This window comes from Vombatus ursinus, unplaced genomic scaffold (genome assembly GCF_900497805.2).
Source record: "Vombatus ursinus unplaced genomic scaffold, bare-nosed wombat genome assembly UNPS02009835.1, whole genome shotgun sequence".
NCBI lineage: Eukaryota > Metazoa > Chordata > Mammalia > Diprotodontia > Vombatidae > Vombatus > Vombatus ursinus.
In genome coordinates this window covers 1,027,268-1,171,446 of record NW_020949613.1, presented here as the reverse complement: position 1 = coordinate 1,171,446, position 144,179 = coordinate 1,027,268, and the positions used below count along the sequence as shown (strand labels likewise).

Genomic DNA, 144,179 nt, shown 5'->3' with positions numbered 1-144,179 from the left:
AGGTGGAGGGTGGCAGTACATGCAGACTGACCGAAAAAAATGACAAGATGCCAGGACAGGCCAAGGAACCTGGTGAATGGATGGATGGAACATGGTACAGAGCAATAATGCCCATTTTTAAGGCAGAGAAATGAAGTCAATAATAATACTTGTCAATTCAAGCACTAAAGTTAGAGCTTAAGAAGTTGGCTTCATGTATTTGATTTTATAGTAGATTTATGAACACCATTTAAGATGGCTCGTTTACCAGATTCCCCCGAGCTAAAAGTGTTCTTCTCTGTCTCTCCGAGTCCTCACAAAGCACCCCATCTGGACCTCTATAGAGGGTTGGGCAGGATGGCCTCTGAAGTCCCTTATGGCTCTAAATCTATCATCTATGATCTATTACCTGATAGGATACACCTTGATGGAGAAAGTTTGCTGATTTCCTATGAAAGGAAAGTCTCTGTTTTCTGTTACTTGTGAGACTGGAAAAGCAAACAGAATTTGTGGGGGTTTTCTCTTTAACTGTGATTCATATGAAACCAGTTAAAAATAACATCATATGTTTTTTTATGTAGGTTTGTTTAATATATCACATTTTAGATTAGCTCCTAAGGCGGGACAGTTTCTTAAAGGGCTGAATATGTCAACCCAGAGTAATTACCTTTGGAATTCAATATTCACCACTTCTGAAAGAATGAATTGTGCTATCTGTTGACAGATTTCATGAATATCTCCTTCAGCGCGAGAATACTCCATTCCCAAAGCCGGAAAGTAAACTGAAGCTATCAGGTACAAAATCTGTTCTTGAGAGAAATCCTGACTTTCATGTTCTCTGCTGGTTACTACCAGTTTCATGTAATTTTCTTTAAACACCTGTTCTGTATTGTTCAACACAGGGCCAGTCCACCTTCAGAGAATCTGAATTTCTTCAAATGGAATGTCCAGTAGTATGCTTTGCACCATAGAATTAACTGTAGAAAAGTCCATCTTGGTATTCTACTCTCATACATTGCCAAAGGATGTCCATGTTACTAGGCAATGTACTATCACTGAGGAATTATTTTAAACTCAATTTTAGCCTCTACTTCAAATTTTGGTATAAATTAAACTATATGTTCCTGGGCAGTGGAAATTGTTTCTTTATCCTTGGATCCACAGCACCATGCCCAGTGGCAGCACACCGTAGGTTCTTAAAACACTTAGGATAGTGCCTGGCATATAGTAGGTGCTATATAAATGCTAGCTATTATTATTATTATTATTATTATTATTATTATTATGACTAATAACAATAAGTACTTATTGATTTGTTGATTGATTGATTGATGATTTCATTTCACAGTTTGGAGAACTCCCAGTAAGGAAACTCTTCCTACTAATGCATGTTCTCAACTGTTCTGAAACTCTGTAGTCTTGGAGAGTTGTCTGGGGCACTGAGAAGTTAAGGGATTTGTTCAGGGTCTCACAGACAATATAGGTCAGAGTTGATATTTAAATCCATGTCATATTGACTCTGAGTCAAGTTCTCTACCCACTATACCGCTCTCCCACTAATTGTTATTAATCATAAGTATACATTGTAGTGTTATATTTTCAATGACCCAAGTGGTTTACACCACTTATTGTCATGGCCAGTAAAGTCACCCTATCTAGCCAAACATGTTGTGTTGTTGAGCCATTGACTGAGCTTCCCAAGAAGGAAATACAGAGCTCTCACAGAGTCACCTGCAAGACTTTAGTCAAGCTGCTAATGTCTCTGGTCCTCAGTTTCTACCCATCAACACCCCTAGGTAACTCTATAGATTTTTTTTGACAGCCCTAGTTAGGAAGATTTAAACACAGACCTTGTGACACCAAAACTATCACATTTTCCACTGAACTACCTGAAGTCCAAAGACACCTGATCACAGCACAGAGCCACCTTATTTATCCTGGTCTGACTCATCTGGAGTTGTAGCCTTACCATTTGGTTCTTACTTATATAAACTTCAGACATATGAGGAGGAGGAAGAAGTGTTCTTGCTCGGTCTCTGGTATAGTTCTTATTTTTAAATAGTGGATATTCATATATCCATAGTCAGTCCCCACTCATTTGGGCATGCTTTGAAAAAGTATATATGATTTTTCAATACTTTGTTCTTGATATGTGGACCCCTACTACTCAACTAAAATATAATACTTTTTTTCAGAGTAGATATATAGCCCTTTCTGTTACTTTGCATGCTACTTTTGTGAGATCCTAAGCACCTTGGTTTCCTTCTGATGCTTAGCTCGCAAATAACTCCAGAAAAAAAACTAATCAAGACAAATGGTAGTTCTCATTGATTTTTTGAGCATATTTTACCCTTTCAATGCTGCAACTCAAAAAATAGAGAACATATATACGTATGTGTGTATGTGTACACATATATATATATATATATATACACACATAACAAACTTAGGGGGTAGAAGTTATTATTAATCCTATCTTATGGATGAGGAAATTGAGGTAAACAGAAGTCACACAGTTAGTAAGTTCTGAGACTGGATTTGAATTCAGGATTTCCCGACTCCAAATCCAGCACTCTATTGTGTCACCTGACTGGTTATCAGCCATGGGATAGTGTGAAAATTTTATATTTTAAAAAGGGATCCTCACATTTAAAAAGGTTGGAAACTATTGGTGCAAAAGAAAGAACCCCAAGCTAGGAATTAGAAGACTCCTGTTCTTCATCCACTACAAATTAACTGCTTATTTTGAGGCAAGCCACTTCATCTCATGTGGCTCAGTACCTCATCTGGAAAATAGTGAACATCATACCTTCCTTACCTTTTTCACAATGTTGTTTAGAGGATCAGATGATTAAGGCTTTAAAAAGCGCAAGGCTAAATATTGTCATTTGTCCAAGGTTTGCTTTGTGAAAGAATTATATTATGAAAATATAATTTAGAAACCTCCAGTCTCTTTAATTTATAGACCTCAGGCCTCAGCCATTTGTACACACACAAATAAATTAATGGCTTCCATCTCTGCTCTAATAAGGAGGTAAAAACAAGACAAGGAAAGTACTTCAGAAAGACCAGTGCTCAAATTTGGAGAAGGAAAAGGAAGGAAAAATATGAGAAAACTGGAAAAAGGCTCAATTGAAAAGACTGGCAGTTTGTGCAACCCTATATATAAGATAGGTGACATACTCCATTAAAATGTTAGCTGCTAAAGACCAGGGACTAGGTGTTGTGCATTTTCTTGATCCAAAGTTAGCCCATTCATCTTGGGGAGAAGGAAGGGAGAAAAAAATTTAGAAGTCAAAATCATATAAAAGTGAATGTTGAAAATGTCTTTACGTGTAAATGGAAAAAATAAAAAACTATTAAGAGGGGGAAAAAACGAAGTTAGCACATTCTAGGTGTGCTATACATTTTTAATAATAACTTCCTGTCAACTGTGATCTACTTTACCCTTTTCACTGAAGCAACTTGGTTTCCTTCTGATGCATAACTTTCAAATAACTCCAAAATCTACCCAGAACAAAACATATTTAGAAGGAAACCTGTAGTTTCTTCAGTAGCCTAAGTAAGGAATGCAAAATCAACCGGAAAAAAGATGATATATCTTTTTGTCATTTTGATATACAAAGTACTTATTACAGTTAGATTGATAGGCTTACCTATAGTAGAACCAGCCAGCAAATGGCTTACTTTAAAAGGAAGGAAGGAAGGAAGGAAGGAAGGAAGGAAGGAAGGTGGGCAGGAAGGAAGGTAGGAAGGAAGATAGGAAGGAAAGTAGGAAGGAAAGAAGAAACAGAGAGGGAGGGAGGGAGGGAAGGAGGAAGGAAGGAAGGTGGGCAGGCAGGTAGGAAACAAAGGAAACAGAGAGGGAAGGAGGGAGGGAAGGAGAGAAAAAGGAAGGAAGGAAGGAGGGAGGGAGGAACAAACAAAGAGGGAAGGAAGGAGGGAAAGAAGGAAGAAAAAAGGGAAGAAATGTTTTGTTCACAGAAGATGGCAAAATATTTTATATATGAATAAAGACCATCAACACCAGCACCAGTCCACAGCTGCAGCCACCTTTCCCCAGTTCCTACCCCACATGAGGAGTATCTTTCTGTGGCTAACATTTGTTTCAAGGCTGATGATGCACTCACTTTCACGGGGAGTCAGGGTCTCCAACCTAACCTCTGCTCCCACTGAAGGGTAATAAGGTCACGCATCTCTTTAAGGGTAAAAATTCTCCTCTCTCCCTGAAAGACAAAATAAATGACCTGGGTAGAGTGAGTGGCCACTTGATTTTGTTTTGTTTTGTTTTTCCTAAGAGATGAAATGGCATAAAATTAAAAGAAAAACAGAGAACAAAAGCAAAGACACAGGCCACTATTGGCTATCAGCTGAGGAGGGAAATATGTTCTCTGTCTATTGTTTTGTGGCTCTCTTTCTGTGTCTGTCTGTCCATCTGTCTGTCTGTCTGTCTCTCTCTCTCTCTCTTTCCTCTCCCCCACTCCAAAACCAAGCAGAACAGAAATAGAAAATAATTATTGTTTAAGTCAGAGATAAGGACTTTGAGCTAAGCTCTCTTTAACAAGTTGGGGATGGGGGTGGGAGAGGAGGTTGGAAAACCATAGAATCCCACTGCCCTGTGATTCACTCTTGTCCAACACATATCATTTAGACTCCCTGTCCCCGACCCACTCCTTGGCTTCACCAAGTAGACAAAGATTTTCTGCTTACTGCTCTCCCTCGTCCTAAACACCAAGGTCATTGTAATAAGTCTTGTGAACTCTGGGTAAAACTCTGCTGAGTTGCCATAGTTACTTCTAGCATACTGATTCTCCCTAGCAACCAAGCTACACATAGGTATCAAAAGTTTCATAAGAAACTAAATTCAATCCAAAAATGCATTTATTCATCATCTTGTACCATCTGCAAAGCACTGTGCTTGGTTCTTGGGGGGGGGGGTTTGAGGTAAAGTGGGGGAAAAAAGGAAAAATTCCATTTTCTACTCAGTAAAATGCAAGCATCTTGAGGTCAAGCACTGCACTTACCTTTGTATTACTGATATTCAGTATAGAGCCAAACATATAGGAGATATTTAATAAATGCTTTTCAAATGTATTGAATTCTGAGAAATCATTGCACAAGTCAATTGACAGACTTTCATCTTTTTCCAAAGACTTTTGGGGTCTATGGAAGGCATTTACCCAGACAAATAAATCTTTAATGTTAAATATAAAAGACATTGCGTGATTTCTGGGTCACATAACCAACAAGACTGAAGAAGAACTATTTTCTCCAATTGCCATGACCTCTCAAACTTCTCCAAAATACGGATTATGTGCCAGAGATAAAGCAGTTTCAACTATCTCCACAACCTAGGACACCACAAACAAAAAAGATTAAAATCCCACGAATCCTATACTATCTTCTATCACTCACAAGACTCCCCAGAAGTAAGACTACAATCTACCTACCCACTCCACCAATTTACAAAAGAATTCAACTTCAACCCCAAGCCCAACCCCCCTGCTTCTTTCTAATGTCATGCAGTTCCAGACTCAAAACTACAAAAATTTGCTAAGGCCACAACAGCCATCACCAAAGAAGGATAGGAAAGGATCTAAGGGGATGGAGCATGACAAATGTCTGGACTTATAATAGAGCTCAGTCATATAACTTGACCACACTGCTCCTTCCTCCACCCCTGTCTTATTAACGACAGAAGGTTATGTGGCCTCCAGATCTAATAAATGTGTTCAGATATATACGAATAAATACTGTAAAACAAAGGAAAATAATTAAACACCTTATGAGGACCCTGTGGAATATGAGGAGAACATAGAACCACAATACACTGTTGTACATGATTTAAAAGAAAAAAGTGAGGATTATGAGAGTAGAATCTGTGACTTGCACAGCAGAAATAATTGGCAGAATAAAAAAACTTGAACTCACAGTGCTAAGACTCACCAAAGAAACAAAAAAGAAGACAAATAATTGGGAATACAAATACACAAAAGTGAAAGGCAATTTAGAAGAGAAGAAAAGGCAATAACATTAAAAGAAAGCACACTTTCTATACAAACAAAACAATTTGATCTTGATGACAGGATGTATGGAGACCACCAAAGGATCATAGTTCTCCTAGAAGAACACAAGTCATAAAACCTGAGCACCATAATACAGAAATAATACAAGAAAATTATCCAGAACTTCTGAACACAGAAAAGAAGAATCCATAGATTGCCTCCTAAAAAAGCAAAAAAACCACAAGGTTGTAAGCTCCAAGGCACATACTGGTTAAATTTAACAATTCCATGAAGAAACAACAAATTCTGCAAGCGACCAGGAAAAGGCTTTTTAACATAAAAGAAAGGAATTTCGCATAACACCAGAAAACACTGGAGGAAATGAAATAATGTATTCCAAAGAGTAATGAAGCACAATATATAACTCAAGGTGTTCTACCCTACAAATTGGAGCTTAACCACAAATTTTAAAAGATGAATATTTAATAATAAAAAGTCACTAAAAACTTTATTAGGAAGAAAACCAGACTTAAAGAGAGTATTTGCTTTCAAACATCCCAGACAGCAGAAATGCAGGAAACGGGAAGCAGCTGAAGACAGCAACAGCAATAGAGTAACAACAAAGTTATTAATATATTATATATATTATTATATGAAACTATTAACAGCGTTAAGTGAACAGGAGACAGGATAAAGATGGGAGTTAGTTGGTGATGATAATGGAGAGGCGGGCTGAGGTATTATGGAAACAACACACTACCAACAAGTGAATCCATGTTTCGGAGAGGGGTTTTTTGTTTGTTTTTGTTTAAATTTTTACTTTCATATAAGGAAAAACCAAACATACATATTTAACCCATTTCGATTGCAATTTTCTTAGCTTTTGCTTTTTTCAGCTTGGCAATACAAGCCACTGATTTTGGATTCACACATTGTCACCTCAGTGATGAGAGATCTCAAGTCATCATCATCGGTTTTGATGGTGTCCTTGCTTAGCCAGGGTTCCTTTATCTTAAGGTTAAGCCATGTGAAGACACCTGTTGCGAAGATTTTTCTGTGAACTAAGCCACCCAGTATAACTTTACCTTTGATAATATATTAAGGAACCTCAATTTTTCAGTATTAGGCAAGTAGGAAGACTTAAAGTACCTGAAGAGACATAGTGCTATGTTAACAGCAGAGGAGGGGGAAAAAATCATAACTTTAAAAAAATTTAAAAACAAATGGAGGAAAATATAAACCTAACTCTCCCAACTTTATATGTGAATAGATTAAAAAATTCGATAAAATGAAATAAAGTGACAAATTAAGAAATCAAAATTCCATAGTCTATGGCTTATAAGAAACATCTTTTAAAAACTAAAACATATACTGTGGGAAATGTGGTTGGGGATGTTGCTTCTGCATATCACTCAATCAGGGGGTGGATGCCTATGTGACAGCCTTGAAGTCAGTTTAAACTGTGAGGGAATGTGAGAAGTAGCTAGTTTTCATTTCCACAAAGATGCAGTCTAGGAGCTGGGTGGAAGTTGAACAAAGTAAGCCCTAAAGTGAAGTTGGTGGAGGAATGGACTGACCAGTAAAAATCCGTTCTGAGGTTAGGTATAGATTAACATCAGAAGGGGTGTGGGCATACCCAAATGAGGGCCGGAGTCGCCAAATTGTGGGGTGTGGGAGATATAATTAGGGGCGGAGAATGGCTTGGGGAAATTAGGCACTTCGGATAGCCGTAACCTCTATAGTACCCAGCCAATGGAGTCACAGGGAAAGGACATTCTAATCGGGAATAGGGAATAAAAAGGTGTGCATCTGTCAACACACGTGCTCTCACACATGTGGGACGCCCGGCCTTCCCAGGTGCTTAATAAAGCTTCTTCCTGGTTCAACAATGGCTTCATGGAATTTGTGGTACAGATAACATACACAGAATAAAACTGAAGGACTGGAGGAAAAAAATACTGTGCATCAGGTAAATCCAAAAAAGCAGAAGTTACAATAATGCTGACAAAGCGAAAACAAACACTCAAAAAATATAAAAGGATAAACAAGGAAACTAAATTTTACTGAAAAGAGCCAGGAGACAACAAACCAATGTCAGTGTTAAACTTGTATGCTGTACATGATAGTGACAGAAGATTTCAATGTCCATCTTTCAGGTATGGATATAGCTAACAGAAAGATAAACCATAGGAAAAATACAAAGCTAAGCAAATTGCTAGAAAAACTAGAGCCACAAGTCTTATGGCATCTTCTAAATAAAAGGATATACATATTTCTCAGCCCTACATTTTTTAAAAATTGACCATGTATTAGGGCAGAGAGATTTTGCAAACAAATGAAAAAAGGCAGACCGTAATGCAATAAAATAGTAATTGGTTCAAGGTTCACAAACAAAAGACACGTTCCCAAATGGAGACAACAATGAAATCCTAAATAATGAATATACCAGAGAATAAATCATAAAAACACTTAATAATTATGTGAAAGAAAATTATAATGATGATACAACATACCAAATTTTCTGGGACACAACTAACGCAGTCTTCAATGGGAAAATCATATTCTACAAACATATGTTAACAAAACAGAAAAAGAGAAGATTAATGAACTGAATATTCACTTTAAAAAGAAAACAAGAAAGTCAACAAATAAACAAACCTAAGATTCAATGACAAAGTACTCTCACCTCCTCAGAACCCCTTGCTCCTGAGGCCCTCCCTGCTCTCTGATTAGAGAGAGTGGAAGATGGCTTTGTATGAAGTTTCTCTGAGAAGAGTTTGGTATCCTAACAATTAAATTAAGCTACTAGCCAATCCTCAACAGGTAAGCAGTAAAAGGAAATGCGCATAGTTCAAAAAATTACAAAGTATTTATTTTATTTTATTTTTTATTAATTTATTTTGATTTATCAACAATCACTTCCATAAGCTTTTGAGTTTTAAATTTTTCTCCACCTCCCTCCCCAAGACGGCACACAATCTGATATAGGCTATACATATACATTCCTATTAAACATATTTTCACATTAGTGATGTTGTAAGTAAGAATTAGAACCAATAGGAAGAACCACCAGAAAGAGGAAACAAAACACAACAGAAGAAAAAAATAGCAAATAGTATGCTTCAATCTGTATTCAAGCTCCATAGTTATTTCTCTGGATGTGGATAGCATTTTCCATTGTGAGGCATCTGGAGAGAGAAGTCTTAGATCCTTGCATTGCTGAGAAGGGCTAAGTCTATCAACATTAGTCATCGTACAACATGGCTATTATTGTGTACAATATTCTCCTGGTTCTGCTCACTTCACTCAGCATCAGACCATACTAGTCTTTCCAGGTTTTTCTGAAGTCCACTTGCTCATCATTTCTTATAGCACAATAGTTCCATCACATTCATATACCACAACTTGTTCAGCCATTCCCCAATTGATGGGCATCCTCTCCATTTCTAGTTCTTTACCACCACAAAAAGAGCTGCTATAAATATTTTTGTACATGTGGGTCCTTTTCCAATTTTTATGATCCCTTTGGGATACAGCCCTAGAAGTGGAATTGCTGGGTCAAAGTGTATGCACATTTTTATAGCCCTTTGGGCATAGTTCCAAATTGCTCTCCAGAATGGTTGGATAAGTTCACAACTCCACCAACAATGCATTAGTGTTCCAATTTTCCCATGTCTTCTCCAACATTTATCATTTTCCTGTTTTGTCATGTTGGCCCATCTGATAGTGTGATGTGGTACCTCAGAGTTGTTTTGATTTGCATTTCTCTAATCAATAGTGATTTAGAGAATTTTTTCATATGACTATATAGATGGCTTTAATTTCTTCATCTGAAAACTGCCTACTCATATCCTTCAATCATTTGTCAATTGGAGAATGACTTGTATTCTTATAAATTTGACTTAATTCTTCATATATTTTAGGAATGAGACTCTTATCAGAGACACCGATTGTAAAAATTCTTTCCCAATTTTCTCTTTTCCTTCTAATCTTGGTTGCATTGGCTTTGTTTGTGCAAAAACTTTTCAATTTAATGTAATCAAAATTATCCATTTTGCAAAAAATTGCAAAGTATTAACAACCACATGAAAGAATACTCCAAATAAATCATAATAAAAGAAATGCAAATCAAAATAACCTTGAGATTTCACCTCACCCTGCTAATTGGCAAAGATGATAAAAATGGCAATAGACAATACTAAAGGGATTGTGGACTGGTAGGTACAATAATGTATTGTTAGTAGAGCTGTGATTTAGTACATTTTGGAAAGCTATTTGGAATTATGCAAATAATATGCAAACAATTATGACTTAGAGATTCCATGACTGTGCTCATATCCCAAAGACTGATTAAAAAAAAAGTCTCCATCTATACCAAAATATTTGTAGCAGCATTTTTTTGTGATAACAAAGAATTGGAAACAAAGTAGATGCCCATCAACTGGGGAATGGCTAAACAAATTGTGATACATGAATATAATTGAATCTTACTGTGGTGTAAGAAATGACAAATGTGATGAATACAAAGATGCACAGAAAGATCCACGTGAACTGATGCAAAGTGAGCTAAGCAGAGCCAAAAAACAATATACAGAATGAATTCTCTACACTGAATATAGTTATCAGGTTTTCCTTGGGTCTTCTTTAGGCTAAACAAACCCAATTCTTTCAAGCTTTCTTCATAGGAGCTATTTTCCATCATATGTATGACTCCTTTTTTAATCTGCAGTTTTACCTCCTCCATTTTAAAGTATGCTAGGGACCTAATGGAATTACAGATTTAGAAGAACCTAATTTTATCTAGTACAGCCAGCATCTGAAAAAGAATCCCTCCAAAATATCTTTGGGAAGTTAGCCCCTATAGGAAGAGTTTCATTGCTGGGGAATCTCAGAAAACAACCCATTAGGCTTTTAAAGCACTCTAATTGTTAGGAAATTCTTAAGACACTGGAACTTATATCTGTCTGCCTCTCAATAGGTTCTTGAATGTTAATTAATTAGAGGTAACTGCTCTTTTTCACATATCACAATCCAGTTGCCAGGATTTCTGAGTAATTATCAGTCTTTTATCTCTGTTCTTTGAAATGCAAATAAGGTGATTAGCCCCTGATCACAAATCTTCAATTCCTCTTTATCAGGAAAGCTTTAGCAACATGATTCTGAGTGGAATAACCACTGAGGTGATCAATAGTGGAAGGATTACTTTCTTTCTTCTAGGTGACATACTCCGTTAAACACAAACCAGCACTCAATCTGAATCAACAGTTCTCATATTTAGCATTTAGTAAGCTATACTTTCCAATTCTTCTTCTCTGTAATTAAGCCTTGCCAGCTATTCTAACAAACATTCCCATTCTCTAAGTATTTGCTAATCTTAGGTATGTTCAAGGCACTGTGCTAAGCACTGGGGACACAAAGACAAAGCAAAATAAAATAATAATAATAGTCCCAAACTCTCCTAAAAAAAGGGGGGGGGGTTATAGTATGGGGACACAACATGTAAATAAATACATGCTAATTAGAGAAAAGAAAGAACAGCAACATTTAGAGAAATCATGAAAGGCTTTCTGTAGAAGGTTAACATCTGAGTTGAGCATTGAAGAAAATTAAGTATTCTTAAAGGTGGAAATGAAAAAGGAGAGCATTCCAAGCATGGAAGATGGCCAGTGTCTATATACTAAAGGAGAAAATGGAATACTGAGTTACTAATAGAGAGCAATAATACTAATAGAGAGTAGGCCATTCAGGCTAGAATGTAGAATACATAAAAGAAAGTAATATGAATTGAACCTGGGACAGTATGCTAGAGGAAGATTGTGAGTGATTTTAAATGTCAAGCCAATTGTATTTTTGTTGTCATTCAGTCATTTCAGTCTTGTCTGACTCTTCGTGACCCCATTTAGGATTTTCGTAGCAAAGATACTGGCATGGTTTGCCATTTCCTTCTCCAGTTCATTTTACAGATGAGGAAACTGAAGTAAACAGGATTGCCCAGGATCACACAGCTGGTATGTGTCTGAAGCTGGATTTGAACTCACAAAGATGTCTTCTTGACTCCAAGTCTGGCACTCTATCCACTGTGCCACCTAGTGTTAATAGGGAATTACCAAATGCTTCGAGCTGAAGAGTGACATGGTTGGACTTGTACATCAGGAATATTGACACCTATATAGGAGATAAATTAGAAAGCAGAGAAGCTGGAATCTGATAATTTGATTAGAAGGCTGTTGTAATAATCTAGACAAGGGGTGATGAGGGCCTAAACTAAGGTGGTGTCTATATTTCTTCTGTTTTTTAGGGGGGAAGGTGTGCCTTGTTAGTTATTCCCCAATTTGAATTTGCAATGACAACTAACTGGAAAGCAATTCAATTGATTTGTTTCACTGTCAGAAAGATATCCATTGATAACCCTGACAAGGGAAAAGTCAGTCAATAAGCTTGTATTAAGAACCTCCTAGGGGCAGCTAGGTGGGAGTGGGTAGAGCACCAGCGCTGAAGTCAGGAAGACCTGAGTTCAATTCCGGCCTCAGACCAAACACTTGACACTTACTAGCTGTGTGACCCTGGGCAAGTCACTTAACCCCAACTGCCAAAAAAAAAAGAACCTCCTATAGCCAGATATTGTGCTAAGTGTAGGGAATATAAAAAGAGGCAAAAGACAGTCCTGCCCTCAAGGAGCTCACTATCTAATGAGGGAGTCAACAAACGAAACAAGTATGTACAGAAAAGGAAAATATGAAATAATTGATAGGGAGAAAGCACCATAACTGAGGGATTGAGAAAGGCTTCCTGTAGAAAAGTGGAATTTTCAGTGAAACTTGAAGGAAGCCAGAGAGGTGAGAAGTTCTAGCATTCTAGGTATAGGGGACAGTCAGAGAGAATTCCCAGAGCAGAGAGATGGAGTGTCTTGTTTGTGGAACAACAAGGCCAGTGTCACTGACTGAAAGAGTGTGTTCTGGGGAGTAAAGTATAAGAAAACTGGAAAAGTAAGGGGAGTGAGGGTTAGGTTAAAAAATGTCATAGTACTTTCAGACTTTCATTCCATACTTAAATTTTCCATAACGAAAAGGCTAAATATAAAATGTAATGAAAAGTATTCTTTCTGAGCATAAAGATAATTTTAGTAAACAATACTTAAGTAGGTTTTGGGGGGGGCATAGGGTTTGGAGTTTTGCATTAAAAAAAAACTGTTCATTTCTAAACATAAGCTGCAAATAGCCTGGAGAATAATTTTCAGTAGCAGTAAGATAATATTTCATAGCCAAGGGAAAAAGAGAATAGTCTCATTTTTCTGTTAAAGAGCTTACTAGGTATTTAATGAGGTCATCCTTTCATACTGCCAAGCTTCATTTTATCCTCCACAAAAAAATTCTGTCGAGTCTTGTAGCAAATGCAAATGACCTATTGTACTTGTCACAAAATATTTTTGAGTTGTGCAAGCATGCTTTGGAAATGAGAACACATTCTTCAAACCAAAGAAACTTCATTTAAAAAAAAAATTGACTGAGTTGTTAAATCTTGAAAAGACTTGTTAGCATATATTTAGCTTTAGTTCATTAAATATCACCTATTTTGCAGGTCTGGGGAAGAAAATAATCCCACAACAAACCAAAAATAATTTCATCTATAATCTAGGAAATCATTTCAATTAAATCCAGGTAACATTAGAACAATGACTCATTATTAAACTTGAGCTAAAGCATATATGAGTTAGTTGTATGGCTATAAGTCAAGGGAACAACATAATCTCCCAGGAATTGAAATTGATTATTACCCAAATGGCAATGGAGAGACCAGTGATGAGTGTAAACATAGTTCTAGTAAAGCTATGACTTATAGAAGAACCATAGCAAATTCATGCACATGCAATAATAATAAATGTAGCATCTTCTCACTATATAAAATATATATAGATATATATATACACACACATATGTGGAGCATGTCGGTTAACTCCTCGTTTAACATCAATTTGCAAATATTTCAATAACCAAACAGCAATTATATATCTTTGTCAAGTTTTGACAGAAGACATTTTTGTCTCTTCAAGTGGATGGAAAACAGTATTATAGCCCATAGAGACTTCAGTTACTCAGAGTTATAGTACCATCATGAGGAAATTAAGATGACACATTAGTTAAATGGGCAGCTAGGTAGCACTGAGATTAGAATTAGGAAGACTCATCTTCATGAACTCAAATCTGACCTCAAACACTTACTAGCTATGTGACTCTGGGCTACTCACTTAACCTTTAGTTCCTCATCTGTAAAATGAGCTGGAGAAGTAAATGGCAAACAACTGCAGTACTTTTGCCAAGAAAACCCCAAAATGGGATCATGAAGAGTCAGACATGACTTGAAGGACTTAACAGCAACATTAGATTCTAGAATAGTAACCAATCAGTCATTTAATCAATAAGAATTTCACATGACCCCTATGTACCAGACAGTGTCCTAAGCACTGGGATACAAATAGAAAAATTAGATAGTCCTGCTTTCAAGGACCTTACATTCTATTATGATATAGAGACTGCAAACTAATAACCTAATCCTAGTGAAGATACATGGTTTGGTCTGACCCCTAATTGCTGTCAGTTCAATTCAACAAACATTTACTAATCAAATGAGACAACATATGTAAAGCACTTTGCATACCATAAAGCATTATATAAATGCTAGTGATGATGGCGATGGCGATGATGATGATGATGATGATGATGATGATGATGATGATGTGACAGATAGGGTTTTGGGGACACAAAGACAAAAACTATGATGGTGCCTGCCCTCAAGGAGCTACATTACTCAAAGGAACTACAGGAATCAAGATCAGTAAATAGAAAATATATACAAAGTTATATACAAATTAATTTTGGGGAAGGGGAAAACACTAAAAACTGGAGGGAACAGGAAATCACCTGCCTCCAGGAAGGTGTGGGAAATTGCAGGTGAATGGGAAGAAAGAGGCCAGGAGTATGGTAGAAGAAATAGCAGAGCTGCATCCTTGCAATTCAAGTTCTAAATGACTGCCATAGCTGCCTGTATTGTCCTATTGGGTAACTTTTAAATTTCAAACAGCATCTTCTCCAGACATAGTAGCAACTTCTGCAGAACAACAGTAAATAATATAGAACTGAATCATTTTCCCACTATATATTTCCTTCACTCATGCACTCATCCAACTTCATTGTAGTGACACTTTGGTTATAGAAGGCCATACCAACAAAACACAAACTCTGGGAGGAGCCTGGCCAAGCTGAAAAGATTTTTTAAACATAATTTAATTTATTTGTTTTACTAATTTATTTAATTTAATTATTTTTTATCAATGGACAAAAATAGATTATCTTTTCCTCCCAACACCATTCCACATTGGAAAACAAAAATAAAATTTGTAATAAATATGCATCATCAAGCTAAATAAATTCAGAGGGGAGGAGCCAAGATGGTGGAGTAAAAGCAGTGACTTGCTTAAGCTCTCCCCCAAACCCCTCCAAATACCTATAAAAATGGCTCTAAACAAATTCTAAAGCAGCAGAACCCACAAAAAGACAGAGTGAAACAAATTTCCAGCCCAAGACAGCCTGAATGGTTGATCGGAAAGGTATATCTCGCCAGGCTGGGAGAGGAGCGCAGTTTAGCATGGGTGCACAGGCCACAGTGACCCTGGAGCAGGCCTCAGAGGACTGAATCGCAAGCAGCTGTGGCAGTTTCCAGACTTCTCAACCCATCAACCGCCAAAGACAACTTAGAAAGTCAGTGGGAAAAGTCTGTGACTGCAGTGAGAGAAGGAGCTAGTTCTCAGCTGCAAGTCCAGAGCGTGCCCTCTGGGCAGCGATTGCCTCCTGAGCTTCTGGCCCACAGACAAGAGGGAATCGAGTGGCTGATCAGAGGGGGATTGCAGGGATCTCTCTTCTGGTGCAGGATTCTCTCGCTTTGCCCGTGCTTAGATCTGGGTCACAGTTCTGGGTAGTGGTCCTAGGGCGAGGAGGAACACTGGTGTGGTGGAGCTTGTAGTGGCTGTGGAGAAGAAACCCTCCGCACAGTTCCAAGACAGAAAAGAGTGCTCATAGACCAGAGCACAGGCCAGGAAAGGAGTAAACACCTTGCCCTTGATCATACCACCTTGGAAGAACTGGAAATTTACAGGCCCCTAGAAGTATTTCTGAACACAGCTACACAAAACCCCTGAAGCTTGGGACAGTATAGTCTCCACACTGGAAACAGACTCCTACCTTAACAAAGAGTTTACAACTCAAGTAATTGGCCAGGATCATGAGCAAGTAGCGCAAAAAGAGTCAGACTACATTATCTTACTTTGATGACAAAGAAGATCAAAACATACAGCTAGAAGAAGACAATGAAGCCAAAGCTCCTACATCCAAAGCCTCCAAGAAAAATATGAATTGGTCCCAGGCCATAGAAGAGCTCAAAAAGGATTTTGAGAAGCAAGTAAGAGAAGTAGAAGAAAAATTGACAGTGATGCTAAAGGGGACCAAAAAAATACTGAAGAAAATAACACCTTAAAAAATAACCCAAATGGCAAAAGAGGTCCAAAAAGCCAATGAGGAGAAGAATGCCCTTAAAAGCAAACTTAGCCAAATGGAAAAGGAAGTCCAAAAGCTTAATGAAGAAAATACTTCCTTAAAAATTAGAATGGAGAAATTGGAAGAGAGGGACAATTTTAGAAATCAAGTCACTGTAACACTAATCAAAAGGAATGAAAAAATAGAAGATAATGTGAAATATCTCATTGGAAAAACAACTGACCTGGAAAATAGATCCAGGAGAGAGAACTTAAAAGTTATTGGACTATCTGAAAGCCATGATCAAAAAAAGAGCCTAGACATCATCTTTCAAGAAATTATCAAGGAAAACTGCACTGATATTTTAGAACCAGAGGGCAAAATAGAAATTGAAAGAATCCACCGATCTCCTCCTGAAAGAGATCCCCAAAAGAAAACTCCTAGGAATGTTGTAGCCAAATTCCAGAGTTCCCGGGTCAAGGAGAAAATACTGCAAGCGGACAGAAGGAAACAATTCAAGTATTGTGGAAACACAATCAGGATAACACAAGATTTAGCAGCTTCTACATTAAGGGTCTGGAGGGCATGGAGTATGATATTCCGGAGAGCAAAGGAATTAGGACTACAACCTAGAATCACCTACCCAGCAAAACTGAGTATAATCCTTCAGGGTAAAAAAATGGTCATTGAATGAAATAGAGGACTTTCAAGCATTCCTGTGGAAAAGACCAGAGCTGAATAGAAAATTTGACCTTCAAATACAAGACTCAAGTGAAACATGAAAGAGGTAAACAGAAAAGAGAAATCATAAGAGACTTATTAAGATTGAACTGTTTACATTCCTGCAGGGAAAGATGATATTTGTAACTCATGAGTCCTTTATCAGTATTAGGGTAGTGGGAGGGAAAAAATTATATGTTTGTATAGATAGATAGATATAGGGCACAGGGTGAATTGAAGATGAAGGGGTGATATCTGGAAAATAAAATTAAGGGGTGAGAGAGGATTATACTGGGAGAAGGAGAAAGGAAGAGGTAGAATGAGGTAAAATATCTCACATGAAACAGACAAGAAAAGGCTTTTACAGTGGAGGGGAAATGGGGGAAGGTGAGAGGGAATGAGTGAATCTTATTCTCATAGGATTTGGCTTAAGGAGGGAATAACATACACAGTGGGGTATCGAAATCTATCTTACTCTACAGGAAAATAAGGGGGGAAGGGGACAAGAGAGCAGGGGGTTGATAGAGGGGAGGGCAGATTGAGGGAGGGGATAATCAAAAGCAAACACTTCTGAGGAGGGACAGGGTCAAAAGAGAGAACAGAATAAATGGGGGGTAGGATAGGATGAAGGAAAATATACTTAGTTTTTCACAACAAGACTACTATGGAAGTGTTTTGCATGACTGCACATCTATAACCTGTATGGAGATGCTTGCCTTTTCAATGAGGGTGGGTGGGGAGGGAGGAAGGGATAAAATTTGTAACCCAAAGTTTTAAAAACACTTATTAAAAATAAAAAAATTTTTTAAAAAAAGTTAAATAAATTCACACATTGACCATGTCCAAATGTGTATGTCCCATTCTGTACCCTGAGTCTATCACCTTTTTTGTCAGAAAGTGAGTAGTGCACTTCATCATTAGTCCTCTGGAATTATGTCATTTGTCATCACAGCCAATGATTACTTAACTCTTTCAAAGTTATTTGTATTTATAATAGTTATTGTAGAAATTATTTTCCTGGTTCTATCCACTTCACTCTGCATCAGTTCATATGAGTCTTCCCAGGTTTCTCTGAAACAATCCCTTTCATCATTTCTTACAACACATTATAATTCCACTATAATATGGTCAGCCATTTCCCAACCGAGGGATACCCCTTTAGCTTCCAGTTCTTTGCCACCATAAAAAAAGAGCTGCTACAAATAGTTTTTATACAAATGGATCCTTTTTCTCTTGAAAAGACATTTAGTACAGGCCTTGGTGACAGTTTAAAGAGGCTATCACTACCAGAAGGTTACCTATCCAGTAACTAGTATTTTTTCTTTTTTTAATTTTAATTTAATTTTTAATTAACAAGCATTTATTTTTTTCTCCCTCCCACCCCATCCCAATTTAAAAGAAAAAATAAAAAACAAAACATTTAAACAAATATACATAGCCAAACAAAACAAATTCTCACATTGTGCATGTCCAAAAATGTGTCTCATTCTGTACCCTGAGTCTATCACCTGTGAGGAGGTGGGTAGCATAGATCATCACTCATCAGTCTTCTAGAATCATGGTTGAGCATGACATTGACTAGAGACCCTAAGGTTTTCAAAGTGTGACAAGTTTTTCCAAATATATCAACTCATGAAAAGAGCTAATAAGGAATAAAAATGCTACAGTTGATCCATCAAGAAGCACTTACTAAGCACCTACTATGCACCAGGACCTATGCTAGGCACTGGGGCAGGCAGTTGTGGCTAAACCAACTTGTTCACAAAAGTCCCAAATCTTTTATATATTGATAAAGAAAGGTTCCCTATGGAGAAGGAAATTTTCTTTAATGATGTGTTCCATAAATGTTTTTTAGATTTGTTAAGTCTATTCACATTGATCATATTTTTTTTTTCCAAATGGCCTTACCTTTCTTTGATCTTGGCTTTTCAATTTCCCAAATCTTGTCAAATTCAATACATGTATTCAAGCCTCACTTCTCATTCCTCTTGAGGCTGCACCATGGACTCCTCTATTATGCCCCAGCCCTTCATCCTGAAGTGTCACTCTAGTCTTGAAATTCATACAGTGGCAGAACCCTCCACTTCTGTGGCACCAGCTCCCTCTGAATGGATGATCCTTCTGCACCCTCTATGCCACCTTTCTCTCTAGGTCATCCTCCAGGTTTTCTCTGCCATCATACACCTGCTTTTTCAGCTTCCCTTTATTGCCTTCCCCATAGAATGCAAGCTCCTTGAGGTCAGGGACTATCTTTCTATTTGCATTCAATTTGTATTCTCAGCCCTGAGCACAGTGCCTGGCACATAGGAAGGGCTTAATAAACACATGTTGACTGACTGACATTTCTTAGCTTCCCTGCATTAACCCTTGTAAAGAGGGAGTTTACCAAACTTGTCTCCCTCCAGACTAATTCAATTCTCTGCAGCTGTCCCTGACATCAGGAGAGCAACACTAGACCACATCAATCAGAAAACAATGTGACCAACTGTGCCAAATGTTATTCTTGGATTCTGTTCCAACTACCAAGAACAGGAGGAAGCAAGAGATGATGGTGGAGACACCCTGCAGGAAACATTTGTGGTTGAACCAAATTGTTCATAGCTGCGCCAGGTGTAGCCCTGTTCATGCCACTCAGGCTTTGCTCTATCCAGGGGGAGGGGGCAGGGGGGAGCTAGTGGGGAGAGAAGACAGGGAAGATTGACCCTAGCCGTGGAGAAGGAGGCAGAGGGTTGCAACAACACATCTATTTCTCACCTGTAGTTCTGTGAAGCCTCCATACCCCAAAGCTGTATAGCACCCAAAATTGTTTTGCAGCAGGCACACATGAGCTACTAGCCCTGATAGCAGATAAACCAGCTGTCTCTATCTTTTGGCCTTATCTTGCTGACCCAGTCAACTCAGCTTCTCCAGGGGAAATGAAATATCTGAGATATACCAATGTATGTTTTATGACGTGACTATGTCATGTCCCTCTCCTACAAAAGATCGGGGCATTAGAATACTCCATCAATTGCCAGACAGGAAAAAGTATTTGCTTTTCAATGTGCCCCATCTCAACAGAGTTGTGCCCCACATATTGTATTTTTTTCATAATAGGGCTGGTACTCTGATGGATTTGCAATCTGTCTCACTTCAGTGAAACAGATTGCAACTCATCTGTACCTGCCCGATCCTGTGTGACTCTTGCCCAGGTCCTCCCATAAGTCTGCCACAGGGAGTCCCCCCAACATGCTGGATGTCTTCCTCATTTCATCTTGATATTGAAAGGATACCAATGGAGCACCCAGGCTGTGTATACATTATCCCTAGCTCTAGTTATGTGATAGTCTAGCATAGCGGAAAGAGCCCTGGCTCTGGCATGAGATCACTTGGGTTCAAATCCTACTTCTGATGCTCATTACCAGGAGACCTTAGGCATGTCACTTAACTTCCCTGATACTCAATTTCCCTATCTATAAAATGAAGGAGCTAGGCTGCATGGCCTCTGAGTTCCTTTCTAGATCTTTGATCCTGTGACTAGTCTATCTTCTTTTTTTGATCATACACATGTAGAGAAGTTGACCCTTAACTAACCCCACCACCTCCATCCAGAAAACCTAGAATATAATTACTGAAAGTAAAGAGGAGATAATGAGAATTTTAAACTATGTAAAAATGAAGCCACTTCTGGTGACCTTTTTATAAAGTATGAACAAGGTCCTTGACCTAATTAAAAAAGAAGCTAGGTGGTGCAGCGGATATAGCACAGTCCCTGGAGTCAGGAGGACCTGAGTTCAAATTCGACCTCAGACACATAACACTCACTAGCCATATGACTCTGGGCAAGTCACTTAACCCCAATTGCCTCACCTAAATAAATAAAAAGGGAGGCTGGCTAATGGCAGATGATAATGAGTGGATAGGCTCCTGGTTCACTCTTAAAAGACAATTAATCACATGGAATTTAAAGTTGGATGGAATCTCATTGCTTATTTAGTCCAACCCATAACTGAAATGAATCCCTACTATACCATACTGGTCACTGCTTAAGAGTAAGATCCAATTAGACGAGGCTGGGAGCAGCCTGTGATCTTTGCACCTATACCAGAGTGCATTGGAGGAGAATATTTCCTTCTCTTCCCCTACCATCAACCTTGACATCTGGGAGCAAAGCTACATATCTAGTTGGATATGCCCTTTCCAGCAGCTGAGAGTTCATCATTTCTAAAGAGTTTGGGTTACAATGGAGGAAACAGAGAAACACACCCTCCAGTCAGACACAGACATAGAGAGGCTGTGAACTGAGGGAGGGAGCAGTTTCAAGGAGTGTGATCCCCGGCAATAAAGAAGAGAGAGGACCTTGGATTCAAGGAAGAACTAGATCTGGCAATTTAGACTCTAACAGGAGAGGAGCAGAGCCTGGGATCCCAGCTGAACAAGAGACCTCCAAGAAAGGCTGTACCCAGGAAGGAACTCTGTGAACACTCCACAAAGGATACCAGTCTTTCAGTACAGGAGAAGTATGTGAGCCTCGCTGCTATGCTATTCTACCTACACCCACTCTCCCTATGGAATCTGTATTTGTGGAAGAGCACAACCCAGGTTTAAGGGAAGAATTTTTTGTAATTACTGTTCTTACTATGCAAGAGCTAATTGTGTCTACTTGCTGACTGAAAAGATGAAGCTGTCCAATGGGGGTCCATGAGCTATAACAGTAACCTACACGGTACACGAGAACTTGTGGGAGTAGCAGTTGTCATGTAGGAACCCAAACCAGGAATGTGAGTAGGCAAGTAGGTTGTACAGTAGAGAAGGCTCTGAACCTAGAGTCAGGAAGACCTAATGTCTAATCTGACCCCCAATACTTTCTGGTTTTGTGACCATGAGCAAGTCATATAACCTCTGTCTTCCTCAATTTCCTTAACTGTAAAATGAGGATAACAATAACATCTCCCTCCCAGGGTTACTATGAGGAACAAATGAATATTTATAAAGCACTTAGTATAATGCTGACACATATTAGGTGCTATATAAATGCTAGCTGTTTATTATGAGGTGTATCCTATGAGGGGGTGCTACACACTTCTTTAATGACATCCTTTTACCATACTTCTCTCTGTATTCTCCAATTTTTTATATGTAGTATGTAAGTCCAGTGTACTATGGGCCATTCTCTTATCCTTCAAGTGCTTTTCAAATTTAATTCTGTGGAGAATGCAGCATTCCATGATTCCCTCAAACAAACATCATAAAAGTACCTACATTTTTATCTATTCCATATAGATTCAGAGTACTGTTTTATACTTTTATATTATTTATATTTTTATATATTATATTTTATATTATTAATAATAAACATAAAAACAATTTCAGATTTAATTATTGCCACACCATTTCACACTTAAATTGCATTTTGCACTTTTCAAAGTTCTTTTACATCCATTATCTCATTTTTATCATTAGAGAAAATGATTCTCATGGAGGTTAAGTGACTTGCTCAGGATCACAGGGCTAAGACTAGTCTTCTGACATAAAGTCCAATGTGATTTCCATTATACTTTGATACATTTAATATAGTGCCTTGAACATAATTGTTTAATTGAATTATTAATAACTCACATTTATATAATGCTTTGAGGTTTGCAAAATACTTTATTCACAACTCTGAAAAACAATTTGGTATCAGAGTACTGGAGTCAGGGGTAGCTAGGTGGCACAATGTCTAGAGCACCAGCCCTGGAGTCAGCAGGACCTGAATTCAAACCCAGCCTCAGACACATAACACTCACTAGCTGTGTGACTCTGGGCAAGTCACTTAACCCCAGTTGCCCTCACCAACAAAAAACGATCCACTTAAAAATTCAATTTACTATTCCTGTGACCACAGGCATTTTACTAATCTCTTGGGTCTCCATCTCCTCATCCGTAAAATGAAGGAATTCTCTCTAAGATCCATTTCAGATCCAAATCATATTATTTAGTTAGCACGAGTATTATTGTTCTCATTTTACCAATGAGAAAACTGAGGCTGGAAAGATTTTTTATTGGTTCACCCAAGGTCACAGAACTATTAAGTGTTAGGCACCCACATCTTTTTACTAGGCCACAATATTTTCAGGAGTTCAATCAATGTGTATTAATGTTGTTGTATTTTTGTTCTTTCTCCATATTCTAAATGCTTGGTTTATGTATATTTGGTCTAATAATTGTCACTATTACTGAACTTTAAATCTTTAAAAAAAATCTATTGGAGATGAGCCTAACACCAGAGCCCTATCAGTTCAGGTTCAATATTGGGATGAAATGAGGGACTTGAAAGTTATTGAACAGTTTTAAAAAGGGCATTTACTTTGCCTTAATACAGCAAGGTTATGCAAACATATACAGTGGTACTTAGCTCCTCCCTATCTCCATATAGAAATATGTCTAGTCAGCAGGGCAGGACATAGTGACTAAAGTGGTCTTTAGAAACCTAGGAAGCTACTGGCAGAGAGACCAATCAAGTCTCACAGATAGCTTTGTTGCCTTTTAGGGAAAATTAATCCCCATTTCAGGGAACATGGGAAATCCTGGTCTTATGCAATACCCATTATTTTCCTCAATAGTCATTTCTTATGCTTTGTTTTTACTGTTTCCATGCACTAAGCTTACTTAGATAGATGTGTGAGTTCAACAGTGCCATTACTTCATCCACTGGTGAGGCTTACACTTGTTGAAACCCTTCTTACATGATTGCTATTGTCTAGCCATAAGTTTTCCATAGAAGATTCACCCAAAGTGCTTGAGACCTTTTTCTGGCTCTTTTATTATCTTGGGTATACCAGTGAAGTACTATGATTATCTAACTATTACTTCTCATTCTTGCTGCAAGAACTGTTCACCTCCCTTTCTGGTCCTATATGTTTTCATATATATATCTTCTACATCACCTCTCATCCACAAATCATTGTTTGTATCATGTCCCAGCCTTCTCATTCCACCACTGTCTTTTGGGTTGCTTGTAATTTTCATTTTCCTGGCCTCCTGGTCTTCCATAAAGCATATAGTCACACAGCATTAAAAAAAGTGCTTCTGTGGGAACAAGCATGACTTAATATTTTTTTAAAAAGTCATGCTTTCATTAATCATGTAACAACATGTTAACTGAATTTAACTATGAAGCAATTTTTAACAGTTATGTTCAATGAAATCAAATTTTTGTAGAATTACATTAGCTGTCTTTTTCCCATTAAATAAACTTCCTTATAATTATCTAGATATAAAAAGATGCCAAAACTGTAGGTATTTAAATTCAACATGACCAGAACAGAACTTATTATCTTTACTCACTTCCTCTTCTGAACTTTTCTATTTCTGTTGAAAGCATCATTATTTTTCTAGTCTCTCAAGTTCATAACCTAAAAAACTCAATCTTATTGGATCATAGATCTAATCTGACCACTTCATTTTGCAGATGAGGAAACTGAGGCCCAAAAAGGTTAAGTGATTTGTCCAAAGCCCCATAGGTAGCTTTAGAGGCAGTATTTAAACCAGGTACTCTGACTTTATAACTAGGGCTCTTTCCTCTGTGTTATATTGTCTCCTTAGGAATTATTCTTAAGTCTGTACTCTCTCTCACTACTAAAATCAGTCTTCCTGTCTTGGTGATTCTACCTTCACAATATCAATCACATGCAACATCTTCTCTCAACTCACATGGGTCAATGCTCTAAGTCAATACCTCATTATCTTTTGCCTGAACTATGACAATAGTATTCTAATTAGTTTCTCCTTCCAAATTTCTCCCTTTTCTAATCCACCTTCCATTTAAATGCCAAATTGAGATCTCTAAAGGGTAGTTCACACTATATGATTCTCCAGCTTCAAAAGTTCTCCTGGCTCATTATAGCCTCCAGGATAAAATGTGAACTCCTCTATCTGGCATTTAAAGCCCTTGAAATTGTGACTCCAGTCTGTTGTCATTGTTTTTCCGTTCATGACCCTAGTTGGGGTTTTCTTGGCAAAGATACTGGAGTGGTTTGCTATTTCCTTCTCCAACTTATTTTATAGATAGAGAACTGAGGCAGAAAGGGTTAAGTGTCTTGCCCAGGGTCACACAGTTAGTAAGTGTCTGAGGCCAGATTTGAACTCAGGAAGATGAGTCTTCCTGATTCTAAGCCTAGTGATGGGGTTGGGATCTGGGCCCCAGAAAGGAAAAACCCTGGACTTTCCCACATGGCCAAATCTCTGGCATTTACTAGAGGCTATAATTCCATCAACTGGCCTTTCATTGTAGCTACACCCAATCTCCTCTCCATTGTCTTACCTCCCTAAGGCCGCCGGCCATTTCCCATCCTTAATACTAGCTAGGCTCCATACTCCCTTGGCCACGAGGTCCAGGTCCCAGGAGTTCTGTTCACCCCAGCTTACTGGCCACTCCTAGGTCCCTCCCACGGGCTTTCTGTATATAAGGTCCATCTGGTCTCCATTAAGATGCTTAGATTCTTAAAATCTAGGCACTGCTTTGATTCTTATAATCTAGACAACAACCCATGGATGCTCAGATTCCTTAAAAGAGTCTAGCTAATATGGCGAATCTTCAATAAACCTTGTTTTTGGCTGAAAGAAGGCTTGGGTCAAATTCTTTCAGGCAGGACCCGGGTGTCGTGGTCCTGGGGTTCCAGACCCCTAACCTCTAGACCTCATCACTAGTGCTCTATCCACTGTACCACCTAGCTGCCCTGACTACAACATTATTATAATCCCCTTCGTGCATTCTGAGGTTCAGCCAAAAAAGCCTACCAGCTATTCTTCCTATATCACTTACCATCTTTCATCTCCTATACAGGCTATTCCCCCAAGCCTGGAAGGTGCCCAAAAGGGCCTCTGAGGAAGTTGTTATGAAATACGTTCTCAGTGTTTGCTTTAGGAGCACATATACGAAAACTAGAATGAAATAGAGAAGATTATGAGGATGACACTCAAATTCTTGAGTGTTCCATATTTTTCTTTAAAATACTCAAGAACTATGATCACTCCAAAGACCAATCACAAGTCCAGAAGACCAGTAATGAAGTATGCTACCCATCTAACCTTAATTAAGAAAAAGACATATATTTTGGGGTTATGGCCAATATGGGAACTTGTTTTTTGTTTGACTAGGTATATTTGTTATAAAGGTGTGGGGGGGGGGTCCCAATTGGGAGAGAATGAGAAAGAGGAAATAGATTTTTGTTCATTGAAAAAATAAAATAAAATCAGTGAGGAAAAAAGAAACACTCACTCTTCTCCTCGGATGGTTTCCAGTACTAAATTCTGTTGGTTTAACTATGTCTAAATAGAGAGAACCTCAAAGAAGAAACTTCTTAAGTGATAGTTGCATTGGGAGGGTCTGGAAGTAACGATGGGTTGCAAAAAGTATGTTGACTTTCCCTGGATGTGGGTGGAAGGGAGACAAGAAATGAAAATGTAGGGGGCAGCTAGGTGGCACAGTGGATACAGCATCTGGCCCAATGGATATAGCATCTGGCCCTGGGGTCACAATGACCTGAGTTCAAATGTGATCTCAGACACTTGATACTTACTAGCTGTGTGACCCTGGGCAAGTCACTTAATCCCAAATGCCTTACCAAAAAGAAATGAAAGTGTAACTGGTACTAAAAACAATGGCCAGTTATACAGTTTTGTTTTGTTTACTGGGGGATGCCAAATATCTGAGAGTGCTAGGAGTTGGAAGGATAATGAGAGGAAAATGTCTAAGATGAAGGAAAACATATTTAGGATAGGATAGTAATTACAGAAAGCAAAAGGGAAAGGAGGTTGATGGGGATGAGAGAATGAGGAGTGATGGCAGAGCAGGGAGGCAATGGGAATTCTACATCACTTGGATTAGAAGAGTAAAATGTGATGAAAATTTGCTAGCCATAAGAAATGAAATGCCTTTTGACTGGGACTCATACCCTCAGGAGTCCTGTGAATAGCAGCTAGGCAGTATAGTGGATAGAGCACCAGGCCTGAGTTCAAATCATGCCTCAAACACTTCTTAGCTGTGTGACCCTGGTCAAGTCATCTAATCTGTTTGCCTCAATTTCCTCATCTGTAAAATAGGGATTAAACTACCTCCCAGGGTTATTGTGAGGATCAAATGAGATAATAATTATGAAGTGCTATATAAATATTAGCTATTATTACAAATATTATCATTTTTTAAAAAATTAATGATATGGATGCAAATCAACGATCTTGTGATCTATATACCAGTTGAGGCCTACTTAATGAAAATATGCCAGAGTTTTATTATTTTCTATAGCAGGCACAGTTTCAAAAACTTGACTGAAAGGCACAGAGAATACAAGCTCCAGCTGTGTTTATAGTTCCTTGACTACACAATGGCATTTGACTCAGTGGACCAAAATGCAACCTTACAGGTTGTTTTCCAACAAGGTTATCTCCCACGCATGTTTTAAAATCACACAGTAGGGACTTCCAGATCATGTGAGCACAAAATAAAGGACTAGATATTTTCTCTGATCACCACAATCTCTTAACCCTCTCCAAAACAGAAATTATGCATCAAAGATAAAGCAAAACCTCAGTTGTTTAGTTGTTTCCAAGGTCTGGGACACCTAGAATCCAAAAAAAAGTTTAAAAAAAAAATCCATGAGCTTACTAACTCTGAGCTCACTCAGCATCCTTCTCCCACCTTCCATGCTACCAGCATCAAGATTATATAAATAAACCCAAGGACAAAACACAGACTTACAACAAAACCTACCCTCACACCCTAGTCCCCCGTCTCCCCATCTAGTGCCATGGAGACCCTGACTCTAGTCTGCAGAAGTTTGCCCTGGTTGCTAGCCTCTAGCTTCTGAGTCCCCAAAACTTGAAAGTAGTTTGGTATCTGCTATGAACTACAATATTTCCAAAGGCGAAGAAAAAAAGCTCTTAAACACTCTCTTTAATGGAGTTTTGATGATACCCATTCTCATGTCACTCACATCATGCCTAAACAGGAAAGCCCGCCAATGACCACAACCTCATAGAAACAGCATTGCAAAACTCTGAATGGCCAGTGCCCGACTAGAGACCTAAGGAACAGAGGGAGCAGGACACACTAGCATAGGACACCATGTGTAGGGAGGGGAAGAATAGGGAGTAATGAACCATAAACTGCCCAGGGTGGGAGGAGGCAGAGATCCATCCCTGAGGAAAACTACAATCAGAGGGAAGGAGTCAAAAAGTGAGCAATGGGGGGAAATAAGGGGTAGAGAAAAAGACTGAAATTACCAAAGATTTTAGAAAGAAGAAAACCAAAAAACCTTATAAGGCAGATGAATAAACAAGGAAAACAGTAACAATAGTAGGAAATATGACCTCCAATCTATTAAACAAGTTCAGGCATTTATTCAGGTATGAACAAATACTGCAAAACAAAGGAAAAAGATCCAACATTTGATGAAATAGAGGACCCTGTGGAATTTAAGGAGCACATGAAACCATGAAATCATACTAATAAGAGCTCAGGCTTAGACAAAGCTTTAAGGTTTTCAACCAGCTTCACATAGATAATCTCCTTGGATTTTAGAAGCACAACTTTCTTTGTACCTTTAATAGTGGAAAAAAAAACAATAAAGCAATTAACAAGGCAAAATTAAAGGCAGAGAGATTAAAGGTGGACCTCAGGAAAAAGAACAGATGTTTAGGAGAGAGTAAGCTTGTAGTGACAGGAAGTGAGGAAAAAATCATGACATACCTTTTCATTACACTATGATTATTGAAACGGGGAAAAAAATCAAACACGAATATTTAACGTTTTGGATTTTCCTCCAGCCTGCTCCAAATCAAACATGCTCAGACTAGAACACATGCAAGGGTTTATATCCAAATAATCATACCCTGGATTTAGGAGTCTCAGACTTCAAGTACTGGTTTATGTCCTCCTAATAGTTAGCACTGGCAGGGGCAAAAAAAAAGATACATAAGAGAATAATTGTCATGGAGAGGATTAGCCAAAATATCTCCTTTTATTTTTTGAGGGTAAAAGAAACTTCAGATGGGTAATTTTGACAAGTGAACTGCACGCTGTTCTTTGAGCTTGCAAAAGTAATAATTTGTAGAAATGCAGGTGCCTAAGAGTTATGTCTCCAGGGGAAAAGAGTTCCCCTCCCACACACCAACTTGTAGGGGCCCAGTTAACCCAATCTGCTGGCAGACAACCAAGAGTAGTGGTTACAGCTAGCACTAGCAATAATAATTATTATTCACATGCTTTAAGTTTTGCAAAGCATTTTCCTCAACAACTCTGTGAGACAGGTAATATAATCATCTCACTTTACAGATGGGGAAACTGAGGGTAAGAGTTTAAACTTACATATGAGCAGACATCTAGGTAAGCATTAGAGCTGAACAACTTGATTAGATTCAGATTAGCTGTGTGATCCTGGACAAATCATTTAACCTCTGTGTGCCTCAATAGTAAAATGAAGATAAAAGCACCTACACCACAGTGTTGTTGTGAGGATCAATGAGATGTTTGTAAAATGCTTTGAGCAATTTCTGGCACATGGTAGATACTTCTTAAATGCTAACAATTATTATTACTATATTAGAAATATAATCTCTAACAAAGAGGATGCTGACTTGGAAATGGTTGGCTGTATTGAAGATTTCAAATACATGACAGCATGGAATCCAAAAGAGTCTTCTCTCTATCACTGGAAGGTTTTAAGGACATAAAAGTGAGTCCAACCCAGTACATTCCCTATAAGAGTGTCATGGAGGGACATTTTCCTAAAAAGCATGCTCTCTATCTTGCTAACCTGAGAGCACTATCAGTCAAGGCAAAACAAAACAAAAAGAAAAACTAGATTGTTCATAGAGTCATAAATCTAGAACATTGTTCATACTAGAATTGTAATCAATGCTAAGAAAGTAACTAAAATGTCTGTACCCTTTGACTCAGAGATCCTGGGGTTAGGGAAATATCCTCAGGAGGTAAAATGTAGAAAGAAAGGCCCCATGTACATCAAAATCTAGATTGTTCATAGAGTCATAAATCTAGAAAAACTAGATTGTTCATAGAGTCATAAATCTAGAAACTAGGGATTTCAGAGATCAGTACCACTCCTTTATTGCACAGATAAGGAAACTGAGGCCTAAAAGGGTGATTTGTCTTGTGATTTGATTTGACAGTCACTTTCAACCTGGTACAATGGTACCAACTCACTAATTGTGTGATCTTTTATAAGTTACTTTGGGGCAGAGGTTTCCTCATTGAAAAATGAGGGGATTGGATTAAATCATAACTAAGGTCCTTCTAACTCAAATGTCAGAAATAATGTTTGACAAATACCTTAATGAAGAAGGCAAGAAAGAGTGTGATTTAATTTTAGCAGAATCCTATCAAAATAGATATTTTTTAAAATGTTCTAGTAATACAAAGATTTACTTTAGTTATCTGCAAAATTCACTTATATAAATTAGACATTTTTCCTTTACTTGATAATGGCAGAAAAATCCAATATTAATATAAGCAGAATTTTAGATGCTGTATTTGTGATATGGATTTTACACAGATACTTAGAAACACCAGGTTTTTTTTAAGGCATACTTTAGATAAAATACATCATAGTCATGTCTATTTGCTTATTTCTATATTTACATTCTTTAAAACTTTTAAAGTTTGTTATCTGACCCTCAAAAATGACTTCCCTTTCTAAATTTGATTATTACTTTGTCAAACTAATCTCTGTTGGTTCTAGTTATATGCATTGCTTATTGTAGTATTTTAACCAAGTTGTTCAAAAAAGCCATTGGCAATTAATTTTCCTATTATTTATTACATATAGTGAAAATAAAAATAGATTACTTGTATATAATTTAGATCATAATTCATATAATATATATATAATTTAGGTAATAATTTTTGGTTTTAATTACAAAGCCCTCACTTTCAAAATCTTCACAGGTCCAAGTACGATCTCTTTAAATCCTGAATTTTTCCTAATCACATACACAGTGCACTGTCATTGACCTTTCCCATGACAATGTAAGCAATGAAATGTCTCATGATCATGGAAACATCTAGTGTTCACTTGCTAAATTTACTCTTTATTTTCCTGGAATCAGGGAAGGAGACTTTGTTGTGTCCTGAGTCTGAGCCATAACTGTACAAAGAACTTTCTTTCCCTGTTTTTTTTTTTCCTTTTCAGTTCTAATACATTTCAAATATTTGATTCTTTAAGCAATGAAAGGCAAATCAGAGCTGCAATAATCTAGAAGGTGGTAATACTGAACAGATAGCACTAAAATAATAATACTTTACTCAAAGTGGTTTGGCTTTTTTGTTACGGTTTTTCTCTTAAAATGCACCTTGATAAGGAATTCCCTTTTAAAAGAATGTTCTATCGGGTGTCTTAGAGATAGAGTAGCTGTTAGGGTCATCTCCTCTCTCAAAGTTGACAACAGTGATGATGATGGTATCTAACACGTAGAGTGACTTAAGGTTTGCAAAGCACTTGTCATGTCTTATTTGATTGGTTCAACAATCCTGCAGTAAAGGTGTTGTTATTATCCCCATGTAAAGATGAGAATAAGGTAGCTAAGCAGTGCAGTGGATAGAGTGCTTGGCCTGAAGTCAAGATTTCTCTTCCTGAATTCAAACCTGGCCTCAGACACTTACTAGCTGTGTGACCCTGGGCAAGTCACTTAACTCTGCTGGCCTCAATTTCTTCATCTGCAAAATGAGCTGAAAAAGGAAATGGCAAACCACTCCAGTATCTTTGCCAAGAAAATCCCAAATGGGACACAACTGAACAAAAAAAGATGAGAATACTGAGGTGGAGAAAGGCTAAGTGATTTGCCCTGGGTCACACAACTAGGAAATAGTTGGGGTAGGATTCAACCTCAGATATTCCTGATTCCAAATAATTCCTATGCTTATAGTTACTTCTAGGTCTATCTTTTTGCTTTTATAAAAGAATCATCCTCCAATTCCTTATTATCTGCATTTTGCTGTACTGAACATTCATCATTCTGTAATAAGTAAAAAAATTATTTCATATCTTATAAATAATGTCTAAAACAGATAACATCAATATGGCCAAAGATGTTCCCAATCCAATTCATTAGGCTATTATTAAGCACCTACCAGGCATTGGGCAAAGATGAAAAATGAGAAACCAAGAAAAGTTTGGTCACTTGGCCGAGGTCAAACAGATAGTTTGTACAGTGCTAGAAATTTGAACCTAGGTCCCATGCCTTCATTCTTTTCTTTAGATTTTACAAATGCAGTTTTGAGTTGTTTTTTCTTATTATAGGACCCATTTTTCATCTTTTGTTCTTGGGTAAAAAATATAGACAGTACAACTCATGGTATGGTGTTTGACTCTCCCCCTCTGTTAAGGGGCCTCTACCTGCTCTGGGTCCAGGCATTCAGACTAAGTTGAGCTCAGGGTGAGCCTGATCTCTAAAGGGAGAAGTAACATTATTTTTTTTCCTCATGCTCTAAGGTTTACCCCAAAAAAAGGCAGGGGGTGGGGATTAAAAAGGTACTCAATGTACAATATAAATCAAGTATAGGACAGCTATTTATTTTCTCCATACAAAAGAAAGATTTGTGCTGGACCTGGGTCAGTCAACACCATCACCCTGATGAAATGAAGCTTTGTTTTGTTGTCCTTAAATCAGGTCAATTTTCCTCCGACTAAGTAGCTCATTTGTAATCAATGCTAAGAAAGTTACTAAAATGTCTGTACCCTTTGACTCAGAGATCCTGGGGTTAGGGAAATATCCTCAGGAGGTAAAATGTAGAAAGAAAGGCCCCATGTACATCAAAATATTTTATTGCAATACTTTTTGTGGTGGCAAACAATTAGAAACAAACAACAACAACAACAACAACAACAACAAAAACACCAGATCAGGAAATAACTAAATAAATGTTGATATATGAATGTAATGGAATATTTTTATTCCATAGGAAATGACGAATATGAAGAATTCAGAGAAGCATGGGAAGACCTATGTGAACTGATACAGAGTGGAGTAAGCAAACTCAGGAAAACACCATACGCAATGACTACACGTAAAGACCAAACCGAAGCAAACAATAACAACAAAAAACAAACCCTGTATGCTATAATTGTCATGATCAAACTTGACCCTGAAGAAAAGAGAAGTAAATACATCATCCTTTATTTCTTTGCAGAGTTGAGGGATGGGAGGGGTGGAGAGGAACATTGAGTGTGGAACATTGCAGATATTGTCAGATGTAGTTGATGTGCTAGTTAATTTTACTGAACTGTTTCTGTAGATTTTCTTTTCTTTTTTTGGCTTTCTTTTTCTTTTTTTTTATTACTAGGAATGACTCTCTGGGTACAGAAGGGGAAAGGTATATATTTGGAAATGAAGATGATATAAAAAAATGTAAAATTAATAAAAATTTTTCCAAAACATCTCAAGACATTTTTAGAAAAAATTATTTAAGTTGAAAATTTTTTTTTAATTTTTCATTGGTGAGGCAATTGGGGTTAAGTGGCTTACCCAAAGTCACACAGCTAGTGAGTGTTATGTGTCTGAGGCTGGATTTGAACTAAGGTCCTCCTGACTCCTGGGCCGATGCTCTAGCCACTGCACCACCTAGCTGCCTCTGAAATTATTTTTTTTTTAAACTGGCCCTGTGATGAAATAATTAAGCACAGTTACACTTCACTATCACTTAGAGGGCATTATGGTGTTTTGGATAGAGCACTGGACTTGGAGTAAAGAAGAGCTAAATTCAAATCCTACCTCAGACACTTACTTTGGACCTTGGGACAAGTAATTTATCCTTATATTCTCTCTGTCTCAGTTCCCTCATCGATAAATTAATTGGGTGGGATTCATAGCCTTTAGGTACCTTGCAACTCTAAATCTCCAATCCTGTAGAGTACAATTTAATTTAAGTACAATTTAATTTATTGTTTTGAGTTCAATTTAATTGACGGCAATTTTATTTAATTGAGTACAATTCTCACCTTGAGGGCCATGGCAGATGTTGAAGAAAAGGAAGGTGAAAAAAGTTGACTCAAGTTATCAAATATTTGCTAGGAGACACCAAAACTATTCCCCGAAGGCTTATGCATAAGATTAAAAAAATGTTCTCTTCAGACCCAGAGAACACAGTTTAGCTAGGGCTGGTGCCAGTAGTTTGAGCCTTAAAACCCCTGAAGGAGTAATGGGCTGGATTTTGTCCAGGATTGAGCTACCAGCAAAAGGGCAATGGTGAGTGGAAACCACACATTTTAAGATCATAGATTACGGGTTGGAGGGGATGCTGGAGGTCATCTGACCCAACTCTCTCATTTGGAGTGAAGTTAAATAACTTTCCCAAAGGTCACACAGGTATTCAGCGGCACAGCCAGAACTGGAACTTAGGTCCTCTAACTACACTCCAGTGTGTTTTTTCCACTTCATCATCCTATATGAGGACAGACTACTAGTGCATCCTTATTAAAACTTTATGAAGGAGACTCACTGTGGTATAATGGGGAAAAAGTTGACTTTGGCTTCCCCTTCGGCAGCTCTAGGTTCAAATCTTAGCTCTGACATTTACTTTCGAACCTTAGGCAAATCAATCCATTTCTCTTAGCTTCAGTTTCCTCATCTGTCAAATGAAAGTAATAATTCCTTCACTATCTACCGTGTTGTGAAAAAAGAACTTTGTAACCCTTGCTGTATGACGTAAATGTGATTTGTTTGATTTTGGGGGGATGATTCATTTTAGTCACATCCAACTCTTTGAAACCCCATTTTGGGGTTTTCTTGGCAAAGATACTAGAGTGGTTTGTCATTTCCTTCTCCAGCTCATTTTATAGATGAGGAACTGAGGCAAATAGGGTTAAGTGACTTGCCCAGGGTCACACAGCTAGTAAGTGTCTGAGGCCACATTTGAACTCAAATCTTCTTGACTCCAGGACTGGCTCTGTATCCACTTTGACACCTAGCTGCAAATTGTTTGACTACCATCCTTTAAATAAAAATAACTAACATGCTGCTGAACTCAGATGAACTGAAATCTTTATCTCAGAAAACATGACCAAACATACTTCTCTCCTCTAGGTAGCACAGTGGATAGAGCCTTGGTCCTGTAATCAAGAAGATCTGAGTTCAAATCCTATCCCAGACATTTACTAGCTGTTCAACCCTGAGCAAGTCACTTTAATCTGTTTGTCTCAGCTTCTTGAATTGTAAAGTGGAGATAATAACAGCACCTACCTCTCAGGTTGTTGTGAGGACCAAAAGAGATAATAATTGTATCCTGGCATATAGTAAGCGCTATTTAAATATTAGCCACTATTATTATTTAATAAATGCTTATTTCCTTTCCTGTCCATTGTGGTTTGACTTCAGTGAGATTTTTAATGATTTAAAATTTAAAAATATTTAAAACCTAAGTGGTAAAATAGAGGGATTAAGGTGATGATAACTATGCACTTAAAAAAAAAAAACTTTGGAAACCAAGATACTGACTTTGCTTTTCCCATTTTTACAACTTTGTCTACCCCAAGCAAGACTACCCAACACAGCACAAACACCTCTAACATTTAGAGGTAATTGTGATTAGCACTTTCTCACATTTCAGCATCTAAGAATGATTTGAGGCTATGAGTCAATAGCCAAAATGTGGGGTACTATCTTATCTAGAATGCTATTAACATGTCAAAGAAGCCTGACAGAGATGTGGAGGAAGGAGACGAAGTGGATTGGAGGACAGGATAGAGAAACAGATGTGCAACTTTGAAAAGGTAAATCCTTTCCAAAAGAACTAGGTCCCTATGATCACAGTTTACATGAATGATACACTTGCATTTCACATAATTAAGACCTAATTCCCAAGGTTGTTGTGAGATTCAAATTAGAGTGTAAGTAAAGTGCTTTGCAAACTTTAAAGCATTTTATAAATGCTGGTTATTATTATTATTATTATTGTCATTGCTGTTATTGTTACACATCATATGCATGGTATTTTTAAAAAATAAAAATAACTGGATAACGTTTATCTTCTCCAGGTTTCAAACTATTGGGTACTGAGATAATCTCAACTTCGTATATCAGTTGTTCTAAATCTTCCTTTCTAAGGGACCAATTCCTAATTCACAGATACCCCAAGTCACAGCCCCAAGGAAGATCTGAAGCATTCCACCTTCCTTAGGACCTAGGGGAATCTAGATGGTGCAGTGGATAATCATAGTACCTATCTCCTAGGATTTATTATCAAAAGCATTTTACATTTGAGGAAAATAAGGCAAAGAGAGGTTGACTATACAGTTAGTAAGTGTCTGACGTTGGAACTCAGGTCTTCCTGATTCTAAGTATTCTATCCACTGCACCACCTAGCTGCCCCCTAGGCCTAAGGAAGGTGGAATGCTTCATATCTTCCTTGAGGCTGTGACTTGAGAAGGAACCCTAGCCCCTCAGAAGGGAAGATTTAGGACAAATGATGTAGGAAGTGATAATATAGCATCTGTCTCCCAGGATAGAGGCAGCTAGGTGACCCAGTAGAGAAAGTGCCAGGCCTAGAGTCAGGAAGACTCATCTTCTTGAGTTCCAATCTAGTCTCAGACACTTACTGGCTGTGTGACCCTGGCCAAGTCACTTAACCCTATTTGCCTCAGTTTCCTCATCTGTCAAATGAGCTGGAGAAGCCAATGGCAAACCACTCCAGTATCTTTGCCAAGAAAACCCCAAATGGAGTCACAGAGAGTCGGACACGACTGAAAAACGACTCAACAAAACCAAAAAAAACCTCCCAGAATTGTTGTGAGGACCAGATGAGATAATAATTGTAAAGTACTTAGCCCAGTGCCTGGCACACAGGAGGCTATTAACGTGGTAGACTTATTAAATGTTCATTGATTAATTGAAGCCTTCCCCAATCCCTCTTAATTCCAGTCCCTTCTCTCTGGTAATTATTTCCTATTTATTTCATATATAGCTTACTTTGTACACTGTACACTGGCTTGCATGATCCTGAGCTCCTTGAGGGCTGGGACTGTCTTTTCATTTTTTTGTAACTCCAGGGCTTAGCGTAGTTCCTGACACATAGCAGGCACTTAAATATTGATGAAATGAATCGACTGATATGCGCCATGCATGTACGCATATACATACACATCACCTGCATATCTCTGGGATGCATCCACTGTTGAATGAATTCTTCATCACTCTGTGCAAAGGGGCTTGGACTTTTTAATTTCGGGAAGGAATACAACTTTTGGCAGGAGAGAATTCAGTGGGACCCCTCTCAGCTCACCTCTCCACTCCATCCACTTAGCTGGGGGCACTAAGGGCCCCAGGACTTCCTTAAAAGAGACCAACTACCCCACATTCTGCAAACACACATCTTTGTGTATTTATTTAAGCCCCGCCTTCCAGACTGTTTGCTGCCCAACCCAGCTTCGGGGGAAGGCTTGGGGAGGAGGAGGAGGAGATGACAGACAGCTCTGGGGGCCTGGCAGACTGGTGCCACCGCGGGGTTAGGAGATGGGGCGGCTGCGGCTGCCTCGGACTTTGCTCCCCGGGCGGCAACCTCCAGCGCTGCATTCGCGCCCCAGCTGCCAGGAGAAAGTGCTGAGTCACGGGGAGGAGGGGAGAAGGAGGAGGACGGGGAGGGCGGTCTGGGAAGGAGGCGGAGTTTCGGAGCAGTCACATGCTACTCTCTGGATAACAACAACCGGCTGGGCATGGAGCGCTGGCTTCCGACTTGCGACCAAAACCTGTTCCCTGAGCATGCTCAGCTCGGCTGCCGGAGGCTCCTGGCCGAGCTCAGCGCCGAATTCCAGTGAGCCGGGTTTTAGCAGTGGCCAGAGGGGGAGGAAAGACTAGAGGGGCTCGTGTCCAGGTTCCCTTACAGCCTTGTCCCAGGTTCTGCGGTGGTAGCCTGGGCTTGGACTGTGTGGCCAAGGTTCATTCAGTTCAAAGAAATGACAGTGCTCGGACCCAGAGGATATTTAGGTGGAGAGAGGAATAGGAAGCTTGGAAAACCATCCTTGGTAGGGGAATAGAAGAGCACATACTGTAATGATTTTTAATTTTTTTTAAACTTTCCATGTGACTTCCGAGCAATTGTTTTCGTCATCTGTAAAATGGAAACAATCAATAAACATTTATCAAGCTCATAGTCTCTGTTAGGAGCCGTGGTAGGCACTGAGAATAATAGCACCTACTTCATAAGTGAGTCTAAGTGAGTTTTGGAACACCCAAACATTAAGCAATTGAAGTTGCTTCAGTAGCTTTGTGCAATTAAACTGCACGGAGACTTTTGGAACACCTCAATATTAAGATTTGCCAAAGGGAAAGCATTAGCATTAAGGGAGATGAGGAAAGGCTTCCTGTGGAAGGTGAATTTCAGCTGGGATTTGAAGAAAGTTTTGAGCTTAAATAATTTAAATTTCTATAGTTTAAAACTGCCGCAGGAATTTTGGAACACCCCGTATGAAGGTAGGGTTATTATTATTATTGTATTTTTTTGGAAATTATTAAAAATCTGCCGCAGTGTATAGAGTTCTCTGGATCTAAGTTTCCTCATCTGTAAAATGAAAGGGTTGAATCAGATCCAAAACTTTTCATCAGTCCATGTTGTCTTTCCAAAAACAATGTGGTAGCCAGGATTAACAAGTACTTCAGCTGTTTTCTCCATCAGCCCTTGCAAAGTTGTCAGCAGCCCCTGAGAGACACCTCGAGGTATAGACTCAAATGGGTAAGATTTAGATTTAGACCGTAATGAACTCTGAAATTAGTCTAGCCCAAGGGCTTCTTTTACCACTGAGGAGGCAGGCTGAAGGCAACACATGTGGTAAATCCTACGGAATTTGGGGAATTTGCGCTTCCTAGGAGGTTCATAAAGTGAGGCCAGAGTGCTGGTGAGCACCCTTTAAAAGTCTAGTAAGAGAAGTAGAAGGTACCACCATCCTCCTGGTCACCCAGGCAAGAAACCGTGGTGTCATCCTTAACTCTTCACTCCCTTATCCCCATGTCTAATCAGCTGCCAAGTCCTACTGCTTCTACCTTCCTAACATCTCTCATGTATGCAGCCTCCTCCTCCCCTCTGACAGTGCCACTACCCAGGTGCAGGCCCTCATCACCTCATGCCTGGACTATGGCGATAGCCTGCTAGTTGGTTGTCCACGTTCCACCCAGCCATCAAATTGATTTTCCTTAAGTACAGGTCTGGCCATGTCACACCCCTTTCCCCCCTAGTCAAAAACTCCAGTGGCTTCCCATTACCTTTAGGATCAAATGTAAAATCCTTTCTTTGTTCAGGGTTTAAAGCCTTTCATTACATGGCCTCTCCTACATTTCCAGTCTTCTTACACCTTACTTCCCTATACATAGTCTGCAATCCAGTGACACTGGCATCCTTGCTGTTTCTCACACAAGACACTCCATCTCCTAACAGCATGAATTTTCACTGACTGGTCCCCCACACCTGTAATTTGATCCTCTTCATCTCTATCTGATGCCTTCCAGGTCTTCTTTCAAATTCCAGCTAAAATCCCACCTTCTACAGGAAGCCTTTCCTTAATTCTAGCACCTTCCTTCTGTTGAATATCTCCAATTTATCATATATATATGTATATATATATATATAATACAAATATATGTGACCTAAGTATTTAGGATGTAAATATACATGTAATTTAAATACACACATAATGTATGAACATATGTGTGCATATGTGTGTATAGGTATGTATCTTGTACAGTTTTCATATTTGTGAGTTCTTTCAGAACAGGCATAAGTTTTCATTTATCACACAGTGTCAGGCACATAGTAGGTTCTTAATAAATGCCCATTGAATAGACTTCACTAGAAAAATAATGGTAGGTGTTTTAGCCCAAAAAAGAAAATCAAGAAGAGGTAGAGAATCAATTGCAAAACTAATCAATGAAAAATGAATAGTGATAGTCAGTGCTTCAGGGCTGCCTTTTTTTCCCCCCATTGACTAGCCAAGCATGTTTAAACCTGGAGAGCCAAATGAGACCTTAGAAAATAAAGGTGTAAAGGAAATGTACATAATGACTAATGTACATAATACCTATGAGAATGTCAATGAAAAGTCATTTTAATGACCAGTCTTGGTGCTAGAGAACAAATAATGGAACATACCTGCCTTCTTTCCACAGAGAAGTTGAGGACTAAGGGACATAGTGTCATATACTGTTAGATAGGTCACAGAATCGATTATTTTTTGCTTGTTTTTCTCTGTTACAAGAGAGGACTCAGGCCTTGGGTAGGGAAGTATATCCAGAAATAACTGATATACAAACAAAAGACACCAATAAAGTATTTTTAAATAAAAATAATTTTCTTTTTAAAAAATTTTATTTGCAGTTTCAAATTTTCATCCTCTATTCCTCCCCCACTTGCTGAGAAGGCAAAAAATACAGTTATACATATGAAGCCACCAAAACACATTTCTACATTAGCCATGTTGCTGGGGGAGTGGGGAGGGAAAAAGCAAGAAAAATAAAGTGAAAGAAAATATGCTTCAATCTTCACTCAGAGTTTATCAGTTTTCTCTCTGAAGGTAAATAGCATGTTTCATCTTGAGTCCTTTGGAATTGTCATGGAATTGATCAGAGTAGCTAGCCAAGTCTTTTACAGTTGATCATAACAATATTGCTATGCAGTGTCTTACTGGTTCTGCTTACTTCACTTTACATCAGCTTGTGTATGTCTTCCCAGGTTTTTCTGAGGCTGTCCTCTCTCATCATTTCTTATAGCACAACAGTATTCCATTACAATCATATGCCACGATTTGTTCAGCCATTCCCCAATTGATGGGCATCCTATAAGTTTCAGTTTCTTTGCTGTGACAAAAAGAACTGCTCTATTTGTACATATGGGTCCTTTTTTTTTTTAATCTTTTTGGGGAGCAGACCTAGTAGTGGTATTACTGGATCATAGGATAAAAATAATTTTCTAAAAGACAAAGCGTATAATAAACTTTCTAGCTGCCAGCTGGCTTCTTTTTCAGATTCTTCCAAGGTTCCTGGGAATCACTGGGAATACTGGAACTTAACTCTTCTTACAGAGGGAGGAGGTGGGGGAAGGAAAATGACAGAGGGAGGAGCTATTCTTTGGGCTTAGATTGAGGCCTTATCATTCATTCCTTCACTCAATAAATATTTATTAAGCTCCTCCTTAGTACTGGGTTGGCTCGGGGAGAAATGAAAAGTTTAGATAAGGTACAGTTCAGTCCCTTCAATCACAGAGTCTGTAGATAACTACAATACACAACATTCTAGTTAGGATTCATTAGAAAATTGCAAAATAAGTGATATACAGGAATTTGTGGGATTAGAATGTCATCTCTCCACTACATCTTGTTTACTTTGAGTTCTGGGTCCTATAAAAGCTTGTAATTAACCTCTTGAGCCCCATTTTCCTCATCTGTAAAAATATAAAAAAAAAAACCCCAACAATTTACATACTTCATAGGATTACCCTGAGGAGAAAATGCAGCTTATGTATTTGAGAGTATTTTGAAAAGCATAAAGTGCTATGTTAATGTAATGTATAATATAAAAATAAGTAATAAAATAAATATAATATGTAAAATTATAGGGATATGTGGGGAACTTTTTCCACCAATCTAGTATACTTAGAACTGTCCTAAGGTATAAAGAGATTAAAGGATTTTTCGCAGTATTGAAATTCAGTGTCAGAGGTAGGATTTGAACCAGTTCTTTCTTAGGATAAGTACAGTTTGCCAACCACTGTATCACACCACCTCTCCAGTAGCAAAGAACAAAAATTAAAATCATCACCATCATAGTTGCCCCACTCCTTTTCTTCCATCACCAAGTACTTTCTAAGGGAGAAATATTATGCATGCTCCAGGCATGCATGAGTGAAACATAAAGCAAAATTCTGACTTTAGAACATGGGACTTTATTGGTTAGTGTAATATAAGGAAAACTTCTGCATCTCAGACTTGATACCCAGAGAAGTTCCAAATGGGTATATGACTTAGACATAAAGGATGATATCATAAATTAGAGGAACAAGAAAGCATTGTCTGTCAGATCTAAGGATAGGGGAAGAATCCATGACCATAAATGGTCAAATGATACGAACAGGCAATTTTCAGAGGAAAAAATACAAGCTACTAACAGCCAATACCAACAGAGACAGCTAGGTGATACAGTGGTTAGAATGCTGGGCCTAGAGTCAGGAAGACCTGAGTTCATTTCAGCTTTACTAGCTATGTGACCCTGGGCAAGTTATTTAATGTCCATTTGCCTCAGTTTCTTCAACTATATTTGTAAAGCGCATGGCCCATAGTGGGCACTATATAAATACTTATTCCTTTCCCCATATGAAAAGTGCTCTCAATCATTAATAATTAGAAAACTGAAAATTAATAGAGCTCTGAGGTTCTGATCATATCCATCAGATTGGCAAAATTGACAAAAACAGAAAATGACACATAATGGTTGGGCTATGGGAAAACAGACACTGTTGGTGAAGCAGTTAACTGGTCCAGACATTTTGGAAAACAATTTGGAATTCTGCTCCTCAAATTACTAAACTGTGCATACTCTTGGACCCAGTGCTAATACTTGGGGGTCTACACCTCAAAGAGATAAAAGAAAGAGGAAAAGGATCCATATGTATAAAAATATTTATAGTAGCTCTCTTTGTGTTAGCAAAAAATTGGAAATTGAGGGAGTGGTTATCAATTTAGGAATAGCTAAACAAGTTATGATATATGAATTTGATGTAATACTATTGTGCTATAAAAAATAAAGGGGATGGTTTCAGAAAAACGGAAGATTTGTATGAACTGAAGTAGAGTGAAGTGAGCAAAACCAGGAGAACAATTAATATAAAAACAACAATACTGTAAAGACAAATAACTTTGAAAGACTTAAGAACTCTCGTCAACACAGGGACCAATCATGATTCTAGAGGGAGCATGAGGAACCATGCTACCTCCCTCTAGAGAGATGATGGATTTAAAATGTAGATTGAGACATATTTTGGGAGAGATAAAGTCAATGCAGGAATTTGTTTTGCTTTTCTATGCATATTTGCAATAGGGATTTTGTTTTTATTCCTTTCTCAGTGGGGAAGAGAGAAGGCAGAGTTTCATTGATTGAAAAATCAAATTTAATTTTTTAAAAAAAAATTTCTGTCATTAATTCATTCAACAAATATTAATGGATTGCCCAATATGTGGCTAGAACTGTACAAGATGTTCTGGGGGATACAAAAAATTATAGCATTCAGTATTCACCCTCTATTCTCCCTGACCCTAAGCAGAGAGAAGGCAAGCTGGGATAATTGTTCTCCCACCATGTGTTACTATCTACCTGAGACTTTGACCATTTACAATAACACATGCAATTTGAGTTATCACAAAACAAATACTTATCCTCCAGGGAGAATGAAATTTTCTGGTGCTGAAAATATGAACACTCCTGAAAATTAAAGAAACAAAGCAAACATGTGTGGCCTTGCTGCAACTCTTTCCCCATGCTGTACCTTCAAGCACTTGTCCCAGAATTGCCTTAACCTTCATATGATCACATCTTTTCCTTCCCTTTCCTATCAGGGCTGCCAGGAGGCTAATTGAGGATCAGAATAGAATTGATCTGAGTTAGGTGGTCCCACAGAGACCACCCAAACCCATGTGCTAGTCAGGCTCAGGATTTCAAGGAACATAGAAAAAGCTAGACATTAAGATGATCACCTTAGTCATCTTTGGGGTTTATTGAGTAATATACAAATAATATCAATATATTTACTCATGCAAGATGTATACTAGAAAACTTACACATCTTAGGTTGGCCTCACTACCACCTACTGAGCTCCTGTCTTTGTCTGGTCCTGGGAAATAAGCCTGTACACTTTAATGTCTGAGGGCTCCATGATTTGATATTGAACTAGACAGAGAGAGCTGACTCTCTTTATAAATGCACCAAACTAGAGTGAGCAGATAATGTAAACAGGGATTGGCAGCATTCCTTTGAAGCAAAGGGCTGCACATACAGTCATCAGTCACTCTAGCTATGTCTATCAGAATTACCCTCCCAATCCCCTTTCCCAGTGAAGGGATTGATCTAAGCAGACTGGCCCTGCAGTAACCACAGCACTCACCAATTAGGGAACAATTTTAAGTTCTTACCATGAGTTACTCTAAACATCTATCATCTTTGGATGAATGACTGATTACCTTTCAAGGAAACTAAGCATGAGTATAGAGCACTGGTCATGGAGTGAAAAAGATCTGAGTTCAAATCCTGCCTCAAATATTTACTAGCTAGGCAACCTTGGGCAAATCATTTTATTTCTATCAGTTTATATAAATATTGGCCAATATCACTGAGAGCAGAGCATTTGCCCTTTCTGAATGTCTCCACCAGTGATGGTAGCAGTGGAATCTCTTCATGGTGGATATGGCACTGATTGATACAAAGAAGGGGATGTGAAATTTAGTCTATGTCACCAAAAGGTTGTAATATGAAGAATATTTTAAAGTAAGGGGGCACAGGTGAATATTACTGAGCCACAAGAAATGATAAAGATGGAAAATTCAGAGAAGCATAGGAAGACTTATTTGAACTGATGTATCGTGAAGCGAGAAAACAATATACACAATAACTACAATATAAATGAAAAGAACACCAACAAAAAGAAACTGAGCTCTGGGTAATTTTAATTATTGGCCTTGGTTCTGAAGAAGAGAGGAGGTGAGGAAGGGCTCCTTCCCTTGTTTGCAGAGGTGGGGGATTGTAGATGTGGAACATTGCATATTATGGTCAGACTTGGCTGATGTGTTCGTTAGTTTTGCCAAAGTGATTTTTATCTTTCTTTTTTCTTTGTTACAAGGGGTGAGTCTCTGGGGAGAGAAGTGGAGAACATATTAGAAAATAAAGAAAATATAAAAAGATCATATTAAAATACATATGAGGCATAGTAATACTTTTTACTACAATGGGTCTATGATTTTAATTGTAGGTATTCCCCCAAAGTGAAGATGGCAACTCAGCCTTACTTTCTCATCTTGTGCAATTTTTGCCCATGTCCTCCTAGAAATCTTCCATAGATGGTACATATATTTTAACACACTACAAGCTTTACAAAGAACACTGGGAAATTACAGGAGCTGAGCTCAAATTCTAGGTTTGCTTTTCACTTTCTTTGTATTCCTGAGCAAGTCTCAACCTCTCTGTACATGTGTCCTTATTTGTAAAATGAAAGGGTTAGACTAGAGGGCTTCTGAGGTCCCTTCCACACCCAAACCTATGATTCTACAGACTTCTTGTATAAAATAATCTCCTGGCAAATTCTTTAGCAACTTAACTAATCTTTCCATCTAGAGAGCCCTCCATTGTCTGATGGAAAAATAATTAGACCACAAAAAGGAGCATGGGTTCTGGTCTCTAGTCTCAAGATCTCACTATCTCTAGTCAAAGTCTTTCTGACTTTGGACAAGTCATTTAAATGCTCTTGGGGGAGTGCCTCCTGCCCCCCATTTTGAAACAGATAATATTGACTCACATAACACCCATCTCCCAGGGTTGTTATGAAGACAAAATGAGTTGATGTTTGTAAACAGTTTTGCAAACCTTAAAGTAAATTATTAATTATTATTATTATTGCAGTATATATGTTCACAACCATGTGTAGTGTGGTAGAATGACTCCTGAACTCCAAGTTGGGTAGTGTCATATGGGTTCTACCTATGTAACCTTGGCTATCTATGTGAATTCACCTTTCTGGGATTTAGTTCCCTCATCTGTAAAAAACGAGGGGATAAGATGCATTAAATGGTAGAACTCAGAAATAATTTGGGGCAGCTAGATGGCCCAGTGGTTGGAGCTCCCCAAAGGCCTGAGTTCAAATTCAGCCTCAGACCTTTATTAGCTGGGTAACCCTGGGCAAGCCACTTAATCACTGTTTGCTTCAGTTTCCTTTTCTCTAAAGTGAGGATAACAATGCACTTCCCTCCCAGGATTGTTCAAAGGATAAAATGAGATAATATTTGGAAAGGGCCTGACACATAGTAGGTGCTGTACAAATATTATCTAGGATCATTATATCACAAAGCTGAGATCTGAACTCAGGTCTCCCGACTCCATGGTGAAGTGCAATTCTCACTATACCTCATTTGCCCGAAACATTCTGGGGTTGTTTTTTGTTTTGTTCCCAGTAAATATGGATTTTCATAAATCGGGTTTGCAGGGGTAGACCTACCGTCCTTCCCTGGGAGAACCCCTCCCACCCCCATCCATTCCCTAACCTCAGCTCCCCTCCTCTTTTTGAAGTCAGGTTCAGACTCCGCCCCCTCCCCCCGCCCTCCACAGGCCCGTCCCCCACAGGCTCCTCCCCTTCACCTCCTCCCGCCCCCGCCCCCGCCCTCCCGTCGCCTTTAAAACCCGGAGCCGCGGATTCCACACGGGGCTTTCGTTCCTGCCGGGGTCGGGTACTGGGCATGCTCCGCGGCGCCGCAGGTTTTGGTCACAAGTAGGAAGCGGCTTGTGCACGACAGCCGGCAAAGGGGAGAGGTTGCTGTTGCAGCCCCCGACGTCGGTACGCGGGACGGCGTGGAGCGGCTGCCGCTGCTGGAGGAGGAGGTGGGCAAGGCGCGAGGAAGCCCCCGAGGAAAGCGAAGGAAGACGAGAGGCATCCTGCCTCGGAGCCTCGCCTTCTCCTTCCCGTGGGTATCCGGACGCCGGGGTCCATCACCTGGCCGGGAAGGAGCCCGGGCCCGGAGCCCCGGAGCGTCCAGGAGCCGCTGGGCGAGGCGTCCGCTCCGCGTCCCTGCCCTTGATCGGCAGCCGCAGCTCGGGAGGAGGCGGCGGCGGCAGCAGCAGCACCAGCAGCAGCAGCACCAGCACCAGCACCGGGGGCAGCCATGGGACTCCTGTCCCAGGGCTCGCCGCTTAGCTGGGAAGAGACCAAGCGCCACGCGGACCACGTGCGGCGGCACGGCATCCTCCAGTTTCTGCATATTTACCACGCCGTCAAGGAGCGGCACAAAGACGTGCTCAAGTGGGGCGATGAGGTGAGAGCAGCCGGGAAACCTCGGGTGGGGTCCGTCTTTGGGGGGCATCCACCACCCCTCTGCCTTAACCCCCCACCCCCCCGGAGCCAACCTCCTGCCGTCTTAAAACCCATACCTATTTTGGTTCCATGCAACAAGCATTTATTAAGCGCCTACTATATGCTTGGCACTGTGCTAGACGCGTGGTTGGGGGTGGGAGGGGAGGGAGAGGACACAAAGACAACAAAACCCAAGCCCTGTCCTGAAGGGCAGCCGGGGAGGGTGGAGAAAAGTGATCTCTGGCTCCGGGAGCTCTAGTCCTCTGGCCACTACCACCCCATCTACCCCTGTCCTTATCTTCTTTGTTCTTTGAAGGTGGCATCTGTTGGATCAACTCTTCCAGGACATTTCCGAGGGTGTCACCTTGGGGCTGGGCATCCTTAGCAGGATGTCTTAGGTGAGCCCAGCCCCTTGTCTGGCCTGTAGCATTTCAGCCTCTTTCCTGAGCTTTTCTCGTTCATGCATGTTGAGCTGTGTGCGTAGGTGCAATAGTGTGTGTAATGTATGTGTGTATGTGTGTATATGTACAGTTCTCCCGCCTGGAGAGAGGTAGGTCTTGTATGTCTTCCCCTACAGCTTATTCTGGCTGCCCTCCCAACCCACTTCCCTAGGGGCAAGTCTTGAAAGGGTTAAGTCATCCCTCATAGAGTTAGGTTGCGTAAGGTGATTAACTTTTTCTGAATGTGAACCTCTGTGTCCGTAGTAAAAGCCTTGTGATGTGTGGATATGTAATTTCTTAAGGGTTGCCCCTCATTTTTCTTACACTGCATTCAAAATAAAAATAGAGACGGACACTTAGCTTGGCTTTCCTACAGCCCCAGCAGAGCTCGGGTGACCAGCTCACCCCAAGAGACAACTTTGCCATGAGGTTGTCTCAAGAGTCACCTCCAAGTACAAGAAAATGGGGCTTGACTGGACAAGTATCATACTGATGCTGTGGGTGCTGCTAAGAGGCCAGGAAAGGACACTAAAGGTTATTCAATACCTTGAACCAATTCGTTTATTTCTGACTCATATGCTATCTTCATTCAATTTTGTGACAGAATAAATTCAACTCTCCATCCCAGATGCTCCTTCCTTCCTCTTTGTTAGTTTACTATATTTGTGTACTGATAAAAACCAAAGTAAAACTGGCTTCAGATTTCAAAGTGAAAAAAATAAAAAAAATATTTTAAGACAGATATGACTATATGACTTGGTTTTCTGGAAAGGTGGGATATTTCCTACCTTTAGCTTTTAAGGCTCATTTATAATGCTTGGAAATATCAAGTTGAAAGGACTTTTCTGAGCAGACTTACTAATATTTATCTATTAATATCAAATGTTGTACCAGTTCATACTATAATTTCACGTAATGGTACATTGGGAACTAATTTTGCTATTCTCAGAAACTTGTTTGAGTTCATCATTCACTTAACCACAAGAAGTGAATCACTTTCCTAACAAAAAGAACTAATTTGCCCTCCTGCTTGAATTGTAAAATATTCAAATTTGGGTTTGGAATTGAAGCTGTCTTGGAGCTGTACCACTTGAAGTAAACCCTTTAGTTACTTGCTTTTTAACAATCAGATGATGAAACCTGATTTTATAGTCTGTTTGAAATGAAGCCTAGAGTCTACAAAAAACAAACCAAAAAAAACAGTCAACAAATCTCTTTTGGCTTACCCTTTGGGAATTTTTTTTTTTAATGCTTATGTTGCCAAGCTTATATTGAAAAGGATGGTTGGGAACTGCTGCTGCATCAATAATCTCTTGCAACTACTGTTCCTGACTAAACTAAAAGATGGCCACTTGTAACCATTTGATGGCCCCACCTACCCTAGCTGGCTATGTGAAACTGGCCATTTTTGGTCAATTTGCTGTGAATCTATAGCAGTTTTATTCTTAAGAAATTTTGTGTTTTTATCTGTTTGTTTTACTCTGAAGGAGAAGAAAAAGTGCATTATACTAAAGTAAGCAATATAGTTATTTGCTCTTGTTTATGTGAAGTTCCTTCTGAACTTGTGAGTGATTACTGTGGAAAAACTAATCTCGTTTGTTTTTTTTGTTTTTTTTCCATTGGAAGTGAGGGGGGGAGTCAGTGTTGGTGTAATTTGAAATACTTCTAAGAGTCTTAAAAATGAGGAATGTTAGCTATTGATAAATGTTATAGACTATACATGCAAGCCAAACCTGCACTAAATTATAAATTTCTAAGCTTTCTCAAAAATACCCCACTCCTCTTCCCCAATGATGCCAATTTTGGAAAAAAAATAACAGGGTACTGAAGATGTACTTGCGAATTGTTGATTTCAAATAGTTTCTTTAGTATTGTAGTCATCAAATGGAAAAAAACCTATTAGATTTATGATTTTTTACAAGAAATAGCTAGTCTGGCCTCTGTTGACATTATCATTCCCCTTCCTTCTCTTATCTCCCCAGGGCCGCCCCCCCCCCCCAGTATTTTTTCCATTAACAGACCAATTTCCTTAGAGTGGTAAGCTTAGAAATGAACATAAATAACTTGGGGTGGGGGGTGGGGAGGAAAGTCTTTGTTGTAATTTAATGGGCTTCTTTACTCATTGCCAAAAATATAGCATTGTTTCAGTCTCTTTCAAAATGGTGTCATTTGAAGGTGGACCTTCAGAATTGGAAATCTAGTCCAACTCCCACCCTGTATATCTTCTATAAGTCTTCTCAAACAAGGGGTATTCTCTGAAGACCTTCATTTACAAGGAGCACATTGCCTGTTCCATTTTTTTTTCCATATCTCCAAGTTAGTAAACTTAGTTGAGCTGGAATATGCCTTCCATCATTTCTCTACCCATTGATCCTAGTTCTTCTTAGTCTGCTTTTTTTTTCTTAGACAACCCTTCAAGCATTGATCCTGTACTTCTTTCCATCTTTTTCCTTCCCTTCTCCAGGATAAGTATGTCTCAATTCCTTCAGCCTATCTTTTCTTTTCTTTTTTTTTTTTTCTTGGTGAGGCAGTTGGGGTTGTGACTTGCCCAGAGTCATACAGCTAGTGAGTATTATGTTTCTGAGGCCAGATTTGAACTCGGGTCCTCCTGACTGCAGGGTCGGTGCTCTATCCACTGCGCCACCTCGCTGCCCTTCCTTCAGCCATTCTTCAAATGACCTGGTCTTCAGACCCTCTTATCTTCTTGGTTGCCCCCTTCTGGCCATACTTCTTCCAGTTTGTCAATATTTATAGACTGGAATTGTGTGTACTCTTTCATATGTTTTCATCAATGCTGTTCTGCCTGTGGGACTTTCAACTTCCCTTTTGGGCATTTTGTTATAGGGTATACCCAAAGTCCACATACAGTTAAAAATATTCTATAGATTTTTAAAAATCTATCAAATACAGTTAAGGTAATTGACTTGGGTTTTTTAAAATGAATAAAGAAGTGGATTTGTTCTTTTAAATAAAATCTCCTGAAAATGTTATTGTATGAAGCTAAATAGCTTTAATGATAGAAGAAAAAGTGGGTTGTATGCCAGCTAACTAAGTTAGTCTGTAACAGTGTTACAACTGTTTAACAGCCTGTTAAAAACTAAAATATACTTATCAAAACCTTACTCTTTGAATGAACTTTGTGCAAGAATTTCTGGTGTGATCAGTGCCAAAGCAGAGGATGACTTCAGAATATGTTTAATATAATTTAATATTTTCAATGGAACATGGAATTTAGACAACCTCATAGTGCATCTGTTAATTCACTTTACTCTTATAGTCAACTACAACTTCCAAGTCTTCTCTGCTACATCCCAATTAAGACATATTCCTTCCCTTTCCTACCCATTGTCCTGCTTGTACAGTTGAATTTTTGAAGCTCAGTGGAAGGCTTTACACTGATTGAGGCATTGAGGGTTCTGCAGTGAATAGAGAGAAAGCTGGACCTGGAGTTAGGAGGAGGACCAGTATCCACTTCAGACACTTAACTATTTGACCCTGGGCAAGTCACTTACCTCTGTCTGCCTTGGTTCCCTCATAATAATAGCATCTATCTCCCATGCTTGTTTTGAGGATCAAATGAGATAATGCTTGTTAAGAACTTTTTCAAACCTTAAAGTGTTTTTATATGTATATATATATACACACACACATACATACAAACTAGCTATTATTATCCTTATTAAATTTTATTATGTTAGAGTGAAATTATGTCCAGTGTTCAACACTATCAAGACCTTCTTAGATTCTGAGTCTCTCATTCTATGTATTAGCGATCCCACTCAAACTGTGCCGTTTACTATTTTGATAAGCATGCCAGGAAGACATATCTTTTTTTTTTTTTTTCCCCTGGTAAATCTAGACTGGAAATCTCCCATTTCCACAGTAGCTAATTATTACTCTTCCTTTCAACTCTATTACATACTGGCCTTGATCTATATAATGGAAATACTTTGATGTCTATGCATGTAGTAATTTGTTTCTGTCCTATATGTCTTGTACATTTATCTGCTTGATTATAAATTGTAGGGAAGGTCATAAGGTGAATGTAATTCTCTCTGGCTGTAGCAAGCAAGAAGGCAACTTAGATAATTTCTGATGGAGGTAAACATTCTTAAAGTATCAGGAAGCATCCTACAATTGGAAAGAGCACTCAATTTGGAGTCAAGGAATCTGAACTTGAACCCATCCTCCGCTTCTCACATCCATGACCCTAGGTGTCCTCATCTATAAAATGAAAGAATTATGTTATCAGGGGTTTTTAGCCTGGAGCCCACAGACTTGTGGCACAAGATAGAGCACTGGGCTTGAAATCAGGAAGGCTCATCTTCGTGAGATCAAATCAAACCTCAGATACTTACTAGGTGTGTGATCCTATGCTAGTCCCTTAACCCTGTTTGCCTCAGTTTCCTCATCCATAAAATAAGCTGGAGAAGGAAATGGCAAACCACTCCAGTATCTTTGCCAAGAAAATCCCAAATAAGGTCATGAAGAATTGGACCCAACTGACTGTTTTGGTAACTGTTTCAATATAATTGGCTTCCTTTGTGATCCTATGTATTTAATTTTATGCATTTTAAAGCATTATTTTAAGAAGGGGGTCCATGACACAAAGGTCTAAATTTTGTGATTATATTCTTTGTCCAAATTGTATTTATAATGCCAAGTTAATCAAGGAAGGCTTCCTAGATAGGTGATTTTTTTGGAGAAGAGAAATATTTCAGAGGTAGCATAGAAATTGAGGATATGGGAGGTAATTCAGTTTTAAAAATTTGGAGTTCAGTCGTGTGTGATTAGGAGGAGTCACTGTTGGGAAGGAAGGAGAAATGAGGTTAGTGAGATAAACAGAAAGAAGGCCGGTGGAGTGTTGGGGAGATAAAGGGGAATCTTCGAAGAGCAGGCAGGAGGTGTTCAGTATTGATATGTTCAGCTGACTCCGTGAGAAGACACTTTCCACTGGATTTCTTTTTTTGTAGCTGTGTCTGTAAGGCCATAAAGTCATAAGTAAAAATGAACATTAATATGATCAGCCCCTGAGGTAGAAGGGAGACCTCTATAGCTTCACTCTTAGCATCTAGACAAAGCAGAGAATTTTCGTCTTCCGCACATATTATAGGTGATGCTTAATTAATGTCTGATGTAACCGGGATAAATTGTTATTAAAATCTAAACCCGGTGATAATTGGTTATTAGCAACTGCTAATTTTAAAAGATGATATTCAGGCAGCTTCCAACTTAGAAACAGGTTATGGAAGTCAGGGTTTTTGCCTTTTTTTTTTTTTCTTTTGGAACTGGGGACTTATTTTCCCATAGCAACCATATTATAAATAATGGTCAAGTTCCCAGAGCAACATATAAAAGTCTTATTAACCTAGCATACACCCCTAAAAGTTGGGAAACCTGGATTTTTTTTTTTAAGGCAATCGAGGTTAAGTGACTTGCCCAGGGCCACACAGCTAGTGTCACATGTTTGGTCTGAGGCCGGATTTGAACTCAGGTCCTCCTGATTTCAGGGCCAGTGCTCTATCCATTGCATCACCTAGCTGCCTCCAAACTCGGATATATTTGACTAAAAGAATATAAGCTTCTTGTGGGGCACAGTCTGTATTTTTTTTTTTGTCTTTGCATGCCTACCACTTTGTACGTGGTAGTTGCTTTTAAAAAGTTTGTTCCTTTGCCCTCTTGGACCTTTCATTTGCTAGCCAAGGGACCTTGGACAAGTTAATTTTTAATCTTTTTCCGTACCTCTACATTGGAGGTGGTGGTGGTGGTGGTGGTGGTGGTGGTGGTGGTGGTGGTAAGAGTAGTGATAATAATAAAGATGATGATAACTTAATTTGTATAGCACTTACTGTGTGCCATTGCACTGTGCTAAGTGCTTTACAATTATTGTTTCATTTGAGCCTCACAACAACCTTGCAAGGTAGGTGCTATTGTTATCCCCATTTTACAGATGGGGAAACTGAGGCAAAGGTTAAGTTACTTGCCCAGGGTCACACATCTAGTAAGTGTCTGAGGCTAGATTTGAACTCAGGTCTTCTGACTCCAGGTCTGTTACTCTATCTATCCAGTATCTACTTGCTGATCTTTTTTGAGGATAAGAAGAAATGGTGTAAAGAAAACTCTGAAAATAATATCCAAATCTAAGGTATTATGGTTTGTTAACAATTATGATATTAATAATTTAACTAATATTAACCCTCTGTGGGTGGTGCATTGGGCTTATATTTGGGAAGACATGGGTTTGAATCCTGTCTCAGATACTTAAAAAGCCATGTTAATATGGGGAGGTCGCTTAACTGTCTTCAGCCTCAGTTTCCTTATCTGTGAAATGGGGAAAATAATACCTCGGGGGTGGAGGCGCGTTGTGGTATGACTCCTAATGAACACAAAAGTGCTTTGTTAAACCTTAAAATGATATATAAATGCTTGTTATTATGACAAATAACAGTTTCTGAGGGGGAATATGTTTATTTTTAAAATCAAGATGCCAAAACATCCCTTTTCCTCCATGTCACTTGAGAAGGATGTGACTTTTTTTCCTGGCTGACTGAGGTTTTATAACTATTTTAATAGAAACCTTTCTAAAATGCATTGTCCATTGTCTTTCATTAATGTTCATAAAGATGACCCTGTTGCATTTTTACTGTACATGTATATGTATATGTGTGTTCATAATATATATGTATGTTTATATATGTAGCATAATTCTGCATTTTTGCTTTTGAGTTTTTCTGTCTTCAGTGCTGTCAAGATGAAGAGCTGCTGTTCTTACAGTTGTCGTTATACTGATTTCTAACAGTTAACTGTCCGCCTACTTCTTCCCTCTTTAAAAAGTCCGGTTCTGAGATCACAGAATTTTGAATTGGAAGGGACCAGAGAGGCGAAAAGAATTCCATATTACGACATGCCTAACAAGGGTTCTGGCCTCTGCTTGAAGACATCCAGTGAAAGCGAGGCACCCTCTCCACTTTTGGACAACTTTTAACTATCAAGAAGACTTTGGTAACGTCAAGCCTACATGCGTCTTTACAACATTCATTAGTTGTTCCTGGTTTTGCCCTCTAGGGCCGAACAGAACCTGCTCAATCCTTTTCCATGAAAACCTTTCAAATACTGGAATTCTGTTTGTCCTATATATAGCTTACTTTGTATATATTTATTTGCATGTTGTCTTCCCCATTAGATTATAATCTCCTTGAGGGCAGGGACTGTCTTTTGCCTCTTTTTGTGTCCCCAGTACTTAGCACATGGTAGGAGCTCAATAAATGTTGCTTAATTTATTAATGCTATTTCTCCTCTTCCCTCTTCTGGATCTTCTCTAATCCTGGCTTAATGCTCCTATTTCCTCCTTTACAGGCTTAAGGCCCTTTACCATTCTGATTGCCTTCATCCAGATATTCTCCATGTCCTTCCTAAACTGTGGCCCTCAGCCCTGGGCAAAATACTCCAGAGCTATTCCTCTGACAGTGTAATTAAATATCATATTGGCTGCTGTGTCATAGCTTAAAGTTTACTAAAACCTCTAGATCTTCAGGCAAATTGCTTTCTACCTGTGTTTCTACTCTTTGTACTTAGGAAGATGACTTTTTTGAACTTAAGACCTCATTGTTATTATTATTATTTCATTTTATTAGATTCAGTCCAGTATTCTAGCTTGTCAGTAATTTTTTGGATCCTGACTTGATCTTCCAGTGGGTTAGGGATCCTTTCTAGCTTTGTTTCTTTTGCACTTTTATTAGAATACTGCCCTATCCCTTTAATGTATTATATATTTAATTATTTAATATCCCTTTAATTTGTTATGTATTTCCCAGTTATATTTTAATCTGGTTTGAGAGTGTTATGTTGGACACCTGATTTAGACTGCATCTCTACACTTTTTTTTTTCTTTTTTTCATGAAAACAGAATGAGTTACTTTGCCAAATTTTTTGCTAAAATTTGGGTAATCTATGCCTTACAGAGAGGCTAAGTGGCATGATGGATGTAGCAATGGACCTAGAGTCAGTGAGACCTGAATTTGAATCTGGCCTCAGATACTTAAAACTAGCTGTGTGACCACCCAGGGCTAATCACTTAACCTTTGTCTGACTTGGTTTCATATATAAAACCAGGATAAGGATAGTACCTACTTTCCAGGATTGTTGAAAGGATCAAATGAGATAACCCCTTTGTAAAGTGCTTTGCAAACCTTAAAACATATAATACTGGCTATAATTTATTAATCATTTAAAAAAATTTTCTTGCTTTTTCCATCCATGGTCATTCTTTTTTTTTTTTTTTTTTTTTTTGGCAGAGGAAACCTGCAATATAAAAATAGAGCAGCTCTGCCTTCTCTTTGGAATGCTTTTTGATCCTCCTCCTTCCCCTCTATCTTTTTTTGTTTTTAAATCTTTTTTTTGTTGTACTTAGCTTTTCTCAACAACCTCAGCTGATTCTGAACTTCAGCACTTCTGACAGTATTCTTAAAAAGGACTTTTGTATTCACCCTCTGTTTGGAAGCCTTTGCTAACATGCTTTTTTTCTTTTTTATAAGTTGGTTGGACAGTCTTTGGCATATCTTTAGACAACTCCAGTTTATATTCATCAGAATTGTGTTCTTTTATGTCTCCAGCATTGCTTCCTTGCATTTTCTATTCTTCCTGGGCTGATTTTTTTTTAAATTTTAGCCCAATCTATCTTTTCTTCTGAACTCTTTGACAGCTACTCTTCCCAAATAAAAAGTACATGTGAGATTCTGCTTAGGTTTCCTTTCCTTCTCTATTTAAGTGAGGTAGTCACTTTTACCTTTGCAATGTGCTTCTTAACTGTAAGTGAAAATCAGATCCAAAATAGAATTTCTTTGTCAGCAACATCTGTTAAGCACTTACTGTGTGGTTGGTGGGGTCACAAAGAGTCTGACCTGAGTGAAACAACCAAAGAACAACAGCATGTGCCTGGTACTGTGCTAACTACTGGGAATACAAAAAAGAAAGACAGGCCCTCAAGGAGCTTGCATCCTAATGGTGGAAGTCAATATATTAAAGAACATGGGGGGAAGGGAGAGAGGTACCCATTTAGACCATGGTAAAGAAAGAATCCAGAAGGGTGGGAATGATTCCCACAGAGGGTATAAATATGGCTGGCCTGGGCACCTCCTTTAAAATAGAAGTTTTCCTGACTCCAGGCCTAGTCCTCTACGCACGATGCCACCTAGGTGCCTGTAAGAGACTACAGTGATAAAATTCCTTCTGTTCCTCCTGCCTTTGATTTTTTTTCCCCCATCTAAAAGCTGTCTTGTCATACCTTTCCCCTCTGGCTCTATTTCCTCACATGAGGATAACTTAATATTTAGTGCTACCTCTCCTCCCCCTTATGAATAAGATAAATTCATCCAGAGCTACATTTCAGTTTTGCATGTCAACAAAACCTGTAAGGAGGTCAAATTTCTCCCCTTTGTTTTAGACCATCAAATTATTTTGCTTGTTGTATAAATTTTGAGTATTTGTATATAGTTTAGTTTTATTTTTGGAGGCCGGTGGTTTTTGTCCACTCTCCTTTCTTAGACTTGTTTACTGTGAACTTGTGGATGTCTCAGTTACCACTCTTCTTTATTCACAGCTATTGTCAATAGCAGGAGTTCCTAACCATTTTTTATGTATCACAGACCCTGTGGCAGTCTGAGGAGGGAAGCCTGTGGATTGATCCATTCTGAACATATTTTAAAATGATAAATATAAGCAAGCTTTCAAAGGAAACCATTTATTTTGAAATAAAGGTTTTTTTTCCCATCCCGGTTCAAGACCCCCACCCCCCAAACTTGTCCCCTAACCTGAATCAGAAGTATACAGTATCCCCTTATGTGTAATATCTATCTTGGTGGCTGGTGGCAAATACCTAAGCAGTTACACCCCCCACACACACCCACACCCTCCCCACCCCCTGCACACCTTTTTAGTTTATAGTTTTGTCTTCTCCAGAAAGCCTAAAGACTTTTTTGCCTTGGCACTTACTCTGTTTGGCTAGGCAAGACACTTAACCTTTCTAAGCCTCACTTTCTTCGTTTGTATAATTGGGATGATGACAGTATTTTTATTACTAACTGTGGCACAGAATTGTAGAGAAAGCCCTAAGGTATTACTTTTCCTAGGTAAAATATAAGGTGAATAGGCTCTTTGCTATGACGCCAAAAATGTTCTACTCCCACGTTGTAGTTTACTGAAAAGATGCTAATAACTGAAAAGGAAGAACTTTTAGAATTTCATGACTTAAAGTGTCTGTTTATATTTTTGTTGTACAGAATAAGAGGTGGCCTGTCCAGAAAGAGCTGAGTTTGAGTCCTGCCTGTGATGTATACTGGCTCTGTGAGTTTCGTAGTGCTCTAGATAACTCTGTAAGACTCTTAAGTTACATAGAAATAGTAAAGGGAGTTTCTTATATGGGAGTTCCTATGCCAGTGAATTCACAGGTCCAACCTGTCCCTCTAAAGCAGTGGCTTCCAATTTTTTTGTTCCATAAACCCCTTTCAACAATAACAATATGTTGTGAACCCTCAGGGTAATTTAAGACACTACTCATAATATTCTTTTAGATTTATTGATTAACTGCTTACAGTAATAACTTTTCCTAGAAAAGCTCCAAATTAAAATTTATATAATTATAAAATACAAAATTACATTCTACCTATAATTATTAAAACTCCAAATATAAAATTGTAAGATAATCATAAGTATTTTATGTGGGTTATTCTATAAGAATTAAAAGTAGTAATCCAGCAAGACCTCCATATGCTTATATTAGCTGCAAGATTGCATATTAAATTTCTTTGTCGAATATAAATAATATTTTAATGAAATAAGTTTTTACTGGGAAGATGCTTAACAAATACAGTAGTTATATATAAACTTAATTTCAATGTTGGACTTTTTTTTCTGAACAAGGTTTTACAATATTTGGCTCAACACTAGACACAGTCTTAAATCTGGTTCTGCATTGAGTTTATTTCTGTGTCTTGATTTAAAGCAAGAATAAAGTGAAAATGCTCACCCACGCAAATATGTGTTGTAAAATGGTAGGAGAGTTTTACAAGTTCTCTTCCTGAGATATGGAAGAATTTCTTAAGATATAATGTTCTTCTCTTTGTCAGCTAGCATATCAACTACACTCTTATAGATAAAACTGCTGAATGAATGACTGGTGTTGCCAACCAGTTCATTTGAAAATCTGCCAGGTAGAAGAATAATAACATAAGCAGAGGGTTAAGTTTAAATCAGAAAACAGATTTAATACTGCAGTGAGAAGCAATATAAGGTTTGTTTCTCCAGAATGTTTGTGATGGCATTAGGATGGCTTTTAATGTGCATTCCTAGCAGTCTGGTTTTTCAAACTGCCTGACATTTGTGTTGCTAGAATAAAAAGGTTCATAGCATCTTAATTATGTGATTATACAAGTGATGAAGTATTATTACAGGTAATGGGGGAGCAAGGGAGCACTCTGGTACAGTGTGCAGAACACAAATGAGGATTCTGCCTAAATGCTGTAAGAAATAAGCATTTTTTAGCTTGCGATATCTTATTCCTTGAAATATAATTTCATGTGTGAAAATATAGACTGTGCATCTATTGTGAAAGACCAGATTATGAAGGGCTTTAAATGCTAAACAGAATTTTATATTTTAGTGGCAATAAAGGGAACTATATAGAAGCTTCTTGAGCAAGGAATGACCTATGTGGTCAAGCCTGTGGCTTAGGGACTGTGTGGAATAATCTTATTTCATAAAAGTGAAATTAAAATGTATCTTCAGAAATTCAGACATACCATTGGTGACAGTTAGACGTTAATGAAAACACTAAAAGACTTGTCTGATCTGGTTGAAATTGACAGAATTATTAGCAAGGTGTCAAAGGCTTTTCTGTTTACTCCATGCAGGTTTGATTATGCAAGTTGTTATGCCTAAGTGCTCTTATTGGTTTTGTTCATGAGGACTTGACTTCCCTAACATAAAACCTTGATGATGAGGAAGTTAAGGTTGGTAGCAATCCTAAGTGTTCTGTTAGACATTGTAAATACCCTGTATAAATCTGTGTACCTAGCTCAGGATTAGTGGAATTCATGAACAGAAAGATTTAGGACTATGAAAAGTTATGGAATGTCATAGTCTAGTCTAATGGCAGAGGGCTCACTGTTTATTAATAAATAGTTGTTCAGAAGTTGTAAAAGTTCTGACAAAGAAAAATGAAGACAAAATGCCAGCTTACATTTTTGTAGCACTTTGTGGTTTACAAAGGTATTTTTCTCAGAACAACTTTTTGAGATAGGTGAAATATTATCCCCATTTTACAATTGAGGACAATAATCAGAGAGATTAAGTCACTTGCTCAAGTTTACCTTGATAATAAGTAGCCAAGAGTGCCAGGATTTAAACCTGGATTTTCACATGTTCTTCCCGCTCTGTTAGAGGAATTTAATTTTTTGGCAAATTAGTCTCTCTGCTGATATATTAGAATGCCCAGTGAACAATCAGATCAAGTCGACAATTATTTATTAATCACTTACTTTGTGTTGACTGTTGGGGTCACAGAGAAAGGTGGGAGGGGAGACCCTAGTCCCTGCTGTCAAGGTACATCTCCTCTCAAATGTTTTTATTAATCTTTTTTGTTTTGTTTTGTTCTGTTTTTGGTTAGGCAGTGGGGTTAAGTGATTTGCCCAGGGTCACACAGCTAGTAAGTGTTATGTATCTGAGGCCTCATTTGAACTCAGGTCCTCCTGAATGCGAGGCTGGTGCTCTATCCACTGCGCCACCTAGTTGCCCCTCAAATATTTTTAAGTTGCCACCCCCATCTTTTTTTAAAGGTGGAAGTTATTGGATAAAATAGTATTCATTTGAACAAAATTGTCATGACGGCCCCAACTTTTATATAATATATCCCTTGGTTTAAGGAAGGGTTTCTATCAAATGGACCAAGTGCTACATGTGGAACTTTCCAAACTGTTTAACACAAACATGCTGTGTTATGGGTGCTGTGATCATGGAGATTATGTAGCCTTCCAGAGTGCCACCCAAAGAAAGAGGAAAAGGACCTGGTATGCACCTTCTGAGCAAGGAAGAGAATAGGCCTAAAAAATTATCTGATTGTGAAATTCTTTTTTTGAGAAGTACTTAGTCTAGCAACACTTCCATTTATCTGGATGCCATTTATCTGGCCACACAATTGAGAAACATAATAAAGGAAACAAAATGTCCTGAGCAAAGGAAGATGTCACAAAGTCCATGCCCTGGAAACTCATTTACTTGAGTCATAGGAGAGAATTCTGTTTAGGTTCTTACCGAACCTGTTTACTCTTCTTTCCCACAGTTCTAATCAGCTTTATTGGTGGGTTTATTAAAACCTCAGCAAATTAAAGGAGAGAGTGCCGCATAACCCCATAGGGCTGGTACTGTGGTGTGGCAGGACAGGAAAAGGAGCTGGGCACTGCAAGAGGCAGATCTTACAGCCCTAAGAAGAGGCATCTCAGTTTTCACCAGCAAAGGATGAAACAGAACTCTTAGGAGTCTTAGAAGGAACCTCAGAGTCCATCCAATTTAATCTATATCTCTGTTTCCCCAAATGGCTATCTAGATGTCACTGGAAGACCTCTAGGGGTGAAAGGACCTCACTACTTTCTGAGGCAATTCATTGCACTTTTAGAGGAAAACTGTACTCCACAGGAGATTTTCTCCTTGACTTGAGCCCCAATCTACCTTATTTTTGACTTTTATCTTGGGAAAGGAGATTCCAGGACACTTATGGATATTTTTCACTTTCAAATCAGTTTATATACAAAGGCCAAATGAATACCCTGTAAATGAAAAACGAAAAGAGAGGTTTTGTTGGAGCAAACACCTTGGTTCTTCTGAGCCCTCAGCACCAGACATTTAAATAGCTAAAGTTTTTTAAGAGAAACTTGCATGAAAACACCCCCCACCTCCCACCCCCCCTACCCACCACACCACCCTTTTAAAAAAAATTCTAACTGCTTTGGTTGAAAATCTACATCCTCTTATTGTTGCTAGCTCTGCCCTTCAGGAACTAAATAGAACAAAGCTAATTAATCCCTGTTTTGTAGCTGTCAGTCTTCCAAGTACTAGAAGACTATAACCTCTGTCTTATCGTCAGTAAACCTTTAATAAATGTCTTTTATGTACCAGGCACTATGCTAAGCTCTAGGGATACAAAAGCAGGCAAAAGACGGCCTCTGCCATCAATGACTTTACAATCTAACATGCAAATAAATATATACACAGCTAGCTATATACAGGATAAGTAGGAAATAATTAATAGAGGGAAGGCACTAGAATTAAGAGGGGTTGGAGAAGACTTCCTATAAAAACTGGGAGTTTGGTTTTAAAGGAAGCCAGGGAAGTTGGTAGGAGAAGCCAAGGGAGGGACAGCCAGAGAAAATGCCAAGAGATGGACTGTCTTGTTCATGGAACAGCCAGGAGTTCCAAGACATGGGACCCCTGCCTTCTCCAAGCATATCCTTACTTCCTTCAGACCATCCTTGCATTGTCTTTTTCCCAGTTTCCTCACCAAAGCAGATACAATTAGAAGATGATAGTAGTGGAGTCATATATCATAAAGGATAAACCACCCTGCACATATCCAAAACGAAGCTGCAAAGGGCTTTATCACAGTATATCACAGTGTAATAGTATAATGACTGATAGCATAATCGTGATCTGAGGTTTTTTAAAAAATGTTTTATTTTGTTTATTTGTAGTTGGGAAAGTGAAATATTTTTTAGAAAGATTTCCAAACATACCACTTAGAATTAAAAAAAAAAAAACACCTCTCTAAAAAATAACCAGAATGTCCCATGCTGAGGGCTCAGGCTAGCTAAAGGTGTTTACTACAACAGAAACCTCACTTTTGGTTTACAGGCTTTCTATCTTTGCCGGATTTATTTGGCAGAATACAAAGTAAACTTAACAAGGGTTGACCTGGATCCTCATTTCCTGGTGTTGCAGGCTAAGAAAAAGATGGACAAGGTTAGTGGTAATCTATATGAACATGATTACAATATTTGCAGTCCCAGAGGACCAAGAGAATCATGTTTTGTGTTTTGTATTGAATTTATTATGGTGTAACATTTTAATATAGCAACTGAAGGTTTAGGAAAGCTGGACTTTGCACGTAGGAGAGCTTATTGATTAATAGCTGTGATTTTAATGAAGAGCTTGAATTTTTCCCCCTTCTTATTTATCTTAAAAAAAAAACCAAAAACAAACTCTAACCTTGACCATCCTGTTCTTAGTCATTTCTATTTTTCTTCATAAGAGTAAAACTTAAGATTAAAAGGGGTCTAAAGAAGTCATCTGAAGGCCTTTGGCTTCCCATTCTTTGGATTCCAAACACTGGCTTTGTGAAAGGAGTGTGTGGTACAGTGATTCTAACACAATAACATTCAGAGACTTCTCAAGGAAGCAAAAATTACTCTTTATTACAATCTTGCGAGAAGGGGTGTCTACTCCTCCAGTACACTACCAGCAGGAGAGAGGGGAGACACAAAGGACAAAGCAAGGTTATATATCTTAACGCAAACAAGAAACTCCCACTATCCCTTATTCCCATTGGCTGGGAGGCGGGCTTACATTCTATGCGCGAAAATCTTTCCCATTCCCAAAGAACAAAGAAACAGGGTATAGCCAATCCAAACATACATGTCCTTATTTAGTATACCTAATGCTGACATGGCAGTGGCAATCAGGAGAGGGTTTAGGGCCTAATTAAACTTATGGCCTGTTGGTTCTCTCAGAACCTATCTCTGGTTTCGAGACAGTCTTTTCATCACCACCCTGAGAAGTCTTCACGGAGGTTATATCTAATTCAGGAGGTAGGAAGGAGGGTCCTTTAAAATCTAATCAGCTTCCCAGTGGAGTCATTCGCTTAAGTCTATATGTATATGTATGTATTAGATAGCAAACTTTTCAGACTGCTCTAGTCAATCTTAACTCATCTCTCTTCCCATTAACACTGTGATTAGCCCTCCCTTATCCTTTTGACCTCTAGCAACTTCAACCCATCTGAACATAGCTGGGAGCCAGCAAGAATTCATAAAAGGTCTGAGCAGACAAACCAGATGTTGCAGAGTTCATGGACTTACTCATAAGAGAAGCACTCTTTAGACTTGCCCATAGTAATAGTATTATAGTCTCAGATTGAGGGCCTGAGGGGTTATCTCTGATTTCTGAATCCATGACAAATTAGAAGGAACAATTAGGGAGTAAGCAAAAGAAGCTCATCAAGGTTATAAGAAGCAGGCATAAAGCTTTAAAAAGAACACACAAGCATCTAAACAATTGGGGTCATTTAACGTTGTTGTTCACTTCTTTTGGTTGTGTCCAACTCTTCACGTCCCCATTTGGGGTTGTGGTTTTTTTTTGTTTGTTTTTTGTTTGTTTGTTTGTTTTGGCAAAGATAACTGGAGTGGTTTGCCATATTCTTCTCCAGCTCATTTTAGTGATGAAGAACTGGGTTAAGTGACTTGTCCGGGGTCACACAGTAAGTGTCTGAGGCCAGATTTGAACTCAGGAAAATGAATCTTCCTGACTCCAGGCCTGGCATGCTAACCTACCATGGCTGCCCTACTCATTTAATGAAGGGGTAGTCAACCACAAACACCTCAGTAAGTCCTGAGGATATTACTATTTGCATGTTCGTATTTGATGTTTGTAATGAATAAGTCATTAAAAAGAGATTAAGTTGTATTCTGAAAATATTGCTTAAGGTGGGGAAGCGATTTAACTCATTTTTCAAAGGCTTCATCTGAAGTAGGTGTTTTTTGTTTTGTTTTGTTTTTTTGTGTTGAGGCTTAAGGAGGGGATACATTTTAGTTCCCTAGAAAATTGACTTAACTACCTAATTCTCTGAAGATGCTGCATTAGTAAGCTCTGAGTGTACTCTTATCAGGAGAGTGAGAAAAAGGAAGCCAAGTCAAGTATTAGTGTTTCTAAGCCTTCTAGTACACCTCCTTTGGACGCAAGGCTACTCTAGCTAAGTGAAAGGAGGCAGATGGCATCAGACTAGCCATCAGATGACTGTTTTTGCCAAAGATAACTATGAAGACTCTTCACTAAAACATGGAAGGTTTTTGATCTGTCTTGGTAGATGGAGGAGATATTAGTATCTCAGTACTAATTGAGATAGGGAGAGAGGAGAAAGTATCATAATTGAAATGTGGTCTGGATCTTGGACAAGAAAGAAAGAAGGAATCAAGCATTTGTAAAGCACTTACTCTGTGCATGATTTCACTCAGATGAAAGCAAAAAAGATAACCCCTGCCCTCAAGAAGCTTACATTCTAGTGGGGAAGGCTGTGCATAAAAGGGAACTGAAAAGGTAAATGGGGGAAGATGAAAGTGGTGGTGCTGGGGGCAGGGGGAGTGTTTGAAGTCCACAAATTCTGGAGCACATCCAGGAGGGAAATGAAGAGTGGCCAGCCTGAGCCTCCACAGAATGGACGTCCAGTAAGAACTTGCCGATGGGTAGAGAAAATGGATGTGGCAGAGGAATGTTCCAGGATGAGAAGACCTCAGAGGGTAGTTAGATGTACCAGGGCAAGGAGACCCCAGGTCCTAAAGTAAGTTTTAGGATTAAGTAGCCACTAAGGTATAGTTCTGAAGTCTGGAAAGTTAGGAGCAGAGCATGGAAGGGGAGGATGCTGGATTTTGAGTCAGAGGACCTGGTTTCAAATCCTGGTGTCTGCTTCTTATTAGCTGGCTGACTATGGGAGATTTCCGTAACTTCAGCCTCTCTGGCTCTTGGTTTCTACCACTGTTAAATGGGGAGGAGGAAGAGTTGCATTAGGCTAGAATGATCTAAGGTCCCTTCCCCTTTTACATTTGCATTCCTATCTCCTATTCCCTATTTTCCTAGGCACCTGTTAAATCAATTATAGTGCCAGAAAGCAGGTGCCAGGAGAATGAGAATAGAAGGGAAGGTTTAAAGTTCCCAATCAAAAAGGAGAATGAGTATGATTCCACATATCTAGCTTTTTTAATCAGGAAATGTAGTTTGTGGATTTTAAAGAATAAAACATAGAATTTGATGTTTTACTACCTCATTGATGCCCCTTCTTAACAATCCTTCTCTGGCAAAATACTGGGGATGTTAATCCCAATAATGAGCATGTTCCATAAACTTTTCTTGGTCAGCAGACCCACTTGAATAATCTGACATAACCGCCTTGACACTATTAATCTGATGTTGGCAAGCAAGCCCCTGGGGAAAGAGCTTTGCATTTTTTGCAAACTTGGATGAGGTTTTTAAATAAAAATCTAGTTGATATCACTTGATGGTTATGCAGTCTTTGTAAAAACTCATTCTCTGGTTGGGAACACAGCTTTATCTGCCTATAGTTTTCATTCATCCCTTTGAGCTTGGGATCCAGGATAGCATTTACTTCAGATGGTGTAGGAAGGGAACTTCAAAAATCAAAACTCTTACTTTGGACAAAATTGAATTGCTCCAAAGTGGATTCTTTGCTAGTGCATTCATTTTAGTTGGATGTTTAACATTAATTCTGTCTTCTATGTATTTTAAATGAAACTGAGAAGTACTTTTAAAGCTAGGTGACAAAGTGAATAGAGCACTGGGCTTGGAATCAGGAAGACTTCTCTTCCTGAGTTCAAATGTGGCCTCAGACAGTTGCTGGTTTTGTGATCCTGGGCAAGTCATTTAGCCCTGTTTGCCTCAGTTTCACTTCTGAAAAATGAGCTGTAGAAGGAAATGGCAAACTGCACCAGTATCTTTGCCCCAAAAACCCCCGAATGGTGTTATGAAGAGTTAGACATGACTGAAATGACTAAACAACAACAAAAACAACTAGCATAACTAGGGCTTAAGGATGCTGTACTTGGCAAATGCTAAATTCTTGGAGGTTCTATTTCACCTGATTCAAATATGGTATAACCTTTATTCAGGCAAACAGTTCCTTACAATTAGCATAGCCCTCTAGTTGTAACTTGAGGGTGCTGTTTGTAATAATCTATAATGATATGCAAGATAATGCAAAATCCAGTTAATCCAGGATCTCACGGTCAGCCTTGTACTGGAAAGAAGCTTTCTATCAAGCATCTAATGCATACATTTTGTGATGAACAGTTTTTCTCCTAGATGCACTACATATGCCACACTTGGCAGTATTCCTAACATGATAATGTCAAGACTCTCAGGAAATATATTTAAATCTCCATTCAATGAATGATTATCATAAGTTTTCCTTTTAAAAATGATCAGTTTACATAATTAGGGTGCATTTTAAGTTTCAACTTTTTGTTTATTGCACTTAAACGCTAGGTATCTAGTTTTACAAATATTCAAGAAATCATCTTATTTGTTTTTGATGGCTTATGAATAGAAGTAATGCTAATTTGTGGTATTTGATGACAAGAAATCAATAAATTTGTTTTATTAATAAGGTAAAAGTCACTTAGCAAACTGAAGTTTATAAAAGCTTTGTGTAGTGTCCACTTCAAAATTGACCCTTTGTGGCCCCATTCTTACAGAAACTGAGTGAATAATAGCCTCACCTGCTTATTATCAACCAGAATCTTTTTCTCTGCAAATTCCTTTCGTTGTTCCCATCTCTTAATGAAATTTCTTAATGTCCTAACTCTCGAACTGGAAGAAACCTTGGAGACAGTTGAGCCCTTTTAAGCTAAAGATGAAGAAACAGAGGCCCAGAGAATCAGGTGAAAGTGACTTGTAACACAAGAGATAGCCTAGATTCAAACACGTGGGCTCTTGACTCCAAATACAGTTTTTTCAGCCCCCTAAAACAGGGAATTGATTTCAGCATTACCTATGACCTGTCTTCTCTAAAAAGGCACTGGTTTCTTTGAATTTCAATTTCCTCTCCCCATTTAAAGATCTAGTTTATGTTTTCCTACGGTGGAAAAGCCCCTAGGGCCTTTCCTACATATAAGGCATATTCATATTCTATTGGGAACTTAAACTCATTTCTGGATGATATGGCTGCAAAAACTCTCATCAGCTGTCTGTCTTTTATTTTCTACAAATGAGGATGTTCTGCATTTTGCCCTCAGCAACCAAGAAGACCTAATCTAATCCTCCCTCCACATGTCAGCTTTCCCACTTCCTCTTCTCACTAGAAATACGTGTCTCAGTGGGGATTTCTTTATACTCCTCGTTCACCCCTCTGATTAGCCATATCCTGATTGACTCCGCCTTTGTACCACCACCGCTCCTCCACTCCTGCCACCTGATACGAAAGCTACCATTTCTACTATCTCATTACTCATCACCTACTCTCTGAATAAGGATCCCCCTACCTACTCACCTTGGAAGAGAGCCCCAGTTCCACAGTCCCTAACTTGCTTCTTTAAAAGCCCCTTGTGCCCATATGTAAGGGAGAAAGAGTAATTCCCTACTACTACGTGTGATGGGAAGAAAGGAGAGGAGGTGGGGAGAAAGGGGGGAGTGGGAAGAGGGGACATGTTTGTTACCCTTTCTCTAAGGACCCGCCTTTTTAAGGTCTGTTCTTAAGATTTTGTACCCCTTCTTTGTCCCTTTTTGGAAATAGAGTACTTCAGTTAAATAGCCTTTCCGCTTGAATGTTTGTCGTAGGTGGTCACATCTTTAAAAAAAAAATATATGGAAAGATACATAACTTGAGTACTGATTAACCTTAAGTACTGTATTTTTGTTTAACCTTTGTCTTACTCCCATTATACAAGCTTTAATATGAAGTTTAAATAAGATGATGTTTGTAAACTTTAAAATGATATATGAAAGTTACTGGGTTTTAAAATTTTTTTTCCAGTATATTCATTGGGTGCGTAGGGGGACCACTTTGTAGCTACCCTTCACTGTTTCTGACAAGCCTTGCAGTTATTTAGTAAGTGTATGTTACGCCACATGACAGTGCTCATTGAAGCATTGCAGTAAAGTAGAAAGGGCTTTGGATTTTGAATAAAAAGACCTGGGTTTGAATCTTGACTTTGGGCAGTGTGACCTTGGGCAAGTAACTTTTAGCTCGGCCTCAGCTTCTTTTTTCATAAAAATCAGTGAGTTGGGTCAGGTGACTTCCTCTCCTGTCTAAAACCCTATGATCTTATGTTTCTGCCATCTTGACTTCCACCAAGGCTCATTTTTCTATAGAAACAATGAGTAGCCATATATTCAAGATGTGCTATATATTCGACTCCTGTGGGCCAGAGGGGAGCCTGAGCACTGTTAGTAACTAAGTTACCATTAGTAACATCATTTCTTTGGAAAGATATGTTCTGGGGACCAAAAAGCTTACCTGCAGTCCACATTTTGGATTGTCAAGATCCCACTTTACTTCCTTGGGCATTCTATTCCTCATCTCTTAAAATGAGAGGATTGAATTAGATCACCTTAGGTCCCTTCCAGATCTTTTATCTGTGATGTGAAATCCACCATTAGCATATTATCTCCCTAGATATTTGTCTGCTATTGACAGTCTTAGCTGATCAGGGTATTCTTAAAGTAAGTACATTCAAGACACACAGAGATTTATGAATCCAGGTTAACACAATTGTGAGACTCATCACAGCACTTAGTACTCCTGGTATGTAGCAGAAATTTTAGGGGAAAAAAAAATTTGGACCCCAGGAGTGTAATTACCTGATAATAAGAATTTGTGTTTATGTAGAATTTTAAGGCTTAAAAGATGCTTTCCATGGCTAAAACAGCCATGAAGTAATTCCATATAGGCTGAGAGATTAATTGACCTGCCTTGATGATCAGTTAACTGCCGTTTTAGAGCCGGGATTTTAAATCAAGATATCCTGACTTCAAGCTCAGCACTTGTTTCAAAAGGACAGAATGCTTGCATCTAATGTTCTAAAAAAATATTTCAAAGAAAATTAATTTTATCAATCTGCTTAGAAAAAAAATCTTTTTTTTGTATCATTTGGAATTAGAGCCCTTGCTTTGAAAGAACATATGTAGCTAGTTTCTTCTATCACAGGGCAGTACTGTCTTGATGATCTTAGTGTACCCCGGGCTTGGGTGCATCAGTGAAAGTGAGTTACTTTCTGATTTTTAATTTAAATTGCTTGTGTAAAATATAACATCATTGACTATAGAGATTATACTCTTAATGAATATTTAATTTCATTTCTAGATTCAGGACTCCTTATGTTCTTGAAGCACCTTTGATTGAAGTTGTGGCTGCCTTTTTATTCCCCTTTGATCAATTTTTTCCTTCAGTATTTTCAGTTAGGCCTTTATTTTTCAATAATCTAGACATCTTAAAAATATTTTAACTTTTCCCCCTCAATAATATTTGAGCTTATATGTTAAATTGTGTGTGGAGGGTTCAAATCTTAAAATTTGTTAATCTGAATATCACAGAATTTTTTAGAACTGTAAGGGATCTTAGGATCTCCTGTCCACCTTTTCAGGATTAGGAAACTGAGGCTTTCGAAGATGAGAGGACTTACCCAAAGTTACTTGGTTACTTAGTGGCAGACCTGCGACTTAGAACCCTGTTTTCACAGTGTTCTTTCACTAAATAAACTGCTGAAAAATTTTAAAATAATCTTTTCTCTTTTGTTATGGAATTAATAATCAACATATATTTCAGCATGCGAAGAACAAAAGAGGAATATATATATGAAACTGAGGATTTCTGTAATGTGCGGCTTGTTTTTTTAAGTGTATATTAAATTTAACAAAGCAGTCCCAAAATTATCTTGTATCTTTCATGCTTTATTGATCTTTTTTTTTTTGTATTTTTATCACATACCACTAACACTCCCAAAATAGAAGCTTTCCCCTTAAAATCAAGAAAAACCAATCAAAATATTGGCTATGACCCGAAAATGTATGTTTCCTTCTATACCTCTAGCCTATCACATCTCTCCCAGGAGGTTGGAGACATGTTTATCAGCAATCCTGACATCATAGGATCATCTGACAGGGAGAAATAGAATTCACCAAAGCAAACACACATATCAATCCAGGCTGACAACATATGCAGTGTTCCACACCTAAGTCCCCTACCTCTGCTATGAAGACAGAGAAGTACTTTTTCTCATTTCCTATTTGGGGCCAAGATGGATCATTATAGCTATACATTAAGAAGTAAAATACCACAAACCAGTTTCTAAATTTCTCAAACTAATTAGGCTGTGGCACATATTCAGTTCTGAAACATTATTATTATTAATAATAATATTATAATCTCACATTTATATAGTGCTTTAAGGTTTGCAGAACAGTTTGCAAAAATATATCAGTTGATCCTTACAACAACTGGTGTTGGAACTGAGACAGATGAAGGTTAAGTGACTTTTCCAGGGTCACACAGCTAGTCTAGTGCTAGATTTATTGAAGTCTTCTTGATTCTAGAAATGAGCCCTGTGTCCACTATACCACCTAGCTGCTTCCAAAAGGCACCAGCGAATTTGGAGGGTGATGGGGTGGTATACACGTGTGATAAAAGAGGGGTTGTAGAAGACTTGGGAGCAAAACGCTAGGAAGCAGACTTGATATGGTGTTGAAAATTAGTAAGTAGTTTTGATATGTACATTCAGAACTTAGTTGGCACAACATGATTGTAACCTGAAATACTATGGAAGAAATATTACTAAAAGACTTCTGCAGTAGAGCCTGGGTTCAAAACCCAGTGCTGCCACTTACTACCTGTATACTTTGGATCAAGACCTTTCACTTCTGGTCCTCCATTTCCTCACCCTTAAAATGAAAGAATTGGATACTGTGATCTCCAAGGCTCCTTTACAACTCTTAAATCTTACAGATTTATATATAGAATCTTACATATAAATATGATTACCAGGCAAAACAGTTCTAGGGTGAACCCATTGATATATTGGTTTGTTTAAAGAAAAAAAAAGTCAATGTTCACATCACATCTCTAAACTTGGTACAGTGCTAAGAGCCCTAAATTTGGAATTAGGGTTTAAGTTCTGCTCTGCTACTTACTGCTGACAAACCGACTGAACAACCACTGCTTATAGACTTTGGTCAAGTGGCTTTGCTTCTCTGATCTTCACCAAGAAGGGATTGGACGAGATGACCAGTTCAAATTCTGTGATCCAAAGAACTCTTATGTCAGCTGTAGTTGCTGTTGGAGAGAGGATTTTCTTCGAGGTTCTTTTGAAAAACTGTGGAAGAATGAGTGTGTTTTGGAGTCAGCATCTGGGATGGATTTTTTCAGCCTTCTATTAAGTAATCATGGGGAAGAAATAATTTGAGGCACAGTTCTAGGACTTAAACCATTCCATTTATGTCACTTTGTATATCCTCATTGATTTGCATACATATAATGCCTGGCTTATTTTGTTCGGTTCAGTCATGGCCAACTCTTCACATTCCCATAATGGAGTTTTCTTGGCAAAGATAATGGAGTGGTTTGTCATGTCCTTCTCTGGTGGATTAGCGATAGGGGTTTAAGTGACTTACCCAGGGTCATACTAGTGTCTGAGGCTGGATTTGAACTCAGGTCCTCCCGGACTCTAGGCCCCGTGCTCTATCCACTAAACCACTTAGCTGCCTCCAACCTGGCACATAGAAGTTGTTTATTTTTTTTAAATGCTTGTTAATGGATTAAATATTGAAATTGAAATTTTTTTCCCAGGGTGCAGCTAGGTGGCCCAGTGGATAGAGCACGGGCCTTGGAGTCCGGACGACCTGAGTTCAGATTCGGCCTCAGGCACATAACACTCAATATCTGTGTAACTCTGGGCAAGTCACTTAACCCCAATTGCCTCACCACTACCACCACCCCCCCAAAAAAGTGAAATTTTTTTTCCCCCTTTGAGGACAGAAAACAGTTTGGGAATCTGGCTTACTTTAATTCACCAGTTTATTAAATCAAGGACATAACATGTATTTTAAATTCATCTGAATGCCAGTATTCTGAAATGTAGACCATTGTTGTGAATTCTGTCCAAGGATGCATGGGGGGAGGTGGTGGTGGGTGGCTGTTCTTTGAGCTGGCCCTTAAAGAAGTGGTAGAATTTCAGTAAGCAAAGGAATTGGTTAAGGGAAGAGAGTTATTCCAGTAACTTCTTATAAAAATGCTCATGTACAAGTAAAAGAGTATAAGTCCCTTGAAGGCAAAGATTAACTTGCTTTTCATATTTTTAGTTTCAGTGCGATATATTTATATGTGTATGTATGTATATAGCATACATATGCAAATCTATACACACACAGTGTTTTGTAATGGGGAGAGGAAAGGGTGTGGACAAAGGTGCAAAGGTAGGAAATCAAGATGCCATTCAGGGAACAGAAAGTAGACCAGTGGCTAAAATATAAGAGAATAATGAGAGAAGTTTGGGAAAAAAATGGTTTAAAAATTAATCTAGTGCCCTGTCAGATGCATAAGGGTAGTCTGTGAGCAGGAAAATAATGTTTGGAAATCATCGGGATTTGAAGGTGTTAAGGGCCTGTCCTGAGGATTATTGGAATAAAAAAGAAGACAAGGCTTATACTTCTAATTGCTTTTCAGCCATATAGAGAAACTAAGGTCTTTACTTTCAACGGTATGTTTTCATCCTTGTGAAAATGAATAGGGATGAGGAAATTCTGCATTGTATGTTGTATCATGACTGCACAATATTCGGTTTCCCCTGTCTTGGCCTGTTAATGCAAAAAAGTGGATATTAAACTGATTTATAGTGTGCAGTATTCCAGGCATCCTTAATTCCTTTGGTGTAGGTATTCCCTCTCCACATGCAAATTACAGCTCCTCTGTTAGTAAATGGTATTTGGGACTTGCTGTAGCTTTAAAAAAGAAACAAACCTTTATCACCCAGTAGCCAACTGACCTCTTGGAATTTAGCTTTAGCTAGACTTATACTTGGAAGACAGACACATACAGTTTTCCCTTGGCTGCATGCTTAGGGCATTCTGTTTTGGTAGAACATGCCAAGGCATTACTGGCACGTCTCTCCTTTTCTCGTGTCCCCCTCCATAATGAATCAATAAAATTGAATGGTGCAGCAAAAAAGATTTGGGTTTATAAAACCTGGATTAGAATCCTGGTTCTTCCTGGCATGCTTCACTTTGCTTTTCTGGGCCTCAGTTTTCTGATCTGCATAATGAGGAAGTTGAACTAGCTGACCTCTGAGGTTCCTTCAGCTTTAGGTGTATAAGGGTGAAATTTCAATCTTGAATAGTTGAATGATGAGCTGTCTTGAACGTCATCCTGAATTCAGCAAACGTATTTTTAGCATCTGCTGAGTCCCCAACACTCTTCTAGGCACTATGATTCTTAATTTAAAAGCATAGTTTAAATTTAATCATATTGGCTAGTTTTATAGCAAGGATGAAGTTCTTCGTGCTTGTCCAAGCATGCATGTAATTACTTTAGCTGTACTGTATGTCCAAGTTGCTGCTCCCAGCAACAGTATACAGAGAAGCAGAACGGGATATGAAATGGTTTTATATTTGCTTAGTGTCTTTTAATCCTGCCAGCATATCTCTGAGGCTTATTTAAGCCCCACCTTCATTAAAACAAAAACCCAGTTCTTATTTCAGGTTGCATATGATATGACATAGATACTGTATCAAACATGATGGTTTCGCTTGAAGAAAAAAAGTGAAGTTGAGACTGAGCTTTTAAATTGTCTCAGGATGGCTGACATATTCTTTACTGAAACCTGACTATTAGGAATACTGTTTTGGGGAGGGATGAGAGATTAAGGTAATTTCTGCCCCCCCCCCCCTTTACTGGTGAGCTGTGTGTTTCAGGAATTGTAATGTTTGTTTAACTTTTTTTCCTTTGTTATAAAGCAGGGTTCTGGGGATTCCAGGGAGGGTTATTAGGAAATGAAAAATGAGATTAAAAAATAAAGCATTTAATTAAAAAATTAAAGCATTAAAGGGAGAACTTTTTTTTCCCTTGGAAAAAGAGAATGGGGAAGATTAAATATTTGTAGCAAACTAATGACTTTTTGGTTTGTGAAGTGGGCTGGACCCAAAATAACCTTATACCTCCAAGAATTTACATCATAAAGGAGTAGAAGTGAAAAAAAGACATAGCCCCCTCAACCCTGGAGTTTTGAAGGATTTAATATTGATTTTGGTACAAGGAATACTGTATAATGAGAGTTGCTGTCAAGAATAATAGATACTCTCTGATCTAGTCTCATTTTGTAGAGGAAGAAACTGAGGCTTAGAGTAGTACGGTGGCTTGCCTAAAATCACATAGCAAAAGGTGCCAGAGCTGAGCCTCAAACCCACCTCTTTAGTCTCTTAAAACCAGTGTTCTAATGATCTGAGAAAGTCAAGTAAGAGATGCCTGTCAGACTGAAGAACTGAAAGGAGGTGACACCCCCAGCTTGGCTGTTAAAGATTTCAACAGTCAAAAAAATAGGAGGTATGGAGATAGTCTTGTCTGTTATGGAGATACATGTAAACAAGAAAGGGCAGAATGAGATCAGGGAACCAGGAGAATGGTCCAGTTTGGCAGGAAGGTTGAAGAGTATAATAAAATAATGTTGGAATGTTTGGTTAGAGCCAGGCTGTGGAGGATTTGGAACGATAGACTGATTTTTTTTATTTGGTAGGGGAGGAGTGATCAGACCTGCACATTAGGAAAATGACCTTTAACAGCAGTGAATGATAGATTGACAAAGAGAGAGACTGGATTCTAAAAGACCAACTTGGAGGTAAGGGATGCCGAACAAGGATGGTAACAGTGAGAAAGAATTATTCCAGCATTTATTTATTTATTTATTAAGGACTGCTAGGTGCTAAGAATATAAAAACACATATGACATATAAAAATATTTTTACTCCCCTCAAGGAAGGAACTAATTCAAGAGATAACATACCTATATAGATCTATACAAGGTCACCTTGGAGGGCATTGTCCAAGTTCTGGGGGTACCAGGAAAAAGTCTCATGCTGAAGAAAGGTGATGCTTGAGTTATGTCTTGAATGAAGCCAAGATTTCCAAGAGGCAGAGGTGGGGAAGGGAGAGGGGACAGGCATAGGGAATGGCCTGTACAAAGACACCAAAGTGGATAGGAAGTGTTGTGTGGGAGGAGCTGAAAGTAAATCAGTTTAGCAAAAGCACAGAGTCCCTAGGGGAGAGTATTGTGTAGGAAGCGAGAAAGGTTGTGAAAAGTTTTAAATGCCCAACAGGGGAGTTTATATTTGATACTAAAGATAATGAAAAGGAAAGAATGAGAGATCTAAGATGTAAAAAAGGCAGGATTTGCAATTGGTTGAATATGGTAGGTGAAATGGGAATCAGTAGGAAGAATCAAGGGTGCCTTAGTTTTCCACCTGGTTTATTAGAAAAGTGATTAGTGCCAAGGTGGCAGAAATGAGGAAGTTAGGATGAAGAGCAAATTTTGAAAGGCACCTGTTTTGAACATGTTGAATTTAAGGTGTTATTGGGAGCTCCAGGTGGAGCTATCCAATAGACAGAAATAGGAGCTCCAAGTATTGACTAGGGAAAGGACAGAAGGTGAAAACTATCTCAAAGTCTCTAAAAAGCTGTCATGGGGAAAAGGGATTAGAATTAGACTTCTTTTTGGTGCCAGAGGTCAGAACAGGAGCAATGAGTAGAAATTGCTAAGAAGCAGACTTAGATGGTTAGGAAACCCTTCCTAACAATTAGAGTTGTCCAGAAGTGGAATGGACTGGCTCATTATTAGAGATCTTCAGGTGGGAGCTAGATGGCCATATGCCAGAGTATTGTTATGAGGATTCCTTTTGTGTATAAGATGAACAAGATGGTTGCTGCGATCCTTTCCAACTCTGAAATTCTGCAATGATGTGGTGTGGATGTGAGTAACCTGAGGATTTGGAATCAATTCTAAATCCATGAACCCCACAGTCTTCACAGTAAAGACATAGGTGAGGTCCACTGTAAGCTGAGATGAAGCTTTGAAGAGAAGCTTTGGAATAGCCATTTTGAGGACTGTGAGGAGAGTGTCCTTTAAATTAATACACTTAATTCACTACTGTGAGGCCAGGGAAGTGGGAAAGGAAAGGGTGCTTCCATTAGGATGACTGGGATCACTGATGACTCTAGTTCTAATAGATATATACAGATTCTTCTGTCATTGGATTCCATTTCTGACTGTAGAACACCTTTATAATGTTGATGTTTGGAGACAAGCTTAATGTCTACGTTTTAGAGTTACTAGACCTTATTAGATTTAGTTGTTTAGGAGAATACCAATATTCTTTTCTTCCCCCAACCCCTACCCCCAGTTATTTTCTCTCCCTTCAAAACAAGACCTTTGTAACAAATATGCAGTCACGCAAAACAAATTCTCACATTTGACCAAAAATACTTGTCTCATTCTGTACCTTAAAGTTAATCTCTTCACAGAGAAGTGATGTATAGCATGTATCCCTAGTTCCCTGGGATCGTGGTAGGTCATTGAAGTCATCAGAGTCCTTAGTCTTTCAAATTTGTTTGCTTTTACAGTGTTATTATCATTGTATAAATTGTTCTCCTGGTTCTGCTCACTTTACTCTGCATCAGTTCATACAAGTCTTTCTCTGAAACCTTCCCTTTCATCATTTCAATAGTATTCCATTACATCCATAGAACATTATTTGTTCAGCCATTACCCAGTTGGTAGGCACACCCATCTTTTCCAGCTCTTTGTCACTACAAAAATAACTGCTATAAATATTTGTACACGTCTTTTCCTTCTTTGCTCCCTTTGTATTAGGAAATACTAGTACTCTACTGTTACAATATGACCTTAAGTCACAAAAGGACACTGCGGTCTCCAAAAATTTAAATTAAAAATCATGCCAAAGGCAATGGAGAAATCTTTGGTGGGCATGGAGAGAATGAAATAGGGTGAAGACAAGGTTACAAAGGAGTAGTGGAATAAAAGTTGACATCAAAGATTCATATGAATAAAGAAGGTGGACTAGTCACATGGCAGGAGTGAGGAATAAATCTTGGCAAACCTGTGTAAGGCTCCATTGATATCCTTACAATGTCAAGAGAAATCAGAAAAGACCCACAGCACATGGAGTAGACCCTCCCTCCCTCTTCTTCTGGCTGGACATAAGAATCACACAGGATGGGCTGGTGTGGGTGGGCTGGAGAGAACATCTCATCAATGAGGTCATTTGATTGTTGAGTGTAGTGACTTGGTTTTATTGAATTAACAAGGAGCCATCTTTTTAAAGTATTTCCTTTTTTTGGTTGTTCTGCACTTGAGTTTCTTTTTTGTGTACTCAGTCTAGCTAGATGCCAAGGTAAATTAAATTTAGAAATCTAATGCCATAGGGGAAGACTCTTAGCTGCAAAGGACCTCTTTGTTTTGGAGGATATTTTGAGGAAGAATTGTTTTAGGTCTACCTTTTACTGTTACACTGGTATTTTTTTTTAATTGGTGCGGTAAGGAAGGCAGGGCCATGGGAAGTGATAGCAGGAGGTAGTTATAGTTTTGTTGAGGTTTAGGGGTGCTGGGACCCCAAAATCATGAAACTTGAGTCCTACTCAAATGAATTTGACCCAAGCCTTCTTTCAGCCAAAGACAAGTTTATTAAAGATCTACTATATTGGCCAGACTCTTAAGGAATCTAAACATTGTAACACTCGTGTAAAGACAGGGGGCCATGAGGAAGTCACAACCCCTAAACAGTAGTCAGGATGCATTTCATATATATACAGAAAGACTATGAGAGGGATCTAGGAGTGGCCAAGTGGTTTGGGGTAACTGAAGGAGGGACTGGAAGAAGGGGTATCTTGATGGGCTGGGGTGACTGGAGAGGACAGGCTAGGGAGGATCTGGATGGGAGTAACTAGGAGGTTGAATGGAATCTAGATAGGATCTAGGATGGGAAGAGGCTGGGGGCTATCAGAAGGGAGGACTGGACTAGGTTAAGGGAAACAGAATTGGTAGATTGGGCGTAGGCTATAGTGACAGGCCAGTTGATAGGATTACAGCCTCAGGTGACCGCTAGAGTCTTCCTTGACCAAGTGGGAGAGTTGAAGGAGAGTCCCATAGGCAAATGGGACCCAAATTCTTGTTGGAGTGAGGGGCAAAGGTCTCAGCTTGGGCCCGTACTCCATCATTTTCATCGCTGAAGCTGAGGAGTCAAGCCTCTTTTTGCCTTGGGATTTTAGCTCTAAAATTGGGAGAGACCTCCATGCCATCTAGACCACTTCTTTTATAGGTATGGACTTGCTCAATGTCCCATGGGTAGTACATATAAGAGGTGGGATTTGAATCTAGGCCCTGTGCTTTGAGAGTGAATACTTTTTTCACATACCTGTGTCTCTTAACAAGACATCTGTAGTAGTGTTTTGAGTGCCTATTTTATACAAAGACATACAAGGCACAAATACCTAAACATTTAGATTATAATTACAGATGGCTACTAAGAAAAGAGCCTTTTAGGTAAATATTATAGAATGTAAATAATTCTTAAAGAATTTTATACTTTCTTTCTGGTATGTGAAATATTTTACCAATATCAAGTAGATTTTCAAAAACTACTAAGCTAGATTCATGCCTGTTTATCTGAAAGTATTTTTTTCTGTTTGTTTTATTTCTATTCTGAAATTAAAACTGATTCTGGTTTGTATCATAGGTATAACTGATGTTTATTGAGTGCTTTTAAAGCTTATAAGTTGTCTCACTCTGTACCTTGTCATATATTGTCTTGTTTGAGCTTTATAACAATCCTATGAAGTATGTGTTGGAGGTATAATTCATTCCCCGTTTTACAGATGAGGAAACTGAGACTCCTAAAAGATAAGTAATTCACCACGAGTCACACAACTAGTAAATGGTAGGATTTAAACCCAAATTTTTCCTGACTTCAAGGCCAAAACTCTCTACATTATACAACACTGCTAAGAGGCCATAGTCAGACTTGAGGTTTTTCTGTTTGGTTTGGTTCTTCTTGGTTTCTGTTTGGTTTGACTAATGGGCCAAGTTCGAGAATGGTTTAAAAACGGGTAAGTTCCTATCCCCACCCAGCCTATCTGACTTTGAACTTTGGGACGGAATGTGTTAGGAAAATGAAAAATATTTCAGAATGCTGACTAAATAGGAAACTAACATTAGAATCCAGAGGAGTTCTTCCTAGGGATCACAATGAAGCCACATGAAATAATTTGCATGATAAATGACAGCCTTGTGACCTGCTACTGAAATCCACCTTCCTCCCCTGCCCATTTACTGCAGGTAATATGTACATGGATTTATTTTATTTTGTTAGCTTTTTTTTTTTTTTGCAAGGCAATTGGAGTTAGATTTATTTTATTTTATATTTTGTCTAGATGGTGGATGGGGTGGGATAGGGCAGAAAAGATGATGAAGGGCATGAGTAAAAGTCTTTTTTCCCCCCACAAAGTCATTTGACAAGTTAAAGTTACCTGCCAGGGCTGTGGTTACATGCCTTTCTTAGGAGTGGTGTTTCCTTGTAAGTGAATTGTTCAGCAATAAGGGACTTAACATGAAAGTTGGGTTTGGAACTAGATTGGCCTTAAGTTATTTCACTTCCAAGTTTAAATAAAAAGCAGTATGGTATAGTAGGAAAAGTACTAGATTGGAGTCTTCTGACAGGTTCAAAACTCCAGTCAACTCATCTTTGACCCAGGGTACCTACTCTGTGCCTCAGTTTCCTCCTCTGTAAAAACAAAAGCGGGGGGGGGGGATGGACTAGGTGATGTCTGAAGTCCTTTCTAACTCCCAAGCTACATCATCCTATATTACGCAAGCTGACTTGACAAAATTGAGAATTGTATCCTAATTTTGAAAGCCCTTTCAGCCAGCACTAAGATGGTTAGCCAGATGCCATACTTTTCAAGAATACCTTATGTATCTCCTGTATAGTACCCCTACCCTATTCTCTCTGCACACCTTTCCTAGTTAGTTAAATAATTTCTTTTTTTTTTTCCATTTATATACCTATAACTCACCCTTAATTGGATTCCACCCATTCTTAGAAAGTCATCTTACAAAGATGACTGTAAAGAGACACTTAAACCACCTTGGCTCAGCAGGCATTTAAAATACCGAGAACTAAATAATGTACCTATTTTATTGAATTACTGTTTTGGAACTTATGTAAAGTTCAGCTATTGTTTTGAGTACATTTGATAATTTTTCATATGGAAAATGCATTTACATATTACATGCATATACACAGTCTTTTTTTTTTTTTTTTTTTTTTTTTGGTGAGGGCAATTGTGGTTAAGTGACTTGCCCAGAGTCACACAGCTAGTGAGTGTTATGTGTCTGAGGCCAGATTTGAACTCAGGTCCACCTGGCTCCAGGGCTGGTACTCTATCCACTGCACCACCTAGATGCCCACACACACACAGTCTTACAACTTTATTAAATTAGACCAAACTTTCAAACCTGTAGAGGTAGCCAAGTGGTGCACTAGATAGAGTGCTCGGCCTGGGCATCAGGAGGACTCATCTTCTGACTTCAAATGTGGCCTCAGACATTTAATAGTTGTGTAACTCTAGTCAAGTCACTTAACCCTGTTTGCCTCTGTTTTCTCATGTGTAAAATGAGTTGGAGATGGAAATGGCAAATTACTCCAATGTCTTTGCCAAGGAAATCCAAGTGGGATCACAAAGAGTTGGACATGACTAAAAAAACGACTGAACAACATCAATCACACCTATTTCTCTTAAATTTTTTTTTTCTAGATTTATAGTTTCATTTTGCCCAGGGTCATGCAGCCAGTGTGTTTGTCAGAGGTAGAACTTTCCTTTTCTTTTCTTTTCTTTTCTTTTCTTTTTTTTTTTGGTGAGGCAGTCAGGGTTAGGTGACTTGTCCAGGTAGGTTGTGTCAACTTTCTGAGGCTGGACTTGAACTCAGGTCCTCCTAAATTCAGGGTCAGTGTTCTATCCCCTGTATCCCACCTAACTGCCCCCAGAGGGCTGCTTGAATTCAGTTGGCCTTGACTTAAGGCCTGCTCTTAAATGTCCTAAGTCATTTAGAAAAATATTTTTGGTCAGTATTTCATTGACAGCGTCTGCCTGTCTGAGAACCAGCTTAGGTAAATATAGAGATCGTTACCAGCAGATTGGCTTCTAGGTGATGAATTCTTTGGCCATGACAACCCATGAAAGAGAAGAATGCAGAATAGTCCTCAGCCTTGCATATCCTTTTTCTGCTTCCACCATGATGGTGCCTGAATGATAGAAATTGGTTTTGGGGATGTTATGAAGCTAACAGACTGTCTAGAAATGTTTAATTAACTACTGATCGTTTAAATGTGAGCCCTTTGTCTAGAGATCTACGTGAAGATAGACTATTGGAGGAAATGAACCACATGAATAACCGTATCAGACATGTATGCTACAAATGAAGCTGTTAAGACAAGGAAACTTTAGGCAAATGGGAGATATATCATGGAGAGGCAAATAAAGTAGATAGTAGAGTAGGTTCGATCATGCACCTAAAGATGATATTAAAAAAAAATTTCATGACATACTTTGGTTATCTCACCTTGGAAATCTCATCATTTACATAAGTGGAAAGATTGCCATAAAGACTTATACAACTTATGTGCTAAAAATCTTTTGCAAAAGATGAAGTGGCAAACTTCTAGAAAGAACTTGACAAAATTCTCCAAATTAAGGCAACATCTGCCTTGATAGTAGGTGACTTTAATGTGAAAATAGACACAGGAGAGGACAGTAAAAAAAAAAAAAGGTATATTACTAAATAGTATGTTGCTATTACTATGTTACATACTAAAAAGTATATTACTAAATTTAAGATTCCAAAAAAAGAAATGAAAACATCCCCAAAGGCTTATAAGTTTATCTGATTATCTCAGATTTTCCTGCGTAAAATATTTTTATCATTGTCTTCATTATCAACCATGTGTTTCAGGGAAACCAACAGCATTTTGTTTTCTCAATTCAGCAGAGTCATTCTCTTAATTATATGGAAACTTTCACGGTTCTGTAAATTTACAAAATCATAGTAGCTGTTAATTCATTATTCTAAAGTTACCAGGGTCCCCAACCTTGAAAATATAGTATAGTTAAAAGCACAAGGAGAATTTGGTTTGAGTGTTTGGAAACTTTCAGTATTACTGTAAAGAAAATAACTGTATAGCCAGAAGATTAGCTACAGATTAGCAAACTTTGAGGTCCTTACCTCAATACTCTGATATTAGCATTTTTTTCTGTAGGCTCCTAAAAGGTAATTCTGATAAGGATTATCAAGTTTGCCTTGACAGTCAACTTCCTAGCATATTTAAAGCAATTCCAGAACATATGTAAGATACGAGATTATTATTCTTTGCATGACCAATTGTTGGAGCAGGCTAGTTTAGAGCATATCTGCCCAAACTGTTCTTCTACTAGAAGGTATAATTCTTAACACTCATTGTTTTCACTATGTGATAGTATTGAGTGGAACAAGAAAAAATGTGTATTAGAGAGCAGGACTTCAGAGTATTATTCAGGGTTTTAGAAAGGGTGATTACCCAGGAGATATTTTAGTCATAAAATTTTACCTAGTCTTTATACATTTTCATAATATGAAAACCAATAGGCATTCTGTCACAGTATAAATAAATGGAGACTCCTGACTTTGAGCAAAGTAGTCTCTGCTTCTCAGACCACCATATTCCCCTGCCATTTTCTTTAACCAATTTATTGAAAGAGTAAGAGTGCACACACTTGACACTTACTAGCTGTGTGACCCTGGGCAAGTCACTTAACCCCAGTTGCCTAAATTAAAAAAAAAAAAAAAAGAGTGCACAGAGACCAGTTTGAAGGAATGTTAACTTATCTTTCTTTTCTCATCTCCTTTATTTCAAATAGGTGGAATACATGTTGGTAGCTTTTGATCACCAAAATAAAAAAGTACGCGTGGTCCTAAAAGGAGAGGAAGTCCTTGAAGCATTACAAGAAAAAGGGGAAAGAAAAAACCCAAAGTAAGCAGTATATACAATCGACTTTCTTAATCCTTACTATTACAGTCCTGCACTTGGCATTGAGCTCAACACATTTGACTAATAATTTACTTTAGGCCATATTCTTTTTTTTTTTTCTTAATGGATACCATTGTATAGCACAGAGCTTGATTTCTGAGGACTGCTGATAAAACATACTTCCCTCTGATGCAATCAGGCAGTAGTATGTAGGTGTAAAATGAGGCATATATTGTCATAACTGTTAAAAATGTGTTGGTTTATTTTGTTTACTTTGTTAAAAGGGAGGGTAACTTTGCAGAGAGAAATAGTCACTGAGGAGCAACAGTTCTTATGGGAGAAGTACTTCCTTTTTGACTTCATGTGGTAGGTTACTACTGCTGAATAAACCTATTACAAAACAGAAATTATAAAGGTAAAAATTTAGGATTTAATTCAGGAGGTAGAAAAAAACAAACTCTGAGTCTAGATTGGAGTTTCTAACAAGCCTTTGTAGAGAAAATACCGCCAGAGAGAGAAATAATTCTTTTGCATGTTACAGTTTCATCTTTCTTTTAGGCTATACAAGTTAAAAACAAATTCATAATCACATGCGCTCTTCAGTGTCATTGAGGTTGAATAAACTAAGTTAGAACAAACTAGTAAACAGTTACAGATTTAAACACTGAATTTGCCAAAACAAACAAACAGCATTTACAGAACTATAGGGCTACATTTTAAAGAAGTCACAATTGGGCTAATTGGAGGGGAAAGAATTTGCATGTCACAAAGATAACTAAAAAGCTTAGAGTCAGGGAAATGTTGCCGCAAATAACTTTGGGAAGCTCAAACTCTCTTTTGGCTTCTTATCTGAGGAATGTCAAAGTCTTCCCCTCAGTACTTTATTTCATGAGTCACATTTTAGCCAGGTGAGGTTAATATTAACAAAAGACATCCTTCAGCTTACTAAACGTTGAAGGAAGAGTGGCATAATAAAAATTAATAAAAGGTAAGTAAAAAATTATCATCACAGTGATGTTAATCATATTTAGTGTTGAAGCTCCCTTTGTGTAATTGCTGTTCTGGTGTTGTGCATTTTTAGAGTTTTAATATTTCTGAATGAATAGTTTCAGACCCTTGCATAACTAAAAATTTGTGGAAAATAATAAACTCTATAAAGTTTTTTATGCTCTTTTCCTCTTGCGGCCTATAATCATCCACCAAAAATATTTCTGATAATAATCAAGTAGATTGTACCACAAGAATAAAAACTAAATAGTTTTTCTCCATCAATTAGCCATCCAACACTTTGGAGACCAGAATATGGAAGCTATATGATCGAAGGAACACCAGGACAGCCATATGGAGGAACAATGTCAGAATTTAACACAGTCGAAGACAACATGAGAAAACGTAGGCAGGAGGCTTCATCTCTTCTAAAAGAAAATGAGGCTCTGTGCACTATAACATCCTTTCCCAGGTAAGTTAGTTCATGGCGTAAGAGATCCTAAATGGCCATAAGTTAAAAATAAAGCCGTGGAATCATTTTAGAAAGTGGTTGCTTTTTTCATTGTGGAATCATAATACATTACAGTCACTCCTCACTTTGATCTGAAGTACATTTCTATAAACTCATAAAGCACACTGTTGTATAGTGGGTTGTATTTTCCCTTGGAATAATATAATAATTGGGGCTTCGGTTCTCTACTGAAAAATCTACATCAAACAAATTATAGGTGATATTCATAACATGTCATTAAAGCAAAGATACAGTATTGTAATATCTCTGTAATATCCTATAGAATGTAAGCTTCTTGAGATCAAGACTTTCATTTTTTACTTTTTATGTACAGTACCTGGCACACAGTAGTCACTTAATAAATGCTTTTTGAAGTGAATAATAATTTAAAATAATTTTTTGAATCAGACTTATGATGTCATGGGTGTAGGGAATTCTCAGTCAAGAAATTCCTTCTCACAGGTAGGCATCTGCTCAGGTACTTATTGTCTTGGCGAGTTGCCTAGGGAACTGAGAATTTAAGTGACTTCTTGCACAGGATCACATAGCCAAGATGTCAAGTGGGGCTTGAAAACATGATAAAACCAAACTCTAACATATTCTATTACATAATATTCCGTAACTTAGCTGTACATGTAATATACATTTTGATTATATAGTGGGCTTAAGTGTAAAGTATCAATACACAGAAAATACAACTCTACTCCACTGAATTGAGTTTTTTGAACTCTGCTAAGGAGAACAACCTGAGATTTTTCCAGATATTCATAGATGTAAAAGAATAATTAAGCAAGATTTTATTAAGTGCCTTTTGTGTGCAGTGCAGTACACTGAAGGCTAGAGATGCAAAAATGAAAATTTTTACATAGTCCTTGCCTTAAGGGAGCTTTTAGCCTGACACAAAGAATAAGTTGTTACTTGGAGAAGATCACAGAATATTAGTAGAGAAAAGCATAGCTACTTAATTCCTATCCTGCTGTCATTTTCTTTTATCCAGGAGAATAGCCTATACACTGAAAATTATAGAACAAATATGATTTAAAAGAACTGAATGAAGCCTAAGGCAGGTGATGAGAAAGTTTAAGAGATTTATTTTTTCCTGGCCCAGGCTAATTGCATCCTGGGCAACTGAAGGAATTAATGAGCGTGATGGCTAAACTGTCACTAGTAATCCTTGAAGAATAGTGTAGAATGATGGAGGGATCAGAAGTCAGAAGACAGGTGAGGAAAAGGGGTGGATTCTAAAAACTGTATCCACAGGGGCAGCTAGGTGGTGCAGTTGATAGAATACCGGCCCTGAAGTCAGGAGGACCTGAGTTCAAATCTGGCCTTAGACCAAACACTTGACACTAGCTGTGTGACCCTGGGCAAGTCACTTAACCCCAATTGCCTAAAAAAACAAACAACAAAAAAAAAACTGTAGCCTCACCTTAATTTCAAACCCAGATAATACAAGAATAACTTATTCATCAGTTAGTGAACTTTATAGAAATGAAGACAGTGATTATTAGAAGACTGCATGAGTTTACAAGTTCACAAGCCAGATCTCACTTCTTTTTTGTTAGGATTAATAGCTTGGTCCTCCACTGAGATCCTGCTTCTATGCTTTCTGGTATGAGAGTCACCCTAAGTTCTTGAAGGCTGTGCTGGTAGAACACAATTCCTGGTGGGTCTTGCCAAGGTGGAAAGTCTTCAAATATGTTAATCCTGTTGACCAAGGACCAGCCTAACTAAATTAGGAGAAAGTCATTAATAAAGATTTAGTCATGGCACCCATGAATTCCATCTTCAGAGGACTTAGGAAGGTTTGCAGTCTGCATTGATAAATAGCATACTAAGAAAGCATAGATATTTAAGGCACTAAATTAAATACCAGGTGGTATTTCAGAAAGGTATTTAACAGTATCACTATTCTCCTGGATAAGAGAAATACAGGTAAATTCATAGCTGATTGAATAACAAAATCCCCACATAGTGGTAATAAAGGGATAGATGACATTCTAAATATCAGATGAATAAATGAATCCTTGAGGAAGACCTCTTGTGATCAATCAACAAATATTAATTAAATGCCTGTTTAGAGCTAGACACTGAAGATAAAAAGACAAAATCAAAATAACTGCTGCCCTCAAGGAGTTTACTTTCTATTGGGGGACACAACAGATGCATATCAAAGCATATACAAAATATATAAACACAAGGTAAGTTTTGGGGAGAGGGCATTAGCATCGAGGGGTATGGGTAAATAAAACAAAGTATCCCTTCACAACCTGGCCCTCCCAACTTAACTTTCCAGAGTTATTTAACTCCATTCCTCTTCATTCACTCTATGATCTGGTAGTCTCTTATCTCCATACTTTTGCAATGACCTTCTCCCAATTCCTGGCATGAACAAAACAAGTAAGACTCTGGCTACTTTGATAGTCAGTCTTGACTATCCATTTAAAGATTTTGATCAGTGATTTGGATGAAGACAGTATTTTTTTTTTTTTGAAAGTATTTTTTTTTCCCCAAAATTTGCAGATTGTGTTTGAAGCGATAGGTAACAGGTTGGATGATAGAATCAGATCCCCAGAGAGCTTGTTGGGCAGGAATTGTGGTCTGAATTTAATAAAGATAATTTCCAAGACCTGTATTGAATTTTAAAAAAGAAATAAACTTTATAGGTACAGGATTAAACAGACTTGGTTTTATAGAAAAAGTCTGGGTTTTTTAATTTAGTTGTGTGACTACCCAAAGAGTTAATTTAGTTTTCAGTTTGAGATAGAATGTCCAAAACAATGAAGTAGGCAGACAACATATTGCATTTGGAATATTCTAATCAACTTTGGGGTGACACTTTAGGAGGGAGGCTTTCTACAAACTGGACTATAATTAAACAATGTTTTAGTTCTTTGAGAGTAGGAACTCTTTCTTTGTATCTCCAGTCCCTTGACAGAACAAGTGCTTAATAAATGCCTAGTGATTGATTGGTGAAAGATGTGAAACATGAAAAATAGTTGGAGAAAATGGAGATGTTTATCCTGTAGAACAGAAGGCTTATTAGTATACACCTGATAACTTCTTCAGGTATCTGAAGAGTTTTCTTTTCTACAGAATTCAGACCAAAGGGTAGAAATTAAGAAGGAAGAAGATTTTTGTTCCATATAAAAAAAGGTTTCGTAATAGAGCTATTCATCAATGGAACAGGCTGCTTTGTTCAGTAGTGACTAGGACTTAAGCATGGTAAGTATTCAACCAGTCTTGTTGACCGTATGTTAAGTAATATATAGAGGAAATTCTAGTATTGAGAAAGGAGTTAGATTAAGAGATTGCAATATAGTCTCTTTGAATTCTAAGGGTCTATAATTCTGTGCAATTGGACCTAAGATCTTAGTATATTAATTACAGCAAATATTAATTGAACATTTAATAGTTGTTTCCATCTTAAAATTTAGGACATTTTGCTCGTGGTTTGATAAGTAGTCCACATGCATCTGTCGGTTTCTTTCTCTGTTAATTTCTTTTCATTCCCCTCATCTCATTCTTTGTTCTGCCTTTGTTTACCAAAACAAAACTATTTAAGGAAGTTTCAGCAAATATTTCTTTTTCTCTGTGTAACTTCCCTGGAGCAAACAGACTTTCAGAGTCACCCCTTTGCAACTGAGTCATTACAAAGTAGGATTGTACATCCTTCCTTGAATAATAATGGGGATTCTCCCTCTAAAAAGACATTTTTGAAAGTCAAGGCCAACCCAGCCTTTCTCCCCTTTAGCCTGTTCTTGTACTTTCCCTTCATCCATTGGGCTGTTAACAAACAATAAAGAAATTTTCTGATATTGTTTTCACACCTAATTGGGAAGCCATGAAACAACTGGTGTGGACTTTTTTTTTTTTCTTTCAGGAACTTGGAAGCAGCTCTTACAGAATAGTAAAGTGAGAATGGAGTTTGAGTGTTAACCAAGAAGTAACCTCTAATCTCTGAAAGGTTAAACTCCATGAAATTTACATTATTAATAGTGACCATTTCAACATTTTATCATTTTTGGTGGTTATACAAAGACACTTCAAGTGGGTAAAATGAGATAGGGAAGACAGTCAGCAAGTATTTACTAAGCATTTGATATGTGCCAAACTCTGTGCTAGGCCATGGGGATAAAAGGAGAAAGAATGGAAGAATTCCTACTTTCAAGGAGATTTCTTTCTCATGCTGCCGAGTAATGGGAAATGTGGCACTGTAAGTTTAGAGTAGGGTCTCTTTGATTTCTTGATTTGGGGACATTTCAGTAATAGGATTAAGGTACTTGTTTTCCCTAAATGTCATCAGAAAGTTGCCATCTTGAAATGGAAGACCTAATTAAACTCTCAATGTAATGCTCCCCTCAAGAGTAGACCTCAAGCGTAGTGTTAAATAGACAACAAAAATGGCACACAGGAAAGTTAGTACCACCAGGGCAATGGAGAAAGTTGGGATGAAGGTTAAATTTCTTTGTTATCTTCCTATCCTTTCTAAGTCCCTCCCTTTTAACCATTTCCCCTTATGCATCATTATAATTATGCTGCCCTCTAGCTGTGCAAAAGCCCATATATACACCGCCTGAATCTGTGCCCACTCTGGAATTGCCTGTGTTTCAGAATTCTCATGGCTTCTGCCCTCCCATATAATCAAAGCTCTTAATTCTTTACAAGTTTATTCCTGCTAAGAAGAAAGGCGTTTCCTTTAGTTTGTTCATACTAAGATGTAAATGATCGATCAGTAAACATTTATTAAGCATCTATTATGTGCCAGACACTATGCTAAGTGCCAAGGATAGAAAAAGGAGCAAAAGACAGCCCTTGCCCTCAAGGAGTTTGCAAAATAATTGGGGAGATAACATGTAAATTAATGCATACAAAGCAAGTTATGTAGAACTTGGATGAGTAGGAAATGAAGAAAAGAGGAAAGGCACTGGAATTGAGAAGGATTCTTGAAGGCATCCTGTAAAAGATGGGATTTAGTCCCTTCTCTGAGCTTCAGTTTCCTCATCTAGAAGAAGTGGTGGAGGAGGATGGTTGGACTAAATAATCTCTAGGCCCTGTGCCAAGCACTTAACAATTGTGATCTCATTTGACCCAACAACCCTCTAGGGTAGATGATTCTAAATCCTAGGATCTACAGGCATCTTTTGTACTGCCAAACTTACCTCAGATACTCATTGCTTGTTCCTTAAAGGAAGCCAGGAAGGTGTAACCTTGGGATTATTTAGTTTTAGAAGAGGATCTTAAATGGATATGTAAATGAGGGATATCTTTTAGCTTCCTCCTCCATCCCCAGTTTTAAATGATAACTTTTCTTACTTTCTGTTGTGGTTGTGGTATAGTAGATAGTCAATAAGCATTCATTAAGTACCAACTTCAAGAATATGCCAAGTGTTCTGTGGGATGCCGGGGGGCAAGAGTGACTTCTACTTCTACTTAGGGGAGACATTCACAAATGTAGAATATGTTCCCCTCCAGAATGCACAGTGATTGGGAGGGCATTAAAATAGTGGGACCCAGGGGAGTGACAGTACTTCCAGGTATGAGGGCCACAACCTGTGTTGAAGCATAGAGGTAGGGGGACGAATGTCATCCAAGGATTAAGGAGCAGGTCTGTTTGGCAGGATTGCAGAGTGTGTGACTGTGTAAATAGAAGCCATCTATAATGAGCTTAGAAGGATAGACTGAAGCTTTAAATGCCAGACAGTAATTTGTATTTTAATTTGGCTAAAGACAACAAGAGAGCTATTGAGGCTTCATCTGTAGGTTAGCCCACTTTTTGATCGAATTATTTTTTTCTTTTCAAAGTTTAGCCTGGAATTCAGATGCTGTATGTGTTTAACTCTCCCCTCTCTTGTAGATTAGGCTGTCCTGGGTTTACGGTACCTGACTGCAAACCTACCCCAGTTGAAGGAGGTGCTTCAAAGTCCCTTTTCTTTCCAGATGAGGCAATAAACAAACATCCCAGATTCAGGTCTGTATTATCTTAGTGTTTGCATACAGTTTGATATTCCAGTACATCTGTGATCCCTCTTACCATTCACACCTTATCCTGTGTGTCTATCTTCTCCCATAAATCCCCCTCTTTGGGCTGGCCTTCCAGGTGTCTTCCAAATAACATTTTGGTGGAACCAGGGCGGCATACTGCATGCTGTCAACCAACCCCCTCACTCATTCTTGCTGTGTGACCAGTCTACCTCCTTTGAGCATATCTTTTACATCACTCCTTTTGTAAAGTTCATTATTGATAATATAGCCTATTTAATGTTCACCATCCATCTTTTCATTTTCTCTAGGTGACCTGTAACGTTGATTCTATGATGACTGGAATTCTTACATAGTCTTTAAAATTTCTGTGTATTTCTGGGTAATTTTCTCACATGGTCATAATAACAATACCTTGCATTTATATAGTGCTTTAAGGTTTGCAAAGTGCTTTACAGAGATTATTTCATTTGGTCTTCAAAACAACCGTATGAGGTAGGTACTATTATCATCCCCATTTTGAAGTTGAGGAAACTGAGGCTGAGTCACATGACTAGTAAGTATCTGAGGCAGGATTTGAACTCAAGTCTTCCTGACTCCAAGTCCCAAAGCTCTATGCACTGCACCACCTAACTGCCTTCTGTGAGCTTTAAATATTTTATTTATCTCATGGTTGGGGGGCGGGTGTACTACTTCATATAATCTTAGATTTAGAGCTGTAAAGGACTGTCAGATCCATCTCATTTCACAGAGGAGGAAACTGAGGCTCAAGAGAGGTTAATCTGTTTGCCCAGGATATAGGAATTCAAGACCCCCAAGGCCAGGGCTCTCTAGTCACTGTGCCATCTAGCTGCCCTGCTTCTTCTAAGAAGTCAGTCAGCACTCAAAATTTGAAATCATTTATTGAATTATGACCCCTCTCAAACTCTCTAGTTTCTTGTTGAGCTGTATGTAGGATAGTGAAGAAGAACATTGGGTGTAGAATCGAAAGACCTGGGTTTTAATCCTAGCCCTGTTCTTAACTACTGTAGGAGTTAGGACATGACTTCCCTCTCCATGCTTTAGGTTTCTCATCTGTAAGAAGTGAGGGTAGGGGAGGTGGGCTAAATAAGCACTTACTGTGTGCCAGGCACTGTGTTGAGCACCGTCCAGTGATTATCTCATTTGATCTTTCTAATAACCCTGTGAGGTAGATGCCCCTAAGTCCTAGCATCTGTAGGCATCTTTTGTACTGCTGCTCTTGCCTTAGATACTCATTCCTTGTTTTTTTCCCTCTTCTACCTTTTCTTTGAAGCGTGCTAAATACATACAGTAATGTCCAAGATGGGTACAGTCTTGGAAGCCAAGGAGGAGAAACTTGCAGGAAGGAGTAGTGGTCATCAGTTTCGGTGTTATAATGAGGTCAAGGATCATGAGGCTTGAAAAGGCTATTGGATCAGGGGATTAGGTGGTCACTCCCCTTTTGAAAGAGCAGGAGTGGATGAGGAAGAAAAGAAGGTTTAAAAGAACTGGCACGGAAGGGAAAGAGGATAGTGGTGTGAGCATGGTAGCTTGAGAATGTAGCAGAGTTGGAGAAAAGTGGCTTTGGTGACAATTTTCGGGGTGTTGTCCTTCTGGGAAAGGATTAAAGGTGAAAAGTCAGTGGAAAGAGATACGGAAGTAACCAAAGGGCAATGAGGGCAGAATGATTGCTGGAGTAAGGCTTTAGATAAGAGAAAACCAGGATAAAACAGGAGATCTTGTTAAGAGTCCCACCCTGAAAAAGGTGCTTCTCCTTTGCACAACTCAGACAGGAAAGAATGAATGAGGGGGAGTACAGGGCTACGTTACAGTGGAGCAGTGGACATGAGAGCTGACTGGATGATTATTGAGGATCCTCTCCTGAGAAATGAGGAAGGTAGAGGAGGGAGTGGGAGCTTGAGGATATGAAGAGAAGTATGAGACTAATAATAATAGCTCACATTTACGTAGAGCTTTAAGATTTGCCAAGTATTTTACGTAGAATGTCTCATATTTGATCCTGTGAAGTAAGTGCTCATTTTACAGATAAAGAAACTGAGGACAAGACAAGTTAGGGACTTTCTCAAGGTCCTACAGATAGTAAGTGTTTTGAGCCAGGATTTGAACCCAGGTCTTCCAGACTCCAGAGCTCCATCCACTGGGCAGTATTACCTCCTAAATAATTATCATTCGCTCAGGTGAAGTTCGATAGCATTTATTTGCTTCTCCAGTCTTAAGAGCATGATTTCCTAACTTTCTGCAGCAGTGCCCAGTAAATAGCACCAGATTGGAGAAAGTATCTTCCATATAAACTCATCTACATAGGGATACATTTGAATCTGAGAGTGGCCTGGTAACCTTGGAGTCGTTCCCATTGTCCCAGCAGGCAAAAGTACTCAGATACTCTTTAACGCCTCTCTGCTTGGTTGGTTTTTATTGTGTCCTTTTATACTTCCAAGCCATGATGTTAAGCCTCCATGAAAGGAACCTGTCTCTGATTTTTTTTCCTTACTGTGTAACTAAATTCCGGATCCAGGGCAACGTGTCCAGTAGAGTAAATTGGAGTCATCAATCTCAAAAACTTTGTGGGAGGAGAAAGGTTATTTCCTCCCCAGGAACCTGAACTTTTCCATCAGCAATTTCTTTTTGTTTGTTGATTCTGTGACTCAGTCTATAACCCTTCAGTTAGAGAACTCTTTCTGAGAGAAAGAAACAGAACCACAGAATTTCAGTATTGCTATTGAAAAAAATAGAAACGAGCTAACAGTGTCAGGCATGTGCTTAGGATTCCTAACACCTTACTCATCTTCTCTGGAATTCCTATCCTCCAAGAAGTTCTTGGTGCACCAGGGTGTTCATTATTGACTAACATGATAGCAAAGAGGACACCTGAGTCAGTTGGCAATATCTTGTTAGGATAAAGGGAGCCCATGTTGACTGAGATGCTTTGGACCCTGGTCTTCTTCATGAGAGGACAACTCTCTCATTTAAGTATTTTTGATACCATTTGCTCCCTTCCATGTTCTTTTCTGTGGCAAACAAAACCTGTATTGGAAGGGATCTCAAATCTTTAGGAACCCCGGCAGGTGGACATGTGTCCTTTGCTTTAAAAAGTCCTGTGAAGGAACCACCTCCTGAGGCAGCTGTAGCCCACTTTGGGACCTCTCTGATTGTTAATAATGTTTTTCCTGACATGAAGCCCAAGTTTGTCTCTCCATGACTTTTGTCTGTTGCTCCTGGTTCTGCCGAACAGAACAAGATAGCCCTTTAAATACTTGAAGACAGCCATCCTATCCTGAGTCCTGTCTTCAGTCTAAGCATCCCTGACTCTTGTCGTCTGGACATTCCCCAGCTTATCTTTTTCTTTCCTAAAACATGGCAACAGTTCAACGCTGTTCAACCATGTTGGAATACTAGTTTAGTTAGATTAAAAGCTGCGTTTTACCCTTTTTTAAAACCCCATCATGACCACCTGTGAAACATATACTTCTTTCTCTCTGTTTATCTAATGTTTGTTTTGTTTTTTTTTTTTTTACTTTTTAGTAGAAAGTTGAAAATCAATTTCTCTCCAACCCTTAACTTAGCCCAGGGGTGAGGGACCTGTGGTTTCAAGGACACGTGTGGCCCTCTAGGTCCTCAAGTGCTGCCCTTTGATTGAATCCAAGCTTCATAGAACAAATCCCCTTAAAAGGATTTGTTCTGTAAAACTTGGACTCAGTCAAAAGGCCACACCCAAGGACCTGGAAGGCCAGGTTCCCTACCCCTGACTTAGCCAAAAGCACAAATGAGTCAGGGGAAACAAATAAACTTGCACTGTGTTCTGTGGGTCAGATTCTAGATTTATAAGTGTAAGGGGACAGGTGTTATGGATGCATATTGCTTCCAGCAAAAAATGTACGTACAGTGCTTCATGACTAAAGGCTAGTCTATCTGAAGAATTTTAGCAGGATATTAATGCCCCTGTGTGGAGTTTTAGGAGTTAAGCAAACCTAACCAACTTCTGACTTAATCTGACAGTACATTCACTGTTCTGTACACGTGCTAGTGATGGGAAGAGGTGTGCTTTTCTCTTCTTCTGGTACAATGTAAGGACTGGTAGTTTTAAATTTGTCCTAATGTTTTACCTTCATGGTGAATTTGCCCAATTAAATGTTTTTCTTTTCATTTTAGTACCTTAACAAGGAATATCCGACATAGGAGAGGAGAAAAAGTTGTTATCAATGTACCAAGTGAGTGATAAGAGAGGGGTGTGTGTGGGTGTGGGTGTGGGTGTGTGTGGGTGTGTGTCTCTCTTTGTTGAGGAGGGCCAGGGAGAGATAGGGATGAATTAAGGGAAGAGTTTTTTCAATAGGTTCACTTATTTTTCTTAACTCTTGATTCTCAATTGTCTTCCTTTTTACATGCAGTCTTTAAGGACAAGAATACGCCGTTTCCATTTATAGAAACGTTTCCTCAGGATGATGAAGCTGTACAAGCCGCTCAGCCAAATCATATCTACATGGATGCTATGGGATTTGGGATGGGCAACTGCTGCCTTCAGGTATCGTTTCAAAAGTATCTGAAATATAACTGCACATGCCCATCTTGATTTGTTCGTATTTACTGACCTTCTGTTTTTCTTACTAAATGCTTTTAACCTTGTTTTCTTTTAAATGTCTACATTTTTGTCTGTGGATGAATCTGAAAAACTAGTGTGCCTTTCCATCAAGAAATTTCAAAATGTATTTTTGCCATTAAAAGGAATTTTTTTATTGCCTGAAATTTGTATAGAAACTGAAGTCAGCCACAGACTTAGCTAGTGAATTCTTAACCAAAATAACAAATAATCTACAACTTTCTCTTCTTTGCTATAAAAATCTCTTTTTTTCCCCTTTCCTGGACTCCTAAACCTTGTCTTTCATTGCTGTGGAGTTAGAAATTAGTTTCACACATTAAAAAGAACTTTGGATTTGGAATTGGGGGTCTTGAGTTCAAATTCTGGTTCTGCCACTTATTACCTATGTGACCTTGGTCAAGTCTCTTAACCTCTCAGGGCCTCAGTTACTTTATTTGTAAAAACGGGGAATTGAACTAAAAGAACTCTAACCTCCTTTCTTCTCCTAAATTTATGAACCTGGAGTCCGCCTGAAGCAGCAGTAGCCTTTCTTAGATATAGTTACAAATATATCTTAGGCCGTTCTTTGTCCATGCATTCCTTAAAGCCATGAAGCTGCCTTGCTCAGCTGAGTACTACTATGTGATGTGCATTTTTTTTTTCTAGTGGAAAAAAAATGTCCTGAAAAATTTATTTTGAAAGTGATTTTTCCCCCTTTGGACATATCACCATATCAGCCCTGGCTTTAAGTGCAGCAGTGACTTACAGGCTCAATCCCACTGTTGACTGGCCCGCTGTGTTTCTGACCTGAGTCAGTTCACCCTCTCCTTAGGCAGCCCGGTGGCCCCACTGCTCCTGGAGACTCACCATATTGGAGCTGGAATTAGTACCAACTAATCAACATTGGCCCTACTGCAGCTCAAGAACTCCTGAGCTCAAGCGATCCAGCTGCCTTAGGCTCCCCAGGGATTGCGTCAGCACCCCCAACTCGAAAATGAATTCTTACCAAAAACTCCAGCAGTGGTTTGCTTCCATATGGTTTCAAGACTTGCAGAGCTTTCTGAGACAAGGAGGAAAGGATCTGTGTGATTTGTGCCTAGAGAGTGGGACCCATAGAAATGTTAATTTCAAACCTCACAGTTTTATAGACTTATACTTTTAGGCAGGTTTATACACATGTACTAAAACTCTAGTAGCACTCCACCCACCCCCTACCCCTCATTATACTCTGAGCCACAATATGAATTATTATTGAACTTGAAGGGACCCAAGTATCTGGCTATTAAGGATCGTATCATATCCATGAACTTGATGTAGTGGATAGAGTGGCTTTACTTAGGTCAGGAAGGTATGGATTCAAATCCTGCCTCACTAGTTGTGTGACCCCAGGCAAGTCACTTACCCCGAGAAGGACTCAGTTTCCCCAGCTGTTAAATGATGGTTGTAGACTTGACCTCTGAGGTCCTTTCCAGATCTGAATCTGTAATGCTATCTTAGCACTTAAGAAGCACCATCATATTTAGTTCAAAGAACATTGAAGATCTGAGTTCTTGACCTGGATTTGCCGTTGATCATTTGTGTGACTTTGGGCAAGTCACTGTAACACTCTGGGCTTCAGTTTCCTCATCTGTAAAACTGAACTAAATCTCCAAAGTGTCTTCCAGCTCTTAAATTTTATGAGTGTAAGTGATATTCATTTTGTATTACCAGGAATACTTGTTCAACCCCTTAATGGTCTGAACTATATCCAAAAGATTAAAGTGAGAGTAAATTTTGCCCAGGTTGTTTTTTTTTTTTTTCTTTTTGGTCAGATATTGGAGGTTGAATGAAATTGGTCCGGTGAGTAAGGAATCGTCCCTCAGGCTGTCTTTGTCCAGTCCTAGTCATTTTTGCTGGGTAGAAATGTATGTCTGGAAACGTGGTGATGCTGCCTCTTCATCACCCCAACCCCTCATTGCCTCCCAAAAAAAAAAGAAAGACTGTTACAGTCCCTCTAATCCCACACTACCTGTCTCTCCCCTCCCTGGAGCTGCCAAATAACCCACTGGCAACACATAAGCCTATCACTTATGCCCTTGAATATGTGACTTGGTTTTCTATTTAAAAACAATTCTAATCTACTAAATGTATAAGAAATGTCTTCACTATCAGGATTTTTTCCTCTGCCCAGGATTTTTCTCTTTGAAGAGATTGGTTGGGCATGGGGAGATAGTTTGAGAATCATACTGGACTAAATGACTGATCTAGGCACATTATTTGTGAGGCTTCCCAAACACAAAACAGTGGTGAGTAAATTGCCTTATTAGTAAGTACTTGCTTCAGAAAATAGGACCTTTTTAAGACAAGAGAATTAGAATTTCAATTGTATATCTAAATTTTTGTACCTTGGTTCCAAAGACTTAGAGAACAGTTAAGCCCTTGAGCATACTGGTTTTAAAAGTAATTCCATGATATTGACAAAGATCTCATTGCTGTTTCTCTGTTTACCATTAACTATTCCAAGGCCTTTGGCCAGTGGCAACAGAGTTTGGCCTTCTAAAGGGAAGAATAGAAGTCCAAAGAAAATGCAAATAAGCTTGCTCTAATTATAATGGAGAAACATTTTGCTACTTACAGGGGAACAATTTTTCCATTCAGCTTAAACTTTAACATGGACTTACAACTAATTGTTTCTCTCAGCCTTCTTCCCTTCTGCAAATATTCCCACAAAAAAAATGTTTGTTAGTCATAGTTAATGTGTAGACTATGAAAGAAGAAAATAAAAGCAGAAACCTGTAGTCACATCTCAAGAAGTGAAATATTTGTCATTTCTTAGTAAGGCTTGAGGAGAGTTAAGTCACTCGCCTTACTTTGATTTAGTGCAGGGATTCATAACTTTTTTTATATTGTAGACCTCTCTGACAGTTACTAGTGAAGCCTACAGACCGTTTCTCACAATAATGTTTTTAAATCTTAAAATAGGTAGGATTACAAAGGGAACCAATTACAGAATGTCTCAGAGGTCAAGCTTTAGTAGCTAAAAACAGAACTGAAGTGTTTTTTTTAAGTCATCCTGTGTATTGAAAGAGTTATCAAAATATTTAAAAAAGAAAAAGTTAACAAACACCCCCCATGTTAAGAATGACAACCTCCTCCCCCCCTCCCCGATTAAAGGTATCCCTGGAAGCTGGCACATGATGGTGGGCACTTAATACTTCTTGAATTGAATTACACAAAAGATATCTTGACTACATAGCAATTCTTGACTAATTCTGAGCCTTTGAAGAAAAATCATTTGCCACAGTATATGTTAATGAGCAGTGCATTGCCAAGTTATGGAAAGGCTTTTTAATGATAGATTTTCTTTCTAGGAAAACAGCTAAAATGTTACATATGTTTTCAGGTTTTCAAAAAAATTAAATTTTGGAGCAAAAAACACAAAGCCCCTGACTTTTATTTCCTCTTGCCCTCCATCTTTCCCACATCTCTCTTTCTCGGTGACTGTGTTCGTCTTCTTGCCTATTGCTGTTCTTTTAAAAGCATCAGCAATGTCCAAAGCTGTTCTGACCTTCTTAAGGTGCAGAAACTTTTTTTTCTTCCCCCACCAATGACATGGTCAGTAGTGATGCTTCCGCATGTCCTGGATTGGTGGTCTCTGCACCAGCACTAGAGTAAGGAGTCCACTTATTGTTGGGTAGAGGAAAGGTAAATATGCCACTTTTCAGTGTTGACTTGCCCTCAACTTATTTTATATAAGAAACACTCTTAAGAATTTGAAATCCCAAATGAAACTGAGCTGCTTATATTCATAAGCCTTCTCCTCCAGTGTTGGTAGATGGCGTGTACATGAGTATTGACCTGTAACAGCTGTCTAGCATATGCAGGCTTATTGAAGGATACAGTTTTTTTCTAAACCATAAAATGATTTGGTTAATAAAATTCATGTAGGGAAATACTGACTGTACAAACTACTTTATTATACCAGAGATCATCTTTTGCTCTTACCTTTTTGCAGAATTTTGTGTTATTTCTAAGGAATTACTGTCAATTAATATCTAATTTCCTTTTTATAACTGTTAGTAATTGTCAGCAAGTGTTTGGAGTCAATAATTAAGAGCTAGAGTTTTGCTTTTTAGGACTTGTTTACCTCTCCAGATATGCATGCGTCCTGTGTCTGTGTGTAAATTTGTGTTCATTTTGTCGTCATTTAACTTTTATTATAGAAACTGGAAGTAGTGGGGCTTGAGGGTAAGTAGAAGATTTGTAAGTGTGTGAGACGTAGTGTCTTTTTCATTTCGTTTTCTCTTGAGATTATTATTATAACCATCCAGACAATTTCTTTAAATTGTCATTTAACCTCTGGAGACAGAAATGTAGTAAGAGAGGAAAAGATTCACTAGCATGCTCTGTTGATCCCTTGTAAAAGCAAATCTTAGAAGGGGAGAGGCAGGAAAATCTTTCTATTATTCTGAGTAAAAAGTTAAATGTAACTAGTTTAACTGGGTGTTATGCTGAAAGTGAGAGAAGTATATGAGTGGGTGGAAGAGCAAAGTAGGTAGTACTTTATGAAATCTTATGAAAAAAGCTAACAAATAATATTGACAAGCAGGAATAGGAGAATTAGTGACTTAATATTTGCTAATCACTAGGAAAGAAGCATAACCGTGTAATTTTCACCCTCATCATCATATTCGCCATTAGGGCTCAACAGCTGCCAGTACTGTTGCAATTCTGATAGTAGATGGAGGTTTGGGGAATTTGGGACGGTATATATAACTGGGGGGAAGTATGGGGAAGGGAGGGTGTTAGATCATAATTATCTAAGCCTCCTTGCTACTCAAATTCCTTGGTAAATTGTCAGAGTTCTACTTTGTTATCTAAGAACCTGTGTTCTCTTTCCTTCTCCTCTCAACTGCTCTCATTAAAAAAATTAACACCAACTGTTGGCATGATTTTGTGCTGGGGTGAGGTGGCAATGTTGGGATGATGAGAAGGACAGCTAGAGTAGCAATAAAATTTAGGTGGTGCTAAAGAATAAAACATACTTGGGGGGTGGAGATTTAAAGCCTGGATTGAGTGTATCACTGTTTAGGTAAAACTGTAAAAGCTAGTTCAGCAGTAATAGTTTAGTTCATAATGATCAAAGCTTTTAAACAATCCAATCCAATTAAAGTATAATCCAAATAATTCTTGATATTTAAAAGTTTAAGAATAATGTCATTAGAATAGTAAGATTGCTCTATCTTTGATTATTTTAAATAGTCACCATTTCTGTTAGAAAAGAATGCACGGAGCAAGATGGTTTGCTACCCCTCGTTTCTTATCCCACCACACCCACCCCCACCATGTTTTTCTATTAGCTCTGTTTCTTGAATAGAGACACTTATTTAGTTCAAGTTAAGGCTCAGGCTGGTTAACGCAGAAAAGGACTCTGGCACAAGTCACACAGTACATTCATTATCATTTCACTTAACATTTCTGGCAAATGAGTTCTTTTAGAAAAAAAGGTATGTTGGGTGTGGATGGCTCAAGACAAGCTTCTCACATCTGGAGGAAAGAAAAATCAGTTATCCAGATTTCCTATAGAAAGTGGACCAAAAACATCAATTTCATAGTCAGTGATCTTTTTCTGTACCTTAGGGAGAACAGCTTGAAGACATCTTATACTTAATCTTGTCCTCTTCTTATGTCTTCTCTTTGCCCTGAGGCAGTGATGTCAGTCTCCCCCAAAAATAGATCTTTATTTCCCTATTAGACATCAGGACATACTAACCCAAGTGGAACGTTGTGTGGCTTTTGCACTGAATTCAGAAATTCATGCCGAATCCTGACTGCCACTGCAATTGGACTTTGGTAAAATTGTATACTAAGGAAAATATCTATTTGGTACCCAGGCTTCCTTTTTTTATACCTTTTCCCATCATTCATTGGTCCTTGTTCTTATCCCCCAAGTATTCAATAACCTTGTATTTTGTCCCTAAAACCTACTCTCATGAACAGATCCAATAAATTCCATTTTAATTATGGTGCACATGGCTTGGAAAGCCTGGTATGAAGCCTATTCCAGGGGAATTTGCATTTTAACATTCTGATAGAGCCTAAAACCTGAGACAGAAATTAAAGAATTTCAAGCATCATCAACCTTGGTGTGGGCAGTCTTTTTAAAATTTTTTAAATTGGACCAAGCCAACCCCCCATCTGCCACTAAAAATAGTAAACTTGAGTGAACCATGCACTTTGATTGTTATCATCAGTTGTACTTGTTAACTCTTAAGCATTACAAATAAACTAACCAGCTTATTATCCTCCTTTCAAAGGATAACTTGTAGTAGTCTTAGTATTGAAAAGAAGCTATCTTTAAAATAAAATACTAAAAATCCACGTCAAATTGTAAGCAATAGAAAGAAATCAGATCATATTTTGAATTCCCTTCCCTTTTCAATATGGCCATGAGGGTTAAGATTAAATTCTGATTTTAAATATAAAAAGCAGGTATGAAGAGATATTGTGGGAGATGAGATGTTGAGTTTATAGAAACAAAATAGGGTTTTTCCCCCATGTATACTTTTGGAATTGTGTTCCTAATTTCCTTCTCTTCTCTCTCTTCATGTGTATTTATACATACATATGTATATATGCATAAATCTTCTTAAAATTTGTGTCTATGTATATGTCCCTTTTTTTAAACTAAGAATAATTATGATTCTCAAATGAAATAAAAATCAGAGAATCAGGTTGGAAGGAACCTCAGGGGCATTCAGCGCATACCTCAAAGACCTATACCTGATGAGTGATCATGTAGCCTTTGCTTAAAGACTTTTAGTAAAGGAAACCCACTACCTCTTGGGTACAGCCCCATCGCACTATTGGATAGCTCTCAGTGTTAGGAAGTTTTTTTCCAAACAGAGAAGCCCAAATTTACTTCCTCATATTATTCCTAGTTCTTCCCTCAGAGCCAACCAGAACAAATATGTTCCCTCTTCTGAGTGATAGCACTTCGAATTCTTGAAGATAACAAGCGTCACATCCACCATAAGTCTTCTTTTATCCAGGTTAAATGTCCCTAAATCCTTCACCCAGTTTTCATATGGAATGGAAATAGAGGCCCTTTGCCATACTGTGGTTGCCTTGCTCCGGATGCCTTTTAACTTACTATTGTCTTTTTTAAAATGTGGTCCCACGATGTCTCCAACATTCCAGATGTCATCCGATTCAGATAGAGAACAGCAAGACCAGCAACTCCTTTGTCCTTGGACCCTCTGCCTTACAATGGAACCTAAGATTACATTAACTTTCTTGGCTGCCATTTTGCATTATTGACTCCTATTGTGTTTGTAGTCCCCCAGATAGTACCTCTTTCCCCTAATCCTCCACCCCAACAAGCTCTATCTTCCCTGTCTTGTACTTGTGATGTTCACTTTTTGAGAGCCCAAGTTTAAGACTTTTATTTATCCTTGTTGATATTTCTCTTAATTTGGCTTAAAAATCTAGCCTACCAAGATCTTTTTGAATCTAACCTGTCAATCATCTTTGAATTTAGGCATCCCATCTTCTCCATTGCATTAATGATCCCTCCCAGCTTTGTGTCAAATGCATATTTGATGAGCATGTCATCTATTCCTCTATCTAAGTTATCAATAAAAAGTTAAGCCACACAGAACCAAGAACAGATCCCTGACACACCTCATTGTACCACTAATGACTACTCTTTGGAATCTAGCCACTCAACCAGTGGACACCCGCCACCTCAGCCCTCCTGCCTCCAATTGCACTATCATCTAATTTACATCTCTCCATCTTTTTCACAAGAGTAGAGGTTTTATCAGAAGCTTTTGCTGTAAACTGTCTACAGTATTTTCCCAGATCTACCTATCTAGTGACCTTGTCAAAAAAAAAAAAGGAAGTAAGGTAGATTGGCATTGACTTGCTCTTGCTCCTGATCTGCACCCTTTGTGTCCCCCATGTTCTTTTCTAGATATTCACTGTCTTTACTAGTAAGTTCTAGAATTTTCTTGGGAATCAGTTAAACTTCCTGACTGCAGACCATTCCATTCTATTCCCTTTTTAAATTGGGACCTTCACCATTCTTCGTGTCATATACCTCTTCCATTCTCCAAAACAACAAATGTTGGCTCAGCATAAACATCTGCCATTTCTTTTAGTGCACTGGAATTTAATTCTTTATACCTGGTGACTTGAACTCCTCCTTTTGGGGGTCAACTTTTTATTAACTTTTACTATTCTGTCCCTTGCTATTCAAAGGTCATTTTCCTTGACAGAGAAAACAAGCAAAATAAGGGTGAGGTAGTTCAGCCTTCTTTGTAGTTGATTATCTGCCTCAAACAACAGTCCTTTCTCTTCTTGCTTCTCTCCTTTTCCCCACTATTACTTTCTTTCTTAAAGAAAACCAGTCCTTTTTGTTGTTCTTGGCTTTTTTTAAACCAGCTTCAGATTGTCCTGAACTTTAACACTCTTGACTTTCTTATAAAGCTATGCCCACCACATTCTCTTTTACTAAAGGGCTTTGCTTCCATCTTTTGACTTTTTAAAATCTAAGTAGGGCAGTTATTCTGTGCATCTACCTCAGTCTCCTTAGACAACACTTCCTTTTCCTCTTAGTGAGAATTGTTTTTCATTGTGCCCTCAGAATTTTAGCCTTGATTTACCCATTTCCCATGAGCTGACTTTCTCTGTAAAATCTTGGTCCAGGGCTTATGTAGTCCTCATAGGAACCCTTTATAAAAATTTCTCCCTCCCACACACGTCCCCCATCTAGGGTATGAGTCAGACTATGCCCAGCTCTTCTTTCCATCTCAATGACAAATTCTAAGATAGTCATTTCCCTCCAAGATTCCTTTTATTTCCTTCATACCAACAAAGTCTCCCTTTTGATAAGAATCTTATCTAGAAAAGAATGTTCCTTTCTAGTTTGCCTACCTATTTAAGGATGGTATTCTCTTTAAGGTAAATCAAGAAGTTACTTCCTGTTCTGATTTGGAAGTAAGTGTTCCTGCAAATGTCTGCCTAATTAAAGTCCACCATGACTACTATGCCATGTTTCTGTGTCACACTTGCCATCTGTAGCCCAGGCTTCTCCTAGATCTCGATTTCTCTCTGTCTCTCTGTCTCTCTCTCTCTCTCTGTCTGTCTCTCTGTCTCTCTCTGTCTCTCTCTGTCTCTCTCTGTCTCTCTCTCTCTCTCTCTCTCTCTGTCTCTCTCTCGTCCAGGTGAACCAAAATATTCTGATGACGGTTCCGCTTTGATTTCTGCCTCAGATCTCCATCCTGATCTTTTAGACCATGCTTTCTCTCTGGTTCCTCAGTTTCTTCACGTGATTCTATCTACTTAATACGCAATGCTAATTTGTGCTGCCTTCTCCTGTCTTTGATTTATCTGGTGCCTTTTAAATAGGGTACATTCTTTCAGTGCCATATTCTGATGATAGGTCTCATCCCACCAAGTCTCAGTAATACCATTGAGATCAAATTTTCCTCCTTGTACTAGGGGGAAATCCTTGTGGATTGTGGCATGTGTTAAATGACAAGAAGAATAAATCCTTAGGTCCTCAGTCCTTTTATTAACGGGATTCAACCCTCCAAATCTTGAAGCTATGACCTGGTAGTCATGGAATAGGTTTTAGGCTATCCCAGTAGGATACAAAACAAGTTCAGTGAACCAATTATTCCCTCTACATGAATCAAAATAACCAGTTTGACTTTGACTGAATGAACTAATCTGGCATTGTCTACTGCCAAACGGCCAATGATTTCCATTAAGTTAGGGGGTAGGGGGAGTCTAGGTAGGGGAAGAACAAGGGGGGTATGTGTGTGTGTGTGTTTAAAAATGAAATTTAACTGCCTTTTATTTCACAGAACCTATGCCTTCTAAATATTGCCAAACCCCTTGCCGAACAGAATTTTTCATTGCCAATAACTGGAAAGAGGGTCAGACTGTTGGTAGTAAATATGTTGACAAAAGAGAATTTTCCTGTGCATTCTAACCTAATTGTATTTCTGAAAACTTCCCAGACTCTGGGTTCAGCTTAGGTGAAATGCCAGGTTGTTGATTAGGACATGGGCATATCTGGTTTTCTATCCAGTCTTCTGAGTCAGCTTTTAAAATGCTAATAGGTCTCTATGATTTTTGATTAGCACCCTATGACATGACTACAATCTTGCCCCTCCTTTTCATTATGATATTTTGGGCTCAAAGATGTTAGTAATTTTTTGCTTTTCTAACAGGTGACGTTCCAGGCTTGTAGTATATCTGAAGCCAGATACCTCTATGATCAGCTGGCTACTATTTGTCCAATTGTAGTAAGTAGAAAATGATTTTCCTGAAATGCATTTCTTTGAGTGTACCGAATAGATTTTGCATGGACAAAACTACTGTCACTGTGTTCTTTGTCCTCTCGTGGCCTCAGTCAAAACTGGACTTACATAAATTATGTGCAGCTATTAGATCTATGTTTAGAGTTAATAGATAAGAGAAATTAAAATGGATTGGTGACACCAAGACATTTCATTGGTGATGCCACCACCTGGTTTTTGAGTTTTGACATCCCATTCTGACATTGTCTTGCTCACTTTATTCCATAAATTATAAGAAATATTTCCTTTACAAAAAAGTGAATTCATTTGAATGAAAACAAGATTATAAGCTCTGCCAATTTGAGGGCCTTCAGGACATTTTTCAAGGAGAGGGACGGGGTACAAAGGAAGAATTGAGAAGTCAGTCAATTTCAAGGGGGTAGGATAAGCACTATTCCTGTCTTTTATTCTTGTGACAAAAAAAGCAGATTGCATGAGGCTTCTTAGTATATAAGAAAAAACTATGAAACATTATCCACAAAAGCTAATTTTTGTTTGTTTTTAGATGGCTTTGAGTGCTTCATCTCCTTTCTACCGAGGCTATGTTTCAGATATTGATTGTCGCTGGGGAGTGATATCTGCATCCGTAGATGATAGAACTCGGGAGGAGAGAGGATTGGAGGTGTGAATGCTTTTTTTAATAGCCTATTTAAATTAAGAAGGTAAAATGGGGATATTGTTTCAAACAGTATTCAAAACTTGTTTGAATTTTTCTATCTTGGGGTAGCCAATGACAAGTTTCATGTCTTTTTGTGGGTTAGAACCTTCTATGCATCTTTGGGCTTTCTGATTTCAAAGTTGGCATTTGGCCCTCATGGGAAGGGAATACAGGACTGTCACTAGTAACCAAAGTTGGAGCTTGCTTCTTCCTTGGTGACAGCAGCCAAAAGTCACCCCAAATTGATTAAGTTCTGGTGGAAAGAAGGGAGGGAGATGGCTTTTTAATCTTGATGACTTTATAAAACCCGTACTTGTCTTAGCTACCTGCTGAAGATACTTAGAAATTTTTAACACGTATTTATGCTCTGTATTCCACAAGTCAATGGTTATGGCTTTTTTTTAACCAAATATTTTTATGATGATATACAGTCAGTGCTCTTGTGTGATGCTATGTGTTTTGAAAGAAATGTAATTTCTTCCCAAGTCTTCACCATTATTATTTTTTAAATACATTTTTATTTTGTTACATATAGGCAATTACATTAAAAGAAACTTTTTTTGGTTTATTTTTTCAAAACTTTATTTATTTATTTTTAGTTTTCAACATTCACTTCCATATGATTTTAAGTTCCAAATTTTCTCCCCATTCATCCCCTCCCCCCACCCCAAGATGGCATGCAATTTGATATAGGCTCTACATGTACATTCATATTAAACCTATTTTCACATTAGTCATATTGTAAAGAGTAATTAGAACCAATTGGAGAAACCACGAGAAAGAAGAAACAAAAAAAAAAGAGCAAATAATATGCTTCGATCTGCATTCAGACTCCATAGTTCTTTTTCTGGATGTGGATAGCATTTCCATCAGGAGTCTTTTGGCGTTGTCTTAGATCCTGCATTGCTGAGAAGAGCTAAGTTCTATCAATGTTAATCATCACACAGTGTGGATGTTACTATGTACAGTGTTCTCCTGGTTCTGCTCATTTCACTTAGCATCAGTTCATATAAGTCTTTCCATTTTTCCGAAGTCCACCTGCTCATCATTTCTTACAGCACAATAGTATTCCATTACATACTACAATTTGTTCAGCCGTTCCCCAACTGATGGGCATCCCCTCAATTTCCAATTTTTGGCCACCACAAAAAGAAACTTTTAATATTAATTTTTTTAAATTTTGAGTTCTAAATTCTTTCCTACCCTCTCATGCCTCCCCAACCCCTTGAGAAAGCATGCGATATTATATTGATTATACATGCCTTCACCATTATTATTAATGAGTACTAACATATATGATTGTGAACTTTTATGGCATGTTTATTAGCCTATAAAACCATATGTTTAAACTAAATACTCATGAAACTCTTATTCTTTGTGCCAGTGGAGCTAAGTTCAGAAGTGTATGTTTGTGGACTTGTTTTGTTTTGAATTATGATTTGCGTTGGAAGGTTATCCTTGCCTCCAAAGTGGGCTTTTTTTCTCCTGTTGTTTCATAAAAACAGAAGGGGCTTTGGAAGTTACCTTAATGTAAGCACTGTACTCAGAACATCCCATAAAGCAATTATCTGCCATTATTTTTTTTCTTTAAAATTTCTAGAAGATTTCATGACTTCCCTTCGAAATGTTTCTCACAGGGGCAGCTAGGTGGCCTTGGAGTTCAAAGCTCCGGCTTTGGAGGAGGACCTGAGTTCAATCTGGCCTCAAACACTTGACACTTATTAGCTGTGTGACCCTGGGCAAGTCACTTAACCCAGATTGCCTCCCCCAAAAAATAAAAAGAAATGTTTCTCAACATCAATGAACTTTTCATTTCCCTTAAGTTTTTTCAAAATTTAATTTAATTTTTCTGTTACCTTTTGAGTTCTAAACTCTCCTTCCCTACCTCCCCACCGCACACTAGAGGAGGCCAACATTTGACACAGATTAGATAGATAAATAGATATGTAATGTTAAACCCATGAAATGTAAAATCATACTAACTTCTATTTATCAGTTCTTTCTCTAGAAGTAGATACCATCTTCCTTCATAGGTCCTTTGTCATTGATTTGAATATAATAAACAGAATAACTTAGTTGTTCACAGTTGTTCTTTGAACAATATTGCTATTATCCCTTAAGATTTAGTGTTACCTTTTTCAATTACAGTATTTTATTTATATGGTGTTATTTGTAAAAAAAAAAAAAATCTATTCTGTTTTAGCCTCTGAAGAACAACAGCTATAGGATTAGCAAATCTCGATATGATTCGATAGACAGTTATCTCTCTAAGTGTGGTGAAAAATACAATGATATTGATTTGACAAAAGATAAAGAAATCTATGAACGCCTATTAAAAGAAGGTAAGTACCTGATCCTAGTATTCTGATATAATGCTCCATTTTTAGCTTTTCAAAACTCATTTTTACCATATTTGCTAACTGGTTTTTATTATTAATACAAGTCTATGGTAAATCTTTTTTAAAATTAATTAATTTATTTTGATTTATCAACAATCACTTCCATAAGCTTTTGAGTTTTAAATTTTTCTCCCCCTTCTTCCCCACCACACTCTGCAAGACAGCACACAGTCTGATAAAGGCTATACATATACATTCCTAATATGTTTAATTTTCACATTAGTGATGTTGTAAGTAAGAGTTAGAACCAATAGAAGGAACCATCAGAAAGAGGAAACAAAACTCAATAGAAGAAAAAAAAATAGTGAATAGTATGCTTTGATCAGCATTCAAACTCCATAATTCTTTCTTTGTATGTGGATAGCATTTTCCATCACGAGGCCTTTGGAGATGTCTTAGATCCTTGTATTGCTGGGAATATGGTAACTCTTAAAAGGTTGCTTGACTGTATGTCTCAGATCCCGGACATCTATGAAATTCTCTCGATTTTTTTTGTAAGAATATTTTGAAAATCTTCGTATTCCCCGAAGAGACAAAACATTTTCATATACAAATTAGAGCAAAAAAAAATTCATATATGAAACTCTAATCATGTACAGCTTGCCTTTTTAAAAAAAAAAAACCCACATATAATAAAATCACCATGTAACTCTCAAACCTGTGCTTATCTTGTGTTTCCCTAAAAACATATATTCTTTAGAGGTATGAATTCAGGTCTGGGACAGATGTACCCACAGGCTAAGTGGATAAAAGTTTGCCATCATGTCAGAAGTACTCAGATTTACAGAACTTAACCAATTTCAGAAAACAAAACTGAACAAGCTATAAATAAACTTCCAGAAAAAAAAAAACCAGAACAGGTGAATTTCCAAGTGAATTCTATCAGACATTCAGAGAACAATTAATTACAATGTTACATAAACTTTTCAAAAACAGGAACAGAAAGGAACTTGGGAAATTCCTTCTATGATACAAATATGATCTTGATACCTAAACCAAGGAGAATTGAAACAGAGAAAGAAAACTGTGAGCTAATAGCCCTGACAAATATCAACACAACCTTCAAATAAAATATCATCAAAAGTAGCATCATATCAAAAAGATTACACATGTAATAATCAGGTTAGATTTATGCCAGGAATTCAGGGTTAGTCTAGAAATAAGAAAAGTAAAAACATAATAGACCATATTAATAAAAAGAATTGAAAAAAAAACCCTCATCATTTCAATACATGCAGAAAAATACTAACTCGTTATTTTCTTTTTTTAAACCAAAAATGGAAGTTAAAAGAAAGAAGTAAATATACTTTTTCTTAATAATGGTAAATAGTATCTCTCTAAAAATAAGAGCTGGCATTGTATGTCATGAGGGTGAACTAGAGACCTTTCCAGTAGGATCAGGGCAAAATCAGAGATGGCCATTATCATCACTATTATTCAATATAATGCTGTAAATGTTTGCTATGGCAATAAAACAAGATAAAGAAATTGAGGAAATAAGCATAAGTAGAGAAGAAATAAAATTATTGCAGATAATATATGGTTTACTTAGAGAACCAATTAAAATTATTTGGAAAAAATAACAAGCAGAGTTCCGGATATAAAATAAACCTTTAGTATTTCTGTATTTTACCTATAGAACTCAGCAGGAAGAGGGAAAAAGTCTATTCAAAATAACTACACAATGCATAAAACATTTGAGTCAACCTACCAGGATATCCGTGGAAATTATATGAATGTTAACTATACAAAAGGGTACAAAGAGTACAAATACGAGAGTACACAATACTCCTGACAGAAATAGACCTAAATGATTGGGAAAACGTTAATTGCCCCTGGGTAAGATGAACCAATAAAATAAAAATGATAGCACTACCTAAGTTAACTTACTTTTTCAGGGTCATACAAATCAAATTACCAAAGAATTACTTTATAGAGCCAGGAAAAAAAAATAATAGAATTCATCTGGAGGAATAAAAGCTCAAGAAACTCAAGTAAAATAAAGGGGAAATAAAGTGGAAAGGCAGGGGGCTGGCAGTACTAGTTCTCAAAACTATGTTACAAAGCAGTAAGCATCAACATAATAATTAAGTAGTAGTTAAGAAATAGAGGTTTATCAGTAGAACAGATTAGGTATATCACAGAAGCAAATAATCCTGGTTAGCCTTGTGTTTAAAAAGCCCAAAGAACCCCAGCTTCAGAGGTAAGAACTCATTCTTTAACTAAAACTGCTGGGAAAACTAGAAAGCACTTTGTAAGACAGTAGATGCAGATGAATATCTCACACTATACACCGTGAGCTTCAAATGGATACAGAACTTAGAGATGCAAAATCAGACATGTACCTTTGGCCATGGTCTGTGTGGGAAATACTTTTGCTTGCTGCTTGCTTATGCATATAGGTTACAAGGTATGTAAAGTTTCTCTCCCCGTCGCCCTATGCTGTGGGATAAAATGAGAGGGCTCCCATTTAAGAGAGGAAGAAGAAAAGGAATCACAGACATACAGGACAGCTTTGAAAGTTACATGTTGAATTTATCCTATATACTTAAAAAGACAAGCAAGCTGTACATAATAGATAATTCAGTTTTATGTGTAATCCCCATTTCTGCAATATATGTGGAAATGTTCATTTCATTTGTTGTTTAAGTTCAGAAGAAAAGGGGAAGGAAAAAAAAAACAGAACCCTGATATCAGAAGGAAAACCAGTACAAAGTAGAAACATGGAACAAAGGAGCTCTTTCCAGAAAGAAGATGATGTCCTTTTAATGTAATTTGTCTATCAGAATAACTCTCCTCCACACTTGTAGAGTTGCCTTATTCTCTGAGTAGGCTAGTAAAATGAGCAAAGTCTTAACTACATTTGGAGTGAGCTCCCTGTGCCCTTCTTCTGTAGGTATTGACCATCTCCTGGCCCAGCATATTGCCCATCTCTTTATTCGAGACCCGCTGACTTTGTTTGAAGAGAAGATACACCTAGATGATGCCAATGAATCTGACCACTTTGAGGTATCCCCTTTTCGTTCTGAATACGTTTACTTAGTGCAGGCTTACGTTCTCTGTGTATTTGCTGTGAAATCATTAACAGCAATCCACACCGCAATGATGACAGGTATTTGTCATTCATTCAGCATAGTAAGAGACTAAGGAATGTAAAGTCTAAAATATTCTGATGAAGGGATTATGGTACACCTCACCACATTTACTAAATTGGTCATATTACCACCGATCCAGTATTTTCCATCATCCTCACAATTCTTCAGCCAGTAACCAGGTCATTCAGATTTACCCTGACTGATCCAAACAGATATTCCACAGGGCAATAATTTCAGTGATGTAGTATATAGCCTAACAGTACAGATTTTGTAATCTGTACTGATTAATATACATATACATGTGTGTGGATGTATATATACAAAAATATATGTATATATGTTATATTGTGTATTAAGCTATTTTCACTGTGCGTCTTAATCCAGCAAATATTAGCCACTTGCTAAGTATGCCAGGCACTACAGACACAAAGACAAAAATGAAAAGCAGTCTTGGTCCTCAAGGAATTTATGTTCTACTGTGGGGATGCAACATGTCAACAGGTAGCCATAGACATGATCATTTGAGGAGAATGAGGATGGTAATAACTACAGCATCAGGAAAGACTCTGTGTGAGGTGACCCTTGAAAGAAAGACAAGGATACATTCCCGGCACAAGATACTTGTAAAATGAATAAAAAACATACACATTTATTAACGGGGTTCCTTCTAGTTCTTATATTTTGTATAGCTTGACCTAGGTGTAGATATAGATATATATCTATAAATCTGCCTGTTTTCAGTGTTTAGCTGCCTTCACATTGGCCTGGCAAGGCAGAAAATTTGTCAGTGATCTGTTTGGATTAAAGTAGAACTGGTTAAAGGGTCATTTCAGTGTACTTGTCAAACAAAATGAATAATTGTGTTTCCTTCATAAATTGTTGATTGCATGTTCTGTTTGTCATGTGTTGATTTTTACAGAATATTCAGTCTACAAATTGGCAGACCATGAGATTTAAGCCTCCTCCTCCAAATTCAGATATTGGATGGAGAGTAGAATTCCGGCCCATGGAGGTAAGAATGTTACCAAGTTATGTCAGTGGGAGTTCAACACTTGAATAATGTCCAGTAGTTAATTTTGGAGACTTAAATAATTAGTTCAATGCAAGATCAAAATAATTTTTGGAATCTAAAAGATCAGGGGTTCTTAAATTTTTTTAAAAAATAATGTTTATACCTATATTTCAGTTTAATTGATTTCCTTTGTAATCCTGTGGTTTTCGTATTTGCATTTAAAAGCATTATTCTGAGAAAGGCTCCAAGACACTGTTTTAGACGGTCTTCAAACCATGTGGGGTTTTTCAAGGAAACATGATTGTAAACATTAACTAGGCCTCACAGCCACAGAAGTACAGTGGTTTGCTAGAACACAGAATTAGGGGTCAGACCTGAGTATTCCTCCTGACTCTGCTACTATCTCTGTGTGACTATAGGTTAGCCAGCTATTCTTAATGCCTCAGTTGCTTTTCTTTTTGGTTTGTTTTTTTGTTTTTTGTTTTTTCATACGGGGAGAATACAATCTACCTACTTAATCTTAGTATAAAATGACTTGTCTTAAAGTGCTTTCAAAAAAGTTAAAAGCACTGTGCAAATATGATGTGAAATTGTGTGAGTTGTGATGATGTTAGAGTGGTTATTGTCTGTATGCTTTTTTGAGGGGGGGACATATTTGTGTTTGGAGTTGTGTCAAGATTTTAAAACTTATGAACATTTTGTTGTCTAGGTTCAGTTAACAGACTTTGAGAACTCTGCCTATGTGGTGTTTGTAGTCCTGTTAACCAGAGTAATCCTTTCATACAAATTGGATTTTCTCATTCCTCTGTCAAAGGTAAGAGTGAATTTCTTGATACACTGATCATAAACATACATCTCCCAAGTCTGAGGCTTCTTCAGCACTTGGCAGTTTGCAAAATAGAGTATGCGAACTTGTTAGAGTTCCTTAGAAAGAAAGCGCTTTCCCTTCCTGAATACGTAGTTGTCCTGAATAGTGCTTTCTCGTCAGCATTTTCTGGTCTGACACTTCATTATTGAAAGATCTTTGAGCCAGAAGTTTTTGGTAAGTTTTTACATTAACTTTTTGGAAAGTCTTGGAGTCACAGGAGACAAGTCCGCTTTGCTTTTTTAAAATATTCTTTATTATGCAGCATCTTTTATTCCTTTTTCTTTAACAAAATATAAAAACATTGAAATTTAGGAAACCTGATTGTTTTGGGAAGATGAGGGATATAGAGAAGGTATTAACCCTGTGAATTTTTCTTTAAGAGGAATTTTATTTAGGGAGTTAGTTTATTTTTCAGTATTTTCTATTTAATAAAGATGAAAAATATTTAGAAACATAAGACCACATGAATAAACACAAGTTAATGTTGCTCCAACTCTCAGTAGATGGAATCCTATAGGAAATGTGACAATTTTCACAAAATATTAAATTGTATTCTAGTATCTACAATGACCCTTGAAGGAAATTAACATTTTATAGATGTAACACCTCATTTTCAGGGTCACAACCTCTTTATTGAGGACTGGATACAGTTAAAAATTTCTCTGAGGGCAAATTTGAAGAAAACTTTAAAAGTGGAAGGCATTCATATGTGGTGAATAGAAAGAACAGTGAGGGATAGGAGGCATGATTCCTAGAGGCAGCCCAGTGGGTAGAGTACTGAGCCTGGAGTCAAGAAGACCTGAGTTCAAATCCAGACTCAGACATTTACTGGCCCTGTGACCCTGGGCAAGTCACTTAAACACTCTTTGCATCAGTTTGCTCAACTGTAAAATAAAAATTAAAAATAATTATATCACCCACCTCCCAGGGTTGTTGTGAGCCTCAAATGAGAAAGTATTGTAAAAGTACTTAGCACATAGTAGGCACTTAATAAATGCTATTTCCTTTCTGCCCCTATGACTCACTGTGTGACCTCAGGCAGGTCACTTCATCTCTGTATACCTCAGTTTCCTATAAAAATAAGAAGGCTGAACTAGATAACCCCAAAGTACCTACCAGCCCTAATGTTTTATGAAGCTGTCCATTTAGAGGCAAGGCATAATTGAGGTGGGAGTGATTCAGGAAAACCTAGGTTCACATCCCTCCTCTGACATATCCCGACTGTGTTATTCTGAACAAGTCTCTTCTAGGAAACTCAAAAGATTTTAGGTTTCAGAGACGGAGTCTCCTTTTACATCTGATATCTCGGGCCCAGTCCCTTTACAGTACTGCGAGGTTAAAATTTCCTTCATTTGAAACCAGCAGTTCTGATGTTTTCCCAGCTTTATTCATCATCCTTCTCAGATGAACAAATAATTTATCAGCTCTGACTCAACCTTGTGGGGCAGTGAACTAGTGGTAGCCTTGTATTGAACTTCATTTGAGAGGGTTTATTATTGGTTCCATAACTGAAGGACCCTGACAATACATGTTTTTGTAGCATGGATCTCTAGAGGGCCTCATGGCTATAGTGTGTTGATTCTATTTTCAGAAGAACCTGTGGTAACAGAGGCATGTGCAAATCACCTAATGAATATTGGACACTAAAACTATATGTGTCATCTGTTGAATTAGCCAGAAAGCAATAGTAAATGCAAAATTTTTTTTGCATACTTGTAATGTTTTTTAGTTTATTTTTTAATATTCTTTTAAAAAATTTTTTTGAATTCCAAATTCTCTCCCTCCCTCCAGCCCTTCCCCAACCCATTTAGAAGGCAAGTGATATGATATCAATTACATATGTAAAATCATGCATAACATTGTTATATTAACCAAGTTGCCAAAAAGGGGGGGGGGGCAAGAAAATAAAGTGAAAAAATTTGCATTTCAGTTTGCGCTCAGTTCCCTCTCTGGAGGTAGATAGCATTTTTCATCATGATTATCTTGGAATTGTCTTAGCTCCTGATGTTGATCAGAGTAGCTAAACCTTTCGCAGTTGGTCATTGTAACAATATTACTCTTACTGTGCACAATGATCTCCTGGTTCTGTCCGCTTTACTTTGCATCAGTTCATGTAAGTCTTGTCAGGTTTTTTTCTGAAACTATTCTGCTTGTCATTTATTATACCACAATAGTATTCCATCACAATCATATACCACAACTTGTTCAGTCATTTCCCAATTTGTGGGTATTACCTCAATTTCCAGTTCTTTGCCACCACAAAAAGAGCTGCTATAAATATGTTTTGTACATATAGGTCTTTTTCCTTTTCCTTTTTTTAAAAATCTGTTTGGGATGCAGATCTAGTAGTGCTGGATCAGAGAGTATGCACAGTTCTATAACCCTTTGGGTATAGTTCCAAATTGTTCTCCAGAATGGCTGGACCAGTTCACAGCACTATTGGCATTAGTGTTTGTACTTTTCCACATCCCCTCCAGCACAAATGCACATTTCTTAAGGAAGTCTTTAACTCTCAGCAGCAAAGAAGTAATGACTTTGCCTTATTTGATGATATTTTAAAAACTATTCCTTTTCTCATAGGTTGATGAAAACATGAAAGTGGCTCAGAAACGAGATGCTGTCTTACATGGGCTGTTTTATTTCAGGAAAGATATTTGCAAAGGTTCAAAACCTCTTTCTAGTAAGTTTAGACTTTTGCAGATCCAGTTTACAATAAGGATGAGTTACTTAATTTTCTCCTCTCTCCATCCCTTTCCTTAGGTGGCACTGCTGTGGTAGATGGTTGTAGTACAGCCCAGAATGGTACAGAGACAGACACTGAAGAATTCACATTGATGAGCATAGATACAATCATCAATGGGAAGGTAGAGTTGGTTGACCTGGTCACAAATTCTGTTTTGATGTAAGTTATCAAGAAGAAAAATAAAAACTATGTGATAACTTTTTTTTTTGAATAGGAAGGTGTTTTTCCTGGATTGATACCAATTCTAAACTCTTACCTGGAAAATATGGAAGTAGATGTAGACACAAGATGCAGCATACTTAATTACTTGAAGCTAATTAAGAAGAGAGCATCAGGTATATACAGTATTCTTTTTTCTTTTTTTTTCAGCTGTCATACCACAGAAGAACTTGGTAATAATGTTCAAGGTTTTCTTATAAAACTATTCATCTTATAAAATTAGCCTTGCCTAGAAATTTCAGACCCATTCATATCTTTAAATAGGTTATTAATGTGTAATATTAAATAACCTATGCCAGTCCCAACATATATTGTGTGAATTTAGTTCAGTTTTTTCTGTGAATGTGCAGTTAACGTGTAAATAATAAATATGGTTTTGATTAACAAGCCAGATAAAAAATGTTCCTCTTTTAGAACATATAATTATAAATTATCCCACACATTTTTCATATTGTTACATGATAAGTCATAGAAAGTCATGTAATAAACATCTGGATTCTATTTGGGGAGAAGGTTTGGGTTTTTTCTCTTCTTCTTTGGTCTTAAAGTTTAAAAACAACTGGCTACAGACCTACCTCCTAATTAAATCAATCAGTGAACATTTGTTAAGCACTTACTTTGTGCTTAGGCACTGTGCTAAGTGCTGGGGATACAAAAAAAAAAAAGGCAGAAGACAGTCCCTTGTCCTCAAGGAGCTTATAGTCTAATGGGGAGACAACAAACAAATGTATAGAAAGTGAGCCGCATACAGGATAAATAGGAAAAATTAATAGAAGAAAGGCACTGACATTAAGAGGGGTTGGGGAAAGCTTCCTGCAGAAGGTAGAATTTTAGTTGGGACTTACAGGAAGCCAGGGAGGTCAGTAGTCAGAGCAGAGGAGGGGAGAGCATTGCAGGCGTTGGGGACAGCCAGAGAGAATGCCTGGAGCCAAGAGATTGTCTTTCAGCACAGGAAGCCAGTGTCACTGGATGGAAGAGTCAACATTGGGGAGTGAGGTGGGAGAAGACTGGCAAGGTAGGAGGGGGCTAGGTTAGGAAGGACTTTGAATGCCAGACAGAGGGTTTTATGTTTGCTCCTAGAATGTATTAGGGAGCCATTGGAATTTATTGAGTAGGGGGTGCTGACATGATTGGACCTGCTAGGGTCACATTCTGTTAGGTGGAACTTGGGGGAAATTCTTCTCCTGATGCATTCTCCCTCATCACCAGAACCTGGCTTGGGCACTCCGGTGGTCCTTCAGACTATGTGAGGACCCAGCTCTAGGCAGTTTTCTTTTGCCCTGCCCCCCCACCCCCACCCACCTCCCCAGCAGGGAATTAAGAACTAGATACACTGTGTAGTATGGGGTCAAATGAGTGTGAATTTAGGGCAGCTAGTTGGCGCAGTGGATAGAGTGCTAGCCCTGAAGTCAGGAGAACCTGAGTTCAAATGTGGCCTCAGACCGAACACTTGGAACTTACTAGCTGTGTGACCCTGGGCAAGTCACTTAACCCCAATTGCTTAAAAAAAAATGTGAATTCCAGGTGATCTGAATTTTCAGGTTACTGTCACTTATTTTCTTTTTTTTGTTGTTGTTTTGTTTTGTTTTTGGACAATTAGGGTTAAGTGACTTGCCCAGGGTCACACAGCTAGTAAGTGTCAAGTGTTTGGTCTGAGGCCGGTCTGCCCATTGCCACTTATATTCTTGTTGATAGATTTTTCCAAAGGGAAAAGATGTTGTGTTTTATACTGAATTAGCCTTTGAATTAAAAACGGACAAGTTGGATTGCCCACTGAATGAGCCCAAGCCCCTAGCCTCCAAATTCTCTTACTAAGTGTGTATCTGGTACTTAGTTCATTCTGCATTCTTCATATAAGCTTACACCTTCCTCACGCTGGCACTTAGATTTGAACTCTTACCAGTGCCCTGATAATGAGGGAGCATCTTGCAGGGACTGTGATGAGAGCCAGGTGAAAGTATGCCACTGTGCTAAGTTTCAGCCTCACCTGGAAAAATCCTGGCTGAGCACAGCAGCCTGCTCCTCTTACCTGTAACTACTAAAATTGTACATGAAGCTAGACCACTGTTGGCACATTTGCTTGTGTTTCAGATGCTCTTTTAGAGCCAAATGTCCATTCTGCTTCCCAGGCCCTACCCCCTTCCCCTCCCCCCACCCTTATAACAACCCACTGGTCTAACTCGGGAAAGTGTAAATATCAATAGGTGTAGCTACCCTTATACCAGCTGACCTCTTTCTCTTAGCTTCATTATGGTTACAATGCTTTTTGTTCTCCTCTTCCCTTGGTCAAAAGTCAGTCGTTTGAAAAAACCCAAGACATTTCCTTACAGCTCTATACACCGAAGGATGTCTTCAAGGGAAATATCCTAGCACACATAGAAGCTTACCTTCCATTTTTCTTTTGAAGGAAACTTTTCTCATTTCCCCAGAGATTTGCTTTTCCCATGACAACAATAAAGGAAAAGAAGTTTTTAGAGCCTTTACTGTGTGCTAAGCACTAGAGATTGAGATAGCCCTTCATCTCAAGGAGCACCTATTCTGATTGGGAGAATTTTATGCTGGCAGATGGAAATACCAGGTTGTATTAGTTCTGCAGGGAAAATAGCAGGAGAGACGGCGAGGCCTCAGGGACCTCGGGGAGCAAGGGCTCCCCTACCAAGATGCTTGTCTCCCAAAGGGATAAAGGGTCCAAGGGTTAGAGTGGAGTGGGTGTCTGAGACACCTTCGGCAAAAGAAGGGATGGATGGGTGGGTGTCGGCATCCAACTTTAGTACTCCCTTTAAAAAAAAAAAGGCATTATTGATGCGTTTTGTTTTTATGACACATTTTATCCCCTAAGTTCCTTCTTCCCACTTCACAGAGTCATACATTTAGAGCCAGAAGGGCCCTTGGAGCCCATCTCGTTTTATTTTACATATGAGGAGACTAAGGCCCAGGGAGGTTAAGTAAGAATTTGCCCAAGATCCCACAAGTAGTAAAATGGCAAAGGTAGGATTTGAACCAGATCATCTGCTACATCCTGGTACATATACCATTATACAGTGTTACTTTTGCTGTTCCTCCCTTGTTTTTTTGTTTTTCTTCTTTTTTTTTTTTTTTGGTGAGGCAGTCAGGGTTAAGTGACTTGCCCAGGGTCACACAGCTAGTGTCAAGTGTCTGAGGCCAGATTTGAACTTGAGTCCTCCTGATTCAAAGACTGGAGCTCTATTCACTGCACCGCCTACCTGTCCCTCTCTTTTATTTTAAAGGAAAAGATTTAACCAAAGCCAACCTACATGGAGACTAAGTGTGACAGCATATATCACATTCCACAACCAAAGTCCCATACCTTGAAATGTATTTTCATCATGTGTGTTCTAGACCAAGATTAATTTTAAATTTAGCTGCTTTTTAGTATTTTCCTTTGCCTTATTATGGTTGTTGTGTATGTTATTTTTTCTGGCAGGTTCTGCTTGTCTGCATCAAATTCATATATGTCTTCCATTATTTTAAAGTAACTGTTGACACTTAGATCTAATTGGATCTAAATGACCCATTTTTGTGTAATTCTTCTTCATTTTTGATTTTTTTCCAGGAGAACTGATGACAGCTGCTCGATGGATGAGAGATTTTGTTGCAAAGCATCCTGACTACAAGCAAGACAGTGTCATCACTGATGAAATCAATTATAGCCTTCTTCTGGAATGCAACAATATTGCAAATGAATTAAGTGAATGCCCCGAGTTGCTTGGCTCAGGGTTTAAGAAAGCAAAATACAGTGGAAATAAAACTGGCTCTTCTAGTTAGGTATTTTGTTGCCTGTCCCCAACCCTAAAAAAAGTAGAACATCTGAGTTATGTTATTTGAGAATTAGCTGCAGGACCATGACCATTGGCATGGTGTGAAGACCAAAATAATGGCACTGTGCTCTCAGATGGGCCAGTGAGCCTGAAATTCACTTAAAGGCTTCCCAAATGGATATAAAGTTTATATGGTATATGTGTACATAGTAAAATATTTTTATGATCAACAATGTATTTTAATAACATTGTATCTAAAGTCTTTGTGAACTAGCTTGTACATTTTTTTTTTAAATCCTTACTCTGGGAGGAGCTGCTGTCCAAAATAGTTTTGTAAATGTAATGTACTGGTATCCATACATTATACATGCATTCCAGAGGTTGAGATGTTTACTGTACATTTTATTGTTGTTGTTCTAAAGAATCTACCTTGTTTTAAAAAAAAGAGAAAGAGAAAGAAACAAACATTTCATCCTTAGGACCTGATTCACTAAAATTTCCCTTATGTCACTTTAACCAAGTCCAGACTTCGCCTTCTTGATTGGTTTTGAATCAGTTCTTTTGTTGTGCACATTAAATCATTTTTATAACTCCAAAAGGTTTTTACTTTGTAATCTCTGCTTTCTGGCACCTTACGTATTGTGCTTCTTTTTAAAGGGAATAGTTAAGGCAGGTGGTCACCTTTTTTTTTTTTTTGTTAGGCAGTGGGGTTAAGTGACTTGCCCAGGGTCACACAGCTACTAAGTATTATATGTCTGCGGCTGGATTTAAACTCACGTCTTCCTGAATCCAGTGCCGGTGCTCTATCCACTGCGCCACCTAGCTGCCCCGGTGGTCACCTTTGACCCAAACTTTTGAGACTAAATAAAATCCTGCTGTGGTCTAATGGTATTCATAAAGGAACTCATCCACATTTTTTTTTTCAAGCTTGCCAATCATTAAAGGCTTCACAGATTGGAATTTTATAGACAAAAGGGTATCAACTTAGTTTTTTCTGGGTAATAAAACCTCCTTTAAAAATTATCCTCAGGGCAGCTAGGTGGCGCAGTGGATAGAGCACCAGCCCTGAAGTCAGGAGGACCTAAGTTCAAATCCAGCCTCAGACCAGCACTGGACACTTAATAGCTGTGTGACCCTGGGCACTTAACCCCAATTGCCTAAAAACTAAAAAAAAAAAAAATTATCCTCATGTTTTTTTTTTCTTTTTCCTTTTTCTGTAAATGAATATTAAAAAGACTGGAATTTAAAGTTGGGGCTGCCAAATAATTCTGCACCTGAAAAGGCTTGGATTTTTTGCTGTGGGTGTCTGCCTTCAGTTATTTCTTTTTACAGATTTGCCAATCAAATAAAGCATGATCCAACTGAAGGCCTAGAATTCATCATTTGTCACTGGAGTCCTTGACTCTTATCTCCTCCTTCCTCCCCCAATTGTAACTAGCCCCATTTTCCAGTAAGCATGTAAACAAAGCTTTGCCTCCTAAAAGCCATTTGCCCCACATTTTAGCTGGGGAAACACATAACTATGCACTGCTTACTTTCTAGAGGAAACTTCAAAGGAAATCATGGAATGTACTAAGTTTGTGAATCAGGACCCTACATGTTCAATTGTAAATAATTAAAATTTAAGATAATTGTTAGTTGTCACTAGTTTGTGGGAATTTTTAAAAAAAAATAGTTAAAATTCATAATTGCTTCTAAAAATGACAATGTATTGTAGATTATGCAAATCTCAATACAAGCATAACTATTTAAGTCTTAAAGCTAATTTTAAAAGAAATTACAATGACGCTGCTCCTGGTAAAGCTGTTTATGTATAAATATTTGAATCCGTGCTCTATCCATAGCTGTAATGTAGAGGATTAACAGTTCTCATTTTCTTTTGCAACTGGCTTGTGCTAATCAGGTTGTAAATGACAAATGAGTTTGTGGTACAAAAAAATAAATAAAAGAATGGAATTTGCTTTAAGTAAGACTCTGAATGGCTTCTAGGATGTTTCATGGATCATGGGCTTAAAAAGGAAATTACTAACTCTTTAAAAGCCATTTCCAAACCAGTAAGAAAAGGACTCCCATTTTACCTACTTTGTAAAAGGAAAATTTAGATGAAATGTTTTACAAAAATGAGAATTGTTTGGGAAACTTAGTGTTACGTAAACTCTCACATAGAAATCTGTCAAATGTACAAAAATGGAACCAAAAAGTTATTTCAGGCCTGTAGGTTTTCACAACATATATATATGAGCAGTCAACAAGTATTTATTACGTACTTACTAGGGGCAACTGGGTGGTACAGTGGGTAGAGTGCTGGGCTGGGAATTGGGAAGACTTAAATTCAAATCTAGCCTCAGACACTTACTAGTTGTGTCACCCTGCATAAGTCACTTTATCCTCCATCTCCCTCAGTTTCCTCAACTGTAAAATGGGGATAATAAATAGCACCTACCTCCATGGGTTGTGAAGATCAAATGAGATAATTGTAAAGCACATAGCATCGTGCTTGTCATTTAGTGCTATGTAAATGTTTTGTTATTCATTTGTTTGTCATGTCTGACTCTTCATGACCCCATTTGGGGTTTTCTTGGCAAAGATACTGGAGTGGTTTGCCATTTCCTCCTCCAGTTCATTTTACAGATGAGGAAACTGAGGCAAACAGAGTTAAGTGACTTGCCCAGGGTCATACAACTAGTAAGTGTCTGAGACCAGATTTGAGCTCAGGAAGATGAGTTATCCTTATTGCAAGGCCACTATTCTATCCACTGTTCCACCTAGCTCCCCTGTATAAATGTTAACTATCATTATTACTATGTGCCAGGCACTGTGTTAAGTGCCCTATTCCTTGGTGATCTCAGTTGCCAAAGAATCTGTTTGCAGACAATTATCTCCCTCATTCTCTCCCTTCTCCTCCTTTACCCCCACATACACACAAAGACTGTAGCAAAGGATATTAAGCAATGATGCTGAGTGGTTTGGAAGAGTGGTGTAGACCAGAAAAGGGAATCCACAGTGGTTGACCTGTTTTTCTCAGTTGAGTAAAAGACAAGGGTGTCTATTTTTGCAAGAGGGGAGGAAGTGGTATGGGGGATGAGAGAGGGGACTGAGAGAACAGGCTCAGCACACAGCAGATGAGGGGAGTAACAGCCAACCAAGGATGATTTTTAAAATGACCGTGCAGCTGTGAGGGCCCAAAAGCGATTAGATACATTTCTAGTGCATCCTTTTGGCATGGCTGGTACATCTGGCCAGGTGGGCGTGTAGCTGGCTCTTCCATTTGGGACACAGGGGAATAAAGGACTATTTAACATGTCACTTCAGAATGGTTGCTAACCACATCCTACATCCTCTCCACCACATTCTACCATAGTAACTGTCAGATTCTGCCTTTGTTGTGTTGTGAGAAGGAGTGGTCTGTTATTACGTACTGTGTACTAAGAATTATTAATGTTCCATGGTTGTGAACCCCAGGGTCTAGAAAACAAAAGATGCAGGATGCTTCAGTCATCTGAGAGCGAGGGTAGGAGATAGACTGGAGCTAGGTGGGGCATTGCACCTGGAAGTCAGGAAGACCCGAGTTCAAATGTGGATTTAGATATTTACCGTGTGATCCTGGGCAAGTCACTTAACCCTGTTTGACTGCGTTTCCTCATCTGCAAAGTGAATTATAGAAGGAAATGGCAAACCATTCTGGTATCTTTGCCAAGAAATCCCCAAATGGGGTCACACACAGTCAGACACGACTGAAAAACAACTGAACAGAGAAGGGGTGAAAGGCTAGAAGCTGCTTCTAAGAGATAGCCTGAAGGTGCACAAGAACCTGTACAATGATTTGTTTATATGCAGAGCAAAGGAGCAATATATCCCAGAGAGATGGGTTGAGGAATAATATATAATAGTTAACATTTACATAGCACTTACTATGTTCCAGGCACTGTGCTAAGCATTTAACAATTACTTTCTCATTTTATCCATCTAAGAACCCTGGGAGATATGTACCATTATTATCCCCATTTTACAGATGGGTTAAGTTAAGCATGCAGGGGTTAAGTGACTTGGCCAGGATCACAAAGCTAGCAAATGTCTGAGGTCAGATTTGAACTCTGGTCTTCCTGATTTCCTGGACCGTCACTCTATCCACTGTGCCACTTACTGGCCCCAGTAAGTAAAGGAAGTAAATTCTAGAAAAACCTGGTCACCTGCAGCTTTGTCAAAATGGAATTCATTGGCTAAAAACAAGAACCTACCAGCTATTCAGACAGTATTGGGCTATTGAACTCAGCAGACAAAATTTTATTGAATCAGAGTAATCAGCAGGAGGGGAAGGAAGCACTAGCAGGACTTAGTTTCTAAGTAGCAGAGTTAACCTTGTAAAAATGTCTTATAACAACCACCATTTGTAAACAACACCTAATGTGTCCCAGGCAGCGTGTAAAGTGCGTTACAAATAGTATCTCATTTGTTCCACACAACAGCAACCCTGGGAGGTAGGTGGCATTATTATTATCCCCTTTTTACAGTTGAGGAAACTGCAGTAAATAGAGGTTGAGTGACTTGCCCATGGTCACACAGACAGGAGCTCAGGCCAGATATTAATTCATGTCTCCCTGACTCAGGTCCTGTCCACTGGGTCACCTGGGTGCCTATCACCATTACTATTTGATAGAGACTAGACCAATGATTTTGTTGCTATAGAGAACTCCCATAAGATAATGCCCTCTATCAATGTAGGTCAGTACCTTCTGTGCACTATAAAATCTTATAGAGTTGCTAGAGCACTAAGAGAGTAAGTGGCTTGTCTAAGGTTACACAGCCAGGATATGTGAAAGGCAAGACTTGAAGCTAAGTCTTCCTGGCCCGGTAGACTACACCATGGTGCCTTCGTTTGTTTGATATAATTCTAGAGATGCTTGCCATACAATCAGACAAGGAAAAGAAATTGAGGGAATAAGCATAGGCAAAAAAGGAAACAATTATTACTTTTATTGCAGCTATGATGATCTACTTAGGGAACCCTAGAGATTCAACTAAAAATTAATTGAAAGGAAGGAAACAAGCATTTATTAAGTGCTTGGCACTTTTTAAAAAAAGCTCTTTATAAATATTATCTCATTTGATCTTCACAACAACCTTACAAGGTAGATACTTCATCATACTCATCCTACAGTCAAGAAAACTGAGGCAGTGCCTTGCCCAGAGTCACACAGCTGGAAAGTAGCTGAGGCCCCATTTGAATTCAGGTCTTCCTGACTCAAAAACCAGCATTCTATCAACTGCGCTACGGAGCTACCCAATGCAAAGTAGCAGGATATAAGATAAAACCGCACAAATAAAACTTTTTATGAGGATTAAATGAGGAAATGCATACAAAGCCTTTGGAAAACCTTTTACACTATCAAAATGTCAGTGATGATGATGATGATGATGATGATGACTGGGTCTCAGAGGCTAAGAAAGGCCAACCAACCACTTTTCCCTCTGATACCTTTATTTATTAACTTAAACTTTACCCAATATTCAAAATGATTTTGTGTCTTATGAAAAACATCATATAATAGAATTCAAAATAGGTGCTTTCACTTACTTCCTCATTGACTCGGAAAAAGTAACTCATTTGGGTAAACATTTGAAACTTGTTATAAATACTTCTGGAAGTGAATCTTGAGAAGCCTAAGTATGGAAATGAAGCACAAGCCAAAAAATGGGCCAACACGCGCGAGCGCACACACGCACACACACAGACACACACACACACACACACACACGCCAAAACATAAAACAACACCAAAAAAAAATGAACTCAAAATTTTCCAGAGACTCCTTGACTTCCCTTTGGTTTGATGGATGTGTACTCACAACATATTTCAGGTACATTCCATTACATTTCTTCTTATGAGAGGCAGATTCCCCAAAAGATGAATTATGTCCCCAAATTCCTCAGGGCCAAGAAGATTGTTTTACATATGAGAAGAGGGACTATCCAGTGTTCTTTGGTGCAATGAATGTTCCCTTACTGTTTTTTAAGGAAAGAGGAAGAGGAGAAGTAAATGAGTACTGGGGAGGCTTCCTCTAGATGTCTCTGAGTGTTCCTTTGTGGTAGAGATTCAGAGGAAGATGCTGCTGTAAAAATGACCTGAAGCCCAGCCTATGGGTTGTAAACCTGAGTCTGTGTTCTGTAGTTGGACTATTAGAACTTATCTTTTCCTAATTTGCTGTCTGGAAGCAGAGTCATTTTACCTAGTTCAGAAAGCAATGTGAGGCAATAAAAATCATACTATTAAGAATGCTGTATTTTTTTTTTTGAAACCTTGTTGCATGAAAGTTTAAAAAGCTACACCTATACTGTCTTATGAAGCTTGTCACCGGACTTCAAGCCCAAAGGGAGAGCCTAACAATTTTCAAAGTAAAATCTGAGTTTTCCCAATATTGTTGTTTGTCCTTTGTTCTCAGGTAGAACCAATGACATCACAGGGGTGGTGTCTTGACTTGTGCATGAATTGGTTTGAAGTGAGGCAGAGCTGAGCAAAGTTGTCAGCCTCACTCTCTTCTCCAGTCATCCAAGGCCAGTGGCAAGACGAAAGTCAGGAAGACTGGGTAATGGCCCATTATTACCTTTTCTCAGATACTCAGTCTGAGTATTAGACAATAGTTCCCCCTAGTGGCCTGTGTTGTAACTGCGTCATAACAAATTCCCCACATGGCTTTGATGGTATTGTTTTTATAGACTAGAGCTGAAAGGGGGCCTTAGAAATTGTAGTATTCTGTGATGTTCATATAAAATCAATCTAGCCAAATTGCAAAGTGAAATTCTGTATTTTGAAGCCCATTTGCCTTGGATTCCTCTTCTGAAAGGAGAATGTAAGTTAATCAACCATTGCTTATTAAGCACCTACTATGTGTCAGGCACTGTAGTGTCAGGAATACAAAGACAAAAATAATTTTTGCCTGCACTGACTTTACATTCTAATAGGGAAGAAAACATGTGCATATATAGAAAAATACATATATAGTCAATGAATACAAGGTAGTTTGGGGGGTATCACTAGCAGCTATGGAGATTAGGAAAGGCTGCATGTAGAAGATGGTGCCTGAGATTAGTTTTGAAGGAAACATGGAATTCTAAGAAGCTGAGGTAATGAGAAAGAGAACATGGGAGACAACTCTTGCAAGTATGTGATGATAGAAGATGGACTGAGGAGCCAGTATGGCTAAGACTAAACATGTAAGAAAACTGGAAAATGGGAAAGGACCAGGTTGTGAAGAGCTTCAAATGCCAAAAGAATTTATATTCGATCCTAGGGATCAAATATAAAGGGAGCCAACGGGGTTGATTGAGGAGAAGGATGATATGGTCAGACTTGTACTTTAGGAAAATTACTTTGGTGGCTGTGTGGAGGATGGATTGAAGTATAATAGCACAGGTATTTTAAAATTTTATTATTTTTTTAATTAGCAAAAACCAATTTTCACTCCTTTCACCTCCCCATCCTCTCTTACTGAAAAAAGAAACACAAAATCCTTGGGTTTTTTAAATAATATTTTATCTCATCCCAGATACATAGAAAAACAATTTTGAACATTCATTTAAAAATTTTTTAAACTCCAAATTCTCTCTTTCCTTTGTTCCTCTCTCTCTTCCCTGATATAGATTATACATGTGCAATCATACAAAACGTATTTCCATATTTATCTTAGATGTTGTGAAAGAAGACACAGACCAAAAAAAGAGGAAAAAAGTGAAAAATAGTATGCATTGATCTGCATTCAGATGCCATCAGTTCTTTCTCTGGAGGTGGATAGATTTTGTCACCATGAGTCCTTTGAGATTGTCTTGACACATTGTATTGCTGAGAATAGCTAAGTTATTTACAGTTGATCATTGTACAATATTGCTGTTACTGTGTACAATGTTCTCCTGGTTCCGCTCACTTCACTTTCCATCAGTTTGTGTAAGTGTTTCCATTCTTAGGTTTTTCTGAAAGCATCCTGCTCGTCATTTCTTATAGCACAGTAATATTCCATTACAATCATATATCAGGACTTGTTCAGCCGTTCCCCAATTGATGGGCATCCTCTCAGTTTCCAATTCTTTGCCACCACAAAAAGAGCTGTCATAAATATTTTTGTATAAAAAGGTCCTTCCTCCCTCTTCTAAAAAAATCTGTTTGGGATACGAACCCCAAAAGATATGTACAGTTTTATAGTCCTTTGGGCATAGTTTAAAATTGCTCCTCAGAATGGTTGGATCAGTTCACAACTTCCCCAACAGTGCATTAGTGTTCCAATCTTCCCACATCCCCTCCAACATTTGCTATTTTCCTTTTCTGTCATATTAGCTAATCTGATAGGTATGAGGTGGTACTTCAGAGCAAAACAGAATCCTTGTAATCAAAAGGCATACTCAAGCAAAAATGCCCACATTGGCTATGTCCAAAAATTATATCTCTTTCTGTACCTTATGTCTTTCATCTATCTGTCAGGTAGTGGGTAGCATGTTTCATCAGTGGTATTCTAGATTAATGATTGGTCATTATATTGATCAGAGTTCTCAGGTCTTTCAAAGTTGCTTGTCAGCAAAGCTATTTATTGATCAGCTTAACCCACACTAAGTGATCATTGCTGCTGTGTGTATCTGTGTGTATAGTGGTACCTTAGAGTTGAATCCATAGAAGACAACCTTGCCCTCTCACACCTCATTCTTTCAGACTTCTGGTGGCAACATAAAGACAAGAGATCTGACCCAGTGTATGTCCATATCTGTGAAAGCCCCAGTCCAGGTGTGTGCTGGTGAATGTTTAACAATAGGCTCTCTGGGGGTGGGGGATGTATAACACACTTTCAAGTTAGTATTATTGTTATTCTCATTTCATAGATGAGAAAACTGAGGCTGAGGGGGAGTTAAATGATTTGTCCAAGGCGACACAGCAAGTGTATGATTTGAACATAGGGTTTGAACTCAGGTCTTTCTTGATTCCAGGCCCAGGACTCTATCCTCTATGACCCCTAACTACTTCTTTCATTTGCAAGTGTTCTGTAAATATGGCAGAAATGTAACTGAGGGACTGCCACACTAGGTCATACCTGTGGTCCCTATGTTTGCCCCCAAAGCCTAAAGCTATGAGAGAATGTGATTGTCTTCTGTGGTGTCAACTTTAAGGCACAATCACAGACGCAGAAGTACCCTCAGTAAGTGGTAGCACAACTGTGATTCTGTGGTATAAGATAGATACTGTCAGGAAAGAGCTACAGGGAAAATGGACACCATAAGCCTTCTTTCCTTTGGGCAAACCATGGGGAACTCCCTTCCCTCTTACTTCTCCCTTTGAATAAAGATTTTGAGTTTTGCTGATGGTTTATGTTCCCAAAACAAGTCCAGATCAATGGGAGGAAATTTGCCAAAAGGGTAAAAACTTTTATTACCAGCAAGATCAGCTCCAACTGCTAATCGCCACAATAGCAATGCAAAAGGATTTCCACTACCACATCTGGTAAGATGAAATGTATTGAAATCCAGCCAAGAGTAGCAGCATACTTAAAGTGAATCCATTGGACTAGATTAGGAGTTCTTAACCTTTTTTTTTTTTTGTCATGAACCACATTGGCAGTCTATGGACTCCTTAGAAAAATGCTTTTTAGTGCATAAAACAAAATACATAATATAACAGAGAACACAAACTACATTGAAATGCAATTAATCAATTAAAAAAATCCAAGTGCATGGACCCCAGGTTGAAAATCCCTAGGATTACTAAGATTCCTTCTAACTTTAGGAATCTATGCATAATTCATATACTCAGGGATTCATTCCCCCAACCCATACTTGGACTAACAAATTGGGTCCCCAAATCAAAGTTATTGCACCCTTCAGAATTTTAAGGGTAACAATGAAAGGTTTAGATGTATCTTTTCTAGTACTATAGCTAACAAACACTATTTGGTGTTTTCTCCCTCCCCCTCCATATTATCACCAATTAATATTGTCCCAATATCATCTAACCATTGATTATTGACCCAATATCAATTAATCAGTAACTATTTCCTCAATATCATCTAACCAGCTTAGATTCTTATGACCTAGCCAATAGCTCACTAATATTCGGACTCCTTAAGAGTCTGCCCAATATGACGGATGTTCTAATAAACCTTGTCTTTGGCTGAAAAAAAAATCATCTAACCAATTAATATCAACTAGTTTTAGCAAAGGCATATTTACTGAGAATGATAGCAAGGACAGAATTGTAAAAACTATCCTTCCCCTTTTCTCCCCCAAAAATAAGACCAGGGTATACTCTCTCCTCTGCACACCTGCTCAGTCCCTAAGAGAGTGAGCTAAAACTGAAAGAGGTTTCTATAAAGTATTTCCTTCCTTCCTCTCCCCTTTCCCCATTTCCTGCCCAGTTATGATTTTGGCATAATGGATCAGTAGCTTCCTCACTCATAAGGCACGTTGTCCCAGATGCCAGGTTGATTCACTGCTGGTCTGAGTCAAGTATATCACTATTCAGGGATGGTTCCTTCCCCAACTTGGCTGTTGTGGCTACTGGCTGACTTTCTTCCAACCTTTAGAAACTAACAAATCTAGTTCATTGCCTTTCTTTATTCTTTTTAATATTATTTTATTTTTTACCCCAATTACATGTCAAGAAAATTTTTAACATTCATGTTTACAAGATTTTGAGAGGGGAAATTCCCCTCCCCTCTTCCTAAATGGTAGACAATTTGATATAGATTATACATGTGCTATCATATAAAACATTTCCATATTAGTCACAGTTGTGAAAGAAGAAACAGATCAAAAGGAAAAAATCCATGAAAAGAATAAAGTAAGCAAAAAAAAAAAACTATGCTTCAATCTACATTCAGAATCCATCAGTTCTCTATCTGGATGTGGATAGCATTTTCCTTCATGAGTCCTTTAGACTTGTCTTGTATCACTCATTGCTGAGAAGAGCAGAGTCATTCATAGTGTATCATCACACAATATTGCTGATGCCGTGTACAATGTTTTCTTCGTTCTGCCCATTTCACTTTACAAGTCTTTCCAGGATTTTCTGAAATCTGCCTCTTCATCATTTCTTATTGCACAATAGAATTCCATCACATTCATATACCACAACTTGTTCAGCCATTCCCCAACTGATGGGCATCCCTTCAACTTCCAATATTTGTCACCATGAAAAGAGCTACTATAAATATTTTTGCACATGTAGGTCCTTTTCACTTTTTATTAACTCTTTGGGATACAGACCTAGGAGTGGTATTGTTGGATCAAAGGGTATCTATCAATTTGATTGCCCTTTAGACATTGTTTCAAATTGCTCTCCAGAATGGTTGCATCAGTTCACAACTCCACCAACAGTGCATTAGTGTCCCAATTTTCCCACAACCTCTTCAACAGTTATCATTTTTGTTTTTTGTCATATTAGCCAATCTGATAGGTGTAAGGTGGTACCTCAGACTTGTTTTAATTTGCATTTCTCTAATCAAAAGTGATTTAGAGCATTTCTTCATATGCCCATCAATAGCTTTGATTTCATCTGAAAACTGCCTCTTCATATCCTTTGACGATTTATCAATTGTAGAATGATTTGTATTCTCATAAATTTGACTCAGTTCTCTATACATTTGAGAAATGATGCCTTTATCAGAGACCCTGACTGTAAAATTATTTCTCAGATTTTTTCTTTCCTTCTAATCTTGGTTGCATTGGTTTTGTTTGTGCAAATTTTAATCTTATATAATCAAAATTATCTATTTTACACTTTGTAATGCTCTCTTATCTCTTGTTTGGTCCTGAATTCTTTCCTTCTCCATAGATCTGACAGGTAGACTATTCCTTGCTTTTCTAATTTGCTTATGGTGTCACCCTTTATGTCTCAATCATGTACCCATTTTGACCTTTCCTTGGTATATGGTGTGAGATGTTGGTCTATACCTAATTTGTGCCCTATTGTTTTCCAGATTTCCCAGCAGTTTTTGTCAAATAGTGATTTCTTATCTGAAAGGCTGAGGTCTTTGGGTTTATCAAACACTAGGTTATTATTGTCATTTACTACTATGTCTTGTGATTTAATCTGTTCCACTGATCCACCACTCTATTTCTTAGCCAGAACCAGATAGTTTTGATGATTGCTTCATAATATAGTTTGAGATCTGGTGTTGCTAGGCTACCTTCCTTTGTATTTTTTTCATTAATTCCCTTGATATTCTTGACTTTTTGTTTTTCCAGATGAAGTTTGTTGTTATTTTTTCTAGTTCTATCAAATAGTTTTTTCATAGTTTGATTACTATTACACTGAATAATAAATTAACTTAGGTAGAATTGTCATTTTCATTATACTGGCTTGGCCTACCCATGAACAATTCATATTTTTCCAATTGTTTAGATTTAACTTTATTTGTGTGAAAAGTATTTTGTAATTATGTTCATATAGTTCCTGAGAGAGAGAGACAGAGAGAGAGAAAATTTCATTGGCAAAGAGTTTCAGTGATGGTTGACATTCAGCACCACTAAGAAAAGTGAAGCTTTTCATGAGATTGTTGCTCTCAGCTGCCACCTCTGGCCTGAGCTTGGCTTAAACAAGAGGGAACCTGAGCCGTGTTGCTGTAATTTCCAGCTGGACAGCACCTGGCCTGGCTGGTCTGAATGACGCCAGAGCACAGCCAGTTTGATAAGCTTTGCAGTTCTCTGGTTTGAAGAGAACTGCTTCATAGATTCAGTATTAACACTTTTTAGATGCCCTTTTAAAGGTGACGGTTAATTGAAAGAGCTTTAAAAAGTTATTTTTGAGTAGAGAAGAGGAATTCTCCATCTAACCTCCAAAATACCTCAATCTTCTCAATTTCCAAGGCCTATTCCTTCATTCCACTTTAGTTACACATAGGGATGGTCAGACCCTTGATGTATTAATCACCCACAAGTGTTCTACTTTGATGATTAAAAACTCCAAAATTCCTTTATTGGACCATGACTTTCTATCATTCATGCCATCTTTCCCTATGTCTTATTCCTCACAAACCTATTCTTCTTCCTCCCTCTGTCCCTAAGTACTCTCTCAAGCATTTGTTCCTGCTCTAATATCACTCTCCTCTCTTTCCAACCCTCCAGTTAACCAGTTTAACTCTGTACTCCTTTCTATTCTTGAATCTCCTGCCCAATTGTTCTATAGCTGCGCATGCCTTGCCAAAATCCAACCCTGAACTATCCCTGCCATCTACCTTCTCCACTCTTACTTACATACCATCAATCAGAAATGGAGGAAATAATACAACCAAGTTGAATGCGTCCAATACAAATTAATGTTATCTAATATCAAAATGGGCCCTTATTCCTAACAAGGCAATCTTTTTTACTCCATTCAATTTGTTTCTCCATTACACACTTTTCTTTTCTTTCTTTTGTTTTTCCTGGAGACAGAGGGGCAGAGGAGGAAATGCAGTGACTTGCTCGAGCACTCCCTCAAACCCCTCCAAATACCCATGTAAAATGGCTCTAAACAAATTCTAAAGCATCAGAACACACACACACACAAAAAAAAAAAAACAGAGTAAAACAAATTTCCAGCCCAAGACAACCTGCATGGCTGATTGGAAAGGTATATCGCGCTGGGCTGAGAGAGGAGCGCAGTTCGGCGTGGGCATGCAGGCCACAGCGACCCTGGAGCAGGCCTCAGAGGACTGAATCGCGGGCAGCTGTGGCAGTTTCCAGACTTCTCAACCCACGAATGCCAAAGACAACTTGGAAGGTCAGTGGGAAAAGTCTGTGACTGGGGTGAGAGAAGAAGCTAGGTCTCAGCCGCCCCTGAGGGCAACAACCGCCTCCTGAGCTTCTGGCCCACAGACTGAGGGGAAATCGAGTGACTGATCAGAGGAGGATTGCAAGGATCTCTTTGCCAGTGCTGAGGCAGGAATCTCTTGCTTTGCCCATGCTTGGATCTGGGTCACAGTTCTGAGGGGCGGTCCTTGGGTGAGAAAGAGCGCTGGTTTGCTGGAGCTTGTTGTGGTGGTGGAGAGGAAACACCTCATCCCTTATCATAGCACCTTGGAAGAACTGAAAATTTTCAGGTCCCTAGAAGTATCTCTGAAAACAGCTGTACTAACCCCCGAAGCTTGGGACAGTACATTCTCCACATTGGAAACAGACTCTTACCTTAACAAAGAGTTTAAAACTCAAGTAATTGGTTGGGATCATGAACAAGCAGTGCAAAAAGAGTCAGACTATATTATCTTACTTTGGTGACAAAGAAGATCAAAACATACAACCAGAAGAAGACAACAAAGTCAAAGCTCCTACATCCAAAACTTCCAAGAAAAATATGAATCAGTCCCAGGCCTTGGAAGAACTTAAAAGGGATATTGAGAAGCAAGTAAGAGAAGTAGAGGAAAAACTGGGAAGAGAAATGAGAGTGATGCAAGAAAATCATGTAAAGCAAGTTAACAGCTTGCTAACGTAGACCCAAAAAAATACGAAAGAAAATTACATCTTAAAAAATAGCCTAACCCAAATGGCAAAAGAGGTCCAAAAAGCCAATGAAGAGAAGAATGCCCTAAAGAGCAAAATTGGACAAATGGAAAATGAAGTCCAAAAGATTACTGAAGAAAATACTTCCTTAAAAATTAGAATAGAGCAATTGGAAGCTAGTGACTTTATGAGAAATCAAGACACTGTAAAACAAATCCAAAAGAATGAAAAATTAGAAAACAATGTGAAATATCTCATTAGAAAAACAACTGACCTGGAAAATAGATCCAGGAGAGAGAATTTTAAAACTATTGGACTGTCTTTTGTTTTTCCTGAGGCAATTGGGGTTAAGTGACTTGCCCAGGGTCACACAGCTAGTAAGTGTCAAGTGTCTTGATTTGAACTCTGGTCCTCCTGACTTTGAGGACAGAGCTCTATCCACTGCACCACCTAGCTACCCCTCCATCACACTCTTTTCAAGACTCTCACATCACCCTCTCTGTCCTTCTTCTCAGCTAAGGATGTATGCTTTACTGAAAAAAAAATAAGAGTTCATTTGCTATGAACTCACTCTTTTCCTTCTCTACATCTCAAAAACCCTTGACATCATCCTCCAATCAATATTCCTTTCCTGTAGTTATAGCTCATTGAGTTGGAAGTGACCTTAGAGATCAAGTCCCAACCCCCTTCTTTCAGACATTTCAATAACTGTGTAATATTACTCAAGAAAGTTTAACTGTTTCTAATCTTTCATCAATGATGTCTTTATCATGTGTGTGTAGATTATTCTCATATAGACTTTATATAGATGGGAAAATAAGGATACAGGTCAGTAGTATTTGATGTTCACAAAGTTACCTCTTTTTTGGGTAGTAATAAGATCTGTGATTTTTAGTAGTTAGGAAATAAGATAACATGGAAAATGTTTTGAAAACCTTAAGGTACTATATAAATCCTAGCTACCATTATTACTACTATTATTTTACTAGCAATGAATTTAGACTTTTTTTCCCATGTCTTTACTTGTAATTGTTTTTGTTCATTGTTCAGTCATTTTCAGTCATGTCTGACTTACGTGACCCCATTTGGGGTTTTCTTGGCAAAGGTACTGGAATGGTTTGCCACTTCCTTCTCCCAGCTCATTTTACAGATAAGAAAACTGAGGCAAATAGGGTTAAGTGACTTGCCCAGGCTCACACTTTTCACACAGCTAATTAGTGTCAGAGGTCATATTTGAACTCAGGTCTTCCTGACTCTAGGCCCACTATTCTATCCACTGCGCCACCTCACTGCCTATACTACCTAGCTGTTATCTTAGCAAACACTTTTTGCTAAGAGCTCATTGTGTCTTCTTGATTACTATTAATAGGAAGCACACATGTGGAGCTCGTGAGTTATAACAATAATAGTCCCACCAGATTATCCCTAGAACCTGAGGGTAGCACTTATTCTCAGGGGCCCCAAGCCACAAATGTGAGTGCTAAATTGGAAGAGTAGTTCAGAGTTGGAGTACAAATAGTTTTATAAAAGAAAATAACAATGGTGAGACAATATACCAAAACTTTTGGGATACAGTCAAAGTAGTTATTAGGGAGAAATTTATATCTTTTAAACATTTTAATCCACAAAAAGAGAGAAAGAATAGGTAGATGAATTGGGCATGTAATTAATAATAAAACTAGAAAAGCAACAAAATTTAAAACCTCCTACTAAAGGCAAAAATAGAAATTTTGTAAATTAAAAAAGATAATATTGAAAACACAAACATTTAATTGATAAATGAAACTAGGAACTAATTTTTAAAAACTAATAAAAAGATAAACCATTAGCTAATTTGGCTTTTTAAAGGAGGAAAACCAAATTGCTCAAAAATAAAAAAAGAGAATTCATAATATTTGAAGAGGAAATAAAAGAACTTATTAGAAATAATTTTGCCTAATTATATGCCAACAAAATAAGTAACAAAGTAGACAAATATTTATAAAAAATTTTAAATACTCAAATTAACAAAACAAAAAATGGAAATTTAAAATAAACTAATCTAAGAAAAAAGCTGCTTAAAAGATATTTTCAAAGAAATATTCGATTAAAAAAAAGATAGAGCTGGCCACATGTTAGGAGCAAAGGACAATGAATGAAAAAATCTGTATAATCCATTGCTATCCTTGGAATATGAAGAGAATTTGAGGAAGGTTTCCAACATGTTGTGTGGAAACTTAGGGGAGAACTTTGTTGCAAACTTAGGGGAGAACTTTGACAAGAATCACCCAAAATGGGGAAGCATGGAGGGTTAAGATCTACATTGTAGAAGTGAATACCCACATTCATGGGATCTCAGATTAACTTAAGGGTTTCGGGAATTCAATGACAGAGAGCTATGGGAGGCTAGGCTTAGGAAATGGCATGAACAATGACAGAAGCAAAAAAAAAAATATGGAACATTTATAGGGCTCTCCAAGTAGTCCATAGTATATATGGAGGAGAGGAGTAGTAGTTGAGGAAGAAAACAGCAGCTGAAAAAATATAATGATGCCAAACTTAGGAGAGCCTTGAATGCTAAACTAAGGAATTTTAACTTTACTTGATAGGCAAGGGAAAGTCATTACAAGATTGTGAGTAGAAAAGCAACCTGACCAGATCTATGCATAAACAATCTAATTCTCATAGTCTAGGTTGACAGCAGAAAATTCCCAGCCTTTGGACAAACTCTCTTGTTAAAGAAATCACCATTCTCTTCTCCACCATCTTTTCCTTCTATTAGATTCAGTCAGACCTGGTGAGAGACCTTTCTCTTTAGGGCCTCCTCTCTTCTTAAGTCATCAAATGCCATATCTCCTTTCTTCTGAAGGTACCTTCTCCATGTGAGCTAACCAGCCCAGAGAGCTTTAACCAACCTGTGCCCATTTACCTCATCCCTTAGTGTCAGGACAAGGAGGGTGGTGCTAAGGGAATTAAGATGGTGGAGGGAAAAAAGGGGGCTGAGGATCAAAGCTCAAGGACTCTAAGGAGTATCATGGTTCAGGATTACTTTCTGGTACTATTTCAGATACATCATGGGTTACGTAGTTTCTGTGAGCTATTCTTGGAAATTATTCAGCATTTATGTGACATCGTTTCTATGGAAGGAAATGTTCAAAATTCCAAGTAACTAAGCTCTGACTGACCTTTTGGGACAGAATTGTTTCCAAGGTGAAGATTAATTGTATTTATTATTTTTTTTTTCACTTTGATAAAGAGATATTGTCTTGAAAGACTCTCTGGAGCAGCTGTTCTCAAAGTGTGGTCCAAGGACTCCTGAGGGATTGAAACCACTTCAGGGGATCCACAGGATTCTCTACCTAACTATATGAGGACAGATTTTCTTCATACATGCCAACCAAAATAACCTATCACAACAGAATGAATGCAGAAGCTGATATGAGAATCTAGCTCTCTTCTATTAGGATAAAATGAGACAATATATGTACAGTACTTTGCAAACCCTAATCTACTATCTAAATGTTAGCTATTATTATTATTTTATTAAGCCAGACATTAAAAAGATTTATAAAAATATTTTTTTAAAAATGCCATCTTCTTGCTTTCTCAATGGACAAATGGAGGGAAAAAATTTGGGATGGAAAACAAAAAGAAAAATTTTAAAAGAAAAGAAATCCACTATCACCCTTCTCACAAAATTTTTTTTGTTTTGGAAAACATAGTCATTTTTTCATAAAATATTTTATTTATGTTAATATATGATGAGCTTAGTATTGTTATTTTAAATTAATTAATATTTTTAAATTTTATCAGTTTTAATTTCTAATACAGTAAATATCAACAGCTATAACCCACATAAACAAAAGCTCTTGGTGGAGATCTTTAATAATTTTTAAGAGTGTAAAAGAGATCTTGATAATTGCTGGTCTAAAAGAGAGCTTTTTTTTTTTCATCTTAAAACTTTTCCGTTTCCCCACTGAAGAAACAACAGTCCCACACTTTGTTTACAATTCCCAAAGCTTCCTTGAGGTGGCAGTATAAGATCATCAGTACAGGGCAGGGGAGCCCCAACTTCTCAAGGGAAGGCTTTTGCATCAGTTTCAGAGTTAGGTAAAATACAAAAGTGGAAAATTCTCTAGGGTTAAGAGATCTTGGGAATAGCTTCTTGATCAGAGCTTACAGAGAGAAAGGATCACCAAATCATTTACAAATAATGGAACTGCTTTCTTGTTTTCCATTGGTTAGCATTAGCACCTGAATATATTCCCAACAAAAGACTCTAGCCCTCTCCACAGATGCTTTTCTATCAGCATGTTTCATATGAAAGTAAAGTATCTATCCCGTTTTCTTTCTCTATTATTCGGTAGAGCTATATGCACATTTTGTTCAGTTGCTTTAGTCATGTCCAATTCTTCGTGTAGTTTGCTATTGCCCTCTCCAGCTCATTATATAGATGAGGAAACTCAGGTAAGCAGGGTTAAGTGACTTGCCCAGGGTCACACAGCTAGTGAGTATCTGAGGCTGGATTTGAACTTGTGAAGATGAGTTCTGACTCCGTGCAGGGTACTCTATCCACTGTGCCACCTAGCTGCCCACTTGTATACCTGCTTCTTAGAAACAAAGGGCATCATGCCACCCCATCCTTTTAGAAAGCACAAGGAAAAGGGGCAGCTAGGTGGAGCAGTGGATAGAGCAACAGCCTTAGAGTCAAAAGGACCTGAATTCAAATCCGGCCTCAGACACTAACTAACTGTGTGACCCTAGGCAAGTCACTTAACCTTAATTGCCTCAAAAAAAAGAAAAAAAGTACAAGGAGACTAAATTGTACATAAATAATGAGATCAACAAACAACCCCATGGTTAACCAGGAAACAAAGTATGTTGGCATCATGGGATAGTGGAGAGAGAGCTTAGTTCTAGTTTTGAACCAGAGGACTTGGGTTTGAAGTCTGTTTCTGCCATCTGGATGACTTTGGGCAAGTCATCAAAACTCTCTGGACTTAAACTCAGGATGAATTTCCTCATCTGTTAAATGAAAGGATGGATTTGATGATCCTGAAGTGCCCTCCAGCTGTAAGTTCTGGTTAATTTTTTTTTTCTAGTCAACATGTGAAATTGTAACTCCCTCTCCAGCAAGTATTTCAGATCCAATAGCTAGGTGTGCGGTGGGTAAAACACTGGACTTGGAGTCAGGAAGACCTGAGTTCAAATCTCTCCCTAGACACTACTGTGTGACCTTAGGCAAGTCAATTAACTTCCACCTGCCTCAGTTTCCTCATTTGTAAAATAGAGATGATAACAGTTCTTACCTCCCGGGGGGTTGTGAGGATAAAATGAGATGTTAGTAAATATCACAGAATAAATACTAGCTATCATCACCTTCATCATCACCATTAATAGTTTCAGAAAAGCCATGCTGGAGTAGTGAATAGAGCACTGGATTTGGAGTCAGGAAGACTTGATTTCAAATTCTACCTCAGACCTGTGTGACCCCAGGGAAAACCACTTAATCTCTCTGAACCACAGATTCCTCCTTTGTAAAATAAGGATAATATTAGCCACAGCTATATTCCAGGGTCATATCATGAGGGTCAAATGTCTCTCTATTGAATGGCTGCCTCCCTGTTGCCCATAAACATGCCAATGCTCCCTACTCTCTTTGATCTGAATTCAACATTCAATTAAAACTGCTCTCTCCAAAGTTACCAATGATCTCTTAATTGCTAAATCCAATGACCTTTTCTCAATCCTCATCCTTCTTGACCAATATTCAGCCTTTGATGCTGTTCATCATCTTCTCTAGGAAACTCTCTCCTTTCTAGGTTTTCATGGTGCTCTTCTGGTTCTCCTCCTATTATCTGACCACTTCTCAGGCTCCTTTGCTGGTTCTTTATTCTAGTCATGTCCTTTCATTGTTGGTACCCCCCAAGTGGTTGTCTTTGGCTCTCTTCTCTTTCATCTCTATACCATCTCCTTTGATGATCTCTTCAGCTTCCATGATCATCTCTGTGCAGATGATTCTCACATCTATTTTTTAAAAATTCTTAATGTTTATTTCCAATTCCAAATTCTCGCCCTTCCCTCACCCATTGAGAAGGCAAGAAAAATTATACCCATTATACAATGAAGTCATACAAAACATATTTCCACATCAGCCATGTTGCAGAATGAACAAATGAATAAACGAGATAAATAAAATAAATAAATAAATAAAGGCAAGGAAAAAATATCCTTCAATTTGCACTCAGAGTCCATCAGTTATTTCTCTCTCTCTCTGAAAGTGGATAGCATTTTTCATCATGAATCTTTTGGAATTGTTGTATTGATTTCATTGATTATACAATCATTGTATTGATTAGAGTAGTTAAGTATTTCACAGTTGATCATTATTACAATATTGCTATTACTGTGGACAATGTTCTCCCATTTCTACTCACTTCACTTTGCGTCAGTTCAAATCTTCCCAGGATTTTCTGAAACCATCCCCTTCATCATTTCTTTTCTTTCTTTTTTTTTTTTGGCTAGGCAATGGGGTTAAGTGACTTGACCAAGGTCATACAACTAGTAAGTGTTAAGTATCTGAGGCCAGATTTGAACTCAGGTCCTCCTGACTCCAGGGCTGGTGCTCTTTCCACTATGCCACCTATTCCATCACAAACATATACCACAATTTGTTCAGCCATTCCTCAATTGATAGGCATCCTCTCAGTTTCCAATTCTTTGCCACTACAAAAGGAGATGCTATAAATATTTTTGTATATATGGGTTCTTTTCCTTTTTCTTTGATCTCTTTGACTGGTATTTCTGAATCAAAGGGTATGCACAGTTTTATAGCCCTTTGGGCATAGTTCTAAATTGTTCTCCAGAATGGCTAGACCAATTCATAGCTCTGCCAACAGTGCATTAGTATACCTATTTTCACATCCCTGTCATCATTTGTCATTTTCCTTTTCTGTCATGTTAGCCGATCGAACGGGTGCGAGATGGTACTTCGGAGTTATTTTAATTTGCATTTCTCCAATTACTTAGTGAGTTAAAGAATTTTTTCATGTGACTATGGGTAGCTTTGATTTCTTCTTCTGAAAACTTCCTATTCATACCATTTATCAATTGGAGAATTGCTCTTATTTTTATAGATTTGGCTCAGTTCCATATATATTTGAGAAATTAGATCTTCATGAGAGAAACTTGATGTAAAATTTCCACTGAGTTTCCTGCTTTCCTTTTAACTTCGACTGTATTGGTTTTATTTGTACAAAGCCTTTTTAATTTAATATAATCAAAATCATTCATTTACTTCCCATGATCCTCTCTATCTCTTGTTTGGTCATAAACTCTTCCTTTATTCATAGATCTGACAGGCAATTTTTTCTATGTTCCCTCAATTTGCTTGGAATATCACTCTTTATAACTAAATCACATGCCCATTTTAAGCTTATCTTGGTAAATGGTGTAAGATGTTGATCTATGTGTAGTTTCTGCCAGATTGCTTTCCAGTTTTCCCCACAATCTTTGTCAAATAATGAGCTTTTGCCCCATTAACTGGCATTTTTGAGTTTATCAAACACTCCTTTACTGTAGTCATTTACCTTGGCATATTGTTTACCTATCTATTCCATTGCTCAACCATTCCATTTCTTATTCGGTATAAGAGACTGTTTTGATGATTTTCACTTTGTAGTATATTTACTCAGTAATAGCCAGGGACTCCCTGTTACCTCTTGGATTATATATAAACTCTGCTTCGCTTTTAAAGCCTTTTAACCTGGTCCCTTCCCACCTGTAGACTTTGCTTCTCTCTGTATTACAATCTACAGCACAGGGATACCAGTCTACTTTCTGTTCCTTGCATACTATGATCCACCTCGTATTCCTGATCCTTTGGACTGGCAGTCCTTCATACCTTGAATGCCTTTCCTGCTTGCCTCTGCCTTCTGACATGCCTATTTTAGTTCAAGGCATCCCAAACACTCTCTTCAGTAGGAGGCCTTCCTGGTCCACCTACCCAGCCACGTGAATCTTCTCCTCTGTGATCACCTTCTTTCTACATTATGTGTATCTCATATGCATTTATGTACATAGTATGTGAATTTGTTGAAGGCAGTGACTGTTTTCCTATTTGTTTGTCTTTATCCTTTACACATAGCACAATGTCTGGCATATAGTAAACACTTAATAAGTGCTTGTTGATTGATTACTGATGAGGAAATCAAGGTCCAAAAGGATGAAATGATTTGCCCCTAGTCACCGAGTCAATTTGTTAATGTCAACGTGCCTTCCTTCTAGGATTATTTCTGTATATATCTTTGTTGTGGTTTCTCTGTTATCTTTCCAACTAGACTGTGAGCTCATTGAGATACGGAAATGGGTTTCATTTTGTTCTATTTTGTTTTTGCAATTTTTGTGTCCCCAACATTTAGCTTAGTGCCTAGCACATAGCAGGTATTTAATAAAGGCTTGTTAGGAATACAATGGTAACTGATTCTCTAACTCGAAAGCTGGTGTTCTTTCTACTATACCACAGAGTACATATGCCCAATCAGCCCTAGAGACTAAGTCTAAACACCTCCTTCCAGTATAATCTTAAAACACGTCATACAAACTATGATGGGCAGAGGAACAGGGAGATATTTTCTTATTTTTTTTTAAATCAATTTTAAAGAACTCAGAGTTTGACGGAAGAGTAGCTGTTTGCTCAGCAAAAATTCCATAATTCACTGGTGAGGTGGTGTGAAGGGGAGGATTCTAGGAGGCTGAAGCTAGCTACAGTGAAAGTTGTCTCAGAAAAGTAGTATGTGAAATCCAAAGTCTGAGGACAATTGACAGAAAAGAAAGATAAGACCAGGACAGTTGGAGAGGGGTAAATGATAGCCTGAGCTCTGTAAATGAAGACTAGAGGAGGGCAACTCTACACTAAAAAACTGAATCCCTGAGGGACAGAATTTCT

General features: G+C 38.1%; 1 protein-coding gene across 2 annotated transcripts; it reads left to right on the top strand.

Annotated features, from left to right (window-relative positions):
• The first annotated feature begins 47,052 nt into the window (after window positions 1–47,052).
• GCLC (glutamate-cysteine ligase catalytic subunit) lies at window positions 47,053–121,399 on the top strand. Of its 2 annotated transcripts, XM_027852863.1 has the most exons (16): window positions 47,056–47,247; window positions 83,496–83,608; window positions 84,882–85,064; window positions 90,961–91,074; window positions 95,256–95,314; window positions 95,492–95,625; window positions 105,900–105,974; window positions 106,534–106,650; window positions 108,890–109,028; window positions 111,982–112,094; window positions 113,100–113,192; window positions 113,902–114,006; window positions 116,641–116,722; window positions 116,821–116,924; window positions 117,018–117,138; window positions 120,597–121,399. In XM_027852863.1, the coding sequence occupies exons 1-16, from the start codon at window positions 47,098–47,100 to the stop codon at window positions 120,806–120,808; spliced, it is 1,914 nt and encodes a 637-aa protein (XP_027708664.1). In that variant the 5' UTR covers window positions 47,056–47,097; the 3' UTR covers window positions 120,809–121,399. The 2 variants fall into 2 exon arrangements, with proteins under 2 accessions (XP_027708665.1, XP_027708664.1); XM_027852864.1 differs by lacking the exon at window positions 117,018–117,138 and having other exon boundaries at window positions 47,053–47,247; window positions 116,821–116,962; window positions 120,597–120,744.
• The last annotated feature ends 22,780 nt before the right edge of the window (window positions 121,400–144,179 follow it).

What these genes read in the sequence shown, in the direction of transcription:
- GCLC (XM_027852863.1), top strand. Translation starts at nt 47,098, where the DNA reads ATGGGACTCCTGTCCCAGGGCTCGCCGCTTAGCTGGGAAGAGACCAAG. An exon ending in GGGGAAAGAAAAAACCCAAA is followed by an intron (nt 83,609 to 84,881) that starts GTAAGCAGTATA and finishes TCCATCAATTAG; the next exon opens with CCATCCAACACTTTGGAGAC. An exon ending in CTACTATTTGTCCAATTGTA is followed by an intron (nt 105,975 to 106,533) that starts GTAAGTAGAAAA and finishes GTTTGTTTTTAG; the next exon opens with ATGGCTTTGAGTGCTTCATC.